The sequence below is a fragment of the Phyllobates terribilis genome, unplaced genomic scaffold, assembly GCF_046119375.1.
Source record: "Phyllobates terribilis strain yellow unplaced genomic scaffold, ASM4611937v1 Scaffold_1__5_contigs__length_1240528914, whole genome shotgun sequence".
Taxonomy (NCBI): Eukaryota; Metazoa; Chordata; class Amphibia; order Anura; family Dendrobatidae; genus Phyllobates; species Phyllobates terribilis.
In genome coordinates, this window is record NW_027362761.1 from 359,473,584 (window position 1) to 359,617,762 (window position 144,179).

At 45.5% G+C, this 144,179-nt stretch overlaps 2 protein-coding genes across 5 annotated transcripts in view; both read right to left on the minus strand.

The window, feature by feature from the left end:
* Positions 1-18,620: 18,620 nt before the first annotated feature.
* On the minus strand, positions 18,621-77,395 carry B3GNT4 (UDP-GlcNAc:betaGal beta-1,3-N-acetylglucosaminyltransferase 4). Of its 4 annotated transcripts, none has more exons than XM_073676256.1 (3): positions 77,042-77,395; positions 32,436-32,503; positions 18,621-20,676 (listed from the first exon to the last, which is right to left on the minus strand). In XM_073676256.1, exon 3 carries the CDS (start codon positions 20,648-20,650, stop codon positions 19,556-19,558), a length of 1,095 nt encoding a protein of 364 aa, XP_073532357.1. In that variant the 5' UTR covers positions 20,651-20,676; positions 32,436-32,503; positions 77,042-77,395; the 3' UTR covers positions 18,621-19,555. The 4 variants fall into 4 exon arrangements, with proteins under 4 accessions (XP_073532357.1, XP_073532355.1, XP_073532356.1 ...); XM_073676254.1 differs by having other exon boundaries at positions 76,808-77,395; XM_073676255.1 differs by lacking the exon at positions 77,042-77,395 and adding an exon at positions 55,132-55,290.
* A 27,558-nt stretch (positions 77,396-104,953) lies between these two features.
* Positions 104,954-144,179, minus strand: part of LRRC43 (leucine rich repeat containing 43) — an 89,886-nt gene continuing 50,660 nt past the window's right edge. The window contains exons 7-11 of the mRNA XM_073677448.1: positions 120,740-120,876; positions 118,260-118,367; positions 117,678-117,875; positions 116,160-116,250; positions 104,954-106,169 (exon numbers count right to left, since the gene is read on the minus strand). Of these exons, the coding sequence (XP_073533549.1) occupies positions 106,069-106,169; positions 116,160-116,250; positions 117,678-117,875; positions 118,260-118,367; positions 120,740-120,876 (635 nt within the window). The 3' untranslated portion in view covers positions 104,954-106,068. The remainder of the gene's footprint in view (positions 106,170-116,159; positions 116,251-117,677; positions 117,876-118,259; positions 118,368-120,739; positions 120,877-144,179) is intronic.

Below are 144,179 nucleotides of genomic sequence, written 5' to 3' on the forward strand. Positions count from 1 at the left end.
TAAAGTCTTTAGCCAGCTCGGGTGCAGACGGGAGGGCTGGCAGGGGAATAAAGTGAGCCATCTTGGAAAAGCGATCAGCGACCACCCAAATGACCGTACAACCAGCGGAGACGGGGAGATCAGTTATGAAGTCCATAGCAATATGCTGCCAGGGGGCAGCAGGCACAGGAAGCGGAAGGAGGCGACCGGCTGGCAGGTGTCTCGGGACTTTGTTGCGGGCGCAGGACACACAGGCAGAAACAAAGTCTATTACGTCCTTGTGCAGGGTAGGCCACCAGTAGTGCCGGGCAATAAGCTGGAGGGTCTTTTTCTGACCGGCGTGGCTAGCTAGTTTAGACGAATGGCCCCAGTGTAGGATCTTCTTCCGATCAGGTACTGAAACAAACGTCTTACCGGGAGGGAGACGATTTAAACTCACGGGAGCCACCTGCATTACTCTGGCGGGATCGATGATATGTTTAGGTTCTTCCTCGAGATCGGACACCAGAAAGGATCGGGACAAGGCGTCTGCTTTGACGTTTTTGTCAGCCGGGCGAAAATGAAGAACAAAATCAAAGCGAGCAAAAAACAAGGACCACCGGGCTTGGCGCGGGTTAAGTCTCTGGGCATGCTGGAGGTAAGCCAAGTTCTTGTGGTCAGTGTAAATTATTACCGGGTGAAGAGCCCCCTCGAGTAGGTAACGCCACTCCTCCAACGCCAGCTTGATGGCCAATAACTCTCGGTCTCCTATGGAATAGTTGCGCTCAGAAGAGGAGAAGAGTTTGGAGAAGAAGCCACAAGTTACCATTCTCCCGGAAGCTGATTTTTGAGTAAGTACCGCTCCGGCTCCAGAGGAGGAGGCGTCAACTTCCAGGAAGAACTGCTTGTTGCCGTCCGGGCGATGCAGCACCGGGGCGGAAGAGAAGGCCTGTTTTAGGGAAAGAAAGGCCTCCTCTGCTTCGGGCGGCCACTCTTTGGGATTAGTACCCTTACGGGTGAGCGCGGAAATTGGGGCAGTCCGGGAAGAGAAGTGTGGTATGAAGAGGCGGTAGTAGTTAGCGAAGCCCAGGAATCGCTGAATGGCCTTCAACCCCTCCGGTCGAGGCCATTTCTCGATGGCAGACAGTTTCTCTGGATCCATTCGTAGGCCGGTCTGAGAAATAATGTAGCCCAAAAACGGAAGCGAGGTCTGCTCAAAGAGGCACTTCTCGTATTTAGCGAAGAGGTGATTCTGCCTGAGCCTGAGCAGGACCTGACGAACGTCCCTCCGGTGAGTCTGGAGATCCGGAGAGAAGACCAAGATGTCGTCCAGGTACACCACTACGCAGGAGTAGAGAAGGTCCCGGAAGATGTCATTGACCAACTCTTGAAAGACGGCAGGAGCGTTACAGAGACCAAAGGGCATTACCAGATATTCATAGTGGCCGTCCCGGGTGTTGAATGCCGTCTTCCATTCATCCCCCTGACGGATACGAACCAGGTTGTACGCCCCACGGAGGTCCAGTTTGGTGAAGATTCTAGCCCCCCTCAGACGATCAAATAACTCCGGAATGAGCGGAAGGGGGTACTTATTCTTCACCGTGATCTGGTTAAGGCCTCTATAGTCTATACAGGGACGGAGAGAGCCGTCCTTCTTTTTGACGAAAAAGAAGCCTGCTCCCGCCGGGGAGGTAGATTTCCGGATGAATCCCCTGGCCAGATTCTCCTCAATATATTCGGACATCGACCGGGTCTCAGCAGCGGATAATGGATAAATACGCCCACGGGGAGGAGTAGTACCAGGTAACAGGTCGATAGGGCAGTTGTATGGTCTATGAGGGGGTAGTGTCTCTGCTTCCTTTTTATTAAAGACATCAGCATAAGACCAATAAGGAATCGGAAGTCCAGGTAGATTAGCTGGGGTAGGAGAAGGACGGACGGGATGGACGGGAACCAGACAGGTCTTATGGCAGTCCTGTCCCCAGCGAAGGACTTCTCCGGTCTGCCAGTCAAGCACGGGTGCATGTCTCTGGAGCCAAGGTAGGCCTAGCAAGAGGGTGTGGGAGAGTCCAGGCAGAACATGAAAGGAGATACTCTCAGAATGCAGCATTCCCACCTGCAGAGTAATGGATTTGGTGATGAGTTGGATCGGGCGTGGTAAGAGACCCCCATCCACGGCAGCAACAGACAAGGGTACAGCCAGAGGTTTGGTGGGGATGCGGTATTTCTCTACCAGGGACTGTGAAATAAGATTCCCGGCTGCTCCAGAGTCAAGTTGGGCTAGTTCGAAATAACGGTTCTCCCCGCAGACGATTGAGACTGACAACAGCAGAGATGGAGAGGATTTATTCTTGTCTAGGTCGACCTCTCTGAGCGAACCTAGACACAGGCGTTTCCCGACCTCTCCGAGCAGGTACGGATCCGGTGCTCCTTACTGCCACAGTAGAAGCAGCTCCCCTCGGCACGGCGTAAGTCCTGACGGGTTTTGACCATCTTGGTCTGGTCGACCTGCATAGGCTCAGGAGAGTGTACCTGGGTAGAGACGGAGGGAGTGACGGGTTTCTGAAAAGTAGGAGCTAGACGTGGTAACCTCCTCTCACGGGTGACCTCTTTGGCACGCTCCTGGAACCGTAGGTCAATCCGGGTGGCAAGAGTTATTAGGTCATCGAGAGTGGTAGGGATGTCCCGACCGGCAAGTTCATCTTTAATACGGCCGGACAGACCCTCCCAGAAGACGGATACCAGAGCGTCGTTATCCCAGGCCAGCTCCGAGGCAAGGGTACGGAACCGTATGGCATATTGGCCCACGGTGAGACTTCCCTGACGGAGGCGTAGCAGTGATGATGCAGATGAGGTCTTCCGTCCGGGTTCGTCGAAGACTTTCCGGAAAGCCGTGAGGAAAGCAGGCAAGTTGGACACCAGGGGGTCTCCTCTCTCCCATAGAGGATTTAGCCAGGCCAGGGCCTCCCCGGTGAGATGGGACATGATGAATGCAATTTTGGCTCGGTCGGAGTTAAACTGGTGGGACAATAGTTCAAAGTGCAGGGTGCACTGATTTATGAAGCCCCGAGCCTGGGCGGAGTCGCCTCCGAAGCGAGGAGGTGCAGAAAGCCGGGGTCCGGGGTAGGATACCATGGTATTAGTGGGCAGCGGAGCTGCCGGATTGCGAGACATGGCACTGGCGGAGGTTGCTGGTGGAGCAGTCAGAGTGTCCAGGCGAGTATTGACATTCCGCAGGTGACCCAGGATGGACTCCTGTTGGGACCTTTGACGGGACAGTTCATGACACAGGTCCGAGAGCGAGGGAGCTTGGGTGCCACCGGGTTCCATGGCCCGAGCAAACTGTAACGGGTCTGGGAGGCGGAACCTCTGAGCTACTATACAAGGGGGCGGTCCTTGTAAGGGAGCGGGTGGCGACCAGGGAAGACGGGCAGGAAGTCACAGCAGGTGACCGGGACAGTCTCTGAGTGAACGGGCTGGAGGTCACGGCAAGTGACCGGGGCAGTCTCTGGATGAACGGGCAGATGGTCACGGCAAGTGACCGGGGCAGTCTCTGGATGAACGGGCAGATGGTCACGGCAAGTGACCGGGGCAGTCTCTGGATGAACGGGCAGATGGTCACGGCAAGTGACCGGGGCAGTCTCTGAATGAACGGGCAGATGGTCACGGCAAGTGACCGGGGCAGTCTCTGAATGAACGGGCAGATGGTCACGGCAAGTGACCGGGGCAGTCTCTGAGTAAAGGGTTGGTACGACCTGTGGCGGCTGATGATAGACGTGAGCTCCCAGGTGAGCAGGCGAGAGTCTCTGGATGAACGGGTGGTCACAGCGTGTGACGGCGGAGCCTCCAGGAAGACCAACAGACAGGCGGCAGATGAGCGCTCCCAGGTGAGCGGGCAGAAGTCTCTGGACAGGCGGGTGGTCACAGCACGTGACGGCAGAGCCTCCAGGTAGGCTAGCAGACAGGCAGCAGATGAGCGCTCCCAGGTGAGCGGGCAGGAGTCACTGGACAGGCAGGTGGTCACAGCACGTGACGGCGGAGCCTCCAGGTAGGCTAGCAGGCAGGTAGCAGATGTGTGCTCCCAGGTGAGCAGGCAAGCTGGTCCATAGACAGACTGACAGGAGTTGGAAGGCAGACCGTCGGACCTCAGGCAAGCAGGCAGGTGGCTGAAGTGCGCTCCCAGGTGAGCGGACAGGCTGGTCCTTAGACAGACTGACAGGAGTAGTAAGGCAGACCGTCGGACCTCAGACTAGCAGGCAGGTAGCAGATAATCAGGCAGGAATAAGACAGCAAGCTGGCAGGAATCTGGCAGGTAACTGGCAACGGGACCTGAGGGCTGAAGCAGAGTAGTGAACAGTGCAACAACATTGCTCGGGCACCTCCATTTTGGAGGAGGTGCCTTAAATATGGTGAAGTCCTCCAGCCATTGGCCAGGGACTCCTTAGGACGGCGCGCGCGGCCCCTTTAAGAGGGAGGGAGAGCGCGCGCGCGCGCCCTAAGCACAGTGGCCGGGAAGGAGCGCGCGCTGCCAGCAGAGCGGGAGGAGGACGCCGGGCACGGAGCAGAGAGGTGAGGGGAACAGCGTCCCTGCCTAGCAGAGGGCAGGGACGCCGGCTCTACAGGTATGAGTGCTATCCGTGGTTTTCGTGGATAGCACTTGTACTTCTGATAATTTATGGGGCCTTTTACATGTCTGTGATTTTTTTGCAGACCAAGAGGTCTGTGGAAAATTGCAGAGACATGTCTGATTTTGATCCCAGGGTCCACTCAATATCGGCAATGCAAGTCAATGGGTCTGTGAAAAAAAATCAGTCCACACTTGAATGACATCAGACTGTGGTCTGATTTTCACAGACTGTCAGAATGGAGAAGGTGGAGAAACTTTTTTTTTTCTCCCAATGTGCGAGGAAAACTGATGACACTCGAACCACACTCTGATCAAAGTCTAATCAGAATAATCGGTCTGTTCTATATGTGGAAAAAACAGACGTGTGAATGAGTCCTGAATAACAGACTGTACACTGATGCCATTTCACAGAACCATAGACTTGAGGGGGTGTGGGGTAATGATCCATCACTCTGACCAAAAACGGACATGTCTCCGTGATTTGTTTGCGGACAAAAAAAACCAAACAGGCATGTGAATAGAACCACTTTAATGGTTATGTGTTCTGTGAAAATCACGGACGTGGGAATGAGGCCTAAAATGTATATAGAATAAGCCTCATACTTGCAGGCTGAATCAAAGTATACTTTATAGAAAACTTTTTTACAATTTACTGTACATTACATTAATTCTGTTTGTACTATCTTGGATAGGGATATTATTACACTGCCTCCTAAAGAATCATCAGGATGTATTTGCTATTCCATAGTGTATTGGTGACAGGTGCAGTAATAACACCTGATCATATATTTCCTAGTAAACCGTTTCCTAAGCAGCAAAATACTATGTCCAACCTGATTATACACAGCTAGAGCTAATTAACGCTTCCTTTCCCCATGGTTCTTGCCAAATCTTTGACGGTTAGATCAGGATAAAATAACAGGATTGCTTACGCACATGGTATTTTACAAACAGGTAAACTCTCCTGTATACTCAATATCTGGGTTACTGTACCTTTCTGAAACATCCCCAAACCACTAACAAAATTCATTATTCATTTGTTTCATTCAGTTGGAGAATCTTTCCTCTTTCTGTTTTTATGGGTGAGCTCCAACATTGCACTGATGTATCTGCATATTTATACTCCATTTTAATTGCTTACATGTACAATGTTTTATATTTGTGTGTCTTGCAGCATGCTAAATAAATTAAAATATATATATTTTTAACGTGATTTGCATACCACAAGATACCCACATGCATGGTATGCAAATTGCCAACTTTCTGTAAAAATTCAATGCCAGGCATCCATACCAAGCTGTTTTACAGCTACCCTAATCAAAAATCACACTATTTAGGGCAGAGCGGTCTGTTGAGAAGATTGACAGTAAAAAAGAGTGTTGTGGAGAAGCAGTGATAGCTGTTGTAACCAAGTTAAACCAATGTCCCCACACTATCCCAAATATCAGACTAGATTCCCATATACTCACTGCCTTGAACAATGTGATCTAGCCAGTTATTATGGGGTCCTGCTGTTCTGATTAGATCATGCTGTTTGTGGCAGACAGCATTAACTTTAGCAATTGTATAATAACAGCAGGGCAAGGCGCAGTGGAGTGGTAATGATAGGTGCTGTAACAAAAGAAAATGTCCAAATTAGAGCTTAGACTTCTACTTTCAGCGATTAGTTCCCCATATTTCTTTCTGGGGGGCCTTCTACTTCTTCCCTTGTATGAGGTTGACCAATGGTAAACAGGAGGAAGATAGAACACGCCTCCAGAAGGTCAGAAGTCCTAAACTTCTTCCATTTAAGGATTATGGCGGCCACTGTGCTCTTAGGAACCTTGAGTACTGCAGAAATTCTTTTGTAACCTTGGCCAGATCTGTACCTTGCCACAACTCTGTCTCTGAGCTCCTTGGGCAGTTCCTTTGAGCTCATGATTCTCATTTGGTGTGACATGCACTGTGAGCTGTGAGGTCTTATATAGACAGGTATGTGCCTTTCCAAATCAAGTCCTATCAGTTTAATTAAACACAGCTGGACTCCAATGGAGGAGTACAACTATCTCAAGGAGGATCACAAGGAAATAGACAGCATGTGACTTAAATATGAGTGTCTGAGCAAAGGGTCTGAATATTTATGGCCATGTGATATTTCAGTTTTTCTTTTTTAATAAATTTGCAAAAATTTCTACATTTCTGTTTTTTTTCAGTCAAGATGGGGTACAGAGTAGACTCTCATCCAGACCCGGGTACCATGATACCTCTAAAAAAAAAAAAAAAAAAAAAAAAAAAAGGAATTTAAAATAAAAAATACATTATGCTTACCTTCTGATGGCCCCCAGTCTCCATAGCGATGCGTCCTGGCTTCCTGGCAGCTCGCGATGGTCTAAGAGGACCTGCGGTGACGTCATTTAGTCATGTGACAGGGCACGCGACCGTTGACGTCGGCGGTCGCTTGACCTGTCACATGACTAATGACGTCATGAAAGGTCCTTTTAGACCACCGCGAGCCGCCCAACACACCGGATGCACCGCAGGAGACCGGGGGCCATTGGAAGGTGAGTATAATGTTTATTTTTTACAATTCTTTTACTATAACTTGGTCACACTATATAAATCCATGCCAGTTGCATGGATTTATATAGTGTGACCAAGTTGTCAAGCACTTTCCAAGTGATGCTAAAATCGCTTGGAAAGCGCTTGACAACCCGCATGCAAAATCGCATGTGAAAAACGCTTCACATCCACATGTCCCTGGCAGGAAAACGCACGTACAATCCGCACGTACAATCCGCATGCGTTTTTTCTGCCAGGGAGATGCAGAAACGCTCAGGAAAAATCCGGAGCATTTCTGCATCGTGGGTACATAGCCCTACTGTAAAGAACCCTTTCCTATTTAACTGCCGGGATCGCCTTTCACAAATATCCCCCGTTCCTTTGTTAGGTCTTAGGAAGGAAGAAGTCATGTGCCAGTCTTTTGTACTAACCACATATGTATTTATAAGTAGTAATGAGATTAGCTTTGAAAAAAAGACCCCTCAGAAGCAAACAAGCCCAACTTTTCCAACCTCTCATCATAGCAGAGGCCTTCCATCCCATGTAATAAGCAACCTGGCCGCCTTTGAACTCTAACTTCCCAAAATCCTTTTTAAAATGTGGAGCCAAAAACAGATCCCATATTCAAGATGTGGCCCTATGAGTGTTTTATAGAGGAGTAATAATATATTGGGAACACAGGATTATATCTCTGTTTTTCATACATCCTAAAATCTAGTTTGCTTTTGCGACTGTTGCCTGACATTGAGCACTGCTGCCTACCTTACATGAAACCAAATAACCCAAGTCCTTCTCCTATTCTGTAGTCCTGAGTATATTTCTATTCAATGTATATGCAGCAATACGATTACTCCGGCCAAGGTGCACTACTCTACATTTATCAACATTAGGCCTCATCTGCCGCGTGTTTGCCCACGCCAACATCTTATCTAGAGCATTCCGTAATATTATACTGTTAAACTCAATTTTTAGTATCCTACATAGTTTTGTGTCATCAGCAAAGACTGACACTTTACACTCAATCCCACCCACAAGGTCATTAATAATGAGATTATTAAGATTTGGTCCTAATCCTTGTGGTCCCCACTGTTGACTTTAGCCCAGTTAGAGAATGTACCATTTACAATGAATTTGTATTCTTTCATTAATCCATGCTGCTTGTCAGTTATTATATTATTCTCTGCAATCTATTTTTACAGGTTATCTCTCACAATGCCCTAAAATTTTTTGCACACCAGTGATGTCAGACTTGCCAGACGGTTGTTGCCTGGATCCACCTTCTTACCCATCTTAAATATTGGTACCACGTCAGCCATCCTCCAATCCTGTGGCAGAGACGTGGTTACAATAGAGTCTAAGAAGTTTAGATACAGCAGTCTAGCAATTGCTGAGCTCAATTCCCTCAATATGCATGGCTGAATGCCATCTGGCCCAGGAGATTTTTCAATGTTTAATTTTCTGAGACTCAGACGTACTTCTTGTGTTAAACTAGTTATATCAGGTGGTGAACTTTGATTCTTGCATTGCTGAATGATACCGGGCACAGGCAGTTCACTGGTGAACACAGATGAAAAGTACAGTACAGACCAAAAGTTTGGACTCACCTTCTCATTTAGAGATTTTTCTGTATTTTCATGACTATGAAAATTGTACAATTTTCATGACTATGAAAATTGTACATTCACACTGAAGGCATAAAAACTATGAATTAACACATGTGGAATTATATACCTAACAAAAAAGTGTGAAACAACTAAAAATATGTCTTATATTCTAGGTTCTTCAAAGTAGCCACCTTTTGCTTTGATGACTGCTTTGCACACTCTTGGCATTCTCTTGATGAGTTTCAAGAGGTAGTCACCGGACATGGTTTTCACTTCACCGGTGTGCCCTGTCAGGTTTAATAAGTGGGAATTCTTGCCTTATAAATTGGGTTGGGACCATCAGTTGTGTTGTGCAGAAGTCAGGTAGATACACAGCTGATAGTCCTACTGAATAGACTGTTAGAATTTGTATTATGGCAAGAAAAAAGCAGCTAAGTAAAGAAAAACGAGTGGCCATCATTACTTTAAGAAATGAAGGTCAGTCAGTGCGAAAAATTGGGAAAACTTTGAAAGTGTCCCCAAGTGCAGTTGCATAAACCATCAAGCGCTGCAAAGAAACTGGCTCACATGAGGACCGCCCCAGGAAAGGAAGACCAAGAGTCACCTCTGCTTCTGAGGATAAGTTTATCCGAGTCACCAGCCTCAGAAATCGCAGGTTAACAGCAGCTCAGATTAGAGACCAGGTCAATGCCACACAGAGTTCAAGCAGCAGACACATCTCTTCAACATCTGTTAAGAGGAGACTTTGTGCAGCAGGCCTTCATGGTAAAATAGCTGCTAGGAAACCACTGCTAAGGACAGGCAACAAGCAGAAGAGACTTGTTTGGGCTAAAGAACACAAGGAATGGACATTAAACCAGTGGAAATCTGTGCTTTGGTCTGATGAGTCCAAATTTGAGATCTTTGGTTCCAACCACCGTGTCTTTGTGCCACGGAGAAAAGGTGAACGGATGGACTCTACATGCCTGGTTCCCACCGTGAAGCATGGAGGAGGAGGTGTGGGGGTGCTTTGCTGGTGACACTGTTGGGGATTTATTCAAAATTGAAGGCATACTGAACCAGCATGGCTACCACAGCATCTTGCAGCGACATGCTATTCCATCCGGTTTGCGTTTAGTTGGACCATTATTTTTCAACAGGACAATGACCTCAAACACACCTCCAGGCTGTACAAGGGCTATTTGACCAAGAAGGAGAGTGATGGGGTGCTCCGCCAGATGACCTGGCCTCCACAATCACCAGACCTGAACCCAATCGAGATGGTTTGGGGTGAGCTGGACCGCAGAGTGAAGGCAAAAGGGCCAACAAGTGCTAAGCATCTCTGGGAACTCCTTCAAGATTGTTGGAAGACCATTTCCGGTGACTACGTCTTGAAGCTCATCAAGAGAATGCCAAGAGTGCCATAGTCATGAAAATACAGAAAAATCTTGAAATGAGAAGGTGTATCCAAACTTTTGGTCTGTACTGTATATGTTTAATATCTCAGCCTTTTCTTTGTCTTCTCCTATTATATTATCTTATAATCTTCTTTTAAATGGGGCCGGTGCCTTCAGCTATTTTCTTTTTGGCATTAATTTATTTAAAATATAACCAAAGAAAGTTATATCATTGGCGATTTGTTTTTCTGTAGCTAACTTTGCTCACTTCATTTCTTTTGTACATTTCCTTTTGAGATCTTTATAGTCCTGGAATGCCATTTCTGTTTTCTCGGCTTTCAAGGTTTTAAATACCCTTTGTTTTTGTCTTATGATATTTTGTACTGCTCTATTCCTGGACATTTTATCACTAGAGCGTATAAACTTACTAAAGGATTCTAGCAATATATCTTTAAACATGCCATGTTCGGTATCCCCAATTACCAGGACATGATCCCAGTCTACAAGACTAAGCTCTTCACTTAACCGAGTGAATTCCTACAGTTCCAGGTTTTTGTATTTCCCCCTAAGGTTTTGTTCAATATTACTTTGAAATTTACCACATTATTATGTGAGGCCACGTTCAACATTTTCTCAGTATTTTAAAATCAGTATTTGTAAGCCAAAATCAGAAGTGGAACAATCAGAGGAAAAGTGTAATAGAAACACATCACCATTTCTGCATTTTTCACCTACTCCTGGTTTTGGCTTACTAATACGGATATAAAATACTGACCAAACACTGAACGTGTGAACATGGCCTTAGCTGTCGATCTAATATTGTATCTGGTCTATTTGACAGGAACAGATCTAGCAAATTATTTTAGCAGGTTGTTTTATCAACCAGCAGAGAGATAATTGTCTTGAATTGTGGATAAGAACTTACAGTTTTTAGCACAATCAGAAGACTATGTTCCATTGAATGTATGGATAGATAAAATTACCCATAATAAGGACCCTATTATTATTATTTGCTGCCAGCTATATTAAGAGGCTTATAGCAAACTAATTAGTAACTAACCATTACTGTCAGACGATTGTATATCAGTATGGACTCTAAACTGTCGCAGCTCCACCCAATCTTATCATTGATCACAAGTCAAAGTTGGATTCAAAGAAAATACACACCCCACCTTTTTCTTCTTTCTGTCCTTTATGAATGTAGTGCAACCCTCTACATTTATCATCCAGTCACGGCTCTCATTCAGGCAGGTTTCTGTAATACCTACCCCATCGTAATCTGTGGCTTACATAAGAGTCTCCAAATTCATTTTGTTTGCAAGACTTTTTGCATTTTCTAGCAGACATTTAATATTAGCACATTTATTACTCTTGGTTACTTCCCTACTTTCCTTTCTAGTCCCAATTCCCTCCTAATACTCATTGGCCCATACTCTCTCCCACTTTGTCTACTCTGTTCCCTTTTTGTACAACCACCCTCGCTCCAAAAGATCCCAATTTAAAAGTTCCTCCATCCATCTGACCATTTTCCCCCCAGCACAGCTGCAATGCAGCCTGTCCCTACTGTAGAGAGTAGCTCACAGAGGAGTCGGCCCAGTTCTCAATGAATCTAAACCCTTCCTTTCTGCAACAATTTCTAAGCCACTTATTTAACTCCCCCCATCATTTTAGTGATGCTCGTGGCACTGGGAATATTTCTGAAAACACCACCTTGGAGGTTTTGGACTTCAGCTTCTTTACATGTTTCCTGTAATCGTTTTTAAATGATCTTCCATTTCCCTCTGACTTTGTCATTGGTACAAGTGTATACCATGACTGCTGGGTTTTCCCCAGCCCCACCCAGCATCTGTTTATCAGATCCATAATACGCGAAACCCGTGCATCTGGTGGACAACATACTGTTCGGCATTTACGGTCTCTGCAGCAGATGACTATGTTTGCCTAATTATAGCATCCCCTTCCACAAACATCTGTCCGGCCTGTGCTGTAGGAAGGAGGGAAATAGAAATACAGCAGTCATTTTCCTGGTGATCCTAGCCCTGGGCCTGTATTCCTAATATCAGCCAAACAGGGATATTTACTAGGTTGTGCCAGATTAGGACTAGGCTCCCTGACACTTTTCCTCCTACCCTTTCTTACCCAGGTACCTACGTCTGGGTCCTGAGCTTACCCACTCCCTTATCACTGGCCCAAGTCAGAGCATGCTCAATGAGATGTAAACTCCTCTCCAGGTTTGCAATGCTCCTGAGCTTTGCAAGCTTGATATTTAGATCCATGATCTGGGCTTACAAATAAACAGCAGACATTTGGTGCAGATATATTCACTCTCAAACAGCTGTTCAAGACTTGCATACATCTCACAAGCTGCACACCTGGCAGCATTGTCCATGGCGCTCATATTAAATGGGGACGAATAGTATAGACAATATCAGAAAAACAATGAAAAAACACCAAACTATTGTGTCCTATATTCTTGTGTTGAACTATGATATTGTGTTTAATTATGCACTTATCTGAAACCATGCAATTAAGTACAGTCCATGCTACACTCAGCCTCTCGGAGGCTCTGGAACTTCTTGTGCAATAGCTAACAAGCTTCAACACTGGAACTTTTTTTGTTTAGATGAGAAATCAAAAAATTAAAAGTACATTTTATTCAGCTCTCCAGCCAATAATTCATGATGTGGCCAGTTTAACAGGCTAAAATTGGTCGTAATTGTACCAGCGTAAATTACCTACCAGGATAGCCACCTTTCCCTCTTGCACTCAGTTTGAGCAAAGGTACTACAAAAGCCCTTATTTCACTGGATCTGTGTTATTGCTATATACTCATTGGACTCATGCATACTTTTGTTATCGGGACCTTGCCGACACCTTAGTAGGCCTTAATGTGTTCTACCTCCTGCAGCCAAAAGAAAACCATGGCAGAACTTTAGCTTTTTTTTCCAATTACAACTCCAACCCTCCCCCCCCCCATCCTCCCCAAAAAATAATGCAAGTGGTTTAGTACATTTTATGTATCCTCAAATGATACCATATCATATACAACTCATCCTGCAAACAATAAGCTCTTGGATTTTTCTGTCAAATTAGCTATATACAGGTCATGATTTTTAGAATGCTGCAAAAACGCTGCATAGAGTGGTACCCAGGTTGGCTGGGGAGGACTACTACTCCCATCATCCAACCGCCGGTCCCACTGATAACAGCGAGAGCGGCGCGGCTGAGGGGAGTAGTCGTGTCCTCAGGCAAGCCGGGACTGCGCACAGTGTAAAAAAACAAAAAAACACTATGCTTACCTGCCCGCCGTCCCCCGGCGGTACACTTCCGGGGGCACGCTCGCTCCGGCCAGTGTACATCGCTACGCTGCCAGGACCTGGGGTCATGTGAACTCTCAGCTGAAGATCAGCTGAGAGCTCACGTGACCTCACTTTACGGCACCGGTGCTGCGTGGGAACATTCTCAAGAACGTTCCCACGTACCACTGATGCGGAGGTCACCGGGGGTGATCAGCTGATCTTCAGCTGATGAACCCAAGTGACCTCACTCCTGCAGCAGAGCCATGTACACTGACAGGAGTGATTTTACACTCCTGTCAATGTACATTGCTGATGTCACTGCTGTAGAAGTGACCCGGATAGCCGAGGGACAATATGGACTACTTCGTGATGGCGGACAGGTGAGGGATATGGTTGTTTTTTATTTATTTATTTTTTACAGAAGATCAAGGGATTCGAGGACTGGGCGTGAAATAAAATGACACACTGTTTTAAAAATGTTATTTCATCAAAATACTTTATTCTGGCCGTGTCTTATTGAAAAAGCGGCAAAATCTTTACTACGCGGTTAGTAATAGTTTTACAGACGCCTCTCCATTACTAACCTGGGCTTCATGTCAGCCGCCAATACAAGGCTGACATGAACCCCATTCGCCACCGTGGGAGGCAGTGGGAAGAGCACAGGCTAAACGCCAGATTTGGCACATCTTATGGATGCGCCATTTCTGGGACTGCTGAGGGGTGATATTGTTAGCCGTGGAGTATCCATGGCCCCTGCCCTGGGAATTAATATCAGCCCGCAGCAGTCTGTTTAGCCTTTTTTGGTTAAGTTTTATAGTGGGACCCTATGTCAATTTTTTTCTGGGGTCCCCCTGTAATCTACCAAGTAAAGGCTAAGCAAACAGGTGGGGGCTGACATGAATAGCCAGAGAACATTTTTGGCTAATGGCCCCTTCCCCGGCTACTAATATCAGCTCCCAGCGGTAAGCTTTTCCTCTGCTGGTTATGAAAATGACGAGGGAGCCCACGCCATTTTTTTTTTTTTTAAATTTTAGGCTCTATGCCCATGATTCAGACTTAGCAGAGCTTTGGACGTATATTTTTGCTGCGTCCAAAACGTTGCATTCTATTGAACGCAGGCAAATCCGCATGTGTTCACTGAACCATGTGTATTTACCGCATTCAATACATTCTAGTGGACAAATTTCTGTTACGGAGACTATCGACTCTGCAAGAGAATTTGACTTGCTGCGGTCCTGAAAGACGCGCTGCATGTCAGTGTCCACGGGTGATCCGCAGCCTCTGATGCACGCATAGTGGACATGGGATTTCTAGAAATCCCATCCACTATGCTGTAACATCTGGACGCTGCAGGTTTGATGCTGCATAAACACGCAGCTTCAAACCTGCAGCGGCTCCTGACCATGGGCATGTACCCAAACTCACCCGCAGCATGTCAATTTCTGTAGCGGACACGCTAGTCTCCACTGCAGATTTTGACCGATTGAAGTGTCATTATATGCAGTGGATTCACATGTACCGACAACAAAAGTGCAGCCTTAGAACACCGCGTTTTGGACACAGCAAAAATACGCTGCGTCCAAAGCGCTGCTTGTTGCTGTTTATGGGGTCATAGCGGCTGACGAAACTGCCGTGAGCTGTTAATAATAGCCAGAGACCATGTTTGCCTAATTGCACCTTCCTAGGCTAAAAATAGCAGCTCTCAGCTGCCCCAGAAATGACATAAATAGAAATGCTAATGAAGATTGGGTGAATTGGATTAGCGGACACCTAGCTCTTTTGTTTGGTGATGACAAGTGGCAATCAGACCCTTTCATTACAAAACCTAAATTACTTTACTTTAAAGAGTTAAACATACAGACCCATAGAAAACACTATTTGAAATACAACAGACACATTCTTAAATTAACCAATATACTCACCCCAGTTCTGACGGTAATCCAAGGGATAAAGCAATGTCCCACGTTCCTTTTCAAATAACTTACTTTAGCTCCAAAAACGCATTAAAAAAACCATCAAAATTGCGGCAAAACGCGCATTCTCTCAATTTTTTTCCTGCCAAGGAGATGCAGAAACGCTGCAGAAATTTCTGCTTCAAATCCTGAACGTGCGCACTTAGCCTTAGGCCGGTTTCAAGTGTTATGCTCTGTCTTACGCCTATAAAACTTCCATGATGAGCTGAGCCCAGATCGCTATACTAAAGAACCTCACAGTAATCGAAATATACAAAAAGTGCGGCAGCATACTCTGCATATATCTTGGTTCACAAACATTAAATATATGGACATAAATACACTGCTCAAAAAAATAAGGGGAACGCAAACAGAATATAACTCCAAGTAAATCAAACTTCTGTGAAATCAAATAGTCCACTTAGGAAGCAACACTGATTGACAATCAATTTCACATGCTGTTGTGCAAATGGAATAGACAATAGATGGAAATTATTGGCAATTATCAAGACACCCTCAATAAAGGAGTGGTTCTGCAGGTTGGCACCACAGACCACATCTCAGTACCAATGCTTTCTGGCTGATGTTTTGGTCACTTTTGAATGTTGGTTGTGCTTTCACACTCGTGGTAGCATGAGACGGACTCTACAACGAACAGAAGTTGCTCAGGTAGTGCAGCTCATCCAGGATGGCACATCAATGCGAGCTGTGGCAAGAAGGTTTGCCATGTCTGTCAGCGTAGTGTCCAGAGGCTGGAGGCACTACCAGGAGACAGGCCAGTACACCAGGAGACGTGGAGGGGGCTGTAGGAGGGCAACAACCCAACAGCAGGACCGCTACCTCCGCCTTTGTGCAAGGAGGAACAGGAGGAGAACTGCCAAAGCCCGGCAAAATGACCTCCAGCAGGCCACAAATGTGCATGTGTCTGCACAAACGGTTAGGAACCGACTCCATGAGGGTGGTATGAGGGCCCGACATCCACAGATGGGGGTTGTGCTCAGAGCCCAACACCGTGCAGGACGCTAGGCATTTGCCACAGAACACCAGGATTGGCAAAGTCGCCACTGGTGCCATTTGTGCTCTTCACAGATGAAAGCAGGTTCACATTGAGCACATGTGACAGAGTCTGGAGACGCTGTGGAGAGCGATCTGCTGCCTGCAAAATCCTTCAGCATGACCGGTTTGGCAGCGGGTCAGTAATGGTGTGGGGTGGCATTTCTTTGGAGGGCCGCACAGCCCTCCATGTGCTCGCTAGAGGTAGCCTGACTGCCATTAGGTACCGAGATGAGATCCTCAGACCCCTTGTGCCCTTGTGAGACCATATGCTGGTGCGGTTGGCCCTGGGTTCCTCCTAATGCAGGACAATGCCAGACCCCTCATGTGGCTGGAGTGTGTCAGCAGTTCCTGCAAGATGAAGGCATTGACGCTATGGACTGGCCCGCCCATTTCTCAGACCTGAATCCGATTGAGCACATCTGGGACATCATGTCTTGCTCCATTCACCGTCACGTTGCACCACAGACAGTCCAGGAGTTGGCGGATGCTTTAGTCCAGGTCTGGGAGGAGATCCCACAGGAGACCATCCGCAACCTCATCAGGAGCATGCCCAGGCGTTATAGGGAGGTCATACAGGCACGTGGAGGCCACACACAATACTGAGCCTCATTTTGACTTGTTTTAAGGACATTACATCAAAGTTGGATTAGCCTGTAGTGTGTTTTTCCACTTTAATTTTGGGGGTGACTCCAAATCCAGGCCTCCATTGGTTAATAAATTTGATTTCCATTGATGATTTTTGTGTGATTGTTGTCAGCACATTCAACTTTGTACAGAACAAAGTATTCAACGAGAATATTTCATTCATTCAGATCTAGGATGTGTTATTTGAGTGTTCCCTTTATTTTTTGAGCAGTGTACATTACAGCCATAAAGACTATACTTCTAAAATTAAGGTAATTAGCACACAAATTGGCCAATTTGTGTGTGCCCACTAGCCACTATAAAGGCGTACATTTCTTTCTTTATTACCATACCTCTCCGGGGACAAAGGCTACAAATGTAAAGGACAGATACAATCAGGATCGAGCACCAACTAAAAACAACTTTAAGGCTATGTGCCCACGATGCAGAAATGCTCCGGATTTTTTCCTGAGCATTTCTGCATCTCCCTGCCAGAAAAAAACGCATGCGGATTGTACATGTGTTTTTCCTGGCAGGGACATGCGTATGTGAAGCATTCTTCTCAAGCATGTCCGCATGCGGGTTGACAAGCGCTTTCCAAGCGATTTTAGCATCACTTGGAAAGTGCTTGACAACTTGGCCACACTATATAAATCCATGCAAACGGCATGGATTAATATAGTGTGACCCCAAAGAATGTCAAAAAATAAAAAAATAAATCTATACTTACCTTCCGATGGCCCCCGGAGTCTTGCTTCGCTCCGTCCTGGCTTGCCGGCAGCTCATGGTACACTACACTGAAGGACCTGACTAAATGATGTCAGCGCAGGTCCTTCAGTCCACTGCGAGCTGCCGGCAAGCGAAGACAAGGAGACTGGGGGCCATTAGAAGGTAAATATCATATTTATTTTTTACAGGTTCTATGGTACCCGGGTCCGGAGGAGAGTCTCCTCTCCTCCAGACCCAGGTACCATCCGCACATTGAAATGCTTGGATTCCGCATGTACAGATGCAGTGATGCGGAATCCAAGCGTTCCAATGAAAGTCAATGGCGGCGAAAATGCAGCACTTCCGCAAAATAATTGGTAGTGCTGCGTTTTTTTTCCGCAAGGATAACCCGCAGCATGTGCACAGCACATGCGGATTATCATTGGGGAACATGGCAGGCCTTCTACCATGCATTTTTTAAGTGTTTCTGCAGCGTTTTTGCCGCTGCGGAAACGCTTAAAAAACATATCGTGGGCACACAGCCTGAGCCTCATTTAGAACCATGATGCACTGACCGACTGCGGGTCTGCTGACCTGAACTTGGAAGTCTCATATGTGCTTATGAGGCTGTCACGATCAGGTCTGGAGACCTACAGACAGTCCGTGCATCAAGGTTGGTACATGGAACGTGTTTTATAGATGTCTGAATGAGGCTTTATATTGATTAGCAGAATGCTCAACCAACTGAGGAGGCAATCACAGCCTCCAATTGTATGCCACAAAAGAATCTGACCAGCACCTCCTAACAATGTGAACAAGTGCTGGCTGCTGTGACTGTGATATATACATAACCATGCATTGAACGATACATATTGCATCAAAGCAGCTTGCACCTATTCACATTTATTACTTGGTCACACTATATAAATCCATGCCGGTTGCAAGTTGTCAAGCATTTTTCCAAGTGATGCTAAAATCGCTTGGAAAAGTGCTTGATAACCCGCATGCAGAAATGCATGTAGTTTATTAATCTTTCAGAAACATTCATTAAAATGCTAACTAGTTATAACAAGGTTCTTCCCTTGAACAAACAAATGAGTGGTGTTCTGGCCACCAAATTCCTTTTGTATAGAAATAAACATCATCATTGACTACTGGCAAAAGCTTTTATTAAATTTATATTATGTAGCCCTATAGTAAGCTTCTTGCTTTCAGTATCAGGTGAATTAAATTCATTTTATTTTGCATAACTACATGGTTTTAAATCCTATAGTCCAATGTAAATTCTTTTAAAAGCGTTTTCTGGGAAGTAACATTGGCAGCTATAAATCTCTAATTTGTGTGATTCAACCCGTCCATGTCAATATGGCGGCACTACAGGTCAAGCCCATTCAAGCGAATGAGGCCAAGTTAAAGTAAGAGAAACAGCGCATAGATCACAGTGACACAGAGTCAGGTGTTACAGACGCAGTCCCTCCCTTATAAAATCTGGTAACCTTCCTCTAATTCCAGGGATTTGGTCACCATCAATTAGGGCATATCCTAAATAAACGTATCTAATGGTCCTTTCTGGAAAACCTCTAATTTCTTAAAGTGCTTTATCTGAAGTAAATGCAGCAATGACCGATTATCTACAGTATAACTGGGGAAGAACTACGTTTGGTGCTCCTTCGAGATCTGAACTACACCTCCTAGTCAGCTCTTTTAACCACAGTTCTAAAACAAAGCACTTCACGTAGGAATAGTTGCAAAACTAGTCATACATATACATGTCTTTAAGAAGGGGAACATGACAACAGAAGTGTTCGTATTTTCACAACGACTTTTTCGACTGTGCACAGTGCATCCCTTCATCGCTCACTAAAGTCCACATGATCCACATCTCTGTAGGATTTAGTTTGTGAACAACCATTAGCCCTTTATACAAACATGGATCAAATGGATTAACAGGTTTACGGATACCAAAGGTTTTGAAACCAGCATGAAACTGTGGGGTCAGATTCATTTTTTCAAGGCACATGCCAACAAAAACATCATCAATAGGGAAGAGTTCAGTGGTTTCAGCTGTGCTAAGAAGACGTTGAGTAGTCCTCCTAGACATTAAGTAGCCTCCTCCTCCAGCATATAAAGGATAATGACTTTTATTGTACATTTCCTGTGGAATGAAATATTTTACTTTAGTATTTCTAATTGGAATTGCTTTGCTGATTACATCTCCAACAAAAAGATCTTGTTCTGGATCCATCTCCTGAAGAAACTCTACAATATTGTATGTGTTAATGAAAACATCGTCATCACCTTTCAGGACAAAGCTGCTGTGTGAGCATCCTTCTGTGAACCATCTCAAGAAATGAAGCTCCTTAAGTGTAAGGTTAAAAAAATTGTCTATAAAATTCCACTGGATGATGTCATTAAACTCTCTGTGTTCATAAGAAATGAGCTGGGCCAGTGACCGAGCTGGTATGCTGGCCTCAGTCTTGCCGAGCAAGAACACCAGCTTAATCTTCTTGCCCTGAAATTCTTGCTTTTTTCCCCAGGTATTCCTTATAGCAATCCGCCGATCTATATTAATAGGAAGAGACTTTATGGCCAATAATAAAAAGGTATCTTTTTCACATTGCTTCGGCATGATAAGAGTGGAAAAGTTCCGGCAGTGCCTGTACATCAAGAACAAGCGGTGCAGTTCAGGAAAGGTTGAGGAAGCATTCAGCATGGATACGTCAGGAGAACACTGGGTGACTCTTTGTAGTGAAGGAGCCCAGAAGACAAATTCTTGTTTTTGTGTTTCTGCTTTTCTAGGGACAACAGGGTCAACCTCTGTTTTAGTGTCTTTGTAAAAGTAGATAAAAACCCCAAATACTAACAAAGACAAGGTATAGAGCACAAGATTTCGCAGCCGAAGAACCATCTCTGTGCAGAGACTTTGTTTTTTTCCTATAAAATGAACAAAATAGAAATGAGTCAAGCAAAAAAACTATTTCTATAACCAACAAAATTGAATGTCTAAAGAAAAGAACACATAAGCAACCAAAAACTGCAACCATGCAAGCCTCAAACCTCTGTAGTTTTCTGAATGACTATCCATTTTTAACAATCTATCAATAGCTCATTGTTAATGGATGTGTGATTTTGCGAATTTAGCGTGGCTTTAGTTTTCAGGTTGCCATGGGTGGCTGTATCTTAAAGCTCTGTTCACATCTGCTTTGGAGGAATCAGTCATTTTGATGAAAAGAAAAGCAATGCTTGCAGCATAAAATCTGACAGAATTACGCAGGGCCTACCCGCCATCTTTGGTCACAGCTGTCAAGTGACCAAAGTTTGCTTGGTGTCACTGATACATCACAGCACCATACAAGTGAATGGGGTCATACTGTGCCAGTTGCAATGCAGTTAGACTTGGTCTAGCTGACTGTTCAAGGTTACACTGCTGGGCACTAAGCTCTCGATGCTGGTTTCCCATGCATAGAGGCATTACACTGGTCCTATATATTTCACTACACCCTATATGATCTCTACTAGAGGCTCCTCTATTACAGTTTACAAGGAGTTGTCTAAAATAAACTACAAGTTAGCTTTGAAAATCGTATATAGCATAGAAAACATTAATTTCTTTTCAATCAAGAAATCGTGTGTATAACTTTCAAACAAGCCAAGTGTCATCCTATTAAAAATAAAGGAAAAGCATTACACAATCCTATAACAACCTTCCACAATGTGCCAACTATTTACAGCGCTCATTTAATGTCTGTTGTCATTAAAGGGCCTATTAATACTAAATTGAAACCAATGTTAGAAATACTAATCAGCTGTTAAGAAAATGTTAAAAATGATTAAAGCTTATTAGGTTACATTTTAAAAAAAAACAAAAACCCACACTTGCACTGTAGGAGACAATGTGCAGACATTATGGATTAACCCTCTAATGCTGGAGGCATTTTGGACCTTACAGATCAAACTATCGTTCGCAACTTTCCACACTGTGGTCAACTAGCTTTATCCTTTGAAAAGATTAGGCCTTGTGCTCACGGGCATATTGTGGACACAACCATATAAATATAGCACCCTCAGACAACTTTGGGCCTACATTAGATCTCTAATTTCATGCAAAAAGAAATAGTCTATATAAATAGGTGTGAAAAATTCAAGAAATCTTGCCATTTTTCACTACATACAGGGGAGAATACTAGGGAGTATAGGGGAGTGTCTTATCAAGGTACACCACTTTCTAAGAAAGATAGCAAGTCGTATTAAAGGACAATAGCACCATGATAAGAAGAGCCGTCATGGGTCCAGTTAGATCTTTCCATTTGATCACATAACCAGTCTTCCAGCAACTGCTGCTGCCCCGAGTGTATATTCCCCATTGAACTGCTGCTGCTTGCTCATATGTAGCAATCAAATAGGCAAACCATATTAAAAAAGGCGTTGTCTACCTCAGGGAAAACTTACAGAAAACAGTGCAGCTTGCCAAATAATAATAAAAATAATAATAACAGAGTGTAATATACACACTGTAAGGATTCCACTCTGCTACCCAGTCCGAGCGGCCATCTCATGACAGCAGGTATGTGATTATATCACACACTGTTAGTATTCAGCAAGCTGTACGGCTTGCCAAAAGTTTACCCTGTGGTGGAAAGTCCCTTTAAAATATTGTTTTTGCCTTTTCTGCTGGGTATAAGACAGTCCCTGATACAAGTCTCTAGAAAACGCCCCCAATATCACTAAATAAATCTAAAAAAAAATATATAATCTTATTTTTATTAGAAAAAAATGCACTTCTACCTTCAGAAATGCATAATTTAGTTAAAAACATTTCTTTTAACCCCCTGCCACATCACTACATTTGGCCCTGAGCTATTCTCAGTTTGTAGTGCTTAGAGCTGTAATGTGCTTTTGCTGTATCAGCAGGTACTCAGAAAGTTAGTCTGTATAGGCTTGTTGATCCACTAGCATATGTGGGGATAATGTTTGTAAAGCGCTGCTGAATATGATGGATCTATATAAGCAACACAAAAAAAATTAATTAAATGCGTCATACATGGGTAAAGACTAGTGTTGAGCGATACCTTCCGATATCAGGAAATATCGGATCGGATTGGATCGGGCAGATACCCAAAAAGTATCGGATATCGCCGATTCCGATACCGGAGACCAATGCAAGTCAATGGGACACAAATATCGGAATGAAAATAAACCCTTTCTTTCCTTGTAGGTTAATTCTACATGAAGGAAAACAACTAACAATAATGTAGAATGTATTGGGGGAGGTGGTTGCTCAAATCGATGGGAACAGTGCTCACAGTGAAACATGAAAAGCCGGCAATTCAGCAGTGGCATACACCGGTACCCGACAATTTAGAACAGAAAGAATAGAGCTTCACACATAGATTAGATAGATAGAAACATGTCAGTCACATATATAAGAAGTACAGTGACAGTGTTGCTTACTGTACTTGTCATTTAGTGAAAGGATTTATTTAAAAAAATAACAGTGTTTTCATGCACCGTCTCTTTAAAAAAGCCGGCCGGCAATTCAGCAGCGGTACCCGACAATTTATAACAGAAAGAATAGAGAATCACACATAGATTAGATAGACAGAAACATGTCAGTCACATATATAATAAGTACAGTGATAGTGTTGGTTACTGTACTTGTCATTTAGTGTTAAAATAAAGGATTTATTAAAAAAAAAAATTGGCGTGGGGTTCCCCGTAATTTTAGGCTCTAGCGGAGGTTAAGCGGACGGCTGGGGCAGATGTTTGAAGCCTGGGAAGGGGGTAATACCCACGGAGCTCCCCAGGCTACTAATATCAGCCCCCAGCTGAATACCTAGCCTTTACTAGCTATTAAAATGGGGGACCCCCCCAAAAAAATGACGTGGGGTCCCCCATATTTTAATAGCTAGCAAAGGCTAGGCAGACAGCTGGGGGCTGATATTAATAGCCCAGGAAGGGTGCCATGAATATTGGCCCCCTTCCAGGCTAGAAACACCAGCCATCCCAGAAATGGCGCATCCATAGGATGCGCCAATTCTGGCACTTAGCCTCGCTCTTCCCACTGCCCTGTAGCGGTGGCAGTGGGGTAATAGGGCTGGGGTTGATGTCAGCTTATAATGCCAGCTGACATCAAGCCCAGGTTAGTAATGGAGAGGCGTCTATAAGACACCCCCATTACTAACCCCATAGTCAAAGTTAAAAAAAAAACACAAACACCCAGAATAAAGTCCTTTAATTGAAATAAAGACACAATTCTTTATTGTTCTAAATTAAACCATACTTACCGTCACGCCCATTCCAGCTGAAGCCAACGATCTCCTGCAATAAAAATAAAATAATAAAGCAACATCATCCTTACCTTTCCACGGTTCCCAGGACAGCTTCAGCTCTGCTACATCGAGATGACAGGCTGGACAAAAAGCAGAAAGCTGCCATCCAGCCTGTCATCCCGCAGACACTGAGAAGCGCAGGCTTGCTTGCGCTCCTCAGTGTCTGGCTGTGACGGCATCCAGATGAGCCGACAATGAACTCAGATCACCTCATGCACGTCACTGACAGCGTGGGAGAATTCTCCTGCGCATGCGGTGAGCGTGAGAGACTCGGCTCATCTGGATGCCGTCATAGCCTGACACTGAGGAGAGCAAGCATGCCTGCGCTTCTCAGTGTCAGCCTGCGGGATGACAGGCTGGATGGCAGCTTTCTGCTGCGGTCCAGCCTGTCATCTTGATGTAGCAGAGCTGAAGCTGTCCTGGGAACCATGGAAAGGTAAGGATGATGTTGCTTTATTATTTTTCTTTTATTGCATGAGATCGTTGGCTTCAGCTGGAATGGGCGTGATGGTAAGTATGGTTTAATTTAGAACAATAAAGAATTGTGTGTTTATTTCAATTAAAGGACTTTATTCTGGGTGTTGTGTTTTTTTTTTAAATACTTTACTAGAAATTCATGGCGGTCATGTCTAATATTGGCGTGACCCCATGAATTTCGGGCTTAGGGCCAGCTGATAATGCCAAGCTGGCCCTAACCCCTTTATTACCCAGTGAGCCACCGCACCAGGGCCCTGGATGAGTTGGGTACAGCGCCAGAAGATGGCGCTTCTATGAACGCGCCATTTTCCGGGGTGGCTGCGGACTGCAATTTGCAGCGGGGGGGGGGGGCCCAGAAAGCTTGGGCCTCCCTGCGCTGCAGATTCCAGCCCTCAGCTGCCTAGTTGTACCTGACTGGACACAAAAATAGGGTGAAGCCCCACGTATTTTTTTTTTTTAATTATTTCATGAAATAATTTAAAAAAAAAAAAAAAGGCTTCCCTATATTGTTGTGTCCGGCCAGGTACAAATAGGCAGCTGGGAGTTGGGGGCAGCCCGTTCCTGGATGCTGTACCTGGCTGGCATACAAAAATATGGCAAAGCCCACGTCAACATTTTTGGGAAAAATTAATTAAAAAATAAATAATAATTTAGGGACTGCATCTTTATTAACCCCTCAAGTGTAATTTAGTGTTAAAATAAAGGATTTATTAAAAAAAAAAATTGGCGTGGGGATCCCCCATAATTTTAGTCTCTAGCGGAGGTTAAGCAGACGGCTGGGGCAGATGTTTGAAGCCTGGGGAGGGGGTAAAACCCACGGAGATTCCCAGGCTACTAATATCAGCCCCCAGCTGAATACCTAGCCTTTACTAGCTATTAAAATGGGAGACCCCCCCAAAAAAATGACGTGGGGTCCACCCTATTTTAATAGCTAGCAAAGGCTAGGCAGACAGCTGGGGGCTGATATTAATAGCCCAGGAAGGGTGCCATGAATATTGGCCCCCTCCCAGGCTAGAAACACCAGCCCTCAGCCGCCCCAGAAATTGCGCATCCATAGGATGCGCCAATTCTGGCACTTAGCCTCGCTCTTCCACGCTGCCCTGGTGCGGTGGCAGGGGGTAATAGTGCTGGGGTTCATGTCAGCGCCAGCTGCCATGAAGCCCAGGTTAGTAATTATGGGCGTCTATAAGACACCCCCATTACTAACCTACAAAGTGTTAAAAAGAAAAAACACACTACACCCAGAAAAAAATAATTTATTTGAAATAAAACACACCATTTTATTTAATTCTTACTAAAAAAAAATAGTTACCTGTCCACGTTCCTGCGCTGATCTCCCATGCACAGCTGTCACATCTGGAGATGGTGACAGCTGTGCATGGCTGCTGTAAGCTCACACTGCCGGGAACACGTCTGCTCCCGGCAGCGTGAGCCCCTTGACTGAGGTCACCGGAGTGCATTCAGTCAGCGCAGCTCCGGAGACCTCCTTTACGGCACTGCTGTACCGTGGGAATTTCTCACGGTACAGCAGGGCCGTAAAGGAAGTCACCGGAGCAGCGCTGCCTGAACTCCGGCGAACCCGCTCATGCAATGACGGGGCTGCTTTACGGCCCCGTCATTCTAGCGGCGGCAGCGGTTCAGAGCGGTCACATTCTATGTGGCTGCTCTAAACTGGAGATCTTCGTGGGATACTCGTGGACTACTACGGAGGGGTAAGGATAAGGTTGTGGTTTATTATTTTATATTTTATTACAGGAGATCGATGGCTTCGGGGAATTAGGTGTCTAGGTGAGTATAGGTGTAGTTTTTTATTTTTTACTTTATTTTAGGTGGCGATCGGCGGGGACAGGTAATGTATAAACTAATTTATTTTAGGTAACCACTGGCCACCAATGAAATGTATTTAAAATTTATTGGGGACCAACAACCCCCCAAAAAAAATATAGGGGCCTAAATAAAACATAGGGGGGACAAAATAACATATGGGCCAGTTTAAGGGGCAATTTAAATAGCAGGATCAGGCTGATGGGAACTACTGCTCCCATCAAGCTGATCCTGCTGGCACGAGTGGACGGGGGACAGACATAGGCCGATGGGAGTAGTAGTGTCACATCGGCCTATGTCTGCCTGCACGCACACATCCCACACACACATGGAGCACACACATCGCGCACACACCAATCATGACGGGCTGATGGTCTGGGAGGTGAGGCTGACCTGTGCGGCCGTGGGAAAGTTCATGTGAGTTCATGCAGTCAAGCATGAACTCACATGAACCCTCTGAGGGCACCGTGGCTACTTCAAATGAACAGCTGATCGGCATCATCTGATACCTCAGCTGTTCATTTGAAATAACCGGCGGGAGAGCGCAGCACAGAACGGGAAAGCCGCGGTGAAGTCTTTTCACTGCCGGCTTCCCCGCCCGGGTCCTTCGCTCCCCGCTCCCTGGTGCTGCGCTCCCCGCCCGGTCCTAACTTACGATCGAGATGGGAGGTGGCGAGGGGAGCGGAGGATCGGGGTGGTAGGCTGCGGGGAAGCAGTATGGGGCTGTGTGATTGTTTAAAAGCCGGCGGCTTTTTACCGCCCACCGGCTTTTAAACAATCAGGAGAATTCTTTCAAGCTGGGATGGCATTCTGATGACAGGCTGGATCGCAGCTGAGCGCTGCCATCCAGCTTGTCATCCTTCAGAGACACTGCAGAGCGCAGGCATTATGGGAACTTCCGATTCCGGTATTCGATATTGTAAAAATATCGGAACTCCGATACTGTAATATCGGGTATCGGCCGATATTCGCGGTATCGGAATGCTCAACACTAGTAAAGACCCCTTTTTTATATAAAGTCAGGGGGAAAATTAAATAATTACCTTGATTTTGACTCGGATTGTGATGCAGCTTTGAGCCACATTAAAAGGCAAATTAAAAACCTAATTAACATTCTGCCATTTGACTGCATATGTAGCACCCTGAGGATTCGGCTGCTACAGGGGTATTGCACCTCAACCCAGAGGTGTGATATTCCACTCCCGGGTAAGGATGGAGTGTGGATCTGAGCTCGGTAGGCTGCATGCACTACACACATCCCATTTCCGAGGAGCAGACCGACGGTACTCCCACTTAGAAATGTGCAGGTACGACCGAGTCTGTTCCTGGCTGGAGTGGGAGGGGGGTGGTACATCCCAAGTAGTGTAGGGGCAGATAGGGGGAGCAGCCTGGGTAAAGATAGGAGCTCATTGGGTGCTGGTCACCTGAGCTCACACATAGAGGGTGTATATAAGGTGGGCACCATCAGAGAACAGGGTCAGTCAGCCACAGTCAGTCAGTCTGTGAGTCTTTGCAGAGAAGTCAGAGGAAGAGGAGCAGAGCAGACCCAGAGAGAGAGAGAGGAGAAAGCCAGAATGACCCAGAGGGGGAAACAGAAAAGGAACTCCGAGAACCCAAAGTCCATCAGCGGGTGAAGAGTTGGCATCAGGGTACCGGAACCCAAGCTGGTGGGGGCAAAAACACACCCTAGCCAGAGACCGGAGGCCGTGGGCAGCGTCTGCCACGGCCACCCACCACATCCACCTCGAAGGCATACCACGTGGAGGGTCAGGGAACCCAAGGCCAAGGGTCTCCCAACAGAAGGCCCGAGGGAGCTGGACCTGGGTGGATCACTAGTGGGGACGGCCAGAGAAAGGACAGAAGGAGAGCTCAGGGTCACGCTCCGGACTCGCTTGGGGGTTGGCTGGATCCAGGACCTGGTGGATGCAGCACGGCTCGGGAGGTCACTTGAAGCTGGAGTGACCGGAACATCAGCAGTGAGTAAATACCCTAAACTGCACAACCCGATTCTGTCTTCATTTAACACCTATGCTGCACCACCACAACCCCCATCCTCTGCACCTGACCCCCTGAGGCTATACCCCACCCGTTGGGGGTTATACCACCAAAAGCTGCACCTACACCATCAGCCTCAGCGGACCCTGCTGCAGCGGCGGCCATAGTGACCGCAATACAACGGGTGGCGTAGTCGACAATAAAGAACTTAATAACATCTGTAGGACTGCCACATACAACTGAGTTTGACACCCTGGGCACGGACCGGGTCACAGCCACTCGGAAGACTACAACTCCCATCTGATCCGGCTCCGGATATTCCCCCTAAAGAATATGGCCCAGGGGGCGCGTCAACTTTGGCGTAGTCGGCAGGATTACGTGCCCGCAACACCCGGGTACTGCGTGCCTGAAGAAAAGTGCGAGTTTACCTCAAAAAGAAGTCTCCTGCCGGTTCCGGAGGGTCCCCGCCATCGGACCCCATCACAGGTCGATTCCCGCCGGTTGCCCGCCATTAACAGCGTTTTCCCGCCATCTGCAGAGTTTCCCGCCACTGGGAAGCGATTCCCGCCATTTCCAAAGGTTTCCCGCCTTGGAAGAGCGGACGCCATTATGGGCGTGCCAGAGGGTGGTGAGAGGCCACCTCCCATCGTGGGCCAGGACCGAAAATGGCGCCAAAAGTGGAAACCGCCCCCACCAACAGAGACTGTGATGCTAGAGGTGTCTGTCAGCGTGAAAGAACAGCCCCTGGAGCTGACAGTCACCAAGTGGCCCCGGGACCGCCCTCGAAGGGGGAGGAGACGAAAGGAGAGAACAAAGATGGGTGTCGCTTGGAGCAGTCTAGAGCGAGCGCACCCGGAGGCAACAAGCCTGGAGAAGAGTATCGGAGGAGCTTACCCGGAGATGGCGAGAAAGCAGAGCAGCACCGGCCCGCTGGCCAGGAGCCTGCTGGAGACAACTGAAGGAGAGCAGAGCAGCACCGACCCGTTGGTCAGGAGCCTGCTGGAAACAACGACCCCACTAGGCCTAGTGGAGGTCCTAGCACAGCTTCCCCGAGACCGGGAGTGTGCACAGACCGCTCTGGAGGGCCTCGCAAGGAGGATGGCCCGGGTGCAGCGAGAGACGTTGGCGGAGTGGAGCCGTGAGATGGCCCAGCAGACCGAGACCTGTCAGCGGAGCACGCCACCCAAGACGAGGAGACAGACCGCCTCTGAGGATGGCGCGGGAGGACTGAAGGCCGGAGACGGCGCCGAGAAGGGAGCCGAACGAAAGGAGGCAGGTAAAGGGGACGTCTATACCCCAAACCGGGAAACCGCGTACCTGCCCCAGCTCCCCGTCGCAGAGCCCGAAGTCTATCCTGCCGTGCCCGTCGCTGCAACGTCACCGCCGCAGACTAGGCCTCAAACGGGAGCCGCGACCCCTGTGACGTCACACGCCTCGACCCCGAGCGTGACCAAGCAGGAAGTACCACCAGCCTGGTCGCAAGGCCTAGTACCCCCGGGCGCCGCAATACCAACAGCGCCCCCTACCTCCGCGGAGCCCCCGGCCTGGTCGCAGGGCCAAGTAGCACAGGGCGCCGCCGTCCTTACGGTGCCCTTTACCTTCCAGATACCCCAGGCCTGGCCGCAAGGCCCGGGCAACCCGGGCGCTAACACCACCGCGCCCATAAGACCAAGAGTGCCGCATCTGGGAGAGGACCTGTACGCCCAGCATACGTGCCCGGATGGGCAGCCATTTATATGGCCACCGGAGTTTCACCATCCCCGACTCCGGAGAGAGAGACCCCTGGATGAACCCCTGATCCCGGCTCCAAAGCCCGTAAAGAGGATCTCGCCCCCGCTAGCAGAAGCGCAGTTTGAGTGGGACCCCACTGGAGAAGATCTCATGGGGTTCACTCAAGAGACTCGGGCAGCTGCAGCGGAGCGTGCTGAGTGCTGCCGCCAACAGCTCGAGGACTTTGAGAGGGAGCGGAGAGAGAGGCGGGTCCGGGAACAGCAAGCTCAAATAAGGAGCGCGGAGCAGAAGAGCCGGGCCAGGAGTGACCCCCGTGCAGCGCATAGTCCCCGCACCACCGGGACTGTGATAAAGTTTAACATGCAGCATGGGTGGGGCTTCATCCGAGACCACCGCACCCTAGGCGACGTCTTCGTGACCAGGAGAGACGTTGAGTCCCACCTACCGGAGGGACACAGAGGTCGTGACCTTTACATCGGGGACGAGGTCACCTTCACCCGGCACAAGTGTGCCAAAGGACCCTACGCCCTCCATGTGCATCGCCTGACGGAGGAAGAGCTGCGGTGTGAGGAGGAAGAACAAGAGGACCCGGACGGGTCTGAAACTAGAGTTAGAGGTAACCATAAAGAAAGAGCAGGAGGACGCCGTCGCTAAGTACAGCGAAGCAGAAGCTGTATATAGTTGCCAGTCGGGGCACCGTGAACTGAAACTGTTACTGTTGCTAAATATAGTCCCCGTTGGGACCAGCAAGTGTGAACTGTTACCCGTATTTCCCTAAATCCCACTGGCCGAGGACTGAGAACGGTCATTCCTCCCCAATACCTGGCCGAGGACTGAGAGCGGCCACCTTCCCTTTTTGTATATAGTTGCGCGTCCTAAAGCGCCCCTACCGGTTTTATAGGAAAACCATTTTTTCTAGAGAGACTGTCGCACTTTACCCGGTCACACGTTGCACAGTGACCGGAGGAGGAGCCAGAGGCGACGAGAATGTTTTATATTGATATATATATATAATGTTGTTTTAAATGTTTTATATGTTTATGCAAAAATTTGTATGTTTTTGGTGTTTTGTTCTTACAGCCCGAGGGCGTGCTGTGATTTACCAGGGGGGAATGTAGCACCCTGAGGATTCGGCTGCTACAGGGGTATTGCACCTCAACCCAGAGGTGTGATATTCCACTCCCGGGTAAGGATGGAGTGTGGATCTGAGCTCGGTAGGCTGCATGCACTACACACATCCCATTTCCGAGGAGCAGACCGACGGTACTCCCACTTAGAAATGTGCAGGTACGACCGAGTCTGTTCCTGGCTGGAGTGGGAGGGGGGTGGTACATCCCAAGTAGTGTAGGGGCAGATAGGGGGAGCAGCCTGGGTAAAGATAGGAGCTCATTGGGTGCTGGTCACCTGAGCTCACACATAGAGGGTGTATATAAGGTGGGCACCATCAGAGAACAGGGTCAGTCAGCCACAGTCAGTCAGTCTGTGAGTCTTTGCAGAGAAGTCAGAGGAAGAGGAGCAGAGCAGACCCAGAGAGAGAGAGAGGAGAAAGCCAGAAAGACCCAGAGGGGGAAACAGAAAAGGAACTCCGAGAACCCAAAGTCCATCAGCGGGTGAAGAGTTGGCATCAGGGTACCGGAACCCAAGCTGGTGGGGGCAAAAACACACCCTAGCCAGAGACCGGAGGCCGTGGGCAGCGTCTGCCACGGCCACCCACCACATCCACCTCGAAGGCATACCACGTGGAGGGTCAGGGAACCCAAGGCCAAGGGTCTCCCAACAGAAGGCCCGAGGGAGCTGGACCTGGGTGGATCACTAGTGGGGACGGCCAGAGAAAGGACAGAAGGAGAGCTCAGGGTCACGCTCCGGACTCGCTTGGGGGTTGGCTGGATCCAGGACCTGGTGGATGCAGCACGGCTCGGGAGGTCACTTGAAGCTGGAGTGACCGGAACATCAGCAGTGAGTAAATACCCTAAACTGCACAACCCGATTCTGTCTTCATTTAACACCTATGCTGCACCACCACAACCCCCATCCTCTGCACCTGACCCCCTGAGGCTATACCCCACCCGTTGGGGGTTATACCACCAAAAGCTGCACCTACACCATCAGCCTCAGCGGACCCTGCTGCAGCGGCGGCCATAGTGACCGCAATACAACGGGTGGCGTAGTCGACAATAAAGAACTTAATAACATCTGTAGGACTGCCACATACAACTGAGTTTGACACCCTGGGCACGGACCGGGTCACAGCCACTCGGAAGACTACAACTCCCATCTGATCCGGCTCCGGATATTCCCCCTAGAGAATATGGCCCAGGGGGCGCGTCACATACATACCTCTTAAGCTAATGCCAGTTTCTCATGGCTTTCCCCTTGTCTGGACTATAAAGTGCAATTCCGGTAATCTGCAACAGAACACAATGAACCTTGGTGAATAGTAATTAAATAGTTCTTAAGGTTTTCTTAAAGTTACTGGACTGCAATATTTTGTAAAACAGAGGTCTATATGAAATGCATAGGTTTAGTCAATTAATGTGCACAGTATAAATACTATTCCCTAAAATGAATAAGGATTCATGCCAATTTCTCTATAATGACAAGCATATTACAATATGAACATGCTTTGTATATAAAAAGGACAAGTACAGATAATGGCAAAATACTCACATTTCATAGAAAAAACACTCCAAACATTTGATGCTAACATTATAGGCATGATTGACTTTATTTTCTTGTGGAAACCCGGAACAAAATGACAACGAAACAACCCAATTAGGCCACATTCAGATTTAGTAATTTTTCACGTATGCAGAACATGGCATGAGTGTCAGTGTTTTGTTTTTGTTTTATTTGGTCACTTTTTACCATCATTGTTTAATCAGTGATAGTCACATATGAAAAAATTAAATTACAACACTTCTCTTATGCATTGCAATCTTAATCACCAACTGCCCACTGATGGTATCCAGATGCTGTCTGTGATTTACATGGACCCATAGACTTGTACTGGTAATAGTGCTTCATGACGCAGATCAAAAACAGACATGCCTCAGTGATGATTTTTTTTTTTTTTTTTTTTTTTTAAAAAAAAGCACACATTCACCCCTACCCTCCCAAAAAAAAATGGACAAGTTAACAACCCTATAGATTATATAATGGGTAAGGTACGTGTTCTGTCAGTGAAAAGACGGATAGAACACATATGTTAAAAATGGACATCTGAACGAAGCCTCATTACATTTCAATCTGATTTGGCAGGTTTCAGAATGCACATTCACAGTCTGAAATGCCTTGTTTTATCAATAATCTGATCTATCCTTTTGGAGCTTGGGGTCCAAAGCAACAATCCAGTTGTAAAGCAACACTCCAGCATTTTTTTTTTTTCATCGCCAGAGTGGTGCTTAAAATCCAAAGTCCCCTGCCTGATGCTCTCATTCCAGGGTATTTTCATCCGTTTTAGCCGCCGCTCCGTCTCCTGCAGTTTGTGACTTGCCGGCAGCTCCAGTGTTTTATGTAGTGAGCCGGAGGTCACTAATCAATGTAAGTCTATGACAGCCTCGTCCTGGCTCTCATAGAATTGCATTGAGAACTTGTAATGTAGCTTCTGACTTCCGGAGACTCAGAAGCTGCGCTCACAAAATAGCACCGCAAGACCGGACTGGCATAGAAAAACTATGGATGCGCCATTTCTGGGTCTGCTGAGGGCTGATATTATTAGCCTCGGAGGGGGCCAGGATCCATGGCCCCTTCCCTGGCTATTAATATCAGCTCACATCTGTCTGTCTGTTTAGCCTTGGCTGATTAGATTTTATAGGGGGACCCTACGTCAATTTTTTTCTTGGGTCCTCCTGTAATCTAGCCAGTAAAGGCTAAGCAAACAGCTGTGAGCTGTTATGAATAGCCAGGGAACATCTTTGGCTAATGGCCCCCTCCCAGGCTACCAATATCAACCCCCAGCATTAAAAACAAGCACAGTGGGCATTGGATTTCTTGTAACTGAAATAAAATGAAGAATTAAATTAAAAAAATGGCGTGGGCTCCCATGTCATTTTCGCAATCAGCAAGGGGAAGGCCGACTGCTGAGGACTGATTTTAGTAGCTGGGGAGGGGACCATTAGCCAAAGATGCTCCCTGGCTATTAGTAACAGCTCACAGCTGTTTGCTTGGCCTCTACTGGCTAGATTACAGGGGACCCCAGAAAAAATTGACTTAGGGTCCCCCTATAAAATCTAACCAACAAGGGCTAAAACAGACAGCCGTGAGCGGATATTAATAGCCAGGGAAGGGGCTATGGATCATGGCCCCCTCCAAGGCTAATAATATCAGTCCTCAGCTGCCCCAGAAATTGCGCATCCATACGATGCACCAATTATGATGCTTAGCCTTGCTCTTCCCACTGCCGTGTAGCGGTGGAGAGTGGGGTAATAGGGCTGGGGTTCATGTCAGCCTTGTATTGGCGGCTGACATGAAGCCCAGGTTAGTAATGGAAAGGCGTAAATAAAATTCCACACAGTTTTAATAATTCCTCGATCTTCTGTAAAAAAAAAAAAATATAGATAAAAAACAACCATATCCCTCACCTGTCCGCAGTCATGACGTAATCCAAGTGTCCCACGGCGATCAGGGTCACTTCTAGAGCAGTCAAATCAATCACTGATGTCACTGCTGTAGAATACAGCACTGTATACACTGACAGGAGTGTAGTCACTCCTGTCAGTGTATAGTGCTGTGCTGCAGGGGTGAGGTCACTTGAGTTCAAACAGCTGATGATAAGGTGAGAGCTCCAGTGATCTCACTTACGGCATTCGTGCTGTGTGGGAGAATTTCCACACAGCACTAATAGTGCAAGTCAGGTCCCGGAGCTCTCAGCTGACCATCAGCTGTTTGAACTCTGCTGACCACAGCTGGCAGCTTCTCACGATAGGAGCGCTATGGCTCCCGCAATGTGTCAGTGTATCGCCGGCGGCCTGATAGCATGGCCACATCTCCGGATGTGGCCGTGCTATCAGTGAGATCGTCGTGGGACACTCGGTATATGGACTGTGGCGGACAGGTGATGATGAGGTTGGTTTATTATTTTACCTTTATTGCAGGTGAACATGGGCTTCGGGGATTAGTTGTACAGTGAGTATATGGCTTATTTTATTATTTTTTTTTTTTTACAGAGGGCGAGAACATCAGCGTCAAGGTGCAGGTAAGTGATAGGCGAATATGATGAGTTTATTACTTTTATTTAAAATATTTATTTACTTTAACTTTTTTTTTTTCTTTTTTTACTTTCACTATGCAAGCACGCTGATGAGAGATTACTTCTCCCATTAGCGGCGCTTGTGTACAGTGACAGGAGGCGCCGGATGATGGGGCTAGTAGTCCCATCAGCCGGCGCCAGCCGCGGTAAGCTTTTTACCGCAGGTGACTGTCACAGCTGCGGGGATCATGCTGTCAGCATGATCCCTGCAGCGCTATTACCAGCGGTAACGATATTACTGCCACAGCTGCGGAGGTCATGAACAGCTAACAGCATGATCCCCACAGAGTGTTTCCGACGGTAAAGATATTACCGCAGGTGACTGTCACAGCTGCGGGGGATCATGCTGACAGCGCTGGGGATATTACCGTCGGTCACAGCCCCTGATTCCCGTGCTGTCACGCAAATGTTCAGGTTCGTGATATGGTGCCCAAACACATTTTTTTTTTAAATTCGGGTTTATTAGCCAAACCCGAACATTAAAACATTCGCTCATCTCTTGTTAGGACCACTTGTCTATGGATTATAACCACACTGAGTCATTCCTCCTTATACTGGGCTCACATAGTGTTTGCCACTATGTTCAGTGGCTCCATCGGGGCTTACGTCTGAATCCCCACGAAACGGGATTCGGGTGTATGCATCGATGGGGCCATTGACTATAATGATACAGATGGAGTCACCGCTTGCTTTGTCGTGAATCATTTTTGACTGTGTAGACCTAGTTGAGGCGGGCAGAAAGACAGTCAACTACATATACGGAATAACAGGAGGGAGGGTTAGGGAGCTGCAACGCTGAATCCAAACAGCGTGAAGATAATCCACTGAAGGGTGCCAGTCCCGCTGGTGAGCACAGCCATATGAAGAAAACGAAAAGGAGAAAATTGGCACTCCAACAGGTAAAATATGAAAAAACATTATTGGATCATTTAAAAAAAAAAAAGGGAAAATGTAAAATTCATACGCGTTTCTGGCGCTAGGGTTGCGCCGTCATAGCTGCTATGACTAAGGGTGCAACCCTAACGCCAGAAAAGCGTTTACATTTTTCCCCTTTTTTTTAAATGATCCAATAAACTTTTTTCATATTTTACCTGTTGGAGTGCCGATTTTCTCCTATTCGTTTTCTACATATACGGAATATAAATCCTACAAGATAGCAGGGCTGTGGAGTTGGAGTCTGTGTCCATTTTGGTGGAGTCGGAATCGGAGTCAGTATAAAGTGGACCGACTCCAACTCCTAAAATATATAATAAATTGGGTACAATAGTTCAATGCAGTTTGTGGGGAATATTCTTTTCATAAGAATTTGGGAAAGTTATGAAATGTCCTATAAATGTCTGTCCTATTCCTGATCTAAGGGTCTAGACTTTTAGCTGAGATGAATCTGTGCTACAGTAAATTTATTACTTAAACATGAGGCATGTATGAGGGAGTCGGTGTCGTGGAAATTGAAGAGTCGGAGGTTTGGCTTACCGACTCCACAGCCCTGCAAGATAGTGGAACAATAAACCCCAAAGGGTATACAGCACTGAATTATCAGTAATGGTAGATTTAGAAAAAATTTACAAATTTTATTTCTCAAAAGATAAAATGAGAAACAGTAACAATACAATATATAAAAGGTTAGTAGCAGTGGCATGCCGTCCATGGCGTTAGACCACGTGACTGCCATGGGGCCCAAGGGTAGAGGGGGCCCGGTGTCTGCTGCCCTGTCCATAGACACGCCCCTCTAGATCACTGCGCTGTGGGCACACAGGAGAGGAGCTGAGCAGCCTGGCTAATGGAGACAGAGGGAGCGTCCTGGATGCAGGGATGAAACTCAGCTGATTGACTCACTGCAGGTTTAACACCACAGCACTTGTGCGCTCTGTGTGAAATGACGGTGTCTAATGAGTTTCTACCGTGCGTGCAGTTTATTGGATTTGCAGGCAGGGCTGTGGAGTTGGTGTCCATTTTAGTGGAGTCAGAGTTGGTATAAAATGGATTGACAGAGTTCTAAAATAAATAATAAATCTGGTACAGTAGTTCAATGCTCTCCTAGTGGAGGATTATAGAAGTTGTCCACTACTTTTTGATTGATGAGCTATTTTTTGCCAATGCTTCTAGGTGTCATGTTCAGTTATAATCCCCTCTGGTCCCTTAGGATAGGTCATCAATCTCTGATCAGTTGGGGTCAGACGCCCGGCTGGCCATCTTCTGGTAGTTACCAAAGCTTGGTAATACACATCCGCCTTCTATTCAAATCAATAGAAGGCGGATGTATAGTACACTGCAGCCGCCGCTATCAGAAGACTGCAAGTGAGTACTTCCGGCCGGCACCGATAACAGCTGATCGACAGGGGGTGCCGGGTGTCTGACCCCTAACCAATCAGACATTGATGACCTATCCTAGGGATAGGTCATGAATCAAAAAGTAGTGGACAACCTCTTTAACTGAAGGAGGAATGGACAGGCTGAAGAGTGCACAGCAGAGCAAAACACAAGGCTTTCAGAAACAGTAAATCTGACCCCAGATCATCACTAACCACTCATCTATTTGAGGCATCTAGTTTAAAAGGGTTGTCCAGGTTTGAGATGAAAGTCTGCAATCACTTTATATGACTGCAGACTTCTGAACCCTCACAGCACACGCATCGCACATTGTCAGGATTCTCCGGTTCCAGCGGCTAGAGTGGGCGGTCATGCGACCACAAGTAAGCGATTTGCATTCTTCCAGTCACATTCCGACTAGAAGTACTCAGCCTCGATCAATATAACTGAACTGAGCGAGGCCGAGCATGTCTAATCAGCATGTAACCACATATATGCAAATCACATACTTGTAGCCACGTGACCGGCTGCTCTTGCCACTGGCATCGGAGAATCCAGACAGCGAGGATTCAGATGACCGCAGTCATATAGAGCGATTACAGACTTTCATCCTAAACTTGGACAACGTGTGTGCGCGCACACACGCACACACAATGTGGTTGCATAATGAACAAACAAAAGAATACAGTCGCCTCTGAGCGCAGAGATATGCAAAGTGAAGGTACATAAATTGGACAATTCATGGGAGCCCATCAACAATGACCAGATGTACCATTCTTTCATGGGACCTAACCAAATTTAAAGGGCAGGTAGGAGCCTTTCACACTTCTGATTTTTCCATACAAGAAAAATGGACCGATTATTATGATCAGACTTTGATCAGAGTGTGGTTGAAGTGTCATCCGTTTTTATTGTAATGGAGAAATAAAAAAAATATCTGTCATCAGTGTGACACGTACCGGCGCCTGGGAATCAGCGGTACAGTTAGTGCTGTTCCCAAGCGCTGGGTGCTGAAGTCATCATTGTCCCCTGCTTGCGCTGCAAGTGTGATCCTGATGCGGCACACGGTTGCCACACAGGTAGACACAGATATCTCCGGTACTGTTTTTTCCAGTACTGGAAATATCTGGACGTGTGAAAGAGGACTTAGGCTGATGGGAGGAGATCAGTGTACTATTGCTGATGGTGACTGCTTCATTCACACAGTAATTTTGATCAGTATTTCTATGCCAAATCCAAGAGTGTCTCCAAAACACAGAACAGGTAGCAATCTTTCAATTATAGTTTTTCTCTATAGGCTCCAATCCAATTTTTCGCTAACAAACACTGATGCAAAACACTGAACAAATACTGATGTGTGAATGAGGCCTTAGGCTGTTTTTAATTAGTTCTGGATCCTACCTGCCCTTTATATTTGTAGCTTTTAGACTGGTAGAGATATGTCTGAAAACTATTAGGTTATAGTCCCATCAAAGAAAGATACAGCTTGTCGCGGCTGGTGGGCTCTCATGAATTGGCCAATTTATGCACTAAGCACCTACATTTCATAAGTATATGCTATATAGCAATAATGAAGTTGAAATGTCATATAATTCAATGTTTGCACATCTCAGCGCTTACAGAGGCGGCTGCATTCTTCTATATAAACCATACATTTTCGGCAGGCCAGTCTTCACAGCCAGCTGATGTGCGGAGCGCTAACACAGTGGAGTGGGAGAGAGATGCACTTTACACCTCACAGGTTACAAATCTGTAAAGCCCAATTTCTGATCAGGAGATTTCGTCCACGATGCTGATATTTGGGCAAATGGACAAAGGTTGTCTTTATGAGTGAAACTCTATATCATCCATATATCATTCAATAATTGTAGTAACATGGACTTAACTATATATGTATATACATAAAAATGTCACTGTGTAAAATAGCTCTTACTATAGTACCAGTGACATGCCACTAATAGTGACAAACCACGTGGCCACTTTTGAGCCATGAGTTGAGGACACCTGGTGCTAAAAGGTGCTGCTGTACCATTAAGCCGGGAATCTGTGTCTGAGCGCAGCAGGCATGATGACGTCACTATATTGCGTCTGCTGTGCAAAGTCTCAGTTCACATGGTGCATAGAGCAGCTCATTGGGGAAACAGGGCTACGTGATAAGTTTTTAGATTTTTCATAAGTCAGGACTTGTAGGGGTTTGTGGGGCCTTATACTGTGATGGGGACTACTGAAAGGGGGGCTTGTGGGGACCATCATATTGTGGGGACTACTGTGGGGGCCAATTTTACTGTGTGTGGGGGACCTGTGCAGACCATCATAGTGTGGGTACCTTCATCATATTGTATGGGGGTTCTGTGGAGGACCTGTGGGGCCATCATACTGTGTGGGGGCTGTGAGGGCCATCTTACAATGTGGGTCTGTGTGGACCATTATACGGTGTGAAAGGGGCTTGCTGTGCTGGGTTTGTTGGTATGTGCGGGCCATCATACATTGTGGGAGCCATCATGTTGTGTGGGGGCTGTGAGGGCCATCATAACATGTGGGTCTGTTGGGATCATCATACTTTTGCGGGGACCATCATGCTGTGGGGGGGTTGCTGTGGGGGGTCTGTGAGGGCCATTATACTTTGTTGGTATGTGCGGGCCATCATGCTGTGTGTGTGGTTGTGGGGACATCATACATTGCTGGGGGGACTACAGAGTCATAATACTGTGCGTGTAGAGGTTACAGTAGGGGAATTTACTGTAGGGGTATCATACAGTGTGTTGGATGCATTTTTGGGGCCCCCCTCAATTTTTTTTTTTTTATTGAGGGGGGCCCCAATTTGGACTTTTGCTATGGGGCCCCATAATTTCTATGTACGCCCCTGGTTAGTAGACCAATGGTGAGGACACCTCACTTGTGTCCTCACCATTGGTCTACTAACCTTTATGTATTATATTGTTACTGTTTCTCATTTTATCTTTTGAGAAATAAAATGTATACTTTTTTATAAATCTACCATGCCTGATATTTCAGTGTGGTATACTTTTAGGGCTTATTGCTCCACTATCTTGTAGAATTAATTCATTTGGGATTATGGTTCTTATGCATATCCATTTCAGTTTAATTCAATACTATATACGGAGTATACAGCCGAAAACAATGCACAACAGAGCACAATGGGACTCCATCTGCATCATTATAGTCAGTGGTGCGGGGACTCAGACATAAGCCCCAACGGGGCCACTAAGCGTAGTAGCAAACGCTATGTGAACCCAACCTTAAGGTAGATCCCACATGCGGCAGTAATCATGCTTTTATGTAGTGGCCGGAGTATTCAAATGAAGTGTATTTTTGCCATACAAATTTGCTGATATCACTGCAGTTTTGGCAACAAAGGTTAAAATTGATTGATAATGATTGTGTGACAAGTTAAACTGTGGAATTACCAAAATCTTACAGCCTTTTAAAAGTCATTTAAAAGGGGGCGCATGCATGCATGGACCTCAATGAAGGAGAACATGTCTGACAGAACTCCGCCACCTGGACCCCGAAGAGCAGTGATTTACAGAGCCTACCTGAAGCCAGACCACAGAGATACCGGTGGGGGAATACCGGGAGCCGAATATGCCCAAGAAAGGGACTCCTAGAAAGACAAGTTGCTCAATTTCAGATCTCTTTATGGCCCAGCACTCAGACGGAATTGCAGTAATGGCCGCAGCCGTCACTTCGGCATCTGCAAAACAGCCTGAGGATAGCATGGAGGCCCCAGACGAGCAGCAAACAGCTACGGACTCTGTAATTACAACTTCAGCTCTTCTTAAAAGTATGCAAAAGACATTCAGATCAGAATTAAAATCTGCTCTAGCAACTGTCACGATGCAGTTACAAGAGAATGCATAGCGTACTTCAGAATTAGAGAGTAAAATGACCGAAGTAGCTGAGGCATTAGAAGATGATCAGGAAAAGCTCAAACAGCATACTGAGCGCCTTAATTTCCTTGTACTGAAATATGAAGATACTGAGAACAGATCAAGGAGAGGGAATATATGCATAAAAGGGCTACCTGAAAGCTTCACCTCCCTAAAAGAGACAGCTATGGCCCTTTTCTCAGAACTATTACAGCAAGCAGACCCTGCAGCATTACATATAATGAGAATACAAAGAGCAATAGGATGACCCCGCTCTGATGATATTCCCAGGAACGTCATCCTAAAACTGCACCATGAGGATTCTAGGGATTTAATTCTTTCAGCTACAAGGGATAGGTAGGCTATACTGAACTTACCAAAATCTGTGCATCTCTATGCTGATTTGTCCCCAACTACTCTCTTTAGAAGAAGATCTCTACACCCTATTACAGCTGCATTACAAGCAGCTAACGTGAAGTACCGCTGGGGCTTTCCCTTTGCCTTGCTATTTTCTCATAACAATGCTTTCTTCACAATCAGTTATCTGGAAGATGAATTGCCAATACTAGAAAAAGCGGGCATCCCAGCGCCCCATCATACCTCACGGCCCACGAGGGAATGGAGAGAGGTTAATAGGAGACAAAGACATACATCCATCAAATACATCCTGCACTCTCCCTGCAACTTCCTTTGGTTTCCACAGTTAAGAAGTGCCATCTCCTATTTTTTTTCTCAATAACTGGTTATTGACTTCCTCTCACACACGGTTTTATACTCAGGTTTAGACACGCAGCATGACCTTTCCAAGTCCGTCAGAAAGACACACACACACATTTTATATAATACATATATATAATATCTCTGTTTGATGGCTTGTGACTATCTTGATCTTTATTACAAGAACAGAGGTTTTCAATGGGGTTCAGGTCTGGAGATTGGGCTGGCCATGATGTGGTGCTCCTTCATCCACACATTGATTGACCTAGCTGTGTGGCATGGGGCATTGTCCTGCTGGAAAAAAACAGTCCTCAGAGTTGGGGAACGCAAGTGTTTTTTCAAGAATAACCTTGTATGCGGCTTGATTCATACGTCCTTCGCAAAGATTAACCTGCCCAATTCCAGCCTTGCTGAAGCATCCCCAGATCATCACCGAAATTTCACAGTGGGTGCAAGACACTGAGGCTCGTATGCCTCTCCAGGTCTCCATCTAACCATTAGACGACCAGGTGTTGGGCAAAGCTGAAAATTACACTCATCAGAGAAGATTACCTTACTCCAGTCCTCTAGGGTCCAATCCTTATTGTCTTTGGCAAACTTCAGCCTGGCACTCCTTTGCTTCTCATTGATGAAAGGCTTTTTTATACCTTTACATGACTTGAGGCCTGCCTCTAGGAGCCTGTTACGAACTGTTCTTGCCGTGCACTTCACCCCAGCTGCCATTGCTTTTGTAGGTCACTTGATGTCATCCTGCGGTTGCTGAGTGACATTCGAATAAGATGACGGTCATCCCGGTCAGTGGAGAGTCGCTTTCGCCCTCTGCCGGTCTGCAGCTTTGTTGTCCCCAATGTCTGCTGCTTGACCTTGTTGTAATGGACTGCAGTCTTCAAAATTTTAAGGATGGAGGCAACATGACGCTCACTGTATCCCTCTGCTAGTAAAGCCAGAATTGAGCCCTTTTCTTCACTCAAGACTTTTCTTTTCAACTCCTTTGGCATGGTTAAAAGCTATTTTTTCATTCAAATTACTTTTGGGCTATTCCTAGCACTTGTTTTGCCATCCAGCTTGTCTTATTGCAAGAGGATTGTGAAGACCACAGCAGTGTTTTTTATACTTTCCCTCGTTACATAAAATTTGGTTCAGGTGATCACCTAATCAGAAGCACATCAAGTAGAATGAGGTGTACTTTGGTTGGAATTCAACTGACACTGGAATGGCTGTCAGACATGTAGAGATGGTGATTTTTAGAAAACTGTGCAGTGGTCTCTTAATTTTTGCCAGAGGTGTATGTATGTAATTTTATATATATATATATATATATATTATATATATATATATATATATATATATATATATATATATATTATTACACTGCTCAAAAAAATAAAGGGTGCACTCAGATAACACATCCTAGATCTGAATGAATGAAATATTCTCATTGAATAATTTGTTCTGTACAAAGTTGAATGTGCTGACAACAAAATCACACAAAAATCATCAATGGAAATCAAATTTATTAACCAATGGAGGCCTGGATTTGGAGTCACCCCCAAAATTAAAGTGGAAAAACACACTACAGGCTGATCCAACTTTGATGTAATGTCCTTAAAACAAGTCAAAATGAGGCCTCCACGGGCCTGTATGACCTCCCTACAACACCTGGGCATGCTCCTGATGAGGTTGCGGATTGTCTCCTGTGGGATCTCCTGGACTAAAGCATCCGCCAACTCCCGGACAGTGCGTGGTGCAACGTAACGTTGATGGATGGAGCGAGACATGATGTCCCAGATGTGCTCAATCGGATTCAGGTCTGGGGAATGGGCGGGCCAGTCCATAGCTTCAATGCCTTCATCTTGCAGGAACTGCTGACACACTCCAGCCACATGAGGTCTGGCATTGTCCTGCATTAGGAGGAACCCAGGGCCAAACGCACCAGCATATGGTCTCACAAGGGGTCTGAGGATCTCATCTCGGTACCTAATGGCAGTCAGGCTACCTCTGGCGAGCATATGGAGGGCTGTGTGGCCTTCCAAAGAAATGCCACCCCACACCATTACTGACCCACTGCCAAATCGGTCATGCTGAAGGATGTTGCAGGCAGCAGATCACTCTCCACGGCGTCTCCAGACTCTGTCACGTCTGTCACATGTGCTCAGTGTGAACCGGCTTTCATCTGTGAAGAGCACAGGGCGCCAGTGGCGACTTTGCCAATCCTGGAGTTCTGTGGCAAATGCCAAGCATTCTGCACGGTGTTGGGCTGTGAGCACAACCCCCATCTGTGGACGTTGGGCCCTCATACCACCCTCATGGAGTCAGTTTCTAACCCGGTGTGCAGACACATGCACATTTGTGCCCTACTGGAGGTCATTTTGCAGGGCTCTGGCAGTTCTCCTCCTGTTCCTCCTTGCACAAATTCAGAGGTAGCGGTCCTGTTGCTGGGTTGTTGCCCTCCTACGGCCCCACTCCACGTCTCCTGGTGTACTGGCCTGTCTCCTGGTAGCGCCTCCAGCCTCTGCACACTACGCTGACAGATGCAGCAAACCTTCTTGCCACAGCTCGCATTGATGTGCCATCCTGGATGAGCTGCACTATCTGAGCAACTTCTGTGGGTTGTAGAGTCCATCTCATGCTACCACAAATGTGAAAGCACAACCAACATTCAAAAGTGACCAAAACATCAGCCAGAAAGCATTGGTACCGAGATGTGGTCTGTGGTCCCCACCTGCAGAACCACTCCTTTATTGAGGGTGTCTTGATAATTGCCAATAATTTCCATCTATTGTCTATTCCATTTGCACAACAGCATGTGAAATTGATTGTCAATCAGTGTTGCTTCCTAAGTGGACAGTTTGATTTCACAGAAGTTTGATTCACTTGGAGTTATATTCTGTTGTTTAAGTGTTCCCTTTATTTTTTTGAGCAGTGTATATATACATACACACACATCTGTCCATATGATATCTTCCATGCGCCTCTGTTGATTTAATTTGCATAGAACTTTTGGCTATCAGTGGTTACAAGTGTTGAAAAATAGTATTTGGTGCATATATACAAAATTGATATCTTTAGACTGCTCTTGGCCAAGTGGACAACAGGTCGCCAAAATACTAGTGATGTCCTGGTGGCCCCTCTCTAATATAGAGCTCCACATCACTAATTGTTTTGGGTTCATGACCCATGTTTATGACAAAATGTTCTACCTTTTCTTTTTCTTCTATTCCTTTTTTATGGTTTTTTTTTTTCATATTTTCTTTGCTTGTTTTTTTACGGTAGCAGTCAGCCCATTACAGCAGAACAATTGGTATTCTGCTCAGATTATTAGTCCATGCATTGATCCAGGGGGAAGATTATATTCAGCTTATTCTTCCAAAAATACTAAGACATTATCTCAATGTTCGGGGGTTTTAACTCACCTACAAAACGTAAGAAAGCTTCCTAGATTATAAGAAAGATAATCCCGATATTATTTGTATACAAGAAACACATTTCTCAACAACTTCAAGTCCTAAATACTTTGACCGTCTATACTCCAGACTTTTTCTAGCATCCCACCCACAAAAAACTAGGGGGGGTAGCCACATTCATTAAAAACTCCTTACCTCTCCAAATAACAGACTCATATTAAGACCCCGAAGGCCGATTCCTTATTTTAAAGGGCTCACTCCAAGGCCTAGAGGTATGCTTGATCAATAGTTATCTACCCGCTAACCAACAACTGATTAATACTGAGCAAAGGGTCTGAATACTTATTACTGTTACGCACACGCCCGGACTGACTGGCGTGAGCATGATTAGTGATCCCACTGGCCCATGAACCGAGGAGTGCCTGGAGGGGCGTAACTAAGTATCGACTCAGTCAGACCAAGGTCACACGGCGGCTCAGTCAACTCCGTGAACCAGGGAGGAACTGAGCAGAGGGGACCAGGTGCTACTCCAGGTCAGCCACATGTGCGGTAGACAAGCAGAGCAGAGCAAAACCCGCAGGTGCGGTAGACAAGCAGAGCAGAGCAAAGCCCGCAGGTGCGGTAGACAAGCAGAGCAGAGCAAAGCCCGCAGGTGCGGTAGACAAGCAGAGCAGAGCAAAGCCCGCAGGTGCGGTAGACAAGCAGAGCAGAGCCCGCAGGTGCGGTAGACAAGCAGAGCAGAGCCCGCAGGTGCGGTAGACAAGCAGAGCAGAGCCCGCAGGTGCGGTAGACAAGCAGAGCAGAGCAAAGCCCGCAGGTGCGGTAGACAAGCAGAGCAGAGCAAAGCCCGCAGGTGCGGTAGACAAGCAGAGCAGAGCAAAGCCCGCAGGTGCGGTAGACAAGCAGAGCAGAGCAAAGCCCGCAGGTGCGGTAGACAAGCAGAGCAGAGCAAAGCCCGCAGGTGCGGTAGACAAGCAGAGCAGAGCAAAGCCCGCAGGTGCGGTAGACAAGCAGAGCAGAGCAAAGCCCGCAGGTGCGGTAGACAAGCAGAGCAGAGCAAAGCCGCAGGTGCGGTGAACAAGCAGAACCAGATACACACAAGGTACTTACAACGAAGTAGCGAGTGTACACAAAACTCACAAACAGAAGTTCAGAGACAACGAGTTGGAGTTAGGTGCAGGTTCAGACACTGCAGGAAAAGGGAAGGTTCGGACATAGAGAGAAACAGGTAACGGGCTAGGACACAGTTCAGACAGGAACTGAACCAGGAATAAGATACAGGAACGAGCCTGAGAACTCAGCCCCCAGGGTGTCGGAGACAGACTAGAAGTCACAGATACAGGTAACAGGCCTGGGTATACAGCCCCCAGGGGTGGAAACAGACAAGATACAGGACAGGACCTGGCAACTCAGTTGCATAGAACAAACTGAATGAAAGTGTTGCTCAGGCACCTCTTACTCGGTGGAGGGTGTTTAAGTATCCAGTGACTCACAGTAATAGGCTGGGGAGGCATTAGGAGTGCGCACACAACTATAAGAATCAGGCAGTAGCCGCGCCACCGCCCTAAGCAATCAGACAAAAGACACAGCAGGTACTGGAGCAAAGTGTGCAGCCTGGATTGATAGGTAAGATGGCGGTCTTGCATGGTGGGAGGTGGTAAGCCATGCCAGCACGCCGCCAGGGATGTTACAATTACCATGTAATATTTCAGTTTTTCTTTTTTAATAAATTTTCAAAAATTTCTACATTTGTTTTTTTTTTTCAGTCAAGATGGGGTGCAGAGTGTACTTTAATGAGAAAAAATGATCTTTTTAGAATTTACCAAATGGCTGCAATGAAACAGAGTGAAAAATTTAAAGGGGTCTGAATACTTTCCGTACCCACTGTATGTCAAAGGTCGAGAAGGGGTTAAAGGGATTTTCCATTGAACAAAGTTAATTTTAATCAATAGAGCTTTGATTATTATTATTGTTTCACTATTGGGTGTGTTAAAAAAAAAAAAAAAAAAAATGTTCCCATGTTGAAAACATCTTAGAAATGTGCCCCTGCTGGGTACTGTGTAATGGCTGTGTATTACTGTGCTGGAACATACCACATCTCCTGGGAATGGGGAGGAAACAAAAGAATGTACAGACATTACAGCATGGAATCGCAGCTGATTCTTTCTTTGAGGTAAAACATTGCTTAAAAACAGGAAGTGAAATGTTTTGCCTCACAAAAAGAATCAGCTGTGATCCCCTGCTGTGATGTCTATATATTTTTTTGCTTCCTCCCCTGCCCAGTAGATGTGGTATGTTCAGACCATGTTCATGCACGGGCAGATACAACTATTACAACAGGGCAGTGGAGTTGATAAGACAAACCTTCACCTCCTCAATTTCCCGGATTCCGACTCCCTCATGCATGGCTCATGTTTAAATGATAAATTTACTGTAGTAACATGGTAACATCAGGCTTTTCATCACCATTATGATACAATAATTAAGCTACTGTATTTAGATATAAAATATATTTATTGGAGTACAACTTTAGAGCACAAATAACTTTAATAAATTATAAATATGCAATACACTATGAAGTGGGGAAAAAAACAGTTTTCAACAAAAACGTACTGAATAACATTTGTGCAGTCTATGAATTTGTTCTCAGAAATAGTATCACCTCCATCAGATCCTCCTTCATAGAAGACCTCAAATCTGATCTAATTATTTTAAGGCTAGAAAACAACCTCTGTACACTAACTTGGGTTGGTGGCAAAGCAGTAACCACATGGGCAACATCTCTAACAATTTCAGGGTATAAAGGAATTGCCTCGCGCACAATCAGATTTGATGATCCTTCCCAGCATCTTTTACCTCTGATCTGTAGAGGAGGAGCTTCACTTCTGAGCGTGTACATAAAGTGCAGCACAGATTCAGCTCAACTAAGAGCCGAGATCCTTAGATCAGGAATAGGACATAACTTTCCCAAATTCTTATGAAAAAATATTCAGCACATAATGCTTTGAACTACAGTACCCAATTTATTTATTTTTTAGGAGTCGGACCATTTTATACTGACTCCACCAAAATGGACACAAACTCCTCCACAGCACTGCATTACACAGTACACAGCAGGGGCACATTTATAAGAATATCTCAGCACAGGAACTTTTTTTTTTTTTTTTTTTAACACATCCAATTGTGGAAGTTATTTTGTTCCAAGATCTATTAATTAAAATGTACTTTCTTCATGGGACAACCCTTTTAAAATTTCCAGAGGAGCATTGCATGGCTTATAAGTCTCCGAGCACCGGCTTGGCACGCTCTACAAAAGAGAAATGTTCCCCCATAGACCCAATGTAAGCCCAGAGAACAGGCTTTTTCTTCTTTTGCATTCTTTTTCCACTCTCCTTCTAATAATTTAACTATGGTATCCATCCATCTACCTGTTTTTTGCTTACCACTGTCATCAAATCAGTGCCTGTAGTGGTAATTTTTTTTACTGGTGCCACACTCACAGCAAAGACATGATGCCTTGTGACCATTGTGTGCAATGACGGACTACAGCAGTCACCTGCTAGCCAATCACTGGTAAACAATAACTTAGAGGCTTCCCATAGACTGAGTGCTGGATCACAAGGTAAAAAGGTGATTATTTTTTGCTACATAAAATTTAGAAAGGTCATTTAACCACTTTGAGTCTAAATGTGTATCTATAAGATTTTGTCTTCACAGAAAGTGACGGCATATTTCTAGGACTGCTAGTGGTGGAACCATCTTGTAAATCAAATCTATCATTTAGTGCCGTCACTGCCCACCACAATGGGTCTTGGTGACATCAGTACATGCAAAGTGCATCTTGAGGGAAACAATCATCAGTGTTAAGTAATAAATGTCACCACATCAGTGCAAAACGACAGATGTGTCACACACAGGGGGGAAAGCCAATATCAGAACTTGGTAAAAGCGGCATATGATAGGAAATAATATGCTGCATAATGCCAGGAAACAACAGCTCGACATCGTCCATTATGATGAGCAGTAAACAAAGCTGTTTTCATTGCATGCAGTGAGTATTTATTTTTTTAAACTATATTTTTTTGTTATTAAAAGTATAAAGTATAACAGACAAACATCACATAGCATGTCATGCGATTAGAATCGATGGAGTGAAAACATTTCTATAATTAAGAAGACCTACTTTGTGTTAAAGCTTAATACAAATACACAACAAAATCAATAGGGTCAGTGTAGAAATGAACCCAAAGAGCAGGCCGATCCCCATATCACCCTTAGGCCCTCCGGCTGTCATTGAGAGCTCTTTTCAGACCATCCGAAGCATTGATATGTTATATCTTATAAACATATAAACTATTTGACAAAGGACATAATACACACACAAAAGGGAAGGAAAGAGAAGGACAGGGTAAAGTGAACCAATCAGCTATTATGTTGTCCCCAATAATAGTCCCAAGGGGCCCAAATTGAATCAAGAAAAAATGGAACTTTATCATTTAGTATGGCTGTCATGTATTCCAACCTCCTAATATCAGAAACTCTATTCAACAGTTCCCCAAAATAAGGGAGGGATGCCTCTCTTCCAATGGAGAGCCACCAAGCATCTGGCCGCTGTCAGGAAATGAAGCAACAGTGTAGAAGAATTCTTACCCATTCCTAGGAGTAGCGTTGAGTAGGTTTATAAGTGGATCCAGGGGAATATTAGTAAATAACACCCTCTGGAGCAAATATTTGACCGATTCCCAAAACCTTATAATCATTTTACAAGACCAGAAAATATGAAACTGAGAGCCCCCCAGTAACCCACAGCGCCAGCAGACATCTGGTAGTCGGGGAGTTTGTACAAAAGTTCCAGTGTGGTACCAGAACATTATTATTTTGTACTGGTTCTCCTTGTACAATGTACATATGTAGGTTTTAGCCACCTTGTTCCAGATGGTCTGCCAACACTGAGGCGGAATAGAATATCCCTATTCAGCAGCTTCTTCCATCTAGCCATGTTCAAGTGCTTGGGAAAATAATTTTTATTAGGGGCATTAAGAATACTATAAATATTAGAAATCAGACCCTTAGTTGAAAGGCTTCTTCTACACATTATTTCAAATTCAGTTGGACTGGATACTTTTGCAGATCCATAAAGGGTTGTGGCTAGGTGTTTGATTTGTAGATATTAAAAAAAATTCTCGATTGGTTATTGGGAATTTGGATTAGAATCAGAGAAGGGGATGAATGGAAAACAGTGTTCAAGACCCCGAAAGGGCATTTCGAGAGTCTGGTTATGCCTTTCGGTTTGACCAACGCACCTGCCTCGGTGTTTCAGCATTTCATAAATGATATTTTTCATCATTTGGTGGGGAGGTTTGTGGTGGTCTATCTGTATATTTTGGTTTACTCACCTGATTTTCAGACACATCGGGGGCATGTTAAAACAGGTGTTCCAGATTTTAAGGGATAAACTATATGATAAACTAGAAAAATGTGTTTTAGCCGTTCAGGAGGTGCAGTTTTTGGGGTACTTGTTGTCATCTTTGGGTTTTCGGATGGATCCGGAGAAGATCTATGCAGTCCTTGATTGGGACCATCCTGAGAACCTGAAGGCTCTTCCATGTTTTCTGGGCTTTACTAATTTTTAACGAAAATTCATCCAAAATTATTCGGTAATCACGAAACCCCCTGCTAACATGACCAGGAAGGGATCCGATTTTTCCAAATGGTCGAAGGCCTTCCTCCAGGCTTTTTCTTTCTTAAAAAATTGTTTTGCCACGGCACCTATACTCAGTCAACCAGATGTTTCCCAGCCCTTTATTGTGGAATTTGATGCGTTGGATGTCGGGGTTGGGGCTGTGTTGTCTCAGGGTCAGTCACCTGGTAAATGGCGTCCATGCACTTTCTTTTCTAAAAAATTGTCTTCTGCTGAGAGAAATTATGATGTGGGTAATAGGGAAGTTTTGGCGATCAAATTGGAGTTCGGAGAATGGCAACATAGGTTGGAGGGGGCTGTCCATCCTATTACTGTTATTACTGACCATAAGAACCTGTCATATCTTCAATCAGCTAAACGTCTCAACCCTAGGCAAGCCAGATGGTCCCTGTTTTTTTACCAAGTTCAATTTTGTTGTCACTTTTTGTCCAGGGTTCAAAAATGTCAAGGCTGATGCTTTGTCCCGGAACTTCCCTGGTGGCGGTGACCATGAGAACCCTGCCCCGATATTACAGAAAGGGGTAGTCATTTCTGCATTGCTTCCTGAGCTGGAGGGTGAGGTGTTGGAGGTCCAGGGGGAAGCCCTTGCCTCCTGCCTTTCAGAAAGCTTATTTGTACCATCCAATCTGCGCCGCAAAGTAATTAAGGAACATCACAACTCTGTGCTTGCTGGTCATCCAGGTGGTAAAGCAACCGTGGACCTCCACTCTCGTCGTTTTTGGTGGCCAGGATTGCATACCCATCGGTCTGGTACTCTTCTTCCGCTACCTATCCCTAGCAGACCATGGACACACTTTTCCATAGATTTTATTACTGACCTACCGGTTTCTGCAGGCAAAACAGTGATTTTGGTGGTTGTAGATAGGTTCAGTAAAATGATTCACTTTGTCGCATTGCCTGCACTTCCAGATGCCAAGACACTTGCTCAGGTGTTCATAAATGAGATTGTGAAGCTTCACGCGGTTCCCTCTGATGTGGTGTTAGATTGGGGGACCCAGCTTGTCTCCAAATTCTCGAGGGCATTCTGTTCTCGACTGGGGGTGCAGCTGTCCTTTCCCTCTGCCTTTCACCCTCAGTCGAATGGACAGACCGAATGAGTCAATCAGAATTTGGAGACCTACCTCAAGTATACAGTGTTTTTCATTTTTAAATAAATGATTAAAATCGTGTGGAATTTTATTTCAAATAAAGGATTTTTTTCAGCCCGTGTGTTTATTTAAAAACCTTTACTATGGGGTTAGTAATGGGGGCGTCTTATAGACGCCTCTCCGCTAATAACCTAGGCTTCAAGTCAGCTGCCAATACACGACTGACATGAACCCCAACCCTATTACCAGACTTTCCACCGCACCAGGGCAAGTGGAAAGAGCGAGGCTAAGCGTCAGATTTGGCGCATCTTATGGATGCGCCTTTTCTGGGGCCACTGAGGACTGATATTATTAACCTCAGAGGGGGCCATTATCCATGATCCCCTTCCCTGGCTATTAATATCAGCTCACAGCTGTCTGTTTAGCCTTTGCTGGTTAGATTTTATTGGGAGAACCTTAGTCAATTTTTTTTTTTGGGTCTCCCTGTAATCCAGCCAGTAAATGCTAAGCAAACAGCTGTGGGCTGTTATTAATAGCCAGAAAACATTTTTGGCTAATGGCCCCTTCCCTGGCTAATAATATCAGCCCCCAGAGGTCAGCTTTCCCTCTGCTGGTTATGAAAATGACGCGAGAGCCCACGCCATTTTTTTTTTATTTATTTTTATTTATAAGAAATCGCATGCCCATTGTGCTTGCTTTTAACGCTGCGTAAACCCACCTGCAGCATGTCAATTTCTGTAGCGGAGACTGCAGATTTTGACAGATTGAAATGTCATTACATGCGGTGGTTCTGCATGTACTGACGAAAAACAAGTGCGGCATTAGAAAATATGCTGCATCCAAAGCACTGCTGGTTGCTCATCGTGGAGATCAGCTGAGAGCTGTTATTAATAGCCAGGGAACTTGTTGGTCTAATGGCCACTTAAAATAGCAACCCTCAGCTGCCCCAGAAATAACACTTTATATTTGAATGACATTAGGAGTAATGGGATTAGGTGTCGCTGACGTCTAGCCCTAGGTTTAGTAATGAGGGTGTCTGGTTGACACCTTCATTACTAAACCTGTAAGTAAAAATTTAAATAAACACACACACACACACACACACACACACACACCGAAAATAAAAACACTGTATTTGAAATACAACAGGCACATTCTTTAATCATTTCAATTAATCAATATATTCACCCCAGATCCGACAGTAATCCAAGGGTTAAAGCGATGTCCCACGTTACTTTTTTTCAAATATTTAGCTCCAAAAAAGCATTCATTGCTTTACAAAACCACATCAAAATCGCGGTAAAATGCACGTTTCTTCCACAGCATTTTTGCAGCCAAGAGATGCAGAAACCTTGCAGAAATTTCTGCAACCAAATACTTAACATGCACACGTAGCCTTCGTGTTTTTATTTTAACAGAGGGGAAGGAACATTCAAAGTGAGAAGGGGCTGTCCTAGTAGTGGACAACCCCTTTAAGAACAAAGTGCATTCACTGATACATCAGCAAATAAATGATAGAAACACTGAGCTGTTCTGTAGAGCCTTCTTTGTTCATAATCTGAATTTATAGTTGGACTTGCTCTCCCTCCTTTTCATATACATATTTTGGACTGTAGTAAAATTGTAATCTTTACCAGCTATGAGTTAGAGTAAATTTGCACGAAAAAAAAAAAACGTCATTTTTCAGCCTATTATACGTGTTGAAAACATGAATACCATGTCCCCTCCAAAATGGCTATGACCTGTCTCTAATTTTGCTAAAGGCAACAAACACATTTTTATGTAATTTTGGCCCCTACACTGATTTTTTTTTTCATATTGGTCAAAAATTTAACCCAAATGAATTGGCAAATGCTCTCTTTAGTCTTTAATGAATTTGGAATGTAAAACTTTATTTTGGAGAGAAGAGGTGAGAAAAGTTTATTTTGTTATTTTATCATATCTGCTGTTTTCTCTTTTCATATTTTTTTCTAAGACTAGATAATCTAGCTTCCACCAACCAAGAGATTATTGTGACAGAATATTCTTCCAGGAATGGAAAAAAAACAAAACAAAAAAAAACAAACAAACACACACAATACCTTAAGTAAATTTCTGCCCCCAGGTCATCACTAAGTTCTGAATCCTGAAGTTATGCAGCCCAGAATATATGCTAGTCTTAAAGGAGTCCAGAAGAATTAACAAAACTGTGTTCACTATTAATAAAATTCAGAAGTTCTTGTCCTGGAGATGAGGTAGTCTCTCATTGGAGCTGTCATGGGTCCCTGACTACCAAAGACGTTCAAAACTGTTATGTCAGATGCAAAGCTTCAGACTCCGGAGAAAGGAGTTCTCTGTCTTTACTTGCTCCTAGTAAATTTTAAACTTTACTTTGCCTCGCCCTGTTTTACCTTTTCACCTTACCTTATCTGATGTTCTTGTCAGTTTTAAGTCTCCGACTTTAACCATTTATTTGGTAGGGAGAATAGTCAAAAATTATCAATAAATATTCATGTAAAACATCTTCTAACCAAGCTTTGAAATAGAAATTTTAAAGGGATTGTTTGAAACATAAAATGCCCTTTGTAAATATCCATTTTTAAGTTCTGACCACTATTGTAATTTGCTTTATTTTAGAATTCCCTACTATTCTCCCTATCCTAATACCTGAATCTTTTCTTTTAAATTTTACTTACGATGACCTAGGTGACGTCCCAAATCAATCGTGGTGGAGATAGGAACAAGTGATGACAGCTTCTTTGATCACCACCACACTTAGTCTGTCCCCGCCACCCTGCGTTTTCAGCCCGACTGCCACACTTCTTTCGTCCACACCACCTCGTTCACTGAAACGAGACGTCATCTGGGGAAATTGATAACAGCAAGGTGAGTTACATCAGTACCGCCCCCTGATAAAATATTTCAGGGTGATAAAAGCTGTGGGGCAGCGCTGCTATCACTCACACTGCTGCTATTGCAGCCCCCTGATGACAACTTGTTTACATGAACATTGTGGTGAAGACAGAAGAAGTGTGGAAGTAGGGGCTGAAGATGATTGACTATGGGGACAGAAAAATTGTGGAGGCAGTGAACAAAGCTGCGGTCATTTTTTCCCTGCTTCCATCAGCACGACTGATTCAGGTTGATGAAAGAAGATGTGGTAAGTGACCACAGGGCCATTCTCCAGTGACGAGTAGTTGAGAATTTTAAAATAACGCACATTACAAAAGTAGTTATGGTATAAAAATAGTATTTTATATAGGGCATTATATCTATCGGACAACACCTTTAAAAGGAAGACCATGTAAACATAACTGTCACGGAGATATTAAGAAAATATTAACCATTTCTCCCAAACCCCTCTTCACCCCTCCCTTATCCACCTTTTGTCACAAGAGAAGAGCTGACAATATAAAGAGCTATCTCTCTGCAAATCATCACCTACAGCAGAAGTGACTTGTAAAGCTATAACCTAATTGAAATGCGAGGGTCTTTCTCCCTGGCAGGTACAGGGGATAACTAAACACAGGCTTGCGATAAATCGCCACCTAGCTGAGAAACTTCATCCCCAAGACGTCAAAGGGAAATTAATAGAGATCCCCAGAACGCCCTGCACAGATACGAAATATGGCATAGCTCAAGTTCCATAATTCTGATAATGGGACCCATATTTTTAGTGACAGGATCAGCTAAGGAACAATATGGATATTTTCCTGTCACTAAGCCCCTCTGGGGGGCTGTGGCGCAAGAGTAACAAAAGAACAGATCACAGCTTTGCCATGTGTAGTCTCTACGGAAAGGTAAAATCATAATAGAAAATAGAATTAGACTTACCGGTAATTCGGTTTCTAATAACCCACCACGACAGCACACAGGAGGATGTAACCCCACCCTAATAGGGACAGGAAATATGAAGCGGTTTAAATAGCCCCTCCCACATCCTCCCACCAGTGTTATTACAAAAAGGACCACAAGAGTATAGATGCTTCAAATTAAATTTTTATTTCTACTGATCCAACTGTCGTAGAAGCAATAAGCGAGGGGGGGGGGGGATTACCCGTGCTGTCGTGGTGGGTTATTAGAAACTGAATTACCGGTAAGTCTAATTTTATTTTCTCTAATAACCCCCCACAACAGCACACAGGAGGTATACCAAAGATATACTAGGGAGGGACAACAGCCTGAAGGACCTTCCTTCCGAAGGCTAAATCTCCAACAGACATTAGATCTAGTCTGTGATGAAAGGGTAGTTATTCGGCAACTCGTGAAATTAACTTAAAAATAGCCTTTCTGTTGAAAAAAAATTAAAAAACATGAGACCATAGTGCAAATAAAAGCGTACAGAGGCTTACGCGTTTCGGATACGTAGATCCTTACTCATAGCATAGATTAGATCTAGTCTGTAGTGTTTGGAGAAAGTATGAATCGAGGACCACGGAGCAGCTCTGCAAATCTGTTAGATGGATGCGCTGGCTTTTTCAGCCCAGGAGACAGATATCGCCCTTGTAGAATGGGCCTCGAGCTTGGCCGGAGGAGGCAGACCTAGGATCTGGTAAGCCTCCGTAATTGCCCTCTTAATCCAGTTGGCTATTGTGGATTTTGCTGCTTTCTTTTCGTTTGTAACCTCTTTCCTTCCTTCTTCGGTTTCCTGAAGATAGTGCAGTACTATTCTCCGAACATCCAGAGTGTGGCATTCCATTTCTTTGCCTTTTGGGTTGTCACAAAATGATGGAAGAATTATCTCCTGAGATCTGTGGAAACTGGAGACCACCTTAGGTAGAAATGAAGGGTCAAGTCGGAAAATTAGACGATTTTCCAGGATTCTCAGGTAGGGTTCGTTGACCGAAAGGGCCTGTAGTTCACACACTCTTCTGGCTGTAGTTATTGCAACCAGGAAAGCCGTTTTCCAGGTCAGCCTGTCCAGTCTTATGGCTGATAAGGGATCAAAGAGTGGAAAAGTTAACCCCTTCAGAACAATGTTAAGGTCCCAGGGGGGAATCAAGTCTGTTACTCTAGGGTGGATGCGGGTGGCTGCTGTCAAATCTCTTCACCCACTGATGTTCAGCTAACTTTGATCAAAGTATGAGCTTAACGCTGCTACCTGGTCCTTAAGAGTACTAGGTTTGAGACCTTTGTCCAGACCTTCTGATAGAAAATCTAGAATATGTGCCATCTGTGGGTGAGTGGGTTCACACCACTTTAAGAAGGTCTTCCAGATCTTATGGTAAATGGTGTTCGTTACAGGTTTTCTGCTCTTCTGGAGAGTTTTGATGACTTTCTCTGATAGGCCTTTTGTTTTTAATATCAGGAATTCAGAAGCCAGGGAGCTAGGTGTAGTCTCTCGGGATCCGGATGGTGAATTGGTCCCTGGAGAAGGGGATCTCTGATGGGAGGAAGGATTAGAGGGCTCTCCACACTGGTTAACCAGGGCTGTGGAGTCGGTAAGCCACAGTTGCGACTCCGACTCCTGGATTTTATCAGGTTCCGACTCAGACTCCTTCATAAATGGCCAATTCGTAACAATAAATTTACTGTTGTAAAATATTAACATTGTGCTTATTCAGTTTCTCACCATCATATAAGTAATCAGACCACTTAGAGCAAAAACTATATTTATTAGAATACAATTAGAATATAGCAAATAACTTTTATAAACTTTTCTAAACTCTTGTAAGTAAATATGCAATAAACACTGTTATGCAGTTCATAAGAAGAAATCTATAAATTTGTCCTCAGAAAAAGTATTGCCTGTGTCAGATCCTCCTTCATGGATGCCCTCAAATCTGATCTAATTATTTTGAGAGCAGAGAACAACCTCTCTACACTAACTTGGTTTGGTGGCAAAGCAGTAACCACTTGGGCAACATCTCTGACAATGTCAGGATACAGAGGAATCGCTTGTTGCACGGTTATTTTTGATGAACGGTCAAATTTCTCAATTTCTTTTAGTGCACATGAAAAATTCTGCTGAAATGTACTGGCTGTGTTCTTTGATGGGGATGACTCTTCTTCTATGCGGGAACGCTTTGCGCGGTCCTTGTGATCCAAATATTTTTTGAAATTAAATTCTTCATCAGTTGATGATGAGGGTGAAGATGTGGCAGGACGACCAAATTCTTCTTGTTCCTCCTGACTGTTCTGCAACCCTTTCATCCTTACTGCTATTTCAAACAGAGCTTCTTTTCCTTTAGTTAGCTGTTGATCATCTAGAAGAATCCGATGCATTGGGTCTACATAAACAGCTGCCAAAAGAATGTTATTTTGTAATAGTAGCTCCTCTCTCCGTTTCATTGATGTAGCAATGCCACTTGCAATTAACCCTCCTCTTTGGGACCGGCGAAACATCAGGTTCTTCCACTCCTTTAAGAAAATACCTGGAGTTAAGTCCTCTGCTTGTAATTTTTTAGTCACTGTAAATGGGTGCTCTAGCAATTTTTCCAGCTCAGTCACCTGATTCCACTGACTTTCATTTAGCGTCAGTTGAGGGTTAGCCATGTCTACAAGAAAGGTTTTCAGTTCAACCAAGCGCTGAATCATTAAGTACTGCCCCATCGTGTGGCTTGATCAATAATTACCCCTTTTCCAGCACGTCTCTTCAAAATTGAGTCAACTTTAGGGGTTCTGGCAACAGTAGCCAATTTTCTCACCTTGCTAATCAGTGCAGCAGCATGTCCTTCTTGCAGACTGTCTCTTATAGCCAGCTGTAACGTATGCACAACACAGCGCATGTGATGAATGAAAGAACGTATTGACACAATTTCAACAAGATCATCTAAACTATCATGTTGCTGTTCATCTGAAGCAACTTCAGTTTGCTCCTCAGTTACAATACTGTGTTCCTCTATTTCAAACATTTCTGTGTCTGTGGACCCAGAATGTTCTTCTAGCTGCTGGTCACCATCATTACTCTCATTCATTAGCTTAATAGTACTTATCATATTTGAAGCATTGTCAGTTACGACAGAAAGAACTTGCTCTTTTTGAAGTTCATAGTCTTGCAGAACCTTTTCCACCAAGACCTGGAGAAACTCACTGGTGTGATGAGCTTTGGTGTCTTTTACTGCCAATGTCTTGGTAACTATTTCATGTTTGTCACAAACAAATCGGACATTGATGGCAAAATAGTTCACTCTAACGTGTGCAGGCATCCATTTTAAGAAACAGAAAGCGTCCCTTGAGAGTTTTTTTTAAGTTCTTCCTTTTGTTTAAAAGCTTCTTCGATTACTAATTTTCTAATACTCTCTCTCTCCAGAGAAACACCAAGCTTGCGGGCCATTTCCCCATTCAGACACATAAAAGCTGGTCGTGAAAATAATGAAATAGGCACACTATCCTTTACAACAAGCTCTATGATCTGTTTTTTAAATGTATCTACTGTCATTGTCACAGTAACTTTGTCACTGACAAAATATCTTGCAACTGATGGCTACAAAGTTCTCTGCTCCTTTGTTTGGCTGGAAGAGCTGGGCACTGGTTTATTGGTTTGGATGCAGTCTTTCTCATCCACTGCTTTCAGTACTTCTGGATGAAAGCGCTGTAAATGTCTCTTTAGATTAGAAGCTCTGGTAGGAGCATTTTTATCTTTGCCTGAATATGCACTGATCTTGGCTTCACAGCATTTGTTTTCGTCTGGATCATTTGTCATACACTGACAGACATAATGTTTTCTATCTTGAGTGATGGTGAAATGTTCAAAATACAGCGGATTTAATGTGACGCTTCTTTGACATTCTCAGGTTTTTAATTCTGCATTTACAATCCAAATAACAATGGTTTTTCCTAAAAACAATTGTACAAAATTATTGCCAGGTCATACAACTGATATAGTGGTCAGTAATACTGTTATTCCTCATGTACTCACAGTTAACTGATGCAGAGTTTGTTGAAAGGATAATACTTCTTACAGTTTTCCTCTTCTGAGTAGCAGCTGTGAGATGCTTGGAAGACGCACACCTAGTAAACATCTAGTCTAGAGGAGGAGCTTTACTACTAAGAATTTGCAACACATTTTCACTTTCAGTTTCATACATTGTAAGTAGGGGGGTTGGGGCAGCTTGAGGTTAACCAAGTATAAGATTAGATAAGGGCAGTGGAGAACAGTGACACACAAGAAGTAAGAAATGTCTGTCTCCAGCAGAACTGCTTATAACTGTTGTTCATAGTTTGATAGAGCATATATATATTTGAGTAACATTTATAAAATTCATATGAAAGTTCAATTATGAAATATTAATACATTTTTTTTTAAAGCTGGAGTCGGAGTCGGTACATTTCTACCGACTCCGACTCCAACCAAAACTAACTCCGACTCCACGACTCCGACTCCACAGCCCTGTGGTTAACGTCCCGAACCAACTTCTTTTTGGCCAGAGAGGAGCCACTAGGATTACTCTGGTCCCTTCGGTCCTTATCTTTTGTAAGGTTTTTGAAAGGATAGGCAGTGGGGGAAAGGCATACGTTAGTTTGAATTCCCATTGGTGAGCGAATGCGTCCACGCCCATGCAAGGGCCGTTTGGATCCAAGGAGAAATTGAGGTACCTTCGCGTTCTGGTGTCCAGCGAAGAGATCTACCTCTGGATAGTCCCATCTCTTGACTAACATCTGGAAGATGTCTGGGTTTAGGCTCCACTCTCCTGGATGAATATTTGTTCTGCTTAAGAAATCGGCCTGGACGTTGACTGAACCTTTGATATGAAGAGCCGACAGGGATGGAAGATATTCTTTGGCCCAGGAAAATATTCTCGCAGAGACTGCTTTTAAGCTTTCGTGTCTTGTGCCCCCTTGATGACGAAGGTGGGCTACTGTGGTTATATTGTCTGAAAATATCTGTATGTGGGTTTTCTGGACCAGAGGCTCTGCTGCTCTGAGGACTTCTTCTATGGCTTTTAATTCTCTGAAATTTGATGAGTGCTGGCTCACCTCTTTGGTCCATATACCCTGAAATAGCTCTTGGGAGACCATGGCTCCCCATCCCTTCGCGCTGGCATCCACTCTTATGGTTACTAGCGGATTCTGGATCCATGGTACTCTTCTGTTCAGATTCTTCACGCTCAGCCACCAGAATAGAGAGGTCTTTACCCGTGGTGGTATAGGAATTCTCCTGTTCAGAGACTGTGGAGATCCATCCCAATTCGTAAGGATGTGGGTCTGTAATGTTCGGGTATGTGCCTGAGCCCATGCCACCACCTGGATACAGGATGTCATAGACCCGAGGACCGACATGGCATCTCTCAATGACACTGATCTCCTGCTTCTTAAGACATTGATTTTTGCTTTTAGCATGACCTGTTTTTGTTTGGGCAGAAATGACATCTGGCTGTGGGAATCCAATAGTACTCCTAGAAACGTTTTTGTCATGGAGGGAACCATATCCGATTTTTTGTGGTTCACTAACCAGCCCAGAGAAGCTAGGATCTGAGTGGTCAACTGTATATGTTCTTGGAGTAATGGTACCGAGGGCCTGATTAATTAACAGGTCGTCGAGGTATGGTACTATTGAAATATTCTGACCCCTGATATAAGCCATGACCTTTGTAAATATTCACAGGGCTGATGATATCCCGAATGGGAGAACATTGAACTGGTAGTGGACTATTTGTTCCCCCTGAGCCACTGCGAATCTTAAGAACTTCCTGTAAAGTGGATGAATGGGGATGTGGTAATATGCATCCTGGAGATCGATTGTTGCCATGACATGGTCCTGTCCTATCAGGGGGACCGTCGATCTGATGGATTCCATCTTGAATCGCTGGTAGTGGATATACGGATTCAGTGGCCTTAGATTGATTATAATTCAGTGCGAGTAATTTGGTTTTTTTATTAGGAAGAGTCTGGAATAATGTCCTCTGCCTGTCTCCCTTGTAGGAACCAGGGATATCACCCCTGAAGACAATAGGTCTGTTAGACCGGATATCAGGGTGGCTTGCCGACTTTGAGAAGAGAGCTGCATTAACTTTACTCTCTGTGGAGGATAGGAGGAGAAATTTATTTTTACTCCAAACTCGACTACCCTCAGGACCCATGGGTCTGAGCAGATTTCTTTCTACTGAGGGAGAAAATTTGAGATGCGGCCCCCGACTGTCCTGACGTCATGGTTTGTTCTGATGTTGATTTTGGGAGAGAAAAAGATTCTTGCCTCCTCTTCCTTTTGGGTAGCTCCATCATCCTGTTTTCCCTTTACCCCTATATTGAGGGGTCTGCTCCTGGGAGTGATGAAATAGGCCTTATCCTTACATTTCTAGGTTCCGGGAGGGCCTTCTTCTTGTCCGAGGCTCTCTCGAGAAGATCATCATCTAGGGCTGGCCCGAACATGTATTTCCCTTTAAAGGGGATGGAACACAATTTCATTTTGTATGCCACATCACCGCTCCATAGGGCCCATCTTACGGAGTTTGATAACCCAGATGCTCTTGCCGCCACTCTCCCCGATTCTGCAGAAGCATCTGCTAAAAATCAGGAAGCTTTCTGTAGAAGCGGTAGGGATGTTAAGATGTCTTCTCTGGGGGTGCCCAAGACTAGGTGTTCCTCCAGTTGATCTAGCTATGCCCACAAAGACTGCGTTGGTGTTTAATAGTGCTGCCGATGTCTCCCAGTACTTTCTGAGTAGTCCCTCCATTTTGCGTTCCAAGGGGTCTTTTAATTGAGAGGAATCTTCAAAGGGCAATGTGGTTTTCTTTGCCCCTCGTGCAATCTGGATATCCACTCTTGGAACTTCAGACTAGCATTCTGCAGTCTCATTGTCTACAGGAAATCTATCCTTTAACTCCGTAGGGGTATTCAACCTCTTTTCCGGAGATTCCCATTCCTCTAGGACTAAGTCTCTAATACTCTGGTGTATAGGGAACACAAATTTCTTCCTGGAATGCAGCCCCCCAAACATCTTATCCTGTACTGTCTGGGGAACCTTTTCTTCCTCGACCTCCATAGTTCTCCTTACTGCCATGAGGAGTTCCTCCATATATCTGATGGAAAGTAATATCTTTCTCGCTGGGAGTTATCAGGAGTTGGACTCAGTTCACCTTCCTCTGGAAGATCTTCCGAGATATATATCTCATCTTGAGAGTCTTCCTCCCCTCCCTCTGGCGGGCTGATCTTCCTTTTTTTTGGCTGCTGAGGGAGTAGATGTAGTATCCTGAGTAAGTGAGGGCGTGGGGACAGCGACTGAGACTAAGGAGGATTTGATCTCTTGACGTACAATCCCCTTTATCTCTTCCATTAAGGAAGGTTGTTGATGCCTGATAATTTTCTCCGTACAGTCCTTGCATAGGGGTTTTCTATGGGAGGATAGCTTTTTTGTACAAATGGGACATTTGCGTGACGGTTTAGCTTAGTCTCCAGATGCAGGTTCCTTGTCCCCCTACAAGAGAGGGGAGAAGGAAAAGGGAGCTATAATCACTATTACCTGCATCTGAGAGATGGACTACCAGTGCCATACTTACTGGGACCGGACCGGCGCTGGGAGAAGATGCTTCAACAGACATGGTTTTTTCCTACTTGCAGATGTCTTCCTGGCCAGGGCTCCTTTATGGGCGACTGGACCAGCGCCTCCCTCTGATTAGAGGGCTCCTCCCCTGGTGTCCAGGTGAAGACAGGTGATCACCGGCGGCTATCACCGCTCTTTTCCCCCCTTGCGTCTGCTGTGCTCCACCATGGAACGCATAACCGCCGGAAGTGACGTCATCATCCACCGCCCAGTGTTCGACGTTACTTCCAGCGCCGCGGAATGCGCGCCACATCCTTGAGATTGGCATCGCTTGCGAATCCAGCAGGGGGAGGAGGAGGAGATGGGCCGGAGAGCTCAAAGTGGTCTCCGGTCAAAAGATCCTGCAGACCTTGCCCGAGGGCGCGGATTGGAGGAGGGGGTCCCGAATCCGGAGGAGACAGGAGTAGGGCATGTGAGGAGGAGAGGTAAACTGCTCGATCCTCCACTGCTCGACTAGTAGTTTTCTCCGCAGTGCCTGTCGCCGACCCAGCACACCGGGGATGACCTCTTCATCCCTGATAGGGACAGGAAATAACACTGGTGGGAGGGGCTATTTAAACCTCTTCATATTTCCTGTCCCTATGAGGGTGGGGTTACATTCTCCTGTGTGCTGTCGTGGGGGGTTATTAGAGAAAATATGGTATCACTTTTGGGATCAACCAGTGATAAGATATCTGGTTTTTAGGATAACTTAATACAAGTGTGCAGGCTAGAGTCCAGCCCACGTTATGTCAGCACAGTGGGTGTGTGAGCAGGTCTCCCCTTAGGCATAAAAGAATCCCCGGAGGATGGAGGAGTACTCATGTTGGAAATACATATTTATATGTAGCATGGGTCCTGTTCGATAACAGCCAGAAGTGGAGTGCTTCCCTCCACCCATACTGGATCGTCTCAGCGATCTCTATAGTAAGTCTTCTTTAACCCTGTTTTATTTTGTGTAACTGTATATTCTGTACTGTAATTGTCCCCTTTGTAAAATCCTTGTATATTTTTCATAACACTGCCTCCCTTTTGGATTAAATATAAAATGTAATAGTTCTGTTTCTTTTGTCCTATAATCCCCCGAAGCCATATACACTACCAGAAAGCAGGCGTCCGGCCAGGCCTGTATTATAGCTCAAACTCGACCGGTGGTGGCAGCAAATAATCATAACTGGGCTATCGTGAAGTCAGCAGTAACCGTACGGGGGCGTATACACACATTCCATGTGTTGGAATCCGGAGGTGTGACGCCATACGCTTTCTGCTCGCTTGCCAATACCTACGCAGTGAGTAGACGGGATCGTGTGCTCTGAATCCCTGACAAAGTGACGGCATGGTGAGATATTGTGTGATCTCCCCGGTGTCGCCCTGACAATAACTTAATACGCTATCAAACTAAGACCGTGTGAGCCCAGCAGACGCAGTAGTAAGTAATGCAGCCCTTCTGTCTTCAAGATTGAGGCTTTCTATCCAGACATCTCACTCACAAATCTTTTAGTCATGCGAGTTTTGTAACAGTTAGGAAAGATCAGTTCCCCTTCAGTTTTAGAGAAGTGACACGCTTTTACAGAAAGGTTATAATTAGTTCATTTAAACTTTAATTTTCTAATGTTAGAATGAAACTATGAATGTTTTATGTTAATATCATATAATGTATATTTAATAACAAGTTGCCTTGCTCTGCAATGAAGTCTGAAAAAGTTTGAACATCATTAAGTTTTTCTACAAACACCCTTTGGCAGATAATGATACTTATAAAGGAACCATAACCATGTTAGTCTAGACAAGTCTAAAGATAGCCACGTGACATTTATTTGCAGATCTAGCAAAATCAGGTGAAAAATTTGCTAAGACTCTGTTATCTGTAGTGAACATACATGTAAGAAGAACACTAAAAACTTCTAAATAAGCTGCATTTACCAATGATCTACAGATAAATATATAATGTGTATGGTCAGTTTAAAGAGGTTTTCTGGGAATTTTATATTGGTGGCCTAATATAAGATAGGTCATCAATATATGATTGTTGGGGTTGCGACACCAGTCAACTGTACTTCGAATCAATAGCTGGCGGATGTGCAGTACCCGGAAGTGGTCACTATGCATTGACTGAGCTGTGCAGCTCTGCAACTCCGCACATCCAGCTGCCGCAGGTTCCGGGAACAACTGATTGGCGGGGCTTGCTGGGTGTAACATTCCCATGATCAGATATTGATGACCTATCCTAAGGACAGGCTATCAATATAAAAGTTCTAGATAACCCCCTTTAAAGCACTCATATACGTTAGACAGCTGTCTGCCAAATGAAAGCTTGGCCGACTACTTCTGCGCCTATATGCAAGAAAGCTCAGCCAAGCAATCCTGTGTATTGTAGCAGAGCTGCCAGGCAGCTTATCTTTGTGCCAAACAAAAAGATAGGCCATTGTATTTCAACATGCCAGATCCTGCTCTCCATCAACATCATTTGCCAGGGAAAGAGTATGTAAGCGGCCATACACAGACTGTTAGCCAATCAATCTAAATCATTTTGATATTGCCGGGTTCAGTCAACTTTAATATAATGTTTAAGAGTGTCTTTACTGTGGAAAGGTCACTGTTCTCATGACTTTCAGCCTGGCACTTTGTACCTTGTTTGCACTCGTTGTTCATACACATAAGATTAGTGTCTCCCTGAATGTGGCTGATCAATTGTACATTAAATCATTCACACAAAGCAATCTGACCAACATATTAGAAATGTTAAAGTCAGGGATGTAACTAAAGGCTCTCATATCTCATACAAGAGACACGTGGGCCAACAAACGATTGTTCGTCTGCGTGAAAGAAAAAAAAAAAAAAACAACTCTTACTGCACTGGTCATATTGGGTTATTTCGGCAGATGATACAGCCAGTGTTTATGATCAGCTTAAAAAAAATGCATTATGCCAGATTAGTCTTTTGAATAATAATGAGGATTCATCGCTGGGCCAAAATTAATAATTGCTCATTTCACTGCAGCAGTTGACGATCAATTGTTATAGTCAAAATCAGGCATTTTGGCTGAATTTTCTCTGAAGTATGTGGGGTCCTCAACAGAGTTGGAGGGCACAAAGTAGCCAAACTCCTCGGTTTATGCCAAATGTGTGTTGTCGTCAATGGCAAAAAAAAACAAAAAAACAACAACATGGCAGATCACTTATTCGGCAATCTAATTAAATAATGGTCAGGAGAAAATGTGCAATATTAGCCACTTTGGACAACTTACCGTATGTGTATGGCCAGCATTAGGGCTGAAATGATCTCTCTAGTGTTTGGCTGTACTACAGAATACGCTGAGGCGAAGGTGTCAGCTCAGGCCGCAACTTGTCAACATATATTTAGGGACAATTTAGTTCTCAGAGATCTTGCCACAACCAAAATGACATTGCCTGAATTTTAAAGGAGGTTGTCTCACCTAGTTTATAAAGCTCTCAGCATAGCATCCAGCTTAGCTCCTATTTATGTGACTAGGCGCTAAACGTCAGTACCCAGAACACCACACAGCGTATGGAGCGGTGCTGTTCCGGTTCTGTAAACTGTGTACATCCAGGCATTATACTGCCAAAAATCTGAAACTGAAGACCTATTGATTGGATAGAAAATCAAATTACAAGTCTGAACATCACTCCAGTGATTCATTCATTTTAAATTCCTTCTTCTTCTCCTCAAGATGCTAATTAAATATTTAAATTCCTAGATCATTGCAAGGCCTGTAAGTCTCCCTACGCCAACTTAACACTCTCTATAGCGAGAACATTTCCCATTTAAACCCTCTGTCAGAGGCCCATCACCCAGCCAAACCAGTTCTACTTTGCACTGATGAGGGGCAAACACCCCAAATCACATGCATGCCTGCAAATGGAGCTTCTGGTTTGGTTTTTTATACCAAGTCATGTGGCAAGAAAGGGCCGATATTTTTTTTTTTTTTTTTTTGATTCCTTGATACCTACCTCCCTTAGGTGGAATTAGAGTTTCCATCTTCTTCTCTGAACAGGCTATTTAATTCCTTCTGTCACTGGTGCCCCAATAAATATAAGTCAGCTAGTATTACCTTATTTACTTGTTCCTTTCTATCTAAACATTCTACATGTACATCTCATCAGTTATGTCATGTAATCTCACTAGCCCAATGGAATTTCGTGCTTGTATGGTGAAATTGCATGGACATTCCCACTAAAATTCTCCACATAGTGGATAGAAAACGCCTGCTGATCATGATTATGCAGTCCCTTTCACAGTAATAATGTAAATCATAGTTCAACCTCCTGACTGACTTACAATAGATCAGCTAATTTAGGAGACTGTGGAGGGGACGATTACTCTTAACACAGCAGGCAGAGATGGTACTGGATCTAACAGACCATCTGATGTATGAAGAGATTGAAAGCAGAGTAAAATCATGATGAAGTCTGAAGAGAAGCAGGGAAGACAAAAAAGCAGGGAAATGAATACACCAAATCAATAAGTTTACTGACCTACATTTGGATACTGGATATCCCAAAAAAACTCTTACAAAAAATATATAAAATCAAATTTTATTAATATAATATCAAAAATTACATTTTACCATACAAATGTTAAAGAAAAGAAACCATCTGCATGGAGGTGGGACAAAGAGGATTGTTCACGTAAAGACTGTTATGCACACGCCCGGACTGACTGGCGTGTGCGGGAGAAGTGGTTCCACTGGACCATGAACCGGAGAGTGCCTGGAGGGGCGTGACTAAGTATCTGGCCGATCCGACCAAGGTGGCACGACGGCATACGACGCCAGTGCACCAGGGAGAAACCGGGCAGAGGGACCAGGTGCTACTCCAGGTCAAACTCCGGACAGGGGGGTTGACCCACACAGGGATTACTGGAACAGGCAGGTTAGGCTGGCACAGACTGGTGGATATAAGCGAACACGGCAGGTATGCAGACGGGTGGATACAGGCGAATATGCAGGCAGGGAGGTACTGGCCGAAAGGACGGGCTGGAGCATAGAGAGGACAAGACCCAGTACAGACTGGGTCACAGAAACAGAACCGCAGATGCGGTAGCCAAACACAGCAGAGAGGGAACGCCCGAAGCGGCGGGCAAGAGCAGAGCAGGACGGGACTGCCGGAGCGGCGAGCACAAGCAGAGCAGCACGGGACTGCCGGAGCGGCGAGCAGATGCAGAGCAGGACGGGGCTGCCGGAGCGGCGAGCAGAAGCAGAGCAGGACGGGGCTGCCGGAGCGGCGAGCAGAAGCAGAGCAGGACGGGGCTGCCGGAGCGGCGAGCAGAAGCAGAGCAGGACGGGGCTGCCGGAGCGGCGAGCAGAAGCAGAGCAGGACGGGGCTGCCGGAGCGGCGAGCAGAAGCAGAGCAGGACGGGGCTGCCGGAGCGGCGAGCAGAAGCAGAGCAGGACGGGGCTGCCGGAGCGGCGAGCAGAAGCAGGGCAGGACGGGGCTGCCGGAGCGGCGAGCAGAAGCAGAGCAGGACGGGGCTGCCGGAGCGGCGAGCAGAAGCAGGGCAGGACGGGGCTGCCGGAGCAGCGAGCAGAAGCAGAGCAGGACGGGGCTGCCGGAGCAGCGAGCAGAAGCAGAGCAGGACGGGGCTGCCGGAGCAGCGAGCAGAAGCAGAGCAGGACGGGGCTGCCGGAGCAGCGAGCAGAAGCAGAGCAGGACGGGGCTGCCGGAGCAGCGAGCAGAAGCAGAGCAGGACGGGGCTGCCGGAGCAGCGAGCAGAAGCAGAGCAGGACGGGGCTGCCGGAGCAGCGAGCAGAAGCAGAGCAGGACGGGGCTGCCGGAGCAGCGAGCAGAAGCAGAGCAGGACGGGGCTGCCGGAGCAGCGAGCAGAAGCAGAGCAGGACGGGGCTGCCGGAGCAGCGAGCAGAAGCAGAGCAGGACGGGGCTGCCGGAGCAGCGAGCAGAAGCAGAGCAGGACGGGGCTGCCGGAGCAGCGAGCAGAAGCAGAGCAGGACGGGGCTGCCGGAGCAGCGAGCAGAAGCAGAGCAGGACGGGGCTGCCGGAGCAGCGAGCAGAAGCAGAGCAGGACGGGGCTGCCGGAGCAGCGAGCAGAAGCAGAGCAGGACGGGGCTGCCGGAGCAGCGAGCAGAAGCAGAGCAGGACGGGGCTGCCGGAGCAGCGAGCAGAAGCAGAGCAGGACGGGACTGCCGGAGCAGCGAGCAGAAGCAGAGCAGGACGGGACTGCCGGAGCAGCGAGCAGAAGCAGAGCAGGACGGGACTGCCGGAGCAGCGAGCAGAAGCAGAGCAGGACGGGACTGCCGGAGCAGCGAGCAGAAGCAGAGCAGGACGGGACTGCCGGAGCAGCGAGCAGAAGCAGAGCAGGACGGGACTGCCGGAGCAGCGAGCAGAAGCAGAGCAGGACGGGACTGCCGGAGCAGCGAGCAGAAGCAGAGCAGGACGGGACTGCCGGAGCAGCGAGCAGAAGCAGAGCAGGACGGGACTGCCGGAGCAGCGAGCAGAAGCAGAGCAGGACGGGACTGCCGGAGCAGCGAGCAGAAGCAGAGCAGGACGGGACTGCCGGAGCAGCGAGCAGAAGCAGAGCAGGACGGGACTGCCGGAGCAGCGAGCAGAAGCAGAGCAGGACGGGACTGCCGGAGCAGCGAGCAGAAGCAGAGCAGGACGGGACTGCCGGAGCAGCGAGCAGAAGCAGAGCAGGACGGGACTGCCGGAGCAGCGAGCAGATGCAGAGCAGAAACCGTAGGAGCGGCAAGCAAGGCAAGAGCAGAGTGGAAACCGCAAGAGCGGTAAACAAGGCAGGAGCAGAGCGGAAACCGCAGAGCGGCTAAGAAGGCCGCAGCAGAGCGGAAACCGCAGAGCGGCAAACAAGGCAGGAGCAGAGCGGAAACCGCAGAGCGGTAAACAAGGCAGGAGCAGAGCGGAAACCGCAGAGCGGCTAAGAAGGCCGCAGCAGAGCGGAAACCGCAGAGCGGCAAACAAGGCAGGAGCAGAGCGGTAAACAAGGCAGGAGCAGAGCGGAAACCGCAGAGCGGCTAAGAAGGCAGGAGCAGAGCGGAAACCGCAGAGCGGCAAACAAGGCAGGGGCAAAGCAGAAACCGCAAGAGCGGCAAACAAGGCAGGAGCAAAGCAGAAACCGCAAGAGCGGCAAACAAGGCAGGAGCAGAGCAGAAACCGCAAGAGCGGCAAGCTAAGCAGGAGCAGAGCGGAAACCGCAGAGCGGTAAACAAGGCAGGAGCAGAGCGGAAACCGCAGAGCGGTAGGCGAGGCAGAAGCAGAGCGGAAACCGCAGAGCGGCTAGAACCGCCGGAGCGGCGAACGAGACAAGGCAAGGGGATAGGACTCTGTTCACAAAGAACAGACGGAGAAGGAAAGGCAGAACCAGAAGCACACAAAGTACTTACAAGGAAGTAGCGAGCGTACACTAAATTCACAACAGAGGTACAGAGACGACGAGAAGGAATTTAGGAGCAAGTTCAGACTCTGCAGAAAGACGCAGAAAACAGACATAGAGGGAAAAGGGAGACAAGGCTAAAGTAGAAACGAGGCACAGACAACTGGGAACAGAGGAACGGGAACAAATACAGCAAGGCTGGAACACAAACAGGACACTGTTCAGACAGGAACAGATACCGCAAGGCACAGACAGGCAGATCTAGGAATACGGCCCCTTGAAGGCGAAGGAACAGGCTGGAAGCGTATTCACAAGAACAGACCACAGTTCAGACACAGAACTGGAAAACAGGCAGGAAAACAGGATAGGACCTGGCATGTCAGAGACAAAAAGCCAACTGACAGGACACAATGCTCAGGCGCCATCTTGAGGAAGAAGGTGGAATAAATACCCAAAGATGGACAGCAATAGGCTGAAGATGCAACAGGGGTGTGTCCGCAGCAGCTACAAGAAACAGGAAGTTCAGCGGGTGTTGCCCTATGCAGCCAAAGTAGAGCAGAGCAGAGCACAAGGAAAGAAGCCAGACCAGGAAGCTGGGCGGGAGATGAAGTTTGCATCTTGCATGATGAGAGATGGAACACCATGCAAGAACGCCGCCAGGTATGCTACAAAGACAGGTGATGAAACCCCAGAGTAAGACTATAACGCAAGCATCATATCACATCTGCTTCCTACAATACATGGATAGCCATCCATAGAGTATAGTGTGAATTAGTCTCAATAGACTTATAGCGGTCAGGCAAAAAAAATCGCTTGTGTTATAGTCTTACTCTGGGGTTTCATCACCTGTCTTTACTTGAGCAATCCTCTTTGTCCCACCTTCATGCAGATGGTTTCTTTTCTTTTTTAACATTTGTATGGTAAAATATAATATTAAAAATTACATTAATAAAATTTGATTGATTTTAGATATTTCTTGTAGGTGTTTTTTTCTGGATACCCAGTATCCAAATGTAGATCAGTATATGATACAACCCTCTGCACTTTACTCTATGAATTTGTGAATGGGGAGACGGAATACTACACTGTTCCAAATTATTATGCAAATAATATTTTCTCAGATTTTCCCAAATTACCTATATGAATTGCAGTCATTGTAATTTTCCAGTCAAATGACTATTAGAGTACAATTGAAAGGTTTTTGTACAAACTGCCTATGATAACAGTATATTTTTAAAAAAATAAAACACTCAAACTGCACTCAAAATGCATGTTCCAAATTATTATGCACAGCAGAGTTTTCAACCTTTTCATTTTAATAAAGAACAAAAAAATGGTCATTTTTGAAATTATAAGCATTAGCAGGTTATTACAAACTGAAATCAAACAGTTTTCAACTCAAAACTTTATTCTAGGTGATGTTACATTTGCACATAGGACCCCTTGTTCGAAAGGAGCTTCTGAACTCTCTCGTCCATTGAATTTGTCAGGTTTTGGATGGTTTCTGCTTCCATTGTTTTGCATGAGGACAGAATACCCTCCCAGAGCTGTTGCTTAGATGTGAACTGCCTCCCGCCATCATAGACACTCCTTTTGATGATGCTCCAGAGGTTCTCAATGGGGTTGAGGTCAGGGGAGCATGGGTGCCACACCATAAGTTTGTCCCCTTTTATGCCCATATCAGCCAGAGATGCAGATGTGTTATGTGCAGCATGAGACGGGGCATTATCATGCATGAAATGATCTCGATGGTCCAGATGGATGGAGTGGAGGATGGCTGGTTGATGGACACCCCATGCAAACACGGCTACGGCGCTAACAAGGAGGAGGTGGAGTAATGTTTTGGGCTGGAATCATGGGGAGAGAGATTGTCGGCCCTTTTAGGATCCCTGAAGGGGTAAAGATGAACTCCATAACGTATGTTGAGTTTCTCAAACAGCACTTCCTTCCATGGTTCAAGAAGAAGAACCGTGTATTCCGCAGCAAGATCATTTTCATGCATGATAATGCCCCGTCTCATGCTGCACATAACACATCTGCATCTCTGGCTGCTATGGGCATAAAAGGGGACAAACTTATGGTGTGGCACCCATGCTCCCCTGACCTCAACCCCATTGAGAACCTCTGGAGCAATGTGGCAGGGAAGGAAAAATGCTAGACTGCTTCTTCCAAGAGTTAAAATACAGAGGAAAAGTTGTAAACTATTTACGGGATAGGAGATAACCACTTTATTGTTGGGGGTCCTAGCACCTCGCGCAATCCACACTGCCGGGCGAAATCTTGCACCTGCGTACTGAAATTGCAATTCGCGCCTGCACACTATGCTTTGCCCAAATGCGGGCACAACCAAAAAGTGTGCATGTACCCACAGTAGGGCGCAGGCATGAGCCGCGATTTCTGTGCGCAGGCGCAAGATTTCGCCCGGCTGCATGGCGTCATCCGCGTCAAGTACAGAAGGAGGACGGCGAGCAGCAGTCGGGGAATAGGGATGGAGAGGCCCGAAACCACGCTCATCGGACCGGACCAACCGGATTACCATTTAGCGCAGGAGAATTAAAAACGGTTTTGGGAGGGGGGGGGGGGGATCTACAGGGGGAGTCAGGGTTTATATAAGCATTTATGGAGTGCAGCACAGGCGCTGCATAAGGTGATTGCTTTAGTTAATAGAGGACAAAACTGGTGACAGGTTCCCTTTAAAGGGGTTGTTCCACGAACAAAGTACATTTTAAATTATAGATCTTAGAATAAAATATTGGAATAATATAATGTTATGTAAGAGCAGTAAAAAAGCATATGTCCCAATGGCCTAATAATAACAAATGATAAAAAACCCTTGAATAATACAGATAATAAAGTATGATGCAAACAAAAGTGACCACCAAACACAGTATGATACTCCCACAGTACCCTCCACACACGCGGTATGATGATCCTATTGTACCCCCCTCATTCAATCCCCTCTGACAAAGCATGGTGACTCCATCATAGTAGGATTCTCCAACTGTAATCCACATACAGCCCTCCATACAGTATAATGGGGGCCTCGCGGCCCTCCATACAGTATAATGGGCAGCACGGTGTCTCTGTGGTTAGCATTGCAGCGCTTGGGGTCCTGAGTTCAAATCCCACCAAGGACAACATCTGCAAGGAGTTTGTATGTTCTCCCCGTGTTTGTGTGAGTTTCCTCCGGGTTCTCTGGTTTCCTCCTACATTCCAAAGACATACTGATAGGGAATGTAGATTGTGAGCCCCAATAGGGACAGTGCCGATAATGTCGGTAAATTGTCTGAATGTAAAGCGCTGCGGAATATGTTGGCGCTATATAAATAAAAAGATTATTTATTATTATTATAATAATGGGGGCCTCACGGCCCTCCATACAGTATAATGGGGGCCGTCCATACAGTATAATGGGGTCCTCACGGCAAAAACCATTTGCCTCATGAAGTTTTTGCCTTCCTCTGGATCAACATGTTAGTTTAGAACTTTAAAACGATTGATTTGGGTCTTCTTTCAACCTTAAGGCTATGTGCCCACGATGCAGAAATGAAGCAGAAAATTTCTGCAGCATTTCTGCATCTCCCTGGCAGAAAAAAACGCATGCAGATTGTGCATGCGTTTTTCCTGCAGAATACATGCGGATCCACATGCGAGTCCACATGCGTTTCCGCATGCAGATTGACAAGCATTTTCCAGGCGATAGCATCACTTGGAAAGTGCTTGACAACTAGGTCACACTGTATAAATCCATGCAAACAGCATGGATTTATACAGTGTGAACCGTAAAAATTAAAACAAATAAAGCTATACTCACCCCCGAGGCCCCGGCGTGGCTGCAGCGCTGCTTCCTGGCTGGTTCCCGGCATATCGCGAGACAGAGCGGTGAAGGGCCTGCGGTCACATGACTGTGACGTCACCGAAGGTCCTTCAGCGCTGCTGGCATTCAGAGAGAAGACGCCGGACAGGTGAGTATAAGCTTTATTTGTTATTTTATTCTTTTTTTACAGGTACAATGGTACCCAGGTCTGGATGAGAGTCTCCTCTCCTCCAGAACTGGGTACCATCCGCACATAGAGACGCATAGAAGCCGCTTGTAAAAATGTACAGTCGCGGTTTCTGTGTGTCTCAATGCAAGTCAATGGCGGGAGTTCCGCTGCACTTCCGCAAAATTAAATGACATGCTGCGGATTTTTGTATGCAGCATAAACGCTGCGGAAAAATCCGCAGCATGTGCATAGAACATGCGGAATCCCCTTGGGGACCATGGGGTGCGGATTACCTAGCGTTTAACAAGCGTTTCCGCTGCGGAAATTCCGCAGCATAAACGCTTGAAAAACGCTACGTGGGCACACAGCCTAAAACTGTGAAACACTACCACAGACTATGGTAAAATTGCAGCACAAGGGTATAAAGCACACATTTCTACATCAAAAATGTATGTCTCGGCAGGAAAAACGCTGCATAGAAAACTCTAGCTTTTTCCTTATTCATTAGAATTGGTGAAAAACGCTGCAAAGATGGTGAAAGAATTGACATGTTGCAGACATGAAACTACTTCAAATCTGCAAGGAAAAAATAAGCAGCGTATATGAGATTTCAGAAATCTCATACGCTTTGCTGGGGCAGTAAAGGATATTCTACTGAAATGAGATACAAAGTAAAATAAGCAATTAAAACCCCCTCAGCTTCCAGCCATATAAAATACATTGAGAACAGCAGTCTGAAGCATCTATGATGCCATTTTTACATGCATTTTAGTGACATGTTTCATTATACAGCGTTTTGCCTGATTAGAATTACTACATAGGAGCAGGATGAGGGGTAAGAGGCGTAGGGCGAAAAGATGAAGTGGTAAATACAATATAGACATTGAGGCCAAGTTCCCACAATTAGTATTTGGTGCGTTTTTTATACTGCAGGTTTTCTTAGCTTTGATAAAACTATTGGTAATGTCAGGTGTTTTATTGCATTTCCGCTCTTTTTTTTTTTTTTATCTGCGGATTTTCCTCATGTGATTCAAGTCTATGGAGAAAATCTGCAAATAAAATGCTTATTTGCAAAATGGCACCGCAGGTCATTTTACGCAATGTAAAAAAAAAAAAAGTACAGAGCACATGAATTTATTTTTTGCACACTAAATACTCATTGAGGGAACTTCGCCTAAGTCCTTTGTTTCTCGGGTAGCACTTGCACCTAGTATAGTCTATGGGGCTGTTCACATATACGATTTTTTTTGTGGACTGAGCGGTCCGTGCAAAATCGCAGCGACATCATCCAATACTGGTCCGGGTGTAGGATCAAAATTGGCAATACAAGTCTATGGGTCTGTGAAAAAAAACACAAGGCATTCCAGAAAAGACAAGGCATTTAAAGAAAAGGTACTTTAGAAATCGGGGAAGAATTGCTGACAACTAGGGAGCTGGAATAAATGTCATGTTGGTTGTCACCCATTCTGTCAGAAATGGATAAGTGCTCAATGGGAGACAAAAAATGCTATATATACACACACTGTGCATCACTCAGCCTCACAGTGTCGGGCACACCTTACCTTCTTCCCGGTGAGCGGGCACAGTGGCACACAAGCCGCCGGCTCCAGCTGCTGCCCGTCCCGTCAGGCGGTGCCCCTACGAGCAGAGGCGCTGGTCCGCATGTTCACCCCTAGTGTGTGAGGAGATTGAGCACTTCCCAGGAGGCGCTCGGTTCTTAGACAGCAGTCGCCGTGGAGAGGACGCCGTGTAACCCTGCGCGCTGTTAACCCTCCCCTCCCCGGCGCACAGCGCACCTCCTTGTATCGATGGAAGGACTTGGAGAACTAGCGGCTCCTAGCAACAGCCGCCCGCCCGGGAATCCAGGGCTGCACAAAGACGCAGGCATGTCCGACTGGAGAGGAGCTGCTGCCCTGCATGCTAAGAGGGATAGAGGGCAAGTAGTTAGCAGAAGGGGCGAGCACCTGTCACAGAGGGCGGCATCGTAGCCGGGCTACAGTCAGCCCTCTCCGCGCCAGCTGTGTCCTTTACTATGGAAAAGGCGCCATTATGTCATGATGTTGCCATAGGCTGTGTCCACACGGGTGTTGTGCTCGTCAGTCTGGAGGGACCCGGGCCATGGCGGCGCATGTCTATAGCTTGGCACAGAGTTCGCATCTGCTGCCGGTCAGTGCGGATATGAGATTGAGCGCAGAGGGACAATGGCCGCACACTATTCCCCGGGTCTGCAGAGTCTGCACCAGGGAGCAGCCAGGTGTCCGTGCCATGTGGAAACCTGACCGTACAACACACAGCCCAGTGGATAGAACCCATATATACACAGCCCAGTGATAGAACCCATATATACACAGCCCAGTGATAGAACCCATATATACACAGCCCAGTGATAGAACCCACATACACAGCCCAGTGATAGAACCCACATACACAGCCCAGTGATAGAACCCATATATACACAGCCCAGTGATAGAACCCATATATACACAGCCCAGTGATAGAACCCATATATACACAGCCCAGTGATAGAACCCACATACACAGCCCAGTGATAGAACCCACATACACAGCCCAGTGATAGAACCCATATATACACAGCCCAGTGATAGAACCCATATATACACAGCCCAGTGATAGAACCCATATATACACAGCCCAGTGATAGAACCCACATACACAGCCCAGTGATAGAACCCATATATACACAGCCCAGTGATAGAACCCATATATACACAGCCCAGTGATAGAACCCATATATACACAGCCCAGTGATAGAACCCATATATACACAGCCCAGTGATAGAACCCATATATACACAGCCCAGTGGATAGAACCCATATATACACAGCCCAGTGATAGAACCCATATATACACAGCCCAGTGATAGAACCCATATATACACAGCCCAGTGATAGAACCCACATACACAGCCCAGTGGATATAACCCACATACACAGCCCAGTGGATAGAACCCATATACAGGATACAGCCCAGTGATAGAACCCATATATACACAGCCCAGTGATAGAACCCACATACACAGCCCAGTGATAGAACCCACATACACAGCCCAGTGGATAGAACCCACATAGACAGCCCAGTGATAGAACCCACATACACAGCCCAGTGATAGAACCCATATATACAGCCCAGTGTTAGAACCCATATATACAGCCCAGTGGATAGAACCCACATACACAGCCCAGTGGATAGAACCCATATACACAGCCCAGTGGATAGAACCCATATACACAGCCCAGTGATAGAACCCACATACACAGCCCAGTGATAGAACCCACATACACAGCCCAGTGGATAGAACCCACATAGACAGCCCAGTGATAGAACCCACATACACAGCCCAGTGATAGAACCCATATATACAGCCCAGTGTTAGAACCCATATATACAGCCCAGTGATAGAACCCACATAGACAGCCCAGTGGATAGAACCCACATACACAGCCCAGTGGATAGAACCCATATACACAGCCCAGTGGATAGAACCCATATACACAGCCCAGTGGATAGAACCCATATACAGTATACAGCCCAGTGGATAGAACCCACATACACAGCCCAGTGGATAGAACCCACATACACAGCCCAGTGATAGAACCCACATACACAGCCCAGTGGATAGAACCCACATACACAGCCCAGTGGACAGAACCCATATACACAGCCCAGTGGATAGAACCCATATACAGGATACAGCCCAGTGATAGAACCCATATATACACAGCCCAGTGATAGAACCCACATACACAGCCCAGTGATAGAACCCACATACACAGCCCAGTGATAGAACCCACATACACAGCCCAGTGGATAGAACCCACATATACAGCCCAGTGATAGAACCCACATAGACAGCCCAGTGATAGAACCCACATACACAGCCCAGTGATAGAACCCACATACACAGCCCAGTGTTAGAACCCATATATACAGCCCAGTGATAGAACCCACATAGACAGCCCAGTGGATAGAACCCACATACACAGCCCAGTGGATAGAACCCATATACACAGCCCAGTGGATAGAACCCATATACACAGCCCAGTGGATAGAACCCATATACAGTATACAGCCCAGTGGATAGAACCCACATACACAGCCCAGTGGATAGAACCCACATACACAGCCCAGTGATAGAACCCACATACACAGCCCAGTGGATAGAACCCACATACACAGCCCAGTGGATAGAACCCACATACACAGCCCAGTGGATAGAACCCACATACACAGCCCAGTGGATAGAACCCACATACACAGCCCAGTGGATAGAACCCATATACAGGATACAGCCCAGTGGATAGAACCCATATACACAGCCCAGTGGATAGAACCCACATACACAGCCCAGTGGATAGAACCCATATACAGGATACAGCCCAGTGGATAGAACCCACATACACAGCCCAGTGGATAGAACCCACATACAGTATACAGCTCAGTGGATAGAACCCACATAGACAGCCCAGTGGATAGAACCCACATACACAGCCCAGTGTATATAACCCACATACACAGCCCAGTGGATAGAACCCACATACACAGCCCAGTGGATAGAACCCATATACAGGATACAGCCCAGTGGATAGAACCCATATACACAGCCCAGTGGATAGAACCCACATACAATATACAGCTCAGTGGATAGAACCCACATAGACAGCCCAGTGTATATAACCCATATACAGTATACAGCCCAGTGGATAGAACCCATATACACAGCCCAGTGGATAGAACCCACATACACAGCCCAGTGGATAGAACCCACATACAGTATACAGCTCAGTGGATAGAACCCACATAGACAGCCCAGTGGATAGAACCCACATAGACAGCCCACTGTATATAACCCACATACACAGCCCAGTGGATAGAACCCATATAGAGGATACAGCCCAGTGGATAGAACCCATATACACAGCCCAGTGGATAGAACCCACATACACAGCCCAGTGGATAGAACCCACATACAGTATACAGCTCAGTGGATAGAACCCACATAGACAGCCCAGTGTATATAACCTATATACAGTATACAGCCCAGTGGATAGAACCCATATACACAGCCCAGTGGATAGAACCCACATACACAGCCCAGTGTATATAACCCACATACACAGCCCAGTGGATAGAACCCACATACACAGCCCAGTGGATAGAACCCATATTCACAGCCCAGTGGATAGAACCCACATACACAGCCCAGTGGATAGAACCCACATACACAGCCCAGTGGATAGAACCCACATGCACAGCCCAGTGGATAGAACCCACATGCACAGCCCAGTGGATAGAACCCACATACACAGCCCAGTGGATAGAACCCACATACACAGCCCAGTGGATAGAACCCACATACACAACCCAGTGGATATAACCCACATACACAGCCCAGTGTATATAACCCACATACACAGCCCAGTGGATAGAACTCACATACACAGCCCAGTGGATAGAACCCATATACACAGCCCAGTGGATAGAACCCACATACACAGCCCAGTGGATAGAACCCACATACACAGCCCAGTGGATAGAACCCACATACACAGCCCAGTGGATAGAACCCACATACACAGCCCAGTGGATAGAACCCACATACACAGCCCAGTGGATAGAACCCACATACACAGCCCAGTGGATAGAACCCACATACACAGCCCAGTGGATAGAACCCACATACACAGCCCAGTGGATAGAACCCACATACACAGCCCAGTGGATAGAACCCACATACACAGCCCAGTGGATAGAACCCACATACAGTATACAGCCCAGTGGATAGAACCCACATAGACAGCCCAGTGTATATAACCCATATACAGTATACAGCCCAGTGGATATAACCCATATACACAGCCCAGTGGATAGAACCCACATACACAGCCCAGTGGATAGAACCCACATAGACAGCCCAGTGGATAGAACCCACATAGACAGCCCAGTGGATAGAACCCACATAGACAGCCCAGTGGATAGAACCCATATACACAGCCCAGTGGATAGAACCCACATACACAGCCCAGTGGATAGAACCCACATACACAGCCCAGTGGATAGAACCCACATACACAGCCCAGTGGATAGAACCCACATACACAGCCCAGTGGATAGAACCCACATACACAGCCCAGTGGATAGAACCCACATACACAGCCCAGTGGATAGAACCCACATACAGTATACAGCTCAGTGGATAGAACCCACATACACAGCCCAGTGGATAGAACCCACATACACAGCCCAGTGGATAGAACCCACATACACAGCCCAGTGTATATAACCCACATATACAGCCCAGTGGATAGAACCCACATAGACAGCCCAGTGTATATAACCCACATATACAGCCCAGTGGATAGAACCCATATACAGGATACAGCCCAGTGGATAGAACCCATATACACAGCCCAGTGGATAGAACCCACATACAGTATACAGCTCAGTGGATAGAACCCACATAGACAGCCCAGTGTATATAACCCATATACAGTATACAGCCCAGTGGATAGAACCCATATACACAGCCCAGTGGATAGAACCCACATACACAGCCCAGTGGATAGAACCCACATACACAGCCCAGTGGATAGAACCCATATACAGGATACAGCCCAGTGGATAGAACCCATATACACAGCCCAGTGGATAGAACCCACATACACAGCCCAGTGGATAGAACCCACATACAGTATTCAGCTCAGTGGATAGAACCCACATAGACAGCCCAGTGTATATAACCTATATACAGTATACAGCCCAGTGGATAGAACCCATATACACAGCCCAGTGGATAGAACCCACATACACAGCCCAGTGTATATAACCCACATACACAGCCCAGTGGATAGAACTCACATACACAGCCCAGTGGATAGAACCCACATACACAGCCCAGTGGATAGAACCCACATACACAGCTCAGTGTATATAACCCACATACACAGCCCAGTGGATAGAACTCACATACACAGCCCAGTGGATAGAACCCACATACACAGCCCAGTGGATAGAACCCATATACACAGCCCAGTGGATAGAACCCACATACACAGCCCAGTGGATAGAACCCACATACACAGCCCAGTGGATAGAACCCACATACACAGCCCAGTGGATAGAACCCATATACAGTATACAGCCCAGTGGATAGAACCCACATAGACAGCCCAGTGTATATAACCCATATACAGTATACAGCCCAGTGGATATAACCCATATACACAGCCCAGTGGATAGAACCCACATACACAGCCCAGTGGATAGAACCCACATACACAGCCCAGTGGATAGAACCCACATAGACAGCCCAGTGGATAGAACCCACATACACAGCCCAGTGGATAGAACCCATATACACAGCCCAGTGGATAGAACCCACATACACAGCCCAGTGGATAGAACCCACATACACAGCCCAGTGGATAGAACCCACATACACAGCCCAGTGGATAGAACCCACATAGACAGCCCAGTGGATAGAACCCACATAGACAGCCCAGTGGATAGAACCCACATAGACAGCCCAGTGGATAGAACCCACATAGACAGCCCAGTGGATAGAACCCACATAGACAGCCCAGTGGATAGAACCCACATACACAGCCCAGTGGATAGAACCCACATACACAGCCCAGTGGATAGAACCCATATACAGGATACAGCCCAGTGGATAGAACCCACACACACAGCCCAGTGGATAGAACCCACATACAGTATACAGCTCAATGGATAGAACCCACATAGACAGCCCAGTGTATATAACCCATATACAGTATACAGCCCAGTGGATAGAACCCATATACACAGCCCAGTGGATAGAACCCACATACACAGCCCAGTGTATAGAACCCACATACACAGCCCAGTGTATAGAACCCACATACACAGCCCAGTGGATAGAACCCATGTACAGGATACAGCCCAATGGATAGAACCCACATACACAGCCCAGTGGATAGAACCCACATACACAGCCCAGTGGATAGAACCCATATACAGTATACAGCTCAGTGGATAGAACCGACATAGACAGCCCAGTGTATATAACCCACATACACAGCCCAGTGGATAGAACCCACATACACAGCCCAGTGGATAGAACCCACATACACAGCCCAGTGGATAGAACCCATATACACAGCCCAGTGGATAGAACCCACATACACAGCCCAGTGGATAGAACCCATATACACAGCCCAGTGGATAGAACCCACATACACAGCCCAGTGGATAGAACCCACATACACAGCCCAGTGGATAGAACCCACATACAGTATACAGCCCAGTGGATAGAACCCATATACAGTATACAGCCCAGTGGATATAACCCATATACACAGCCCAGTGGATAGAACCCACATACACAGCCCAGTGGATAGAACCCACATACACAGCCCAGTGGATAGAACCCACATACACAGCCCAGTGGATAGAACCCACATAGACAGCCCAGTGGATAGAACCCACATAGACAGCCCAGTGGATAGAACCCACATACACAGCCCAGTGGATAGAACCCACATACACAGCCCAGTGGATAGAACCCACATACACAGCCCAGTGGATAGAACCCACATACACAGCCCAGTGGATAGAACCCACATACACAGCCCAGTGGATAGAACCCACATACACAGACCAGTGGATAGAACCCATATACACAGCCCAGTGGATTGAACCCACATACACAGCCCAGTGGATAGAACCCACATACACAGCCCAGTGGATAGAACCCACATACACAGCCCAGTGGATAGAACCCACATACACAGCCCAGTGGATAGAACCCATATACACAGCCCAGTGGATAGAACCTATATACACAGCCCAGTGGATAGAACCCATATACACAGCCCAGTGGATAGAACCCACATACACAGCCCAGTGTATTTATAGCCTATATACAGACCAGACTAGTGTATAACCTATATACAGATCAGACTGGTGTCTCTAAGGCCGATATACAGCCCAGTGGATAGAACCCATAAACACAGCCCAGTGGATAGAACCCATATATACAGCCCAGTGTATTTATAGCCCATATACAGACCAGACTAGTGTATAACCTATATACAGATCAAACTGGTGTCTTTAAGGCCTATATACACAGCCCAGTGGATAGAACCCATATACACAGCCCAGTGGATAGAACCCATATACACAGCCCAGTGGATAGAACCCATATACACAGCCCAGTGGATAGAACCCATATACACAGCCCAGTGGATAGAACCCATATACACAGCCCAGTGGATAGAACCCATATACACAGCCCAGTGGATAGAACCCATATACACAGCCCAGTGGATATAACCCACATACACAGCCCAGTGGATAGAACCCACATACACAGCCCAGTGGATAGAACCCATATACACAGCCCAGTGGATAGAACCCATATACACCACCCTGTGGATAGAACCCGTATACACAGCCCAGTGGATAGTACCCATATACACAGCCCAGTGTATATAACCCACATACACAGCCCAGTGGATAGAACCCACATACACAGCCCAGTGGATAGAACCCACATACACAGCCCAGTGGATAGAACCCATATACACAGCCCAATGGATAGAACCCATATACACAGCCCAGTGGATTGAACCCACATACACAGCCCAGTGGATAGAACCCACATACATAGCCCAGTGGATAGAACCCACATGCACAGCCCAGTGGATAGAACCCATATACACAGCCCAGTGGATAGAACCCATATACACAGCCCAGTGGATAGAACCCATATAGACAGCCCAGTGGATAGAACCCATATACACAGCCCAGTGGATAGAATCCAAATATACAACCCAGTGTATTTATAGCCCATATACAGACCAGACTAGTGTATAACCTATATACAGATCAGACTGGTGTCTCTAAGGCCTATATACAGCCCAGTGTATATAACCCATATAGACAGCCCAGTGGATAGAACCCATATATACAGCCCAGTGTATTTATAGCCCATATACAGACCAGACTAGTGTATAACCTATATACAGATCAGACTGGTGTCTCTAAGGCCTATATACAGCCCAGTGTATAGAACCCATATACGCAGCCCAGTGGATAGAACCCACATACACAGCCCAGTGAACAAAAGTTTGGACACACCTTGTCATTTAAAGATTTTTCTGTATTTTCATCACTATGAAAATTGTACATTCACACTGAAGGCATCACAACTATGAATTAACACGTGGAATTATATACTTAACAAAAAAGTGTGAAACAACTGAAAATATGTCTTATATTCTAGGTTCTTCAAAGTAGCCACCTTTTGCGTTGATGACTGCTTTGCACACTCTTGGCATTCTCTTGATGAGCTTCAAGAGGTAGTCACCGGAAATGGTCTTCCAACAATCTTGAAGGAGTTCCCAGAGATGCTTAGCACTTGTTGGCCCTTTTGCCTTCACTCTGCGGTCCAGCTCACCCCAAACCGGATACATTGCAATTCTGTAACATAGGAAATTGTAAATAGTCGTGTAAGTGATTAATAGTTGCTGCTGTTGAAAAAAAACAAATTGCATATGGACTGCACATGGATGACAAATGAAAAAAAAATCGCCCCACTTTTCTGGATGAAACTCTGAATGTTTTTGTATATGCTCATGTGAACCTACCCTAAGAATGATGCCGCAGCTACTGTAAATCTATAAAAATCACCAGTTATTAACAGAGAATGATCTACACAGATGCTCATTTACACTTTTAGTCATTATCTAGTAAATAATCCAAGGAATCCCCCACTATGCTGATATAATTTATAAGGGTGCATGGGCAAGGGTTCTTTAGGTGGGAATAAAGAAATATTACTGATATGACAACAGGTACAGTGGTTTGTGAAAGTATTCACCCCCCCCCCCCCCTTAACATTTTTTGTGTGTTTTGCTACCTCACAACCTGGAATTTTACTGTTTTGAGGGTTTGCATCAGTTCATGTAAAGAACATGCCTACTACTGTGAACAGTTCAGTGTGCATGACTATTCACTCTCCTAAAGTCAGTACTTTGTAGAGCCTCCTTTTGCAGCAATTACAGCTGCAAATCGCTTTGGATAAGTCTCCATGAGCTTTTCATGTCTTGCTACTGGGATTTTTGCCCATTCCTCAAGGTAAAACTGCTCCAGCTACTTCAAGTTAGATGGTTTCCTCTGCTGAACAGCAATCTTTAAGTCTGACCACAGATTCTCAATTGGATTAATGTCTGGACTTTGACTAGGCCATTTCAAAACGTTTACACGTTTTCCCTTAAACCACTCGAGTGTTGCTTTAGCAGTATGCTTTGGGTCATTGTCTTGTCGCAAGGTGAACCTCCGTCCCAGTCTCAAATCACTGACAGACTGAAACAGGTTTTGCTCAAGAATATCCCTATATTTCGCACCATCCATCTTCCCCTCGACTTGGACCATTTTCCCTGTCCCTGTTGCTGAAAAACAGTATGATGCTGACACCACCATGTTTCACTGTGGGGATGGTGTTCTTGGGGAGATGAGATGTGTTGGTTTGGTGCCAAACATTGTGTTTACCTTGGTGGCCAAAAAGTTCAATTTTGGTCTCATCTGACCACAGTACCTTCCTCCATACATTTGTAGAGTCTCCTATATGTCTTTTGGCAAACTCAAAATGAGCCTTACAATTTTTATGTATAAGTAAAGGCTTTTTTTTCTGCCCATTCTTCCAATAACGCCACCTCATATGGAGTGTATGGCTTATTGTGGTCGTATGGACAGATACTCCAGTCTCTGCAGGTTTACCTTTGGTCTCTGTGCAGCCTCTCTAATTAATGCCCTCCTTGCCTTGACTGAGAGTTTTGGTGGGCGGTCCTCTCTTGGCAGGTTTGCAGTGGTACCATGTTCTTTCCATTTGATAATAAAGGATTTGATGGTGCTCCGGGGGATTATCAGAGATTGGGATATTTTTTTTATAACCCAACCGTGACTTGTACTTCTCAACAACTTTGTCCCTGACTTGCCTGGAGATCTCCTTGGTCTTCATGGTGTTCTTTTGCTAGTGGTGCCTCTTGCTAAATGGTGTTGCAGCCTCTGAGGTCTTTCAGAAAAGGTAAAGTGTATATACTGACAGACCATGTGACACTTAGATTGCACACAGGTGGACTTCCTTTCATTAAGCATGTGACTTGTGAAGGTAATTGCTTGACCAATAAATTTTTAGGGGCTTCATAGCAAAAGGGGTGAATACATATGCACATGCCAATTTTTAGTTATTTGATCCCATAAATTTAATTTATGCCTATATTTTTCTCACTTCACTAACTTAGACTATTTAGTGCTGATGCATCATATACAAATCAGATTACAAAAATATTTAAACACAGGATGTAATGTAACAAAATAGGTAAAAAGCCAAGGGGGTTGAATACTTTCGCAAGCCACTGTAAGAAGACTAAATAAGTCTAAATCCATAGATGTAGTAGACGGCCACTGTGCCCTGGATCACTGCTTAACAACAAAGGATGCAACAAAGACCTGCACTTGGCAGAACCAGGATGAAAGGGCTAAATAGATTTTCAAAATTAATGAAATTTTTGTAAAACAAAGATCACCATTGTCAAGGCAGACTATGGTATTTTTTTAGTTCTGAACCTTGCACAGTAAAGTGAGTCAGGAAATACTCTTCGCAAAGATCTCGGATACAATATTGAAAAGCAAAGAAAGGAAGCAATTCCTTGCCCAAATAAAGCCTCTCCTGTCCCTTTAAATATGCTATATGGCTGAGACACAATGAGCCCAATTCATTATTGCATTTGTGCCTGTTCTTCTGTCGTGTTTTTCAGTGTTGTACACTTTTTTTTTGTTTGCCTCAGATTCATCTTTTCATTTGCACCTTTTTTGAAGTATTATGTGATCATCTGTTTTTTTTTTAGTTTGCCACTGTGGGTGGCGGTTTAGGGTTTCCAGATGTTTTCACCTGATTCATCATTTGCAACTTTTCAAAAAAAATCACAATTTGTTGCAAACGTACATTAATTTCTCCTTGGTGTGAGTCTATATGCTCCAGAAATGTTTTCAAAACGTGCTACTTTTAGTGATTAAAAGTCACAAAGTATTTGAAGTTACAAATGAAAGCTATTTTTTACTAGCACAAAATTTATGAACCACATGCACCATTTTGATGAATTTGGTGCAAAAAATAAACATCAGCGAATACCGCAAGACCTAAAAAGAAAGTGGCTTAAAAAAATCCTCAAATGAATTGGACTGATAATAAACTTAGATGCTTTGGGTTAGACTTACAGATCCAGTAAAAGAAAAAACTGATCTGTTTCACACGGATGCAAAACTGATTCAACTAGGATTAAAAATTGTCTATTATTCCCTGGTGAATCACACACAAGTTTTAGGCCGAATTCTCCTCTGTGAAGCATGGGCAGTACTTAGCCAACGAGTCTCCTGATGTTAGCTGCCTCATGTATGACTATGAGTTAATTAGCTCAGGTCAGGAGAAATGCTTGTGGGTCAAGTACTCTGACTTGAGAATGGTCCGTGTTTCACTGACCTGTCAATTTGGCCTTACATTTTTTCAAATATAGCCTAACTGCTCCAGCCAGCTATGCAAAGTGTTACAGGGAGGACTTAGTAGCTAAAGAAATAAAAATGTTTTAATGAAACCAAATTGCAAACATGCTTTCATGCCATTAAAATGCAGGTGCCCGTGTATGTTTTTTTTTTAAATAAAAAAGTCACTCATTTAAATCACGGATAGCATACAAATGCCATCCTTGAGCAATCAGTGCACTGTCCATGATTAACATTGCAAATGATAATTTGCTATTTAAACACTGCTCAAAAAAATAAAGGGAACACTTGAACAACAGAATATAACTCCAAGTACATCAAACTTCTGTGATATCAAACTGTCCACTTAGGAAGCAACACTGATTGACAATCAATTTCACATGCTGTTGTGCAAATGGAATAGACAATAGATGGAAATTATTGGCAATTATCAAGACACCCTCAATAAGTAAGTATGGAGTGGTTCTGCAGGTGGGGACCACAAACCACATCTCAGTACCAATGCTTTCTGGCTGATGTTTTGTTCACTTTTGAATGTTGGTTGTACTTTCACACTCGTGGTAGCATGAGACGGACTCTACAACCCACAGAAGTTGCTCAGGTAGTGCAGCTCATCCAGGATGGCACATCAATGCGAGCTGTGGCAAGAGGTTTGCTGTGTCTGTCGGCGTAGTGTCCAGAGACTGTAGGCGCTACCAGGAGACAGGCCAGTACACCAGGAGACGTGGAGGGGGCCATAGGAGGGCAACAACCCAGCAGCAGGACTGCTACCTCTGCCTTTGTGCAAGGCGGAACAGGAGGAGCACTGCCAGAGCCCTGCAAAATGACCTCCAGCATTAAGAGTGTGCAAAGCAGTCATCAAAGCAAAAGGTGGCTACTTTGAAGAACCTAGAATATAAGACATATTTTCAGTTGTTTCACACTTTTTTGTTAAGTGCATGTGTCTGCACAAACGGTTAGAAACCGACTCCATGAGGGTTGTATGAGGGCCCAACGTCCACAGATGGAGGTTGTGCTCACAGCCCAACACCGTGCAGGACGCTTGGCATTTGCCACAGAACACCAGCATTGGCAAAGTCGCCACTGGTGCCCTGTGCTCTTCACAGATGAGGTTCACACTGAGCACATGTGACAGGCGTGGCAGAGTCTGGAGACGCCGTGGAGAGCGATCTGCTGCCTGCAATATCCTTCAGCATGACCGGTTTGGCAGTGGGTCAGTAATGGTGTGGGGTGGCATTTCTTTGGAGGGCCGCACAGCCCTCCATGTGCTCGCCAGAGGTAGCCTGACTGCCATTAGGTACTGAGATGAGATCCTCAGACCCCTTGTGAGACCATATGCTGGTGCGGTAGGCCCTGGGTTCTTCCTAATGCAGGACAATGCTAGACCTCATGTGGATGGAGTGTGTCAGCAGTTCCTGCAAGATGAAGGCATTGAAGCTATGGACTAGCCCGCCCGTCCCCCAGACCTGAATCCGATTGAGCACATCTGGGACATCATGTCTCGCTCCATCCACCAACATCACGTTGCACCACAGACTGTCCAGGAGATGGTGGATGCTTTAGTCCAGGTCTGGGAGGAGATCCCACAGGAGACCATCCGCAACCTCATCAGGACCATGCCCAGGCGTTGTAGGGAGGTCATACAGGCACGTGGAGGCCACACACAATACTGAGCCTCATTTTGACTTATTTTAAGGACATTACATCAAAGTTGGATCAGCCTGTAGTGTGTTTTTCCACTTTAATTTTGGGGGTGACTCCAAATCCAGGCCTCCATTGGTTAATAAATTTGATTTTCATTGATGATTTTCGTGTGATTTTGTTGTCAGCACATTCAACTTTGTACAGAACCAAGTATTCAATGAGAATATTTCATTCATTAAGATCTAGGATGTGTTATTTGAGTGTTCCCTTTATTTTTTGAACAGTGTATATATATATATATATATATATATACACATATATTTATATACACACACACATATATATACACATACATGTATATCTATTAATTTGCCTACAATTTAAAGGAAAAGTGTCATCTTTAACTTCAGTTTTCTCAGCTTCTGTAATGACTGACTTGTTTATCAATGTATAGGTTACTGATGAATGAAAACATAATTTGTAGGCTTCGTTTTACACTGATTTTGGCATGGAACCAGTAGTACGGTTATTTCTCCAAAGTGTCCCGGGAGCAATTTTTGAGTATGACTTTGTCAGTCTGCATGTTGCTTGTACTACGGTGAGCAGCCTACGTGGCCTAAACATCCTACCATGGTCTGCAGCATCTCCGGACTTGTCTCCGATCGTGCACATCTGGGAAGCTATTGGTCTGCAATTGCAAAGAGAACTACCAGCAGCGGATCCTGATGAATTGCGTGCCCAAGTGCATTCGATGTGGCAGAACATTCCTCAGACAACTATTAATAACCACATTGATAGTATGCCAAGGTATGCATGTACGGTTATTTTTGCGTGTGGTATTCATACACAATACTGAATATTTTAAGATGTTTTGAATTTTTTTCCCATCATTTGCATATCATTAACATATCTGTCCAACCTGTGATTTCCATAATTTTACTTCTTTGTCTTGCAATTTCAATATTGAGGAGTGTATAATCTATGTTTCAGCCTTTTGGTCTATACAATTAGTATCCCCTGTATTAGTGATCTCTGACTGATTTCCTTAGCTAGAGCTGAATTGTGGTAAGAGCAGGGTAAAAGAAATAACCTTAAAATAGTTTTAAACCCAACATAGTACACTATTACAGCTGTCATACACAATTTAACTTTAGATTATTTCCATGTCATGGATCATTTTGCCTTTCCTCTTTTGACCTGTGCCCCTGTGTTCTTGGCTTTTCGTGCACACCCTCACAACTTTTCTTCCTCCATATCACTAAACATTGCTAAACAAGTTTTCTTGTTCATGTGTAAACAGAAAAATTGAATTCCATTAGAAAAACAAGCTTGTTATTAGGATATGACAAATCACTTTATCAATGACATTTGCACTTGGTAGCAACATCCTGAAAAGGAAGAATTTTTTTTCTTCATTTTAATGACATTATAGCTGGTCCTTATTCAGCCACACAAAGGGCCATCCCCCGATGTCAAATAACACTATTGAATTAAGCCCACTTCTTTAAGATACCATATATAATTAAATGTTTATGGGGTTGACCACTTTTGGATCATCTTTGTTAAATTAATCATAGCTTATCTCTTCTGATGAGGCAGGCATTTATAATTGTGGAAAAGCTGCTATTTTATTAATGGTAATTTCAAAAAGATCTTATGCTAAAACATGTCTCCAACTTCTGATTGTGGGCGAAAGTCAAGTGATTCATCCTCCGAATTGACAAAGATCCGAAGAGCCACACCACTACTTCGCTTCTAAGTTTCTCCCTGCAAAAAACTCTCCCAACAGCCCACGTTGTAGTAGAGGGGCAGCATAGCTACTTCCCAGTGCACAAACAGGCATTTTGTGAAAAAATAGACATTCTAAGATTATACACTGTATGTACTAATATGTATCATATCACATACCCCTTCAGTGCTTCCCCATTGCACCTATTTATAATATATAGGCAGTTCAGAGCTTTGCCGACCAGAATATGGTCTTCTATAGTTCAGGGCAGAGTTGCACAACTTTTTTTTGGTCCAAGGGCCATATTGTTATACTGAACAAATACAGGGGCCGCACTCAAAATTAAAGGGGTATCATTTGTGGCATATCAAAAGTATATACCATAAATGTGTGATAGGTACAAATTCTACATACAGGACTCTTACCTCCAAACATCTACACTCTCATGGTACATTCACACGGAGGACTTAGAAATAGATTCTACTCATAAATCCTCACCAAAAACCGTATCAAATACTCTTTGAATAAGTTTCCCACTGATTTTAATGGGAAAAGATCCTTTAGTGCACACAGTACTGTTTTTTTCACGTTATTCTGAACATTTCGCAGTAAAACTAAAAGGAAACTTAATCAAATGGTATTTTAAGCATTTTTTTAATGTAGATTTGCAGTAACGTGAGCTTCTAAATTCTCGTAAAAACAACTAAAAAAAGTGTGAATAGTCCCTAAAGAGGACAATCATGCACATGGTTCCCTACAATAGATCATGGTTTTTTTTTGCTTACTGTCTAAGGCTGCGTGCCCACTATGCGTTTTTCAAGCGTTTTTTCTGCGGAATTTCCGCAGCGAAAACGCTTAAAAAGCGCTTGGCAATATGTGCCCCATGGTCCCCAATGACAATCCGCATGTGCTGTGCACATGCTGCGGAAATTTCTGCTGCGGATTATCAATGCAGAAAAATACGCAGCATGTCCGTTACGTTTGCGGACACGCAGCGTAATTGCCGCCATTGACTTGCATTGAATCGTTTAATATCTGCATGACTACATGTGCACATGCGGATATTAAGCGATTCAAGGTGCGGATGGTACCCGGGTCTGGAGAAGAGGAGACTCTCCTCCAGATTCGGGTACCATAGAACCTGTTAAAAAAAGAATTTAAAATAAAATATAAACATATACTCACCTTCTGATGGCCCCCGGTCTCCTGTATAATGCGTCCTGACTCGCCGGCGGCTCACGATGGTCTAAAAGGACCTACCATGACATAATTTAGTCATGTGAGAGGTCACGCGACCGCTGGCGTCGGCGGTCGCGTGACCTGTCACATGACTAAATGACGTCATGGTAGGTCCTGTCAGACCACCGCGAGCCGCCAGCGAGCCAGGACGCATGCGTTTTTCCTGCCAGGGAGATGCGGAAAAAATCTGCAGCATTTCTGCATCGTGGGCACTTAGCCTTATAATTCAGAACGCCCATGAACTCATGTTTATACAATAAGGAGTCCAGTAATCATATATGTGTCCAGATATAATATCACAACTAAATAGTCTGTCCACATAAGGCGATAGATATAAGGTTCAAAACCTATAGTAGACTTAATAGCATGTCCACTTTAACAAATGAGTTTAAAACTCCAAACCTGTAAAACAACTCAACGCATTTCTCCTCTTTAAGAGGTTTATCAGGAGTTATGGAACAGGTTATATGGTTAGAACAAAAGAAAATAACTTAGTTTGTCTGAAGTCCTTGAATAAGGCACCACATGTGTCAGGGAGTCAGTACTCTCAAAGATGATTAAAAAATGTCTACATCCTTCTCTATTGAGGGCATGTGGGATATTGTTGTCCACACTGTGGTATAACATTGGCACCTGGTTTGTGTTTTGCTCCCTCCGCTGTCAGGGATTAACAGGGGCAGAAAGGGCAGCCGTCAACGAGTGGGGGCACCATTTGCGCAGGACTAGGGTGCCAACCTCCACTGATAGGCAGGGGTAGAATGAGAGTAATAACAGGGACAACATCATTAATGTCCAATGTGTTAATCTTTGAATCCAGGGTTTACAGCACTAGCACTTTATCTGTTCCTACACACAAATAGGACTTAACAGGGCCAGAAGGTACAGCTGCTGAGAAGCGGGGGTGCCACTGGCATAGGAGTAGGGTGTCTACCTCCGAAATTAGGCAGTGGTGAATGTGAGATTTTTAATAGGGACATTGTTATGGCCAATTAAATGTCATATCACTTGGGTGTTGTGTCTTTTGAATGTCTATTTTTTTAAAAGAGTTGATTAATAAAAGTTATATTTTATGATCTGGTTAAAAGTATTGCATATACGGTGATTTTCTTAGAGACTGTGCCCTACAATTACATCACTTTACGGTGATTTCTTGGATAATTCTTTAAGTAACAAACAAAAAAAATAAAAATATTTGACACATCAGAAAATCGAAGTGCACAAATCACGTAAAGGGTTTCTCTGGTTAAAATAAGTTAGTTGCGGATAGCTGATAACTTGATGATCTGTGGGGCCCCATTGTTGAAACCTGCACCTATCGACAGATCTAGGAATTTAAATCACTGACGGGTAGTGTTGAGCATTCCGATACTGAAATATCGGGTATCGGCCGATATTCGCGGTATCGGAATTCCGATACTTAATTCCGATACTTTTGCAATATCGTATACCGGAATCGGAAGTTCCCATAATGCAATGAGCCATTTTCATTTTATTCAGCCAATGAGGATCCTAAGAAGTGTGGGCACATCCTGTTAGGCATGTAGGCATCTTAACTAATGGCATGGCTGTGATTGGCTGCTGAAATGCTGTCATGATGCACTATAAAAGCCGCCGCCGCCATTTTGAGCTCACTCTGCTGTGAATTCAGTTAGGGATAGGACGCTGTTGTTCTGAGGGACAGTTTTAGCTACCTATTTGGTCTATTCTGCTTTACCCAAGCTACTTTATAAATCGCTGTGCCTTGCAGTGCTAGTGCACAGTTCTCTGAGCTGTTCACCGCTGCCTGCAAAGTCTCTGTGTGTGAGTGCAGCTCACCCTGTAGTGTGTGCTTCAGCCACGTCTGGTTATAGTGCACTCAGTGTGTGTCACTGCCTCATACATTGTCCTTTTTTGCCAATTCATAATTTTTCCTGATATCTCCTATTAGTGTGGTGGTTCCATCCGTATTCAGCTAAATTGGTTCCAAACACACTATATAGGAGTAGATAGAGACATTTTTTTGGACTTGCAGCGCTAGTGCACAGTGCTCTGCATCTGTACTGTTCACCGCTGTCTGCAAGGTCTGTGTGTGTGAGTGCAGCTCACCCTGCAGTGTGTGCTTCAGCCACGTCTGGTTGTAGTGCACTCAGTGTGTGTCACTGCCTCATACATTGTCCTTTTTTGCCAATTCATAATTTTTCCTGATTTCTCCTATTAGTGTGGTGGTTCCATCCGTATTCAGCTAAATTGGTTCCAAACACACTATATAGGAGTAGTTAGAGGAGCCTTTCTGCAGCATTGGGCCCTGCAGCCCCAGCCAGATTAGTATTAGCCTATTTTTTGTAGCCTCATCTATTGCATTGTAGGTTACCTTCCTACATTGTAATAGCTACAAAAAGTTTGTGATACTATCGTTATTACATCTTTAGGCACATCCAGTGTCTTTTTGTGACAAAAAAAAACCTAAATAAAGTTCACCAAACACTCCACTTTACAGTTGTGTAGGCCACATTAGCTCATATTAAAGTCTAGTCCACACTTTATAAAATTAGTGTTTCTTATACCTGTTAGCAGCTGTTCAGGAATAAGCACACTAAGCCCTTAGTACTTTTCTGCCTATCTTTATCAGTCTACCAAGATGAAGAAGGCAGGGAGTAAGGCATGTGGTCGTGGGCGTGGGCGTGGAGTTTCTGCAGGGAGAGGACGTGAGGTTTCTGTGCCTGCAGGGAGAGGACGTGGGGATTCTGTGCCTGCTGCGGGCACCAGTGACTCAGCATCCCCCAGTTTTACCAGGGAACAGTCCTTTATGCGCAGCTTTGTAGGAGCTAGCCGTACCCCACTGCTGCGGGAGGACCAAATTGAAGCCGTTGTCGGATGGATGGCAGCTAACGCATCGACTTCAATTAGTTCCAGATCCTCTCAGGTCCTGAGCACTGAAGAGCACCCATCTGTCTCTTCACCACCTGCCAAATTGTCCAGGCAGTCAATGAGCCCTGGACAGGAGCCATCTCTGCTTCTGTTCTCTGAATCTCTTGGCTTGGAAAGAGGGGGCCAGCCAAGCAGAATTCGAGAATTTGAAGAAGAGGTAGTATGCAGTGATGCGCAACCGTTTTGTCTCTCTGAATCTGAAGAGGCGGGTGGGCCAGTGCCTATGGTCAGCAGCACACCTCAGTACGCATCTGATGATGAGACTCAGGTGCCACTTTCTGGTGCGTACTGTGCTGTCGAGACTACCCAGGAGAAGCAGTTGTTTGAAGAGGGTGGTGTAGATGATGAGGTCCTTGACCCATCATGGCGTGAGGGACAGGAAGGTGGTGGGAGCAGCTCTGAGGAAGAGATTCCCCGAACAGGCCAAAAAGGAGGGAGAGGGAGGGGGCAGACTTGGTTGCCTGTAGCCTCCACTTCGGCACCCATTAGGAGCATGGCTCTTCCAAAATCCAAAGCGGGCGCTCCCAAGACTTGCAGTGCCTGGTCCTTTTTTGACACAGTTGCAGATGACATTTGCTTTGTCAAATGCAAGCTGTGTAATCAGAAGGTGAAAAGAGGGAAAAGTGTCAGCAACCTCAATACCACAAATATGTGGAAACATGTGCGGACCAAGCACGTGGTGGAGTTATAAAAACACACTGAAGACCTAGGCCAACCTACAGCGCCACCTACCACCTCTTCAGCTCGTGTTGTAGCCTCTTCCTCCAGCTCACACACAGCTGGTTCGGCTTCCTCACAGGATCGCCATGGAAGAATCTCTGGCACTGTTGTACAGAGACACAGTGTAATTCCACCCACAGCACCACTTTCCCAGTCATCCTCACACTCCCAGGCCAGTCTACAGCCATCGTTAGCACAGGCATGGGAGAAAAGGCGCCTATACTCGGCAAACCACCCCCGAGCACAGGCTCTGAATGCTGGCATTGCTAAACTACTGGCCCTTGAAATGCTATCATTCAGGCTGGTGGAGACTGACACATTCCGTAACTTTATGGCATTGGCAGTCCCACAATACAACGTGCCCAGCCGCTTTTATTTCAGCAAGCAAGCTGTCCCTGCCCTGCAACATCATGTGGAGGGAAAAATTAAACATGCGCTACAAAACGCCGTCAGTAGCAAGGTCCACCTGACCACCGATGCGTGGACCAGTAAGCATGGACAGGGACGATACCTTTCCCTCACTGCCCATTGGGTAAATGTTGTGGAGCCGGGTACAGATCTTGAGAGTGGCGCTGTACGTGTTCTGCCAACTCCAAGGATTGCAGGAATCCAGTCTGTACACATTGACTCCTCCTCATACTCCAGTTCCTCTGAATCAGCGCTGCAGGAGCCGTCACGGTCTACCTCCACATCGACCCGTGAACGGTTACCTGTTATGATGACCGATATGAGCACAGCCGTGGCCAAACGTCAACAGGCCGTATTAAAATTAATTTCTTTGGGGAATCGAAGCCACACAGCGCAGGAGCTCTGGAATGCCATCAAGCAGCAGAGCGACGTGTGGTTTGTGCCAGCGAATCTCCAGCCAGGCATGGTAGTGTGTGACAATGGCCGAAATCTGGTGGCAGCTCTGGGCCTAGGCAACCTCACTCACATCCCATGTCTGGCACATGTGCTCAACTTGGTCGTGCAGAGTTTTTGAGGGACTATCCAGATCTTGATGCACTGCTTCACAAGGTCCGCATAGAGTGCGCTCACTTGCGGCGTTCCAGCAATGCAAGATCACGCATTGCAGCTCTGCAGCGCCGATTACGTCTTCCGGAACATCGCATCATATGTGACCTACCCACCAGGTGGAATTCAACGTTACATATGTTGGAGAGGTTGTGTGAGCAGCAGGCAGCAGTAATGGAGTACCAGCTGCAGCAGGCGCAAACAAGTCGCAGTGCGCGCCGTTCACACTTCACCACCACTGAGTGGGCCTCTATGAAGGACATTTGCCACGTTTTGCGTGCCTTCGATTATTCCACGCGGATGGCGAGTGCAGATGATGCACTAGTCAGCATGACTATCCCCCTTATCTGCCTGCTTGAAAAAACACTGCAAGCACTAAGGGACGAGGTTTTGGAAGAGGTGGAGGATGAGGAGTCACAAATCTCATCTGCTTCTCTACAGTCTGCGCAACGTGGTTCCTCACAAAGGCCTAGGCAGGGGACGCTTTGTGAGGAGGATGAGGAGGAGTCAATGGATGAGGAAGACATCTGTCCAGAGGAGGGAGGTACACAATGCTCTAGTAGTCAGTATCTAGAGCGAGGGTGGGGTGATGCAGAGCAGGAAGAGATCACACCTCAAGCAGGGGACAGCGTTTCTTGGCCAGTTGGCAGTCTGCAGCACATGGTTGATTTCATGCTGCAGTGCCTGAGAAACGACCGCCGCATCGCCCACATTCTCAACACGGCTGATTATTGGGTGTCCACCCTCCTAGATCCTCGCTACCGTGACAACTTACAAAGCCTCATAACACCGTTGAACCGGGAGCTTAAAATGCGGGAGTACCAAGACGCACTGGTGCATTCCATCATGTTCTCCATTCCAACCGAGAGCAGTGCTGCTAGTGCTTTACAAAGCAGCTCAGTGCGTCGAGGCAGTGGAAGAAGCTCTGCACAAAGAGGGAGCAGAAGCAGCGCCTCAGCACAAGGCAAGACCAGTATGGCCGAAATGTGGCAAAGTTTTGTGTCCCCGCCGCCACAAATGTCTATATCATCACAGACGGCTCCAGTTAGCAGGAGGCAACGTTTCCGTCAGATGGTGACAGACTACATGTCTTGCCCTCTTAGTATACTCCCAGACGGCTCTTTTCCCTTCAAGTTTTGGGTCTGTAAGCTGGATACATGGCCAGAGCTTAGTCAGTATTCATTGGAGGTGCTAGCTTGCCCTGCTGCTAGTGTATTATCGGAACGCGTCTTTAGTGCCGCAGGTGGTGTACTAACAGACCGTCGCATGCGACTATCCTCCGATAACGTTGACCGGCTTACTTTTCTCAAAATGAACAAGGCCTGGATCTCTCGTGAATTTGCCAGTCCTCTTCCAGAATAAATAATTGGTTGGCAACAGTATCCAGGTCTCCTGTTGTGTTCATGTTTCTACCACCTGAACTGTAATCCCTGAGCTCCAACACCGCCAGTTGGCGCTCGGAAGTGCCGTCTGCACAGTCAACACTTGCTGTCGTGTTATTGGGGTTCAGTAACGTCAGCTGTTCCCCTGCTGTGCGGACGGCAATTTCTCCTGCTCTGTCCACATTCTCACTACTACAGATTTTAAAGTTGCTCCAATTACACCTCTGGCTCCTCTGTTTTCAGTATTATCCCTGAGCTCCAACACCGCCAGTTGGCGCTTGGAAGTGCCGTCTGCACAGTCAACACTTGCTGCCGTGTTATTGGGGTTCAGTAACGTCAGCTGTTCCCCTGCTGTGCGGATGGCAATTTCTCCTGCTCTGTCCACATTCTCACTACTACAGATTTTAAAGTTGCTCCAATTACACCTCTGGCTCCTCTGTTTTTAGTATTTACCCTGGGCTCCAATACCGCTAGTTGCTGCTCAGAAGTGCCGTCTGCACAGTCAACGCTTGCTCCAGTTCTATTGGGGTTCAGTAACGTCAGCTGATCCCCAGCTGTGTGTCCGGCAAATTCTCCTGCTTTGTCCACATCCACTGTACTACTGATTTAAAACCTCCTCCAAATACACCTCTGGCTCCTCTGTTTTTAGTATTTACCCTGGGCTCCAATACCGCTAGTTGCTGCTCAGAAGTGCCGTCTGCACAGTCAACGCTTGCTCCAGTGTTATTGGGGTTCAGTAACGTCAGCTGATCCCCAGCTGTGTGTCCGGCAAATTCTCCTGCTTTGTCCACATCCACTGTACTACTGATTTAAAACCTCCTCCAAATACACCTCTGGCTCCTCTGTTTTAAGTATTTACCCTGGGCTCCAATACCGCTTGTTGCTGCTCAGAAGTGCCGTCTGCACAGTCAACGCTTGCTCCAGTGTTATTGGGGTTCAGTAACGTCAGCTGATCCCCAGCTGTGTGTCCGGCAAATTCTCCTGCTTTGTCCACATCCACTGTACTACTGATTTAAAACCTCCTCCAAATACACCTCTGGCTCCTCTGTTTTTAGTATTTACCCTGGGCTCCAATAACGCTAGTTGCTGCTCAGAAGTGCCGTCTGCACAGTCAACGCTTGCTCCAGTGTTATTGGGGTTCAGTAACGTCAGCTGATCCCCAGCTGTGTGTCCGGCAAATTCTCCTGCTTTGTCCACATCCACTGTACTACTGATTTAAAACCTCCTCCAAATACACCTCTGGCTCCACTCTGTTTTTAGTATTTACCCTGGGCTCCAATACCGCTAGTTGCTGCTCAGAAGTGCCGTCTGCACAGTCAACGCTTGCTCCAGTGTTATTGGGGTTCAGTAACGTCAGCTGATCCCCAGCTGTGTGTCCGGCAAATTCTCCTGCTTTGTCCACATCCACTGTACTACTGATTTAAAACCCCCTCCAAATACACCTCTGGCTCCTCTGTTTTTATTATTTACCCTGCGCTCCAATACCGCTAGTTGCTGCTCAGAAGTGCCGTCTGCACAGTCAACGCTTGCTCCAGTGTTATTGGGGTTCAGTAACGTCAGCTGATCCCCAGCTGTGTGTCCGGCAAATTCTCCTGCTTTGTCCACATCCACTGTACTACTGATTTAAAACCTCCTCCAAATACACCTCTGGCTCCTCTGTTTTAAGTATTTACCCTGGGCTCCAATACCGCTTGTTGCTGCTCAGAAGTGCCGTCTGCACAGTCAACGCTTGCTCCAGTGTTATTGGGGTTCAGTAACGTCAGCTGATCCCCAGCTGTGTGTCCGGCAAATTCTCCTGCTTTGTCCACATCCACTGTACTACTGATTTAAAACCTCCTCCAAATACACCTCTGGCTCCTCTGTTTTTAGTATTTACCCTGGGCTCCAATACCGCTAGTTGCTGCTCAGAAGTGCCGTCTGCACAGTCAACGCTTGCTCCAGTGTTATTGGGGTTCAGTAACGTCAGCTGATCCCCAGCTGTGTGTCCGGCAAATTCTCCTGCTTTGTCCACATCCACTGTACTACTGATTTAAAACCTCCTCCAAATACACCTCTGGCTCCACTCTGTTTTTAGTATTCACCCTGGGTTCTAGTACCGTCAGCTGGTTCTCGGCAGTGTCTTTGGCACGGGTACTCCCTCCTGCCCAGCCTGGTTCCAGCACGCCAGCTGTTTCCGGGTAATGTCAACGTCACTTTGCCTCCAATGCGTTGTCCTGTCGTGTTGCGGTCGGGTTAGCCGACTCTATGCTGCCTGCAGTTTAGGTGACTCCTATGTGGGCTGCGGGATCTGGCAATGAAGGCTGGTTCCATAGTGCCAATAGGACAAGCACCCCCTGTAGGACTGTGGGTTTTGGTAACTGCGGCCGGCTCGTGGCCTTGAAACTTTTTTTTACATGGGTACCTTCTACTACCCATCCGGGTTCCAGTACCGTCAGCTGCTTCTCGGCAGTGCCTTTGGATTAGGTGCCTCCTTCTCGGTATCCAAGTTCCACCAACGTCTGCTGGTCCTTGGTAGTGCTTTCTGGCACAGGTACCTCCTGCTTAGTAATCGAGTTCCAGTACCGTCAGCTGGTCCTCGGCAGTTCCATTGGCTCTTGTACCTTCTGCTACCCATCCGGGTTCCAGTACCGTCAGCTGGTCCTCGGTAGTTCCATTTGCTCTTGTACCTTCTACTACCCATCCGGGTTCCAGTACCGTGAGCTGGTTCTCGGCAGTGTCTTTGTCACGGGTACTCCCTCCTGCCCAGCCTGGTTCCAGCACGCCAGCTGTTTCCGGGTAGTGTCAACGTCACTTTGCCTCCAATGCTTTGTCCTGTCGTGTTGCGGTCGGGTTAGCCGACTCTATGGTGCCTGCAGTTTAGGTGACTCCTATGTGGGCTGTGGGATCTGGCAATGAAGGCTGGTTCCATAGTGCCAATAGGACAAGCACCCCCTGTAGGACTGTGGGTTTTGGTAACTGCGGCCGGCTCGTGGCCTTGAAACTTTTATTTACATGGGTACCTTCTACTACTCATCCGGGTTCCAGTACCGTCAGCTGGTTCTCAGCAGTGCCTTTGGATTAGGTGCCTCCTTCTCGGTATCCAAGTTCCACCAACGTCTGCTGGTCCTTGGTAGTGCTTTCTGGCACAGGTACCTCCTGCTTAGTAACCGAGTTCCAGTACCGTCAGCTGGTCTTCGGCAGTTCCATTGGCTCTTGTACCTTCTGCTACCCATCCGGGTTCCAGTACCGTCAGCTGGTCCTCGGTAGTTCCTCAGCCTTCTTGTACCTTCTGCTACATTTCCAAGTTCAAGCTTTTTGAAATGGTTCTTGGTAATCACTCTGGATCTCCCTGACGAGGACCCTGAAGACGAGGACCCTGAAGACCAACCCGAAGACGACGAGGACCCTGAAGACGAGGACCCTGAAGACCACCCCGAAGAAGACGAGGACCCTGAAGACCACCCCGAAGACGAGGACCCTGAAGACCACCCCGAAGAAGACGAGGACCCCGAAGACGAGGACCCAGAAGACCAACCCGAAGAAGACGAGGACCCCCGAAGACGATGACCCTGAAGACCACCCCGAAGAAGACCAAGAAGATGACCCTGAAGAAGTTGACCAAGAGGACAAAGAAGAGAAGACAAGCACCAAGATACAGAAGAACAAGAGACAGAAAACCAAGAAGCAGAAATACAAGAAGCTGCAGAACAAAAAGCGGAAGAACATTAAGCATAAGACTAAAAATCAGAGCAAAAGATAATATCTAAATTATAAGCAGAAGATGACTAAGCAGTGTATGGGGGTGAGTCCGTTCCTCCTCGTGGTGCCCCTGGAAAAGACCTGCTGCTGCAGGCCAAACTGAACGCGGACAAATCCTGTTGTAAATCTTTTGTGACGGGCAGAACGAAAGGTGTAATGTCCAACCTTTTATAGATAACAACTACAGGAATGCCTGTCACGAAGAAGAATATGAAGAAGATGAAGAAGTAGAATATGAAGAATGTAAAAAAAAAGAATAATACGAAGAAGCTGAAGAAGAAGAAGATGAAGAAGGTGAAGAAGAAGTGGATGAAAAAGATGCTGAGGATGATGAAGGAGAAAGTGTGGGAGAAGTAAAAAAGAAGGTGAAGAGCATCTGACAAAATATAAAAATACTTAACATAGTCAATATTTCCGTAACTCAGAACGTCTTAAAAAAAAATATTAATTCCTGCTATTCCATTTGATTGGGCTAAACCTCTATGCCTTTATTGTCTCCCCCACCTCCCCCAATACATTCTACATTATTCTTAGTTGTTTTCCTTCATGTAGAATTAACCTACAAGGAAAGAAAGGGTTTATTTTCATTCCGATATTTCTGTCCCATTGACTTGCATTGGTTTCCGGTATCGGAATCGGCGATATCCGATACTTTTTCGGTATCGGTCCGATCCAATCCGATCCGATATTTCCCGATATCGGAAGGTATCGCTCAACACTACTGACGGGGGAACTTTTAACACCATCACTAAATGGCACGTCAGGTCGACCGACCCCTGCTCCATTCATTCCTTATGTATCTCCTGGAAAAAGTCAAGCGCAGTGCTTGGAAACCCCATAAGGTATGAATGGAGTGCAGGTCACACACGCGCACTGCCACTCCATTCTAATGGGGATACGAAGCTTCTTGTTCTCACGTTCGGCCTCCAGCAATCTACAAGTTACCACTTATCCAACAGACAAGTGATAAAGGGGTTGTCTTTCAAAAGAATTTAAATATAAAGCACACTGCACGTATGTCAAATAAGTACACCGTATATGTCACATAACTACAGTACACACATGCAGTGGATATAAAAAAGTCTACACACCTGTTGAAATTCCAGGATCTGTCATGTAAAAAAAATAATACCAAGAAGAATACTTTCTGAACTTTTTCCACGTTTAATCTCAACAATAATCTATACAAATCCATTAAGAAACAACCTGAAATCATTTTGAGGGGAAAAATAACAAAACTAAAAATAATGTGGTTGTAGAAGTGTGAATACCCTTTTATAATTGAGGATGTGATTGTCTTCAGAATTATCCAATCACATTTAAAACTAATATTATATAGTAGTCACTACAAAGCTGTCATCATTTAAAGTGATTCTGATTAACCCCATATAAAGTTTTGCTGTTCTAGTACGATTTTCCTGAAATTTTGTTAGTTGCATTTTACAGCAAAAGCCATGGTTTATAAACAGCTCACAACACATCAAAAGAATGACCGTGCAGGAACATGGTCTGATCATACCACATCTCCTGGGCAGGAGGTGGGGAGAAAAAAACTATATAGACATTTCAGCATGGGATCACAGCTGATTTTTTTAAGTAAAACATTGTTAGACAGGGAAATTTTTTACCTCACAAAGAATCAGCTGTGATGCCATGTTGTAATATCTGTATATTCTCTTTTGCTTCTTCCCCTGACCAGGAGATGTGGTATGATCAGACCATATTTCCTTCCTGCAAGAGGAAACAAAGGAACAGCGTCCACTCCAGGATGATGAATATAAGTCTTGTGTTTATTCCGCCATCAAAATTGTACAACGTTTCGACCACTTGTTGGTCTTTATCAAGTATACCCATACACATACCTGGCTGGATTTTCTAGTGTGTCCTAGGCCAGAGCACCAATCCACATCCAAAATCCACCCACAAACACATAAACCTGATCCACAATTCAAATTTATCGAAAATCGCATTATACAAACATGATTAGATATAAATACATATACATTTAAAAACATGTCATAATATTCATTACTCAACAAGAGTTCAACATAATCCTCATTATTTTATATGCAGGTAATGAAGAAATAAAAGGTCAGCTACCCTGTCACCATAGCGATCACCTACCTATCACCATACATCAAATAATAAATATGCATGAGGAAAATATCACATATCAGGACCTCAGATCCCATGTACATACCATATATGCGCACCACACTATCAGCTAATTTATCCCCAATGTTGAATATTCAAAAGAAGGACCTCTACATGGAAGACTCCACCAATCACTGTATCCTCAAAGACAGTACGTCACTACGCGCCAACCCAGTAGTCTAAAACGTCATACACCACATGAGTGATCACATGTCACCCACGTGGTATATCCAGCGATCCGGAAGGCACAGGGAGCACATGTTCCTGTACGGTCAGACACAGCCATTACACAGTACACAGCAGGGGCACATTTATAGGACTATCTCAGCACAGGAATATTTTATTTAAACACATCCAATTGTGGAAGTTATTATTATTCCAAGATCCATTGATTAAAATGAACTTTTATTTGTGGGAAAACACTTATTCATGACAGCTGTATTATAGAATTGTTACTGAATTTGACCATATTTCTTTGTTTGCCTTCCCAAATAGGAATATTAAGGATCAGAAGTTGAATCTGCCATAAAACAAAAAAATAAAATAGTTGTGACACAAATCTACCATTACAGTATGGCACTGAACGTGGTTTCGAGAGTAAAAAAAAAAAGGTACAGACTTGTTGATTTTTGTGCACATGATGCAACTCAAATGTATTAACATAGGAGCCGTGCCAGGGTAAATAAGCATCTGCTGTCACTGGCCACATTGCTGGGAGACGGAAGACATCTCTTAGCACATGAGCTGGACTGAAATCTCTACAGCTAGTGATACAATTGGGGGAGGGGGCTCTTCTGTTGCTTTCATTTCAGCATCTTTTCGTTTTTCTTTCCCTGTTTAACACAAAAAGAAAACTAGATGAAGCTTAGCAACAACATAACACATGGCAGCGGACTCCAAATACTGAGCATCTGCAGCCAAAATGGTCAAAAACATTTAAGCAGAAAAGCAATCTGACATTAAATTTCTACATTTTACTATTATATGAGGACCATGGGTAAAGATTTACAAATAAATTAGGATGAGAAAGAATTCAGAAATGTTCACAAAATGTGAAGAGTAAAATTATGACATTATTAAATGCAATTAGTATAAAGAAAACAGGTAGAAATATATTACGTGTCCACCAGACAATATAAACCTACAAATATGACACAATCAAGATATTAATAAAATTTGTTATATTTAACATATTAAAACAACAGAGTATAAAAGATCAATGGAAGAAATGCCTCAAAGTGCAGGCGGTGGGAGTATCACTATCAAAGACCTGTAGATGGAGTATACAGCTCTAGCAAAAATTAAGAGACCACTGAACAGTTTTCTATTGGAAAGCATGGAAAGACTGGTGGAAAGCATGCCAAGACGCACGAAAGCTGTGATTAATCATGGTTAGTCCACCAAATATTGATTTCTGAACTCTTCCCGAGTTAAAACATGAGTAATTTGAGGTCTGAAAGCACTGTTTCTTTTTTATTATTTTGATGCTTTATCATTTGCTGCAAATAAATACAAAATTTTTAGCTTTGAATTTCGGAGACATGTTGTCAGTAGTTTATACAATAAAACAACAATGTACATTTTACTCAAAAATATAGCTATAAAGAGAAAAATCAGAGAAAATGAAAATTTTGCAGTGGTCTCTTAATTTTTGCCAGAGCTGTATATAATGCTGTGCTGATACAGTTGAACCCAGAAGTTTACATACACTATATAAAAAGACAAATATGCATGTTTTTCTCAATATATGACATGAAATCAGAATAAACCTTTCCCGTTTTAGGTCAATTAGGTAAGTAATAAAAATGCCTTAAAACATTCTCTCTCTCTCATTATTCTGGCACTAGATGGTGGCCCGATTCAAACTCATCGGGTATTCTAGAATAGGTATGCGGCCGACGGGGCGCAATTAGCAGAGCGGCGTTTAAATTTTGCACCCAAATCGCTGATTGGTCGCGTTAGGCAACCGCGACCAATCAGCAAAGCGGTGTTTAAATTTGGCGGCAATATCGGTGATTGGACGCGGGCGGCGGCCGCGACCAATCTGCGAACCGTGTTAGTGAGGACTGGAGAGCATGTTTAAATTTGGCACCAAAATCGCTGATTAGTCGCGACCAATCAGCAGAGCGGTGTTTAAATTTGGCGCCAATACTGCTAATTGGTCGCGGCCGCCGACCGCGACCAATTAGCAGAGCGATACAGAGCGGGGTTTAAATTTGGCACCAAAATCGCTGATTAGTCGCCGGCCGCGACCAATCAGCAGAGCGGTATTTAAATTTGGCGCCAAAATCGCTGATTGGTCGAGGCCGCCGGCCGCGACCAATCAGCGATTTTGGCGCAAAATTTAAACAACACTCTGCTGATTGGTCGCGGCCGTCAGACGCGACTAATCAGCGATTTTGGGGCCAAATTTAAACCCCGCTCTGCATCGCTCTGCTGATTGGTGGCGGTCGCCGGCCTCGACGAATCAGCAGAGCGGTGTTTAAATTTGGCGCCAAAATCGCTGATTGGTCGCGGGCGGTGGCCGCGACCAATCAGCGAACCGTGTTAGTGAGGAATGGAGAGCGTGTTTAAATTTGGCACCAAAATCGCTGATTAGTCGCGACCGCGACCAATCAGCAAAGAGGTGTTTAAATTTGGCGACAATACTGCTGATTGGTCGCGGCCGGCGACCGCGACCAATCAGCAGAGCGATGCAGAGCGGGGTTTAAATTTGGCGCCAAAATCGCTGATTGGTCGCGGCTGACGGCCGCGACCAATCAGCAGAGCGTTGTTTAAATTTTGCGCCAATACTGCTGATAGATCTCGGCCAGCGTTGTTTAAATTTGGCGCCAAGCTCGCTGATTGGTCGCGGCTGGCGTCCGCGACCAATTAGCACAGCAGTGTTTAAATGTGGCGGCAAGATCGGTGATTGGCGCCCAAATCGGTGATTGGTCACGGGCAGCGGCCGCGTCCAATCAGCAGAGCGGTGTTTAACTTTAGCGCCAAGATCACTGATTGGTCGCGTGTGGAGAGCGCGACCAATCAGCGAATCGTATTGGTGAGGAGCGGGGAGCGGAATCGTATTAGTGAGGACCGGGGAGCGCCGCTGCCTGTGCGGCTACTTCCGCTGCGAGAACCCGGGACATGAGCGACTGCTCGCAGCAGAAGTATCCCGACCCGCAGCGCCGCTCCCCGGTCCTCCCTTCACACCCTAGCCGCTGATCTCCCCACAGTATCCGCATGGTGTTACAAAGGTCCGGACATTTGTGTTAAAAATCGCTGATTGGTCGCTGGCGCTGCCCGCGACCAATCACCGATTTGGGCGCCAAATTTAAATATCGGCCGCGACCAATCACCGATCTTGGCTCCACATTTAAACATGCTGTGCTGATTGGTCGCCGACGCTGGGCGCGACCAATCACCAATTTTGGCGCCACATTTAAATAGCGTCCGCGACCAATCAGTACAGCAGTGTTTAAATGTGGAGCCAAGATCGGTGATTGGTCGCGGCCGATATTTAAATTTGGCGCCCAAATCGGTGATTGGTCGCGGGCAGCGCCAGCGACCAATCAGCGATTTTTAACACAAATGTCCGGATCTTTGTAACACCATGCGGATACTGTGGGGACATCAGCGGCTAGGGTGTGAAGGGAGGACCGGGGAGCGGCGCGGCGCTGCGGGTTGGGATACTTCTGCTGCGAGCAGTCGCTCATCTCCAGGCTTCTCGCAGTGGAAGTATCCGCACAGGCAGCGGCGCTCCCCGGTCCTCACTAATACGATTCCGCTCCCCGCTCCTCACCAATACGATTCGCTGATTGGTCGCGCTCTCCGCACGTGACAAATCAGTGATCTTGGCGCTAAAGTTAAACACCGCTCTGCTGATTGGTCGCGGCCGCTGCCCGCGACCAATCACCGATTTGGGCGCCACATTTAAATAGCGGCCGCGACCAATCACCGATTTGGGCGCCACATTTAAATAGCGGCCGCGACCAATCAGTACAGCGATGTTTAAATGTGGAGCCAAGATCGGTGATTGGTCGCGGCCGATATTTAAATTTGGCGCCCAAATCGGTGATTGGTCGCGGGCACCGCCAGCAACCAATCAGCGATTTTTAACACAAATTTGCGGATCTTTGTAACAGCATGCGGATACTGTGGGGACATCAGTGGCTAGGGTGTGAAGGGAGGACCGGGGAGCAGCGCTGCGGGTCGGGATACTTCTGCTGCGAGCGCCCGCTCATGTCCCGGGTTCTCGCAGCGGAAGTATCCGCACAGGCAGCGCCGCTGACATCCATGCGGCAAGGGTGTGAAGGGAGGACCGGGGAGCGGCGCTGACATCTAATTGGTCGCGGCCGCTATTTAAATGTGCCGCACAAATCGGTGATTGGTCGCGGTCTTGGCCCGCGACCAATCACTGATCTTGCGGCTAAAGTTAACCACTACTGTGCTGATTGGTCGTGGCCGATATTTAAATTTGGCGTCCAAATCGGTGATTGGTCGTGGGCAGCGTCCGCGACCAATCAGCACAGCGGTATTTAACTTTTGCGCTAAGATCAGTGATTGGTCGGATCCGAAAACTGCGACCAATCATCGAATAGTCTTGGTGAGGACCAGGGAGCGGCGCTGCCTGTGCGGCTACTTCCGCTGCGAGAACCCGGGACATGAGCGGGCGCTCGCAGCAGAAGTATCCCGACCCGCAGCGGCGCTCCCCGGTCCTCCCTTCCGCATGGATGTCAGCGACGCCGGCGGTCCTTCCGCTGCTGCCGGCCGGGACATGAGCGCCTCGCACCGCTCATCTCCCGGCTGCATCTCCGTCCCGCAGATGGGTCCGGCGGTCGGGGTCCTTCTGCTGGTACCGGCTGGGAGATGAGCGCCTCGCAGCGCTCATCTCCCAGCTGCAACGCCGCTGAGCTCCGTCCCGCAGATGAGCCGCTAACGGCCCACCATCTTTTTTCTGAAATCCCGCGGCGCTGATTGGCCGCTGCCGGACCAATGAGCGACGCGGGATTTCCTGGACAGACAGACCGACAGACAGACAGACAGACAGACAGACAGATGGGATAAGACAATTATATAGTAGATTTGGCAAATATTATGGTAATCCTTATGGACCTAAAACGGGAAAGGTTTATTCTGATTTCATGTCAGATATTGAGAAAAGCATGCATATGTGTCTTTCTATATAGTGTATGTAAACTTCTGGTTTTAACTGTATCTACGTGTCTATGATTGTGATACTCCCACCGCCTGCATTTTGAGGCATTTCTTCCATTGATATTTTATATTCTGGTTTAATATGTGATTAATAGATATAACAAATTGTATAGATATCTTGATTATGTGTCATATTTGTAGGTTTACATTATTAAATGCAAGTAAGGTTTCATTCAGACGTCTCTGTTTCACTAACATATTCTATCCTTTTTTTTCACAGATACAACATGTGCCCCATTATAGTCTATGTGGCTTTTCAAATGTCCAAGTTTTTTGTAGACCGAATGTCCCGTGAAAAAATAACAGTTGTCTCTTTTCTATCAGACTTGTTGACCAAACTCACCCATTCAAGTCTATGGGTTCAGTGAAGAATCAGACAGCACATGGATGCAATCCTAGTTGCATACTGGTGTTGTCCGTATTTCTGGTTTCCTTTGCTTGAGAAACCTCCATTACTATTTTTTGCTTGCAAGAAAAACTGATGAAATATTGACGGTAAAAACTGACATACTGACCAAACACTGATGAAAATCTGATCCAAAACACTGATATAAATCGGACTGTATTTTTGCATACAAGAAAAATCACTGCTGTTTGAGTGAACCTAAAATATAATACTAACATTGTGTTCGGAGGGATATATTTAAATTAAGTGTTACAAGGCTAATATATAGAATGCTAAATTCCCATATAATGTATCTGTGTGCCATTTCTTTAATAACTAGATGGTGGCCCGATTCGAACGCATCGGGTATTCTAGAATAGGTATGCGGCCGAGGGGCGCAATTAGCAGAGCGGCGTTTAAATTTGGCGCCCAAATCGCTGATTGGTCGCGTTAGGCAACCGCGACCAATCAGCAAAGCGGTGTTTAAATTTGGCGGCAATATCGGTGATTGGTCGCGGGCGGCGGCCGCGACCAATCTGCGAACCATGTTAGTGAGGACTGGAGAGCGTGTTTAAATTTGGCACCAAAATCGCTGATTAGTCGCGACCATTCAGCAGAGCGGTGTTTAAATTTGGCGCCAATACTGCTGATTGGTCGCAGCCGCCGACCGCGACCAATTAGCAGAGCGATACAGAGTGGGGTTTAAATTTGGCACCAAAATCGCTGATTTTGCTTTTGCTGAATGTACAGACATTCTACAAAAGCAAAATAGTATAAAAAAAATGTAATAAGAACCATTTAGAAAGTTGCTTAACTTTGCATTTGGAATGCAAAATAACAATAAAAATATCTGTACAAAAGGTTGATATAGCTCTTTACTATAGACTGACATGGTGGATTTGCTGCAGGAATTTCTGCTACTGAAAAATGTACTTCATACAGCTTACAGGGTTGTGTCTCCATCACACGTTTTCTGCAAGCTTCATTAAGAATGGGACAGTCATGGAAATTTCTGCAACAATTCTGCTGCATTTGAATATACTCGATAATTTTTTACTACCAGAACCAATCCAACTAAAATCAGAGATTAGTCCTGAAAAAAAGGAAGATAGTTTTACAACACCAGAGGCAAAGCAACCAGCAATAAAGATGATGTGAGCACAATTCTCAACACACATGGGCTTGTGAGAATTTCCTTATTTACTTTAAGGAACAGTGAAGAAGTTTTCATTACTAATAATAGTAAAATTACATCCTTTAAAGTCCTGAATTGGAGCCATTTTTAGGCTGTGTGTGCCAAAACCATATCTAATGATGTAGAGAATGGTATGTTCATACAACAGCTTAAAGCACCACTCCGGTGATTTTTTTCTTTTTCCATTTCCGCCGGAGTGGTATGATTAATGTCTGTTCTCTGCCCCTAGTAAAATACTTGGCGCCAGTCCCATTCTGCCATCTTGTGACCGCAACTCCTGACTGACTGGAAGTCCCTCAAAGTCAGTCTATGAGAGCCTTGTACTGCCTGTCAGAGTTACATTGAGTTATGACATTAGGATCGTCCAGCAAACACTGTAATGATCCAGCAGGTTCCAACCAGCAGAAGACGACCGGAGCAATGCCGATAACAGAAGAAAACGGTGGCGGATGGTAAGTATATTACTAGGGGCAGGGAACTTACATTTATACCACTCCGGCAGTGAAATAAAAAAACGCCAGAGTTGTGCTATAAGAGCCAGTATATTTCTGTGGCAGAAATTCAACCCTGACACTTGGATTTCTGATGATGATTTGATACAGATAGAAACATCGAACATTTGAAAATAAAAAGGGACTGCATGGTCCATTTATTTTCTCTACGATATCTCCTTTTTATTTTATAATAGGATAGATATAGGTTTATCCCATGTTTAAATTCACTTATGTTTTGTTTTTCTGACCAGATTTGCTGGAAGTTTGTTCCAAGCATTTCAGTATGTACAATATATTTTCCGAAATTGGATCTGAACTTTCCCCTTACCAAGTTAAGATTGTGCCCTCAGTGTCTTCTCTTTAGTTTCTATTTTAAGAACACTTCCTTCCTTAATTTTATTTAAATCATTAAGATATTTGTCTTCTGATTTGATGTGTATTTTAGCTGAGAATCCGTGGCAAAATTCATGAAAATGTGACCCGTTTGAAGGAGCATTTGGCCTACAGTTTTCTGAAATGTATGTCCAGCTTAACTCATTCCTTTATGCTTTTCTTATTATTAATAGGGTTGTATACGTAGGCTCTCTGACTGAGCACTCCACCCCTCAGCTGGTTTTAATTACAGCAGGATCCTACCTTCCCATATTAATGTAAGCTTCAGCCTAAGAGAGGATTCACATTAGATAGGTTCCCAGAAATGAGAATCGCCTTATCATGGCTCCCGGGTACACATGAATTGGCCAATTTATGCACTAAGTATTCTCAATTTTTCCTATTTTCTAGAGCAGTAATGCAGTTCAAATTTCATATTTCATGTTTGCATGCTATAGCGCTACTTTGTTAGTTCCAGCAATGGTGGCACCGCTATTCCCAGAGGTGACATGACTTGTGCAGGCTGTAGGCAATAAGATGTTGTTCGTCACCTGTAGCCATTATTTTGTCAGAGCAGACGAACGAATATTAATGAGTTGCAACAAGTCACATCTCTCTCGGGAAACGGCAGTGCTGACATTGATGGAATGAAATATATATACCTACAGGGTAGCCCAAAAATGTAAACACTTCAATAGTGACTATTTATGCCCTTTTCAAAAATCTGAATTCAATTATGGTGACAATATGGAGTATTATGTTGTCTTATGATTGCTAGATGCCCCATGTGTCCATCAAGAGAGTCAATATAAAATGGCGGAGGCTCGCTTGACATTCAAGCAAAGCAAGACCATTTTGAAGTGGCGTTGGAAATTTGAGAATGTGTGTGAAGTACAATGTAAAAGGAAACATGGGTTTGGAACAATCATCAAAATGCTTGCAACTTATAGCACTAGCTGCACTTCGGGAAAAAAATCGAAATATCATGCAGAGCGATCCCTCTCAAGACTAACTAAAGTTGTTCGTTCAGTAGATCGCCAAAATTAGAAGTGTCTGGATATTAATGGTGACCACTTGAGCACCTAATGTGATTGCAGAAGTCAAACATGACTCACAGCTTCCCTCTGTTGTTGTCACTGGTGTGTCAGGGTTGACAGACAGTCATAGGGTGTCCGGCTGTGGAAGGTCGCTGCGTTTGGCCTTAAAAACATCTCCCTGATCCTTTTGTTTCCTCTCCCTTTAGAACCCAGCGGTGATCCTCACCTTGCTTGGGGATTATATTTTTCCCTTTAGGACCCTGAGTTATCCTCACCTTTCTGCTGTTAATCAGCACTTCTTTGCTGTGTCCTTAAATACACTCAGATTGCTCAGAGAGTTGCTGGTGATAGCGTGTTATACCTATTTTGGCTTGGGATTCTAGTAGTCGGCTAGAATTACCTTGGAGTTCCTTCAGTGACTGTTGCCATGCTTTCTCCGGTGTCATCTTGGAGCTAAGTGTATTCCCCTGTTTGATTCCCCTGTGTGTACTTTAGTTGATAGTGGAGCTGACTCACTGCTCACCCCTCCTGCTCCCTACCTAGGACCTAGCTTTAGGGTCAGCTAGGGCCAGGTTTCCTGCTCGGCGATAGGTGCAGTACCTATTTAGGGTCTATAGGGGAGTCAGGGTTTGTTGTTTAGATCTGTTTAGGGGCCTACGCTCTCCCTTTCCTTAGTTGTAAGGCCCCCTCTTTTCCCGTCACTATGCGCTGGATTCGCGCCATACCTAACGTGACAATTGTCTATATCAATCTAGTAATAAAGCTTTCATACAGATATTTTTATGTTGAAGTGCATATCTATATATTATATATATATTGCATTTGAGCACACATATAAATGCACCACTCTTCAACATTGAATTTGCAATACCAAGAGGGAAGATTCATAGATTTATGTAAATCACAGGAGCGTTAGACATGCTAATGATATTCAAATGATGAAAAAAAGGGGGAAAGAATTCTCAATATATTCAGTATCAAATATTAACACCATGGGCAGACATACATGCACATATACACCTTGGCTGCTATCAATCAAATTTTTTATGGTTGTCTGAGAAATGTTCTGCCACCAAGGGATACAAGTCTAGAGATGCTGCAGACTATGGTAGCATTTTTAGGCCACACAGGCTGCTTACAGTAGCATAAGCAACATTTGACCTGGCATTGTCATGTTGAAAAATCGGTCCTGGGACACTGAGCTGATCGTGTACCTGTAAAGAAGGCTAGAGGGGGGTCCAGCTACCCTTTATCATAATTCCAAGAAAAGGACCGATGTGATGTTCCTTCATGAAGGCCTTTTCATGGCGTTGCCCTCGTGGTCTCTGTTCAGACTTGAAGAATGGCAAGTAGTGATCTATTCTGTACTGCAAGTGAAATTAGACATACCAAGCCTATGGCGTCACTGTCTACGCAAACCATCAAAAGGAGTCTGCATGACATTGGGCTATTAGCCAAACATCCAGTTAAAGGTGTGCAATTGATCTCATGCAAACTCTCTCAAAGATTATTATGATGCAGAGAAAGAGGACAACGAAGGCTATCTTCTTCAGGGATGAGTGCTGATTTTGTGTTTGACATATTGATACCCAAAGATTGGTCTGGACACCACCCCATGAACAGGCCTTCAAGAGGGAATGTGAATGTGCCCATGGAACAGTTTTTCAACATGACGTGTTGCTTTTTCAAATTTGATCAGAACATGCTACCATGGCCTGCAGAATCTACAAAATTGTCTCCCATTGCGCACATCTTGGAAGTCATTGGTCGGCAATTGCAAAGAGAGCTGCCAGCAGAGGATCTTCAAGATTTCCATGCCCAAGTGCATTCAGTGTGGCAGAACATTCCCCAGACAGCCATTAATAACCTCATTGATAGCATGTGATGCCGTGTAAGTACGTTTATTTCTGCATGTGGCACTTGTACTTGATATTTAATAAATCGAAATGTTTTGAAAATTTTGTTTCCATTTTTATAATTTGCATATATTTAACATGTCTATCCATCCCGTGATTTTCATAACTCCATGACTTTTCCTTCTTGGTGTTGCAATTTCAATGTTGAGTAGTGCATATTTAAACAGATATAATTTCAGGTTATTTCCGCAGTCTCGTAAAAACAAAATGTAAAATGAGTCAGGTTACCTGATGAAGAGCGAAGTGTCTTAGGAGATTCTATATTTTCTCTACCACTTTTCACTTTACGCTCCTTGGTTTTGTTGCTGTTTTGAGGGCTCTGAAATAAAATCATAGTTGGTTTTACAATTATGGTTATGTATACTCCTCAACATTCAAATTGCATTATCAAGAAGGAAAAGGCAGCTCACTTTGCAATTGCTGATCAATGACGTCCCAGATGTGCTTAATGAGAGACAAGTCCAGAGATGCTGCAGGTTATGGTAGCACGTTTAGACCTGGCTGCTTTCATTAGTACGAGCAACATGCTTTCTGGCATTGGCGTGTTGAACAATGTCTTCAGGGACACTTTGGAGACACGGCTGTACCACTGGTTTCACAACCAAATCAATGTAATGCCTAGCTGTTCGTGTACCTGTAATGAAGATTAAATGGGTCCAAAATACGGTACATTATACCACCCCACACTATAATTCTGTGATTAGGACCAGTGTGATGTTCCCTTATGAAGGCCTCTTCATGGCATTGCACACGTGGTTTCCAGATGGAGACCGGAGGCTGAAATGGAGCAATGGAGGCTGGAATGAAGGTCTATCCTCTTCAGCAATCAGTCCCCTTTTTGTCTTGGACACAAATAATAGATTGAGATTGGCCTGGGGACCATGTGGGAAACTCCATGAAGAGACCTTCACAAGGGAACGTCACATCGATCCTACCAGGATTATGGTCTGGGGAAGCATAGTTTACTGATTTGTTCGTGGAAGCAGTGATACGGCTAATTTTCCATAGTGTCCCTGAAAGCCGTATTTCAACACAACACCAGGCCTCATGTTGCTTGTGCTCCTGTGAGTGGTGTAAACATGCTACCATGGACTGAAGCCTCTCTGGACTTGTCTCCCATTGGGCACATCCTGGATGTGATTGGTCAGAAATTGCAAAGGGAGCTTCCAGCAGCAGACCTTGTGTGCCCAAGAGCATTCATCATGGCAGAACATTCCTCAGACAACCATTAATAACCTTATTGATAGCAGTCAAGGTGTGTAAGTGCGGGTATTTCTGTGCGTGGCGCTCATACTCAATACTGAATTAATCGAGATGTTTTAAAAGTTTTGCTTCCATTTTTTATCATTTGCTTCTCATTAACATGTTTATCCATCCTGTGATTTCCATAACGCCACAACATTTCCTTCTTGATGTTGCAATATCAATGTTGAGGAGTGTATATGAGAAGACAATGTAAAGACAATATATAACCACACTGACTTTATACTTTGGGGATCTCCAAGTATTCAAACATAGTTATGGTAATTAAGGTGACTAAAGCTAAAGCAAACACCTGAAATAACAGTATTGTCCTAAAAGCAACAATTTAGTCTTTGTATATGCCCTTGTAAACATATAGTGAACAGATTGACTAATACACATTCATTAAAATGTATCATTTTTATTCTATCCTAAAAAATCTACAAAAATGTATTTCCATTTCAACTATTGTAGTAGATTACTGTTATGTTGCTGTTGCATCACCTTGTTATTTGCATCCCGCTGCTCTAAGTTGTTGTAAAATTGCTCCAAGTTACAAATGGAAGATGTTTGCCTCTCGCCAGAGACAAGATTTTTTAAAGGCATTTCTGCAGATCCAAGAGTCTTCACAACTGGGGGATCACGACGAAGTTCAATCAGATTTTCCTTTTTCTTCTTATTCTTTCCATCCATTTTACTTCCCTAGAACAATATAAAGTTCTAAAGTGATATCTAAAACATATTTTTGGGATTTTCTGCTGATATTTACAGATGAACAGTTCTGAGTGCCCATAAACATTGGCGCAACCCCCATGCCCTCCTCTCCCTCTCGATTTTGTCAGGACTGTCAACTATTTTATGTGTATGCTAGCCCTCTGACTCTCCCCAACATATAATGATGGGGGGGGACGGGGACTTTGGCATGCTGAATTTGAAAAGCTCGATACATGTGTCCTGATGGGAGATACCCCTGAAACTGGGATGTGCACCATAAACAAGCATTTATGGGCTACAAGGACGGCAAGGCTATGCTTTTCCACAGGTTTCATGCTGAAGAAGTAGTGGTACACTGTAACCCAATCTTACCCTAGAGCCACTTTTGGCCCTCTCCTTTTTCTTATCCTTTCCACCAACATTTTTGTCAAGTTTTGATACAGTAGCAATGTCCTCTGGATCTTTGGGCCATGAGAGGGTCTAATAGAAAGATGAATTTGTGCATGAGTACCAGTATTACAGAAGTAACACAATTATTGATAATTGATACTTTAGCATTGTGTTTGTCATCATTAACATTTTTGCTATTTAGTGGTAAAGATAAAAATGCAAGAGTTTTTCATATACATTGATAAAATATTCACTTAAAAAAAAAAAACATTACGTCTACAATATAAATTTACGTGATGGGAATAAAAAGAATGTATTAATATGTTAAGATGACACCTAATGGTCTTAAGATTTTAGGGAGGGGCACAGTGTGTAAAATACTGTGAGTAAAATGAAAAAGAATATCAAGATAGTAAAAAAATAAACATTTAAAAAAAAGCATAGATTTCAAAACAAAACACAATGCCAGTCTAAATCATGGTGTAAAGCCCCTCCCCCATAAAAAAATAGATCCAATATGTATTGAATCTTGCTTCATTTGTGGGACTGGAGATCGATGGATTCATGCAGCAACACACACAATATATATGGATTGATGTGGCAGCATACACACAAGAGGGAGGCCAAACTTCACACTAAATCAATTTAAGTTAAAATAATGAAATTCTGCAGGACAAAAAAATTAAATATAGTTAAAAAAGCAGTCCCATGAAAATTTGAATCCTCTTATTATATTGCAGTTATCATCTTATGAATCACTGTATACTTACAATTGCTCATTTTGCCTTTCTACCAAGTTAATTCTTATTTTTTTCCCATTAGATCTATGAAATCACGTGATTAAAAACAGACTAGCTAAATCTTTCTAAGCTCTATGTGGAAACTGGTAGTCTCTTTTCCCTGTATGAGTCATAAGTCATTGCAAAAGTCACTAGCAGGGGAGGGGGGATGGGTAATTGAAGAGGGGGATGACTTGGGCAGGGAAAAGAAATTTCCTGTTTCTACATAGAGCAGAGAACAGAGAAAAATTAGCTGGGTATGAAGGCAAAATTAAAAATTGTAAGTACACAGTGCCATATAAATGTTATGAACGTGTACACACTCACACACGGAAAACACTGCACCTACACCCAACTGGTCTCTGTACAGACTATAAAGGCCCAAGCTGCACAACAAATAACTGACTAAAAGGCCATCAAGGGGTTTCTCATACCTCCTCAGGAACCAGAGGGGAGGACGCAACTCACACTGCCATCAAGGGGAAAGGAAAGTGTGAAGTAAGATATGAAAACCCAGGGTGAGAAACTAAAACATATTCATATAGAGTAGAGAGTGGAAGCTAAGGAGAACCAAAAATTAAAAGGAACAAGTATAACCTCCCAGAAACCTAACAGAGGTAAAAGGAAAAGGTGCTGGGTATGAAAGCAAACAGCCTCTGTAAGAATACAACGGGAGTTTATCAAGCAAGGTAAACCCCTAAGTTGAAGACTGGAACTCGTAAACACACATCCACCAAGAGGTATAGACAGCAAGGAAGTGCAGTGAATGGTGAACATATAAAACCCCACCCAGAATGTGATAGGGCAAAACAAAATGGGAAAATGAGAAACACCTAGAGAGGAGCAAACCATGAAAGGAAAACAAAGACAATAGAAACCATCAGAATTTGGACAGGGAAGAAAGGGCAATAGCTCAGCAGACAGAGGAACTGACCACGTAGCAACAGGTCACCGGATCCTATCTGCAAAGCAAGCTATGGCAATAATATGATGAGTGTAATATATTAAGAGGATAAAAACTTTGATGGAAGTGCTTCATTAGTTCCAAAAACACTTAACATTTGTAGATGTCAATGATGCAGTTAGTGCTGGATATTAAACCCACAGTCTGGCCTAAGTCTCAAGCCGTTGTACAAGCACAAAATGAACCCTTATTACGGCTCATGCAGACGACCATATTAATCGGACAAGTGCTATCCGTACTTTTGATGGATAGCACTCGTACCCATGTTATTCTTCATCCTTATGTGAAATAACCCATTGAAGTGGAGAATTCTGTTTTTTTGTTGTTTTTTTACTCTCTAGGCCTTTACAAGGAGAACTGGGGGGGGGGGTTCTCATCCATTTTAGTCTGCCACATCCGCCTACTTGCTGATTGCCATTGACTATTTGATCTGCAGTAATACAGTAATGTATCATTTTATTTCTTTACTGGATAGGCTATTCATAATAAGCAGGAACATTGCAGTACTAATTCTATGAAGCAAAGATCAGCATCCATGTCATGTATTTTTATCCCTACTGACCACATTCAGTTTTAATAATGGTTTAGAAATGTCAGTGTACTAGTAACACAGATATTATGTACTAAACAAGCCCTTGAAGAAAAAATTGTCTCCCATATTCTAACTACTGTAAATGATAAAGGACCACGTACTCCATATGATGCACTGTGTACATTACCTTTTCCTCTATGACAGTCACATTCATTCCACAGAGAAAAAAAGACTTTAAAGACAATAAATCAGATGATGTGTGTTCCTTCACATACTCATATTCTATAGTTTCATTCCAAACTGATCCAATAGTTTTGTAGAGACCTGGGACAGAATATTGAATTATAAGACACATGGAAGGAGATGTAAAATAACAAATTGCATCAAGCGCACCACAGCTAGATAAGAAAATAACAAATAAAAATAAAAACTCAGTAATACATGACTGGGGAACAGGCTCGCCAACATGAATGATGACAAAGTGAGATTTACTAGGATAAATTGACAGAATTCTGCAGCAGGCCTCATTCAGACGTCAGTTTTTTTGACGTACGAGAAAAACGGACCAATTTTCATCATTGATTTTAATTAGCGTTTCATCAGTTTTTTCACTAAGGAGAAAAAAATAATTCTACAAGTTTTCCTATCTATCAGTCAGTGAAGCATGGACCGCACACAAATGTCATCCGAGTGCTTTCTGATTTTTTCACAGACCCATAGAATTTCATTGCAGAGCTTGATCTGACACTTGGATCAATATCGGACATGTCTCCACATTTTTGAATGGACCACTTAGTCTGCAAAAAAAAATCAGACATGTGAACAACCCCATAGACTGTCATAGGTACGAGCATAGGCGGATTATAATGAGGGCAATCTGGGCTACCACCCGGGGGCCCTGGGCTCCAGGGGGCCAGAGGCTCCAGGGGTCCCATAGCCAGACTGCCCTCATATAATCCTTTGTGCACCGTCATCTACAGCTCGGTAGCGTCTAGAGTGGAGTTGATTTTTTGAGGGGATGTCGTCACAGGAAGGGGCGGGGCTTCCTTCAACCCAGTGAAGACCCAATAGCAGGAAGCAGCATGGAGCTGGAGCTATGGCTGCTGAGGCGGACAGAGAGGCTGCATGATGGAGCTGTGTGCAGGTGGGAATGAGGACACTGGGCTCAGTGTGAGTGGGCTGAGGATGAATTTTGGGTGCAAAGAAGTGTGGATGATGGTATTGTATGGGGGCTGCATGATGAAGGGTTGTATAGGGAAATGGCCACTTCTAATTGATTAAGGCTGCTTATGGGGGGGGGCTTTCACAGGAAAAGGGTTTATGTTATATGCGTGAGGCTGCATGGGGAAGGTGATGATGGGCTGTATAGAGAAGAGGGGGATGATGAGGGTCTGTGTGGATAGCGGAGATGATGATGATGGGGGCTGTGAGGAGGGGGAGTGATGATGGGGGCTGTGAGGAGGGGGAATGCTGATGATGGGGGCTGTGAGGAGGGGGAATGATGATGATGGGGGCTGTGAAGAGGGGGGATGATGATGATGATGGGGGCTGTGAGAAGGAGGGATGATGATGATGGGGGCTGTGATCAGGGGGGATGATGATGATGGGGCTGTGAGGAGGGGGGATGATGATGATGATGGGGGCTGTGAGGAGGGGGGATGATGATGATGATGGGGCTGTGAGGAGGGTGGATGATGATGATGGGGGCTGTGAGGAGGGGGATGATGATGATGGGGGCTGTGAGGAGGGGGGATGATGATGATGGGGGCTGTGAGGAGGGGGGATGATGATGATGGGGGCTGTGAGGAGGGGGATGAAGATGATGATGATGGGGGCTGTGAGGAGGGGGATGAAGATGATGATGATGGGGGCTGTGAGGAGGGGGGTGAAGATGATGATGATGGGGGCTGTGAGGAGGGGGGATGATGATGAAGGGCATTGTAGAGAAAGGGGCTGTGGAGTGGGAGTGATGTGGGGCTGTGCGGGGAACGGTGGTTGATGCTGGATGGCTGCAAGGGAAAATGGGTAGTCACTCTTGTGAGGCTACATGCAAGGTGGCTGCGGGATGTGTTGTGAATGGAGTGATGCTACTCACATGGGGCTGCATAGTGAAGGGGATAATGTCACTCATGTAGGGCTGCATGCTGAGTGCCTGTGTGGCGAAGGGGGTGATGTTACTTGTATGGGGATGCATGCTGGGGCTGTGCAGGGAGCTATGTGGGGCTTATACTGTATATAGGTAGCTAAATGAGTTCTCATACTGAATCTAGGTAGCTTTGTGGGAACTCATACTGTACATAGGGAGCTTTGTAGAGGCTCAAACAGTATGTATGGGGCTGTGTGGGGGCTCATACTGTATGTAGGGGCTATATAAATACCTCAAGTGTCTGTGAGGTACATGGATGTTTTGTGACTTAATTACACTGCCACTTAACTGGCCATTTATGATCTGAAGGGTTACTAGTATCTATATTTTATAAATGTTTATTAAATATTATCTATTATCACCTATTGAGAATGCCTAGTCAGTTAGAGTAGTGGTCGGGCTACAGAGGGGCAGTCGACGAGGAGCGGGGGCGCCATACCATGTAAACTTAGGGTGCCAACCTCCGCTGTCAAGAAGGGAATTGTGAAGGGCAAAACTAGTCCCCAACTCCCCGCATTTCTGCTCTTTTTTATATCACTGTTTTTCTGTGCTATTTTTGTATTTATGTCTGTATGTTTTGGGGGTTTTAAACTAAATAAAAAGAGAATTTTTCAAGCTTTTTTTTTGTTAGGGCTTACATGTATAAGGGCCCCATAGGTTGATCACTTTGGTTGTTGATTAAGGGGGCTCATATTGTAAATAGGGGGATGTCAGGATACTTAATTCTGCTCAATATTAAGTCATACAATTATGAATAATAATTCTTTTTTACTAGATGGAGGTCCGATGCTATCGCATCGGGAGGGCGGTAATGTCACGATGGGGGCACGCTTTGCAGCGTTGAGAATCTCTCCCCCCCATGTTCTCACCCACTTATCCACTCTCTCTTTCCACCATGTGCTGACTTCTCCCGTCTGTGCTCTCTACTTTGACCTGTCTACCCCATGTGCTGTGTTCTCCACTCATGTGCTGTCCCATTTGAGCTGTCTCCCCCCTGTGCTCTGTCTCTCTCCCCTGTGCGCTTTCTCTCTCCCCCATCTGCTGTATTCTCCTCTCATGTGATCTCTTCTTTGACCTAGCTTTTGGAAGTGCATTGAGCTGTAGGGTGCATTGCTGGAAAAGGGGAAAAAAAAAACTCTTTAAATCTCTTAGTTTGCGAGTGTGAACGAGCTGAGTGTGACCGGAGCATAAGTGCGAGCGAAAGTAAGTGTGTCACTTGTTTTTCAGTGAAGAGGTATTTGGGAATCCTGCAGAAAATACCTGTGTGAATTGCGGCGAGTTGCTGCATCGTGACCTGCTGAGTGCTTTTCTACCTGTTTAGTTTTATTGGGCTTTTTAAAACCTATTTTCTCACTACAGTTTTACAGTTTCTTAGTTTACTACCTGTGTATTTAAGGGTTAACTACATTGCACTAAAATCCTGAGGTGTAGCCATACTCACAAGGGGTTAATTAAGGGGGAGGGGTCATAATTAAGGGTTTATAAGGGGAAGCTGGTTGGGCATCCAGTCCTTTGGAAGTGCATTGAGCTGTAGGGTGCATTGCTGGAAAAGAGGGGGAAAAAAACACAAAAAAACCTCTTTAAATCTCTTAGTTTGCGAGTGTGAACGAGCTGAGTGTGACCGGAGCATAAGTGCGAGCGAAAGTAAGTGTGTCACTTGTTTTTCAGTGACTTTGGATTCAGGGAGTTTGGAAGGGAGGACTTTGGACTGAATTGCTGTCTGTATTTTATTAATTCTTTACTTTTCTTTTTACTTAACATTCTGCCTATTGCAATCCCCATTAGGAAATGAGCTCCATTATTGACAATGCTATCCGGTGTACATCTTGCCACATGTATGCATTCCTTGAACAGCCGGTCGGGGTTGCTTACTGCTGCGCGAGATGTGTGCACGTTGTGCGTTTGGAAGCCCCAGTACTGGATCTAAATGAGCAGCTGGCAACACTGAGATCCATTGACAATATGGAAAGGAGTCTGCTGCTCACTGAGCGGCAGCTCACTGGGGTAGATGTGGCGGAGGGTGGTAGTCGGGAGCTGCAGGACAGTGAGGTCGCTAGTTGGGTGACAGTTAGAAGGTGGGGTACAGGGAAGAGTGCCAGGGAGGCTAGTCCTGATCTGGCACACCCCAATAAGTTTGCAAAGTTGGCAGATGAGGGGAGTGACGGTACAGGGGTAGCACTACTGCAGCAAGGCATGTCCCCTGAAAGCCGGAGGAGCGTCAGCTCCAGTAAAGAGGGAAATAGGAGAGCAGGGCAGGCCAGGCAGGTGCTGGTAGTGAGGGACTCAATTATTAGGGGAACCGATAGGGCAATCTGTCACAAAGACAGGGATCGTCGAACAGTGTGCTGCCTACCTGGCGCTCGAGTCCGGCACATCGCTGATCGGGTTGACAGATTACTGGGAGGGGCTGGTGAGGACCCAGCGGTCATGGTGCACATTGGCAAAAATGACAAAGTTAGAGGTAGGTGGAAGGTCCTTAAAGATGATTTCAGGGAATTAGGCTGCAAGCTGAAAGCAAGGACCTCCAAGGTGGTATTCTCTGAAATACTACCGGTACCACGTGCCACGCCAGAGAGGCAACGGGAGATTAGGGAGATAAATAAGTGGCTCAAGAACTGGTGTAGGAAGAGGGATTTGGGTTCCTGGAGAACTGGGGCGACTTCTCAGTTGGCTACAGACTCTACGCTAGGGACCGGCTGCACCTCAATGGGGAGGGTGCAGCTGTGCTGGGGGAGAAAATGGCTAGAAGGTTGGAGGAGTGTTTAAACTAGGGATTGGGGGGGAGGGTATTCATTTTATAGGTGGGAAAGATAGTGCAGATAGTGACCTGGGCACAAGTAAAGAAATTGGGGGTGGGGTAAGAACAGTCAATAAAGTAAGAAGGAATAGAGGTACAGAGAGATACATAAAATGCATGTACACTAATGCCAGAAGCCTCACCAACAAAATGGAGGAATTAGAATTAATTTTGTTGGAAAATATTTATGACATGGTAGGGATATCTGAGACGTGGCTGGACGAGAGCCATGACTGGGCAGTTAATTTACAGGGCTATAGTCTGTTCAGAAATGACCATACAAACAAGCGAGGGGGGGGTGTTTATATGTAAAATCATCATTAAAACCCGTCTTGCGGGAGGATATATGTGAATCTAATGAAAATGTAGAGTCCCTGTGGGTGGAGATAAGGGGAGGGGGAAAAAATAATAAATTACTGATAGGGATTTGTTATAAGTCTCCAAAAATAATGGAAGTAGCGGAGAATATCCTCGTAAAGCAAACAGATGAAGCAGCGACTCAAGGAGAAGTCATTATTATGGGAGACTTCAACTACCCTAAAATACATTGGGGGACAGAAACATGTAGTTCAAGCAAAGGTAATAGGTTTTTGACAACTATGAGAGACAATTACCTTTCACAACTGGTTCAGGACCCAACAAGAAGGGGGGCACTGCTAGACCTAATATTAACCAATAGGCCAGACCGTATATCAAATATACGAGTTGGGGGTCACTTGGGTAATAGTGATCACAAAATAATACGTTTTCATGTATCCTTTAATAAGATGTGTAGTAGAGGGGTTACAAGGACACTAAACTTCAGGAAGGCAAATTTCCAACGGTTGAGAGATGATCTTAGTGCAATAAACTGGGACGATATCCTGAGACATAAAGCTACCCAAAGCAAATGGGAGACATTTATTAACATCCTGAATAGGACCTGTGCACAATATATACCCTTTGGGAATAAACATGCTAGAAATAGGAGGAAACCACTATGGCTAAATAGAGCTGTAAGGGGCGCAATAAGTGACAAAAAGAAAGCATTTAGAGAACTAAAGCAAGTAGGTAGTGATGAGGCATTAAATAAATATAGAAAATTAAATAAATTATGTAAAAACCAAATCAAGGCAGCAAAGATTGAGGCAGAGAGAATCATTGCCAGAGAAAGTAAAAATAACCCCAAAATATTCTTTAACTACATAAATAGTAAAAAACTGAAAAATGATAGTGTTGGCCCCCTTAAAAATAGTCTAGGTGAAATCGTGGATGAGGATGAGGAAAAAGCCAATATGCTAAATGATTTTTTTTCAACCGTATTTACACAAGAAAATCGCATGACAGAAAACATGATTAGTGATAACAAAAATTCTCCATTAAATGTCACTTGCTTAACCCAGCAGGAAGTACGGCGGCGTCTAAAAATCACTAAAGTTGACAAATCCCCGGGCCCGGATGGGATACACCCGCGAGTACTGCAGGAATTAAGTAACGTCATAGATGGACCATTATTTTTAATCTTTAAAGATTCCATAATAACAGGGTCTGTACCACACGACTGGCGTATAGCAAATATGGTGCCAATATTCAAAAAGGGGACAAAAACTGAACTTGGAAATCATAGGCCAGTAAGCTTAACCTCTGCTGTGGGTAAAATCCTGGAGGGTTTCCTAAGAAAATGCTATACTAGAGTATCTGAAGAAGAATAACCTCATGACCCAATATCAACATGGGTTTACGAGGGACCGTTCCTGTCAAACTAATCTGATCAGTTTTTATGAGGAGGCAAGTTCTGGACTGGAACAAGGAAATGCAGTGGATGTTGTGCATATGGAAGGTTATTAGAGGACTGGGGGGTCTGCAATACCAAGACAGGTTATTACACTTGGGGTTATTTACTGTGGAAAAAAGAAGGCTTAGGGGTGATATTATTACTATGTACAAGTATATGAGGGGACAGTACAAAGACCTTTCTACTGATCTTTTTACTCTGAGGACAGAGACAGGGACAAGGGGGCATCTTCTACGTCTGGAGGAAAGAAGGTTTAATCATAATCACAGACGGGGATTCTTTACTGTAAGAGCAGTGAGACTATGGAACTCTCTGCCGCATGATGGTCTAATGAGTGATTCACTTCTAACATTTAAGAAGGGCATGGATGCCCTTCTTGAAAAGTATAATATTACAGGTTATATATACTAGATTCCTTGATAGGGTGTTGATCCAGGGAACTAGTCTGATTGTCGTATGGAGACGGGAAGGAATTTTTTTCCCCAATGTGGAGCTTAGTGTTTGCCACATGTTTTTTTTTTGTCTTCCTCTGGATCAACATGTTAGGCTATGGGTTTAACTAGATGGACTTAGTCTTCCTTCAACCTTAAAACTATGTATGTTACTGTTACCTGTGTACCCCATGTGCTCTCCCCCTTGTCTGCTCTCTCCACCCCTGTGCTGTCTTCTTCCCTCATGTGTTCTTTCGTTTGAGCTGTCTCCCCGCGCAGTAAATCAGACCGCCGCCATCTTTGTGCAGGCAGATAGCGGCGGGCACATTAAAACTGCGCATGCGCTCCTTCTGTACCAAGATGGCGGCGGTCAGTGAATCATTCGGCTGATCCCGGCGGCGTGTTCTTGACGGTATTCCGCTGGTGGTACCATGTAAGAGGCTTCGTACGGCATATACAGTGTGTGTGTGTGTGCGTGTGGTGCGTATCGCGTATACAGTGTGTGTGTTTGTGTGTGCGTACGGCGTATACAGTGTGTGTGTGTGTGGGGGGGGGGGGTGTGGTGCGATGGTGTTCCGCTGGTGGTACCGCGCAAGAGGCTGGTACCACCAGCGGTTTCCATATTGAGACACCCATCACTCAATATGGTCGACGAACTTCCGCCGCTTGGAATTCTGGGATCCGGACACATCTGGACGGAACAGGATGTGAAGACATTACAAGCTAAGTATATTATAGATACTATGGTAATATTGAGCAGAATTAATTTCAGCCTGTTGGTTCGGCCTCCAGAACAGTCATGGTTTCTCACCCCTGTTCTGTTATGTATGGCGCTATTGACGCGCCCCCTGGGCCGTGTGTGGGGGAATACCCAGAGCCGGGTCTCTGTGTAATTCTAGGGGTTGTAGTCTCGGTGGCGGCGACCCGGTCCCGTGGCTCAGGGTGGTCAAATCAGTGGCGGATCTGTTTATTTGGTTTTTAATGTTTAAATGTCCGACTACGCCACCCGTGGATTGCGGTCACTGAGAACCGCCGCTGCGGGGCAGACCGCTGAGGCTGATGTTGGGTGCGCAGCAGAGGTTAGTATAACTCCCCACGGGAGGAGTATAGCCTCAGGGCAGTGTGTGTAGATGGTGAGGGTTGTGGTGCATTGGAGCAGCAGAAATGACTCAGAGTCCATGCAGTGCAGTTCAGGGTCTTTACTGTTGGTAATGAAGAAGGCCCTGCCGGGAGTACTGGCTAACATTAGAGGCCTGGTCAGTCTGTGAGCAAACAAGAGTCCCCCTGGCCAGGTGGAGGTGTAGGCCTTCCCGTCTGACTGCACTCTTCCTGGCTACCCTGCTGTAGTCGTGTAGTAGCCCACGTCCCTGAGTGTACTGTGTGGTGCTCACCCGTATGGCTGGTGACTTGGGGCCTTTGGTACCTTCCGCTCCTCGATGGCGGTGTCGGTCCCTTGCGTGTGACTGAGCCTCCGGGCTTTCTATGGCCAGAGGACCTGAAATCCCCTGCCAGGTGGTTTCTGCTGCTGGATGTGGATATCCTCACAGCCTCGGACTCCGGTGTCCGGTTCTCTGCGTCTTCGGCCAGGACGAGCTCTGCTAGCTCCAGCCCCTGGTCTTCAGCTCCTGTCTCCTACAGAGCTCCTTGCTGCTCCTCTGTCCCTTCCTCTGGAACTACTCGACTCTCCTCTGCTTACCCCGCCCCAGATCCAGTTTATACAGGGCAGGTTCCTCCCCTCCCTGGACTGGGGCAGGAGGCGTTGCATGCAATAGTGCTCCTGACCAGGAAAACCCATGCTCGCTCTCAGACATGGTATTTCTACCACTGTGGCAACCAGACCCCCTGGGGTGCCACACTGTACATAAGAGAAAAATTTGCGTGTGTTACTAACATGACCTATCACATGATCTATCAAATGGGATCATGTGACATGTCACGTGATACATCCGGTATCTGGGGGGGCCCAAGCCTTCTAAACTGCCTGGGGCCCTGGCTACTCTTAATCCACCCCTGGGTACGAGTGCTATTTGTGAAAAAAAAAAATGATTGCACCCAGGGCTGTGGAGTTGGTAAGCCAAAGCTCCGACTCCTCAATTTATATGACTCCCAAGTCCAACTCCACAGCCCTGCCTCACTACTGAGCATGTACATAAAGTGCAGCACAGATTCATCTCAACTAAGAGCCGAGATCCTTAGATCAGGAACAGAACAGACATTTATAGGAGTAGTGGACAACTCCTTTTATTATGCAAAAAAACACAAATAATAAATGTGGTTCACAGTATGCATTTGTTTATTAATTATTATTTTAGACATGTTCTGAATTGCTCTGAATGGGAGTTATGGCTTAGCAGGAAAGTGGCATGGTTTGAGATGCAACATGTGCAAAAATTGTGGCGAAATTCTGGCACAAAGTAAACCATTTAATAAACATAAAATTAGGCAAGACAGTCTAATGCACCAAATGTATTAATCTGGAAGAACCCCTTTGGAAAGATTAAAACATTTTAAGACCATCTAAGGTCTACACTGTAAAAAAAATTAGACAGTTTTCGTAAATCTGCCCATTGTGTTCAAATTGTAATATAACATGCAAATATAATTAGGCCATGTTCACACATTTAGGATTTGAGGAGGATCAAACATGGATTCTGCATCCAACGCCTCATCAAATTCTCTAATATTTTGCATCTAATGCAAGTAAATAGGGGGTTTTATACCTTATGTACATGCAGGCCGAAAAAATCAGCAAGGTAGAATGGCCACGCTATGGATGTTAAACTCTGCAGCATGCTTAGGATTCGCGCAGATTCTTCAAGGTAAAGTCACATGTGGCCCTAATTGAATGACAGTGGGGCCAAGACTGGTGCTGATCTACTGGCACATCCACAATAAAAATCCTGAAAGTCTGTATCTGATTCTTGCCGAAATCCTGAATCCGTGAACAAAGTTTTACATTATCATTCCAGCACAGACTACTAAGGTGTAGAATTTGGTGGCAGAAAACAAACAATATCTATGAGGGTCAGACTCCGGCAACAGTGGGCTTCTGTGCAAGAACAGTATTTTGTGTGGGCTCCTTGATTTCCAGTGGACAATATACTGTTTGTAGTTTGTCCACCCCGAGCTAAAAGGGGTTGTACAGTCTTAAGCTACAAGTCTGCAGTTACTCTATGTGACTGCAGACTTGTAAATCCTCAAATCGCACGCAATATGCATACTCCCAGCCACCTTCCAATTATATGGGCACCTCGCTCAATGCAAGTGCATTGAGCAAGGTCGGAAACAATCTAGTCGGATTGTGGCCGGGAGTATGAAATGTAGTATAGTTCTTCTGATTCGCTATGTTGGTTACCCCATGTGCAGGCATTGCAGTAGCTAAGATATCCATGGTTACGACCACTAGCAACTATCTGTCGCTATATGAATGGTCGTAACCATGAATACTCAAGCTACTGCAATGCCTGCACATGGGGTAAGCGACATAGGTTATCAGGAGAACTATTCTACATTTCTAATTGGAGTTATTATTATTATACCTACTACGTATAGAGATAGGATCTTGGTGATGGGAATACCCCTTCAAGACAGGACAACCACTTTAACTAAAAGAAACTAGTTATGATCTCACTTGACAAAAACACAGTCGAAATGACAACAATTTTCCTGACAAAAGAAAGTTGTGATGTCACAATAGTTACTGGATGGAAACCCACTTGTGATGTCACAGCTGTCAGCTGACTGAATGGTCTTATGTGATGAGGCAGTTTATCTGACAAACTAGTCAGGATTTCACAGCCGTTTACCTGGCTGACACCATGTGATGCCTCAGTGTCATCCCTCTGAAAGTCACTTGTAATGTCACAGTAGATTATCACACTTTATTGTGATGTCACAGGGGCCGACAACTGTTTACCTGTTTACTTGACAGAGAGCCACTTGTGTATTGTAGTGTTTGTTATGATCTGCTACAAGCACTAAGGAAAGAAAGGAGATCTGTCCCTACAATAGAACTAAGCTAGATCCCTACGATGTAACGGGGAACCTGATCCTGCGATCAGACCCGCTAGAGTCCTCGGCTAGTCTGTACGAAGACCTATAGATGCAAGGGAGGGATCACTACAAGAACTAGGGACTGGGATAAAGTTGGGCACCTCCTAGCAGAAATTGTAGCAGTAAAAGACAAACACACAACATAGAACAAAAAGGTCCGAAGACCAAGCTAAACTGACTGAGAAAGGTAACTAAGCACCAGGCTAACTTAAGAGTAGAAATTACAATGAAGTCCAGCAAGGCAAGGAGGGCAGAGCAGGATTAAATAGGCAAACAAGGTCATGTGACCAGCAAGATAGAAAAAAACTAACAGGAGAGTTCTAACAGTACCCCCTCTTCTATGAGGATCCTCCGGATCCCCTAGGCCCAGGCTTATCAGGAAACCTCTTGTGAAACGCTCTGACAAGTCTGGAAGCAGAAACATCATCCACCCTCATCCATGAGTTATCCTCGGGTCCGAAACCTTTCCAAGCGACGAGATACTGCAAACTCCCTCTATACCGTCTAGAATTTAGGATGCTGGAAATTTCGTATTCCCCGTCCTCCACCACCGGAGGAACAGTGGCAGAGACGTCTCCATCCGACACATAAGCTCTTTTCAACAGAGAAACATGAAACACCGGATTAATCTTCCAGGAGGTAGGAACCTCCAACCTAACAGCAGATTGGTTAACTACCTGAAGCACCTTAAAGGGCCCTACAAACTTGGGACCCAATTTTTTAGAAGGAATCCTCAACCGCAGATTCTTAGAGGACAACCAAACCATGTCACCAATAGCAAACAAAACCTCTTGCCGTTTCCTATCAAAGTACCTCTTAGATTTTTTGTTCCTGAAGATTACCACGCACATCCGTCCAAACTCTCTCCAAGTCACCGGAAAAACTTTCCTCATCAGGCACAGCCGATACCAATTTGGAGAATGACCCAAAAGACGGATGTCTCCCAGAACAACAAAAAAAAGGCGAACAACCAGCAGAAGAGGATGTATGGTTGTTAAGAGCAAACTCAGCAAGTGGCAGAAACTCAGACCACCCCTCCTGATTGTCTGCCACAAAACAACGCAAGAACTGCTCAACATCCTGATTCTTCCTTTCTGTCTGGCCATTAGACTCAGGATGATATCCGGATGAAAACAAATGAACTCCCAACCTGTCACAAAAAGCACGCCAAAAACGAGCCACGAACTGAGGTCCCCTATCCGAAACAATGTCAGTAGGAACGCCATGTAGTCTGACAATTTCCTTGACAAAGGCCTTAGCGAGTGTCTTAGCGCAGGGCAGTTTGATGAAAGGAACCAAGTGACACATCTTGCTAAAACGGTCCACGACCACCCTGATGACAGTGAAACCCTCAAAGAGGGGAAGGTCAGTAATAAAGTCCATAGCCAGATGTGTCCAAGGTGCACTAGGAACCTCCAGAGGGCAAAGCAACCCCACTGCAGGAGTATGTGAAGACTTAGATCTAGCACACACCGTACATTGACGCACCCACTTAATGACTTCCTTCTGCCATCCAGGCCACCAAAAACTGCGACCCACAAGTCTCTTGGTCTCAGAAATTCCTGGATGACCTGCCAACCGAGACTCATGACACTCAACAAACAAATGTCTCCTAAAGGTCCTAGGTACAAACAACCTCCCATGGGGAGTGTTAGATGGGGCATTCTCCTGTGCTTTAAGAATCTCATCTTCCAAAACGTCTAATGCTGCAATCACATCACCTTCTTGTAAAATGCTCCCCTCCTCCTCAGCACCGACCATGGGAGAAAAGCTGCGAGACAAATCATCAGCTTTAACATTCTTGGTACCCGGGATGTAAGTAACGGAAAAATTAAACCGCGAGAAAAAAAGTGCCCACCTAGCCTGACGGGCATTCAAGCGCTTGGCAGCATCAAGATAGATCAGATTTTTATGATCAGTGAAAACCTGAATGGGAAATTCAGCACCTTCCAAGAAATGACGCCAGTGTTCAAATGCGAGTTTAATAGCCAGCAATTCCCGATTACCAATATCGTAATTAAGTTCAGTCTCAGAAATTTTTTTTGAAAAAAAAGCACAGGGATGTACTCCATCCTTGTTTTTCTGAGACAACACCGCACTGACCCCCACCGAAGAAGCATCAACCTCAACCAAAAACGGCTTAGTCACATCAGGCTGCATAAGGATGGGGGCAGAGCTGAACCTCTCCTTTAGAAACACAAACGCTTCAATGGCCTCAGTAGTCCACTGAACCGCATTAGCACCTTTCCTGGTGAGATCGGTCAGTGGTTTGACAATAATAGAAATTTTTTTTATGAATTTTCTGTAATAATTGGCGAAACCCAAAAACCTCTGTATCGATTTCAAACCAATAGGCCTAGGCCATTCCTGAACCGCCTGAACCTTCACAGGGTCCATCTCAAAGCCCTCGCTGGAGATAATGTAGCCCATAAAACTAATTCTCTGTACAGCAAACTCACATTTCTCCAGCTTAGCAAAAAGCGAATTGTCAATTAATAACTGTAATACCTCACGCACGCTCTGCCAATGAGACTCCAGATCAGGCGAATAAATCAAAATGTCATCCAAATACACAACCACATTTTTGCCGATCAAAGGTCTAAGGATGTCATTAATAAGATTCTGAAAAAATGCTGGAGCATTGGTAAGACCAAAAGGCATAACCAGGTTCTCAAAATGACCCACAGGAGTGTTAAAAGCAGTCTTCCATTCATCACCCTCCTTCATGCGCAACAAATTGTATGCCCCCCGGAGATCAATTTTAGAGAACCACTTGGCCCCCACTAACTGGTTAAACAAATCAGGAATCAATGGCAGTGGGTAAGGATTGCGTACAGTAATTTTATTAATCTCACGAAAATCCAGACAAGGACGTAAACCGCCGTCCTTTTTTTTAACAAAAAAAAATCCAACAGCCACAGGAGACTTGGAAGGCCTAATGTAACCGGCGGCCAAGCTTGTCTGTATGTATTCCTCCAAAGCCTTTCTCTCAGGAATAGTAAGATTAAATAAACGACTTTTAGGAAGAGTCGCTCCAGGGACAAATTCAATGGTACAATCATAGTCTCTATGGGGAGGCAATATTTGTGACTCCTCCTCAGAAAAAACTCTCCAAAAATCCTGAATAGGTACAGGTAATTCCCTTTTTTTCACCGCAACAATACATCCGTTACAACACTTGTCATAACACTTAGGACTCCAGGACTTAATTTCATTGGTAGACCAATCCAGTACAGGATTGTGCAATTTTAACCAGGGTAACCCCAAAATTACTGGAGAAGGCAAATTATTTAATACCACCAAATCCAAATTTTCTTGGTGAATACCATTAATAGTGAGGGGAAATTCACAGACCTTGTGAGTAACACTCTTCAAGGGGGAGCCATCGACAGAAACCACAGCAATAGGGGTTGACAAAGGTTTGGGTTTTAATTTAAGTTTTTCCAAGAATCCCCCATCAATCACATTCAAAGTAGAACCACAATCCACAAATATCCGAAACTCAATTAATTCTTCCTGAGCAGCAGTAGTAGCAGAAAGAAATACCCCCTTAGAATTTAAACAGGCAATACGGGCGTAACTGACCTTTTTTTTTTCTTTGTTCATACGAAGCACACAGTTCTTAATAAAATGGTCAGATTTCCCGCAATAAAAGCACAAACCTTCAGAAGACCTGCGGTCTTTTTCCTGAGAGCGGGGTGCCATCGCCCCAATCTCCATCGGCTCTCCAATGTCAGTACAGACCCTCTCAAGACTCGGAGCTGACATGGCAGAGGATTTACTTTCATTAACCCTTGCACGCAGTCTTCCGTCCACCCGTATAGCCAATTGCATAGCCTCCTGCAAGTTTCCAGGTGTGGGATAAGCAATCAGCAAATCCTTAACCCTTTCACCTAGCCCCGCAAGAAACAAACTTTTCAAAGCTGAATCGTTCCACCCCACCTGGGCAGACCACCGACGGAAGTGAGAACAATATTTTTCCACATTACCTGATCCCTGCCTCAAATGTCTTAATTCAGTCTCAGCTGATGAGACACGATCAGGATCATCATACAACAAACCCAAAGCAGAAAAAAAACTATCCACTGATCTAAAGCATGGATCACTAGGTTGGAGAGAAAAGGCCCATCCCTGAGGTTCTTTGCGCAAAAGTGACATTATGAACCCTATGCGCTGTGATTTATCACCAGAGGATCTGGGTCTCAAACGAAAATACAATAAACAAGCATTTTTAAAGGAAAAAAATTCCTGTTGATCACCAAAGAATAAATCAGGCAAACGTACCTTTGGCTCCACAAAATGTGCTCCAGAACAGCTACTCACGTGTTGTTGGAGCTCGGCCACCTCCAGAGAGAGTCCCTGCAGGCGTTGAGCCAAATCCTGAACAGACACCATGATGGAAACTGGAAGTCTTTCCTTAGAGATATTTTTGGGCTGGACTTACTGTTATGATCTGCTACAAGCACTAAGGAAAGAAAGGAGATCTGTCCCTACAATAGAACTAAGCTAGATCCCTACGATGTAACGGGGAACCTGATCCTGCGATCAGACCCGCTAGAGTCCTCGGCTAGTCTGTACGAAGACCTATAGATGCAAGGGAGGGATCCCTACAAGAACTAGGGACTGGGATAAAGTTGGGCACCCCCTAGCAGAAATTGTAGCAGTAAAAGACAAACACACAACATAGAACAAAAAGGTCCGAAGACCAAGCTAAACTGACTGAGAAAGGTAAATAAGCACCAGGCTAACTTAAGAGTAGAAATTACAATGAAGTCCAGCAAGGCCAGGAGGGCGGAGCAGGATTAAATAGGCAAACAAGGTAATGTGACCAGCAAGATAGAACTCTCCTGTTAGGTTTTTTCTAACAGTGTCTTCCTTAACCCCTTCATGACATTTGACATACCTATACGTCATGGTTGGATAGGGGTTCCCGACCGATGACGTATAGGTACGTCATGGCGATCGTGCACAGCACTGGAGCTTACGTGATAGCCGAGCCCCAGCCCTCACAGGCAGGAGCGGTGCCCACACTGCCCCCGGCTGTTTAACCCTCTAAATGTCACGATCGTCATCATGGCAACCAAAGGTCATCATGACTACCTCCGGGTCTGCCAGCTACGGCAAGCCTGTTAGACTATGTTCAGAGCATGGTGTTGTGGTGAAGACATAATGATGCGATTATGCTTTAGTTATATCTTACTGATGTCATAATTTCATATTTATGATGTCATGGTGATGTTATTATGTCATGATATCAATGCTACATTGAAGAGATCAAAATGATGATCTCATAATGATGTGATATTTAAGAAGTTACAATGATGAGAAGATATGAGCTCATAATGCTGTATTTACGATCTCATGAGGTGGTCATGAATGATAAATTACTTATGTCATTATGATATCCTATATTCATAATGTCATGATGAAGTCATAATGCTTTATGTCATAACTATATTGGGGCTTTCATGATCATGTCATAATACTTTATTACATAATTATGTTATAATGCTATATTTATGATGTAATCATGGTATCCTAATGTTGTAATTATCTAATGTGGCTGTATTGATGACAATAAATCATAATGCTATATTTACAATGTTTTGATCAGTTATATCATGATCTTGTCATAATGATGCCATGATAAATGTCAGGATGGTGTCATGTCATAATGCTGTCATATAACATTATTATGCTATATTTTTAATGTCATGATGATGTCATAAATGTGCCATATTGATGTCATAATTATGACAAAAAGCCAAAGGATGATATAGAAAAAAATGAGAACTAAATTGAATTGAGAAAAGAACTGACATGCACAAACAAAAAAGAACCAAAAAGACACCAAGTGTACGAATATAGAGTTGTCGTCAGAAGGGGGATTTTACCTGAATATAACTGCAGTAAAATGAGCAAAGTAAGTAATGGGCCAATGCGCCAGAAGTCAGGAGTGTCTGAAGGACAGAATGGGGTCTAGGTATATTCAGCTAGCCAATAGTGATTGGTCAGAATATTTTGGAGCACAGATAATGAAGTAGTTGTAAGTGTGTGACAGGGACTGAAGACTTTCCTCCTGAAGACAACGTTTGTAAAATGTGTTATGACATGCGGTTTTCGTGTACTTTTGTGAGTTGTGTAATATGTGAAAATGCATAGAGCATTGTAGGTACTAACTGATGTGGTTCTTGTAATGTTATGTAAACAATGCATAATGTGAGTAATGTGTAGTGCATAGGGGAAGTATACAGTTAGATTTAGGACACAAGGTTTTGATTAGGGCTTAGAAGTTAGGCTAAGAAGGAAGATATGCAGCGGTGGGCATATTAGTTAAGTAGGTGAATGGTTATGTTTCTCTAGCAATGGAGGGCTGGGGTAGCAGTAGGTTAGGATACAGTTAAATATTTGGGACCATCCCATCATGGGAGGGGGTTAGGTCAAACAAAATGGGGAGCACTTCAAGATTAGATCAGATAGAGATAGTGTTAGTGAGAGAAAAAGGAGAGTTCAAGGCCAGAGGGCTTGAGGCACGAGAAATACATATTGTTCTAGCAGTATGAAAACGTCCGCAACTTCCAGCAAACATTCCTTTAACGTCCGGGGGCCTACGGCCCGAACTAGGCACTAGGAAGAGTACCTTATTCCCCTACAACAAGTGGAAGCTGGATGGGGAAACGAGTGAGGGTCTTGAGAATGCTGCGAACGGAAGATCACGGGGGCTGAAGGAGCGAGTAAGTGAAGGGATAGTTCACGCTGAATGGACTGTGAACATGAGAACGTACTGTGCTTGGTCATCAATTGAACTCGGACTGTTGTTAAGTAAAGTTGAACTGGTTGATAAGAAGCTGGTGTCCCCTGATCTATGTGCGGCTGTTCCTGGATCCAGAAACATGGAGACAGCGGCGGAGGCCTACGGCTGAAACATGAGTGTTCTGCACCACACATATAGCACATATAGACTGGGGCATGTTTTACCTGTAAGGAGCCAAGGTATGGAGAAACAGCCCCTTGACCATGACTACCGCCTTGCGCACCTTACATAGTGATATGATATTATAATTTTACATTTATGTTCGCCTGATGATGTCAGCGCTATATGTATGATGCTATTCCATAACGGTGCCAAGATGATGCAATATTTATGATGTTATGAGGACATCAATGTTCTAGTATGCTATGATGAGGTCATTGTACTTAAATGATGTTGTTACAGTACTGTAATGCTGAGAAGATGACTGTCATAATGCTATATTTATGAGGTCATGTTTATGTTACAATGCTATACTTCGGATGTCATGATGATCTCAAGAGAATGTTATAATGTTCTATTAATTTTGTCATGATATTATCATAATAGTGTTGTGATATCATAAAACCATTTATGATATCATAGTACTACATTTATGATGTCATAATGCAATATTTATGATGTCCTGATGAGGTTATGCTATATTGATGATTTTAAAACGATGGCATAATAATGACGCAATGCTCTATGATTCTGTGATGTAATGTCATAATGCTTTATGTAGCGCCGGCGTCCCTGCCCTCTGCTAGGCAGGGACGCTGTTCCCCTCACCTCTCTCCTCCGTGCCCGGCGTCCTCCTCCCGCTCTGCTGGCAGCGCGCGCTCCTTCCCGGCCACTGTGCTTAGGGCGCGCGCGCGCTCTCCCTCCCTCTTAAAGGGGCCGCGCGCGCCGTCCTAAGGAGTCCCCGGCCAATGGCCGGAGGACTTCACCATATATAAGGCACCTCCTCCAAAATGGAGGTGCCCGAGCAATGTTGTTGCACTGTTCACTACTCTGCTTCAGCCCTCAGGTCCCGTTGCCAGTTACCTGCCAGATACCTGCCAGATTCCTGCCAGCTTGCTGTCTTATTCCTGCCTGATATTCTGCTACCTGCCTGCTAGCCTGAGGTCCGACGGTCTGCCTTACAACTCCTGTCAGTCTGTCTAAGGACCAGCTTGCCCGCTCACCTGGGAGCGCACATCTGCTACCTGCCTGCTAGCCTACCTGGAGGCTCTGCCGTCACGTGCTGTGACCACCTGCCTGTCCAGTGACTCCTGCCCGCTCACCTGGGAGCGCTCATCTGCTGCCTGTCTGCTAGCCTACCTGGAGGCTCTGCCGTCACGTGCTGTGACCACCCGCCTGTCCAGAGACTTCTGCCCGCTCACCTGGGAGCGCTCATCTGCCGCCTGTCTGTTGGTCTTCCTGGAGGCTCCGCCGTCACATGCTGTGACCACCCGTTTATCCAGAGACTCTCGCCTGGTCACCTGGGAGCTCACGTCTACCATCAGCCGCCACAGGTCGTACCAACCCTTTACCCAGAGACTGCCCCGGTCACTTGCCGTGACCATCTGCCCGTTCATCCAGAGACTGCCCCGGTCACTTGCCGTGACCATCTGCCCGTTCATCCAGAGAATGCCCCGGTCACTTGCCGTGACCATCTGCCCGTTCTTCCAGAGACTGTCCCGGTCACCTGCTGTGACTGCCTGCCTGGTCGCCACCCGCTCCCTTACAAGGACCGCCCCCTTGTATAGTAGCTCAGAGGTTCCGCCTCCCAGACCCGTTACAGTTTGCTCGGGCCATGGAACCCGGTGGCACCCAAGCTCCCTCGCTCTCGGACCTGTGTCATGAACTGTCCCGTCAGAGGTCCCAACAGGAGTCCATCCTGGGTCACCTGCGGAATGTCAATTCTCACCTGGACACTCTGACTGCTCCGCCAGCAACCTCCGCCAGTGCCATGACTCGCAATCCGGCAGCTCCGCTGCCCACTAATACCATGGTATCCTACCCCGGACCCCGGCTTTCTGCACCTCCTCGCTTCGGAGGCGACTCCGCCCAGGCTCGGGGCTTCATAAATCAGTGCACCCTGCACTTTGAACTATTGTCCCACCAGTTTAACTCCGACCGGGCCAAAATTGCCTTCATCATGTCCCATCTCACCGGGGAGGCCCTGGCCTGGCTAAATCCTCTATGGGAGAGAGGAGACCCCCTGGTGTCCGACTTGCCTGCCTTTCTCACGGCTTTCCGGAAAGTCTTCGACGAACCCGGACGGAAGTCCTCATCCGCATCATCACTGCTACGCCTCCGTCAGGGAAGTCTCACCGTGGGCCAATATGCCATACGGTTCCGTACCCTTGCCTCGGAGCTGGCCTGGGATAACGACGCTCTGGTATCCGTCTTCTGGGAGGGTCTGTCCGGCCGTATTAAAGATGAACTTGCCGGTCGGGACATTCCTACCACTCTCGATGACCTAATAACTCTTGCCACCCGGATTGACCTACGGTTCCAGAAGCGTGCCAAAGAGGTCACCCGTGAGAAGAGGTTTCCACGTCTAGCTCCTACTTTTCAGAAACCCGTCACTCCCTCCGTCTCTCCCCAGGTACACTCTCCTGAGCCTATGCAGGTCGACCAGACCAAGATGGTCAAAACCCGTCAGGACTTACGCCGTGCCGAGGGGAGCTGCTTCTACTGTGGCAGTAAGGAGCACCGGATCCGTGCCTGCCCGGAGAGGTCGGGAAACGCCTGTGTCTAGGTTCGCTCAGAGAGGTCGACCTAGACAAGAATAAATCCTCTCCATCTCTGCTGCTGTCAGTCTCAATCGTCTGCGGGGAGAACCGTTATTTCGAACTAGCCCAACTTGACTCTGGAGCAGCCGTGAATCTTATTTCACAGTCCCTGGTAGAGAAATACCGCATCCCCACCAAACCTCTGGCTGTACCCTTGTCTGTTGCTGCCGTGGATGGGGGTCTCTTACCACGCCCCATCCAACTCATCACCGAATCCATTACTCTGCAGGTGGGAATGCTGCATTCTGAGAGTATCTCCTTTCATGTTCTGCCTGGACTCTCTCACGCCCTCTTGCTAGGTCTACCTTGGCTCCAGAGACATGCACCCGTGCTTGACTGGCAGACCGGAGAGGTCCTTCGCTGGGGACAGGACTGCCATAAGACCTGTCTGGTTCCCGTCCATCCCGCCCGTCCGTCCTTCTCCTACCCCAGCTAATCTACCTGGACTTCCGATTCCTTATTGGTCTTATGCTGATGTCTTTAATAAAAAGGAGGCAGAGACACTACCCCCTCATAGACCATACGACTGCCCTATCGACCTGTTACCCGGTATTACTCCTCCCCGTGGGCGTATTTATCCATTATCCGCTGCTGAGACCCGGTCGATGTCCGAATATATTGAGGAGAATCTGGCCAGGGGATTCATCCGGAAATCTACCTCCCCGGCGGGAGCAGGCTTCTTTTTCGTCAAAAAGAAGGACGGCTCTCTCCGTCCCTGTATAGACTATAGAGGCCTTAACCAGATCACGGTGAAGAATAAGTACCCCCTTCCGCTCATTCCGGAGTTATTTGATCGTCTGAGGGGGGCTAGAATCTTCACCAAACTGGACCTCCGTGGGGCGTACAACCTGGTTCGTATCCGTCAGGGGGATGAATGGAAGACGGCATTCAACACCCGGGACGGCCACTATGAATATCTGGTAATGCCCTTTGGTCTCTGTAACGCTCCTGCTGTCTTTCAAGAGTTGGTCATTGACATCTTCCGGGACCTTCTCTACTCCTGCGTAGTGGTGTACCTGGACGACATCTTGGTCTTCTCTCCGGATCTCCAGACTCACCGGAGGGACGTTCGTCAGGTCCTGCTCAGGCTCAGGCAGAATCACCTCTTCGCTAAATACGAGAAGTGCCTCTTTGAGCAGACCTCGCTTCCGTTTTTGGGCTACATTATTTCTCAGACCGGCCTACGAATGGATCCAGAGAAACTGTCTGCCATCGAGAAATGGCCTCGACCGGAGGGGTTGAAGGCCATTCAGCGGTTCCTGGGCTTCGCCAACTACTACCGCCTCTTCATACCACACTTCTCTTCCCGGACTGCCCCAATTTCCGCGCTCACCCGTAAGGGTACTAATCCCAAAGAGTGGCCGCCCGAAGCAGAGGAGGCCTTTCTTTCCTTAAAACAGGCCTTCTCTTCCGCCCCGGTGCTGCATCGCCCGGACGGCAACAAGCAGTTCTTCCTGGAAGTTGACGCCTCCTCCTCTGGAGCCGGAGCGGTACTTACTCAAAAATCATCTTCCGGGAGGATGGTAACTTGCGGCTTCTTCTCTAAACTCTTCTCCTCCTCAGAGCGCAATTATTCCATAGGAGACCGAGAGTTATTGGCCATCAAACTGGCATTGGAGGAGTGGCGTTACCTGCTCGAGGGGGCTCTTCACCCGGTAATAATTTACACTGACCACAAGAACTTGGCTTACCTCCAGCATGCCCAGAGACTTAACCCGCGCCAAGCCCGGTAGTCCTTGTTTTTTGCTCGCTTTGATTTTGTTCTTCATTTTCGCCCGGCTGACAAAAACGTCAAGGCGGACGCCTTGTCTCGATCCTTTCTGGTGTCTGATCTCGAGGAAGATCCGAAACACATCATCGATCCCGCCAGAGTAATGCAGGTGGCTCCCGTGAGTCTAAATCGTCTCCCTCCCGGAAAGACGTTCGTATCAGTACCTGATCGGGAGAAGATCCTTCACTGGGGTCACTCGTCTAAACTGGCTGGCCATGCCGGTCAGAAAAAGACCCTCCAGCTTATTACCCGGCACTACTGGTGGCCTACACTGCACAAGGACGTAATAGACTTTGTTTCTGCCTGTGTGTCCTGCGCCCGCAACAAGGTTCCGAGACATCTGCCAGCCGGTCGCCTCCTTCCGCTTTCTGTACCTGCTGCCCCCTGGCAGCATATAGCAATGGACTTTATAACTGACCTCCCAGTCTCTGCCGGTTGTACGGTCATTTGGGTGGTCGCTGACCGCTTCTCCAAGATGGCTCATTTCGTTCCCCTGCCAGGCCTCCCGTCTGCACCCGAGCTAGCTAAAGACTTTATTCGTCACATCTTTCGTCTTCATGGCCTGCCCCTCCACATCGTGTCGGATCGTGGGGTACAGTTCACCTCACGCTTCTGGAGAGCCACTTGTAAACTGCTAGACGTCACCCTGGACTTCTCTTCCGCTTACCACCCACAGTCCAATGGTCAAGTGGAGCGGATCAATCAGAACCTGACCAGTTACCTCCGGCACTTCGTTAATGCCCATCATTCAGACTGGGTGGATCTCCTACCATGGGCCGAGTTCTCTTATAACAATCACGAGAGCGAATCCTCCTCCAAATCCCCGTTTTTTGTAGTCTTCGGTCAGCATCCTCGGATTCCTTTTCCTGTCTCCACCTCTGTGGACAACCCGGCTGCGGAATCTCTCGTTAGCAAATTTTCCTCCATTTGGGAGAGTACCCGATCCGCACTCCTTCAGTCGTCCGAACGGATGAAAAGACACGCTGCCAAAAAACGCCTGGATCCTCCACAATTTCGTCCTGGAGATAAAGTCTGGCTCTCATCTAAATATGTCCGACTCAAGATACCTTCTTACAAGTTAG

Excerpts from the sequence above, each read along its gene's own strand:
- B3GNT4 (XM_073676256.1), bottom strand. The coding sequence starts at position 20,650 with ATGGTTCTTCGGCTGCGAAATCTTGTGCTCTATACCTTGTCTTTGTTA.